The 144,179-nt window shown below is 41.6% G+C and overlaps 1 long non-coding RNA gene across 4 annotated transcripts; it reads left to right on the forward strand.

The window, feature by feature from the left end:
* The first annotated feature begins 32,708 nt into the window (after window positions 1-32,708).
* LOC147371882 (uncharacterized) lies at window positions 32,709-62,706 on the forward strand. Of its 4 annotated transcripts, none has more exons than XR_015163813.1 (3): window positions 32,709-37,479; window positions 38,656-38,844; window positions 62,030-62,706. It is a non-coding gene; the product is annotated as an uncharacterized LOC147371882 (long non-coding RNA). The 4 variants fall into 4 exon arrangements; XR_015163815.1 differs by having other exon boundaries at window positions 62,076-62,706; XR_015163816.1 differs by lacking the exon at window positions 32,709-37,479 and having other exon boundaries at window positions 37,963-38,844; window positions 60,506-62,706.
* The last annotated feature ends 81,473 nt before the right edge of the window (window positions 62,707-144,179 follow it).

Raw genomic sequence — 144,179 nt, forward strand, 5'->3', positions numbered from 1 at the left:
CCCTGGGATTCCTTTGGAAGGAATGATGCTAAAACTGAAACTCCAGTACTTTGGCCACCTTGTGCAAAGAGTTGACTCATTAGAAAAGACTCTGATGCTGGGAGGGATTAGGGGCAGGAGGAGAAGGGGACGACACAGGATGAGATGGCTGGATGGCATCACTGACTCAATGGACGTGAGTCTGAGTGAACTCCGGGAGTTGGTGATGGACAGGGAGGCCTGGCGTGCTGCGATTCATGGGGTCACAAAGAGTCAGACATGACTGAGCGACTGAACTGAACTGAACTGAAGAGGATAAATGGGAAATCCTTTTAAAAATTTGTAAAGCCTTCTGTGTTTCCAAGATTTCTAAGAACTTTACAAGTGTGCATGCAAACCAAGTATATTGATTTTAAAAACTAAGTGCCTACACATTTATTATATTGATTTAAAATATATCAATTTAAACAAATCAATCAACCAAAATATATGAGATAAAGCTCCTGGAATAATACTACATTTCAAAATACTCAAATTATAAAACCCATCAAGATTCTTTTTTTTTTTACTGTTTATTTTGTATCAGGGTATAGCCAATTAACAAACAATGTTGTGATAGTTTCAGGTGAACAACAAAGGGATTCAGTCATACATATACATGTATTCATTCTTCCCCCAGTTCCCCTCCAATCCAGGCTGCCACATAACATTGAGCAGAGATTCTTAAACAGTGGTGTCTCCCTGCAACCTCCAGCCACTTGATCAATCCTTCGGTGGCTATGGCAAAGTGAAAGTGTTAGTTGCTTAGTCGTGTCCGACTCTTTGCAACCCTATGGTCTATAGCCCGCCAAGACTCCTCTGTCCATGGGATTCTCCAGGCAAGAATACTGGAGTGGGCTGCCATTCCCTTCTCCCAGGGATCTTTCTGACCCACGGATCGAACTCCAGTCTCCTGCATTGCAGGCAAATTCTTTACTGTCTGAGCCACCAGGGAAGCTATGGCAGCTAAAAGAGAAAAAATATTTGCTTCTTATGGTATCAGTGTCATTCCAGAATGTAACCTCTTGCTTCTCTGCCAGAGGCTACAGGGTTATCCCCAGAGAGTCAAGAACTAACAATAAGGCTGTGTTTTCATTCCTTTCACTCACCCATCATCCCCAACGACAGTGACGTCCTAAACCTAGTGACTCTGAACCTTGTAAGCTACCTGTCATACATTTAAAACCTATTTTAGGATCCTATTGTTAGGATCATGACATTTGTTTATTGGACTTAGAGCTTATAATGAACCTAGGAATCTTTCAATATTATAATGACAGATGGCCATTCACTTCTACAGTGAAAATGTTAGAGAGGAAGTAGATTTTTAGAGCACGTGCTTTGGAGTCAGACTGCCCAAGTTCAAATCCTACAATACTTACAATCTCCCTCATAGGCTTGTTGTGAGGATTCAATGAGTTTAATATTTATAAAGCTTTCAGGATGGTGTCTGACACAGGGTCAGTGCTTCATGAGGGCTCATTTTGTAACTGGAAGTATCTCACCCATCCCTCGTAGGCTTGTTGTAAGGATTCAATGAGTTTAATATTTATAAAGCTTTCAGGATGGTGTTTGACACATGGTCAGTGCTTCATGAGGGCTCATTCCGAAACTGGAAGTATCTCACCCATGCTGGCTGTGTGCTTGATATTGTCGTAAGCACTGGGGATATGATGAAAAACAGGACAAGATCTATCCATGGGTGGTGGGGAGAAACAAACAAGGAAACAGATGAATGGGATAATTATAGAGTGTGTGAAGTATTAAACAAAGACATGTGACAGTGGCTAGGAGTGGTGGGAGTTGAGGAAAGGCCTCCTGGAGAAGGGAAAATTGGAACCAAGTTCTGAGCAACTAAAAAGGCCCCAGGCATGTGAGGAGCCAGAGTTAGAGGATTCCCAGCAGAGAAAACCACAAAAGCAAAGAAATACAGCCACGAAGACAAAACAGCCAACTCGATCTCAGAAAATAAACCATCTAATTTAATGTGGGGAAGGCGTGTGAGTCAGACATGTAGGGCCAAATTAAGCCACTCAGGAATCAGGCAGGGAACATATCCATAGGGGAATCCTTCACACCCATGGGCAAATGTCTCAGAATGTATCGATGAAGTATTAATCAAGCTTGATGCTGCAAGGGAAGGATACATTTGAGTTCTACTCTGATTGACCTGCAGATTTTTATTGCAGGTTTAGGAGTATCCTTCGTGGTAAAGAATCTGCCTGCAATGCAGGAGGCCCTGATTCAATTCTTGGGTCGGAAAGATCCATTGAAGAAGGGATAGGCTACCCACTCCAATATTCTTGGGCTTTCCTTGTGGATCAGTTGGTAAAGAATCTACCTGTAATGCAGGAGACCTGGGTTTGATCCCTGGGTTGGGAAGATCCCCTGGAGAAGGAAAAGGCTACCCACTCCAGTATTCTGGCCTGGAGAATTCCATGGACTGAATAGTCAGTCCATGGGGTTGTGAAGAGTCAGACACAACTGAGTGACTTTCACTTCTTCCTTCACTCACCCATGATCCTCTCATTAAAATATTAATATAATTCTTTTTTTTTTTAGCCCATGGTGGCTCTAGTGGTAACGAACCTGCTGGCCAATGCAGGAGACATAAGAGACACAGCTTCCATCCTTGGATTGGGAAGATCCCCTAGAGAAGGACATGACAACCTACTCCGGTATTCTTGCCTGGAAAATCTCATGGACAGAGGAGTCTGGCGGGCTACAGTCTACAGAGTCTCAAAGAATCAGACACAACAGAAGCAATTTGGCACTCATGATCATTTTTAAAAGTACTTCGAACCAAGGCAAAACAAGGGACCTAGGATCAAACAGCTAAGGAAGGCTTTCCGTCTTCTGCTTCCCCAGCCTGATGGATGAGCTTTTGCCTTTCTGCCATCCCTGGTCCTTTACTTTGTTTTGCTTTTGACAGCTATGGACCTCGGGAGAAGCCAAACAGGTTTAGAAACCAGTTTGGTCCCAGCAGACCTGCCCAGTGGGAACTCACCTGTATACACACAAATCTGGGGCAGTGCCTGCCTGGGCACTAGGAAGTCAGCCCAGGTTCCCAGGGAGCCCTGAGACATCCAGTCTAAACAGATACATCAATCTGCTCACTGAGAAGAGAAAGCTGGCTCTCCCAATATAATAACAGGCTGGCTGATTTATTATTCTGAACTTTGGTGCATGGCAGGGGTAGTGTTATTTGTGCCAGTTTATGGTTTGGGGCCAAAAGATGAAATACCAAGCTCGTCTGATTGGTTTCAAGAATCCATTTGCACCAACAGAGCTTCTGCATGTGCCAATGTGTGTTCGGGGATTATGACACGTGGCTTAGTCTCTTTGGCAAAGCCCTTCCGAGAAGGAAATTACAAGTCTTCATATATTCAGAACCATTTAATAGCTGGCAAGCTACTGCCAACCACCTATGCTATTGCCAAATTTCCTGAAATATCTTCAAGGGTTCATCCTTGTCAGGTTAGTTTTAGAGCTAAATAAACACACCACAGACAACACATGCTACATTCTCTCCAAAAGAAAAAATGATTATTTATCTCTAGCCTTGGTCCTTGGCAGTATAAACCCCAGATGGGAAAAGAACGCTCTATATAAAAAATTATGGACATCCATGTGTAATCATGGTCTGGGGAACAGTCCGTGAAATGACAGAGACCAAGGTTAGAACTATAGCTCCACCGTATGACAGCTTCATGTCCTTCAGAAAGTTTCATAACCCTGTCAAACCTCAATGACTTCATCTGTGGAATGGGAATTAAATGTTGTTAGAGTGAGTGGTTCTAGATAAGTCACCTCACACAAGTGAGGGAGGCACTCAGTAAACACCTACTTCTCAAAATGGCAGGGTCTGATGATGAGGCCTCTTGATGTAGAATTCGCTATGAAACATTTTTACATTTGTGTTTACCTTTCAATCATAACTTGAAACTAATATAGCCACGTTCTAGGTTAGCTGAAAGACCCATCTGGATTCGATTTTAGGCCTCAACTTGGAATCTGCATTTATAGATATCAATACATTGGCAACAAGTGGTATTACTTGAATTGCCATGAGCTAGGGAGGAGAGATGGAAATTAGGATCGATACAAGGAAACATCCATGCCAAATAAAGGCCCATGGTGCCTGTGGGTTGTGTGCATGAAGGTCCTGAGTTCAGAACAGAGGAAAGTGGAGGACAAACCGAGGAACCCCCAGCTCTAAGTCCTGTAGGTGCCAAGAGGGCATGGTGCTTGTATCCTAGCATTGAACAACAGTCAGGCTCACGCAACAATGTCTGTCATGTTTAATTAATATTTCTTTAATTTATTGGTTTTGTAGTTTTGCTTCTAAAATATAAAATTGCTTTGATTTCATGAGTATTGTGCAAGTAGTAAAGAAGTTTATCACCGGTTTTAGGCTTCATATATTTAAATAAGTAAAAATAAAAACAATTCTTAGCAACAGTAGATGTTCAGGCAAATTTTTGCTCCAGAGAATGATTGCACAGATTATTCAATTTCAGAAACCCAGTAATAACTGACCACTGTTAGTATAGTTATTATGAAGGAATTAAAGGGGTTGATTCAAAGAATAAACAGCCTTATGTTAAGTGAAAAAGCAGACTGTCATATTGCATAGACATAGTGATTAACATTGTGTTGAAAAAATTATGTCCAGGGAAAACAGCATAAAGGAATATTCTAAATAATAATTGTTACATCTAGGTGATAAAATTGTGAGTGATTTTTTTCTATTTTAAGACATTTTAATTTGTCCTTAAGGGACGTGAATTCCATCATTTTAAAATACATATTTCAAAGGAAAGCAACCCCTACAGGCACAAGAAGACATAACTTGCAATGAATTCAGGCTGACTCCAGACCAGTCACTGAAGGGCGGGGGACTCCCTCCCTTTCCAGCACTCACATCCCAAGCCCTCAGTCTCTGGTTTCAGTAGATTCCTGCAATTTGCACTTCAGATTTCTAAATATCCCCCTGGTAGCTCCACAGATGCAATTTACAGGGCAAGTCTCTCTCTTAAAACACCTTTCCGGGAACTAATTCTCCATCGTACTGGTGAGTTCCAGGAACCATCTGTGCTGCAGTGAAGGTGCCCAGCCCCTCCTCATTTTCTCCCTTGGCGCATCTCCAGGGCCCACCCCTGGCAAATGGGGATATAGGCCCCTGATGGCTTTCTTGTCTCCCTAGTACTCCTTTTGGCCACCTCTGCCTTCCTGCTGGCATTCTTCCTTGGCCTTAGTCATTGTGCCACACCTGTGCCAGGCCTTCGTTGGCTGGGCTTCCAGCACTGCCTGCCCATTCCTCCTTCATACTGACTTCAGATTACGGGGTGGGAATTCCTGTCTATGCCAGCTTCACTCTTTAGTGCCCAGGGCTAATCAGATTACAACACAGATGCACAAATACACACATACATATGTATGTTAAACACACTACACACACACACACACACACACACACACACATATGCCTGTGTGCTCCATCACTTCAGTCGTGTCCAACTGTTTGCAACCCCATGGACTGTAGCCCACCAGGCTCCCCTGTCCATGGGATTCTCCGGGCAAGAATACTGTAATGGGTTACCATGCCCTCCTCCAGGGGATCTTCCCAAGCTAGGGATCCAAACTGCATCTCCAGCATCTCCTTCATTGGCAGATGGGTTCTTTACCACTAGCACCACCTGGGAAGCCCCCTGACACACACACACACACACACACACACACACACACACACACACACACATATATATATATAAAACCCAGGCTATCCCAAAGCACATAAATTAGTATCTTTGGAGGTGGGTCCTGCCATTGGAAGTTCTAATATCCAGCTAAGTTTGAGAACTATCGGATCAACAGTCCAAAGCTGAGGCAATATCTCGAAGGTCTGGGAACACAGACTCTTAAACCAACTGCCTAAAACTGAATTGTGGCTCCATCACAAACCTGCTAGCTCTATAGCCTTAAACAATTTAATGTATCCCTGTCTCCCCTCATTTCCTTATTTGTAAAGTGGAGAGGACACTGTTAAAAGATTTCTGCCTCATAGAGTGGAGGCAAGGATTAAATCCCATAACACCTATGAAGCACTTACGGCAGTCTGGCATAGAAGGGCCTCACTCAGGCTGCTTCATATTGATAATTATCATTACTCACCCTTCCCTAGTCACCTGGCTCAGGGGTGTTCAGTGTGGCAGCTTCAGGAATAAAAGACCAGAAGCTTTTCTTCCTGGCAGAGTTGGATCTGCGCAGCAGGCTGGAGAGAGGGTTTGTGAATTCCTCCTTTACATCTGAAGGAGAGCTCCTTTCAGCTCATTTGCTGATCCCCAGTTCCCATCAGGTGCTGCAGCCAAGGATGCCAGTGGGTCATGTATATCAGTCACCTTTGTTTGGACCCCTCCCTTAGGCCCCACGAAGTTCTAAGAAGTGCCTGATGGGTGTTTTTCATATAATTAGGAAACTCAGATCTTTCTTCTTTTTTTTTTAATTGAAGTATAGTTGATTTACAATGACGTGTCAGTTTCTGATGCACAGCAGAGTGATTCAATTCTCTGTATAGACACATACTCTTTTTTACATTCTTTTCCATTATGGCTTATCACAGGATAGTGGATGTAGTCCCCTGTGCTCCAGAGTAGGACCATGTTGTTTATCCAATCCCAAACTCCTAATTTATCCCTCCCCTCGCCGCCAACTTTTCCCTTTGGTAACCATGTTTGTTTTCCAAGTCTATGAGTCTGTTTCTGTTTCGTAAGTTTATTTGTATCATATTTTAGATTCCACATACAAGGGACCTGATTTTCAAAGGGGCAACTGGAGTCCTCAGAAGCCGTCGGCAACCCTCCCAGCACCCCAGGCTTGGGAGATCCTTTGGGATGTTGCCCATGTCCATTTGCGGTCTATTCCCCACCTTCACCAAACCCAGCTCACCATCCTTGGTGTTAGAATAAACACCCTCCCGCCCTCCATGTGCTGCACACCTGTGAATGTTTGTTTTTAGCTGACTGTGTTGATTTAGCATTAGGCTCAGCAGGGGATGTGGTTACAGGGCTATGATAAGGCTCCGAGCCACTCTGCTCGCAGGAGGAAAATGCCAAGTTGGGTAATGAGCACTGAACCACTCCAGTGCTCTGGCTTAAAATATCTTTACCAAAATTATGAAAGCACCACAGAAACAAAACACAGCACCAACTGGCCTCTTTCTCAGGGTAATTTTCCCTCCCACCCTCTCTCCACCCCAGAAAGCAGCAAGGGTGTGGGAATTAGCACTTAACTCAGAAGGGAGTCCTGGGTTCTAATAATTCACTCCTCACCTGCCTCTGTGAGCGGATTGCACTTGTCTACGCCTCAGTCTCCCCGGCAGTGAAGAGGAGGGTTTGAGTGCTCTGATCTCTACCATCCTTTCCAGTGCTTTAGCTATCATGTTGGTGAATCCACACGGGTGAATGATGCATTAAATTACTGAGCACAAATATGCATCAGGCAGCGTGGGAAAGAGGAGAGGAGAGAGACCAGAGCACCCTGGGAGCAAATGTGTAAACAAATAGGCACGACCAGGGGATTTGTAAGCACATGCTTGTGATGACATATGTTCAGGGAAAAACTGATTTTTGCAAACCAGGATCAGAAAATGATTCATTTTTTTAATTTTATTTTTAAACTTTACAATATTGTATTAGTTTTGCCAAATATCAAAATGAATCCGCCACAGGTATACCTTTGTTCCCCATCCTGAACCCTCCTCCCTCCTCCCTCCCCATACTCTCCCTCTGGGTCGTCCCAGTGCACCAGCCCCAAGCATCCAGTATCGTGCATTGAACCTGGACTGGCGACTCATTTCATACATGATATTATACATGTTTCAATGCCATTCTCCCAAATCTCCCCACCCTCTCCCTCTCCCACAGAGTCCATAAGACTGTTCTATACATCAGTGTCTCTTTTGCTGTCTTGTACACAGGGTTATTGTTACCATCTTTCTAAATTCCATATATATGCATTAGTATACTGTATTGGTGTTTTTCTTTCTGGCTTACTTCACTCTGTATAATAGGTTCCAGTTTCATCCATCTCATTAGAACTGATTCAAATGTATTCTTTTTAATGGCTGAGTAATACTCCATTGTGTATATGTACCACAGCTTTCTTATCCATTCATCTGCTGATGGGCATCTAGGTTGCTTCCATGTCCTGGCTATTATAAACAGTGCTGCGATGAACATTGGGGTACACGTGTCTCTTTCCCTTCTGGTTTCCTCAGTGTGTATGCCCAGCAGTGGGATTGCTGGATCATAAGGCAGTTCTATTTCCAGTTTTTTAAGGAATCTCCACACTGTTCTCCATAGTGGCTGTACTAGTTTGCATTCCCACCAACAGTGTAAGAGAGTTTAAATTGAGGGCTGAGTGATGGTTAGTTGTTCGCCAGAGTGGGACGAGTTGGAAGGGCCCTGTCACAAGTAAGTCTTCAATCAAGGCTTAACTGCTACAAAGCCTGGTGTCCTGGGGAATTGTAAGCCTCTCCGAGAGTCAGAAACCTAGATTGTGAGAGGGTATATGTGTGTGTGTGTGTGGGGGGGGGTGTCTGTGTGTCTGTGTGTACGTGAGGGGGGATGAGATGGAGATATCAGCAGAGATGAATGCTGTTGGATATCAGAAGAGAGGAAAAGTGAGTAGGGGCCACATCAAAGATGTATGGTACAAAGTTTAGAGTTTAGCCTACAAACACAAAGGAACTGATCATAACCAGTGGTAAGCCAAACCCAGGTAAATTCAAGCCAATGAAAACTTCATGCAAAATAGTTATATATCCAAATGCTTAAGAGATTAGAATAGGTGCTTTGTTTCACTGGCCACATTTTTTTTTTACAGTTAGATAACAAATGTGCAAGCAGTGGTCTAATCCTGTTTCCTTGCATGCTTCTTAAATGACACGACTTGAGGCTTCAGGATGTAAGTTTCCAATGTGTCAGCTTTAACTTGCAGCCTTCTCTTAATGGCCCTTCCATTTACACAATGCAGATTGAGAAACTATCACTTCCTAAAAGCTTTTGAGAATAATTCCACCGGGCTCTTTCCACTCCCTGACTGCCCTTTCTTTATCATGCATTTTTCTTCTTTTTAGTGTGTACCTTGATTATCATCTGGGCAAAAGGAGATTATATCATGAACATTTTATAAGTGCATAGTGCCAGTGCAGAAGAGACTGTTAACAGCTGAATGACTTGAAAGAATATTCCCTTACGCCTAGCACATGCCTGGCACAGAGTGGGGGCCTAATTAGAAGAAAGCACACAGGCTATGGGCGTCAGAGAGAGCAGGTGTTGGCCTTGACTAGGTCACTTGATGATTAGTGGTCCTGAGCAACTCATTTCACTCTGAGGCCCAATTTCTTCATCTGTACAATGGAGTTCATTACATTGTTAAAGGATCTTTTAAAAAAAAATGAAATTATGACTCTCATACAGATATAAAAGGAACATGCTAAAGACTGTCTTTAACAGATAAATGTTAAATTATTTCAAAGGAGAAATAAAAGAAGCACGAATTTATATGATGTAAAAGAATGCTGAAATAGGTTTGCAAACAGAAACTGGCTGTTTCTAATGGGGGGAAAGATGAATAGGTGGAGAAGCCAATTTAATTATATTGAACCAGTATATATTTGTATCCTATAGACGAGAATCATTTGTATTGCTGTCTGTTATCGATAGGGCTTCCCTGGTGGCTCAGTGGTAAAGAATCTACCTGCCAATACAGGAGACGTGGGTTTGATCCCTGAGTTGGGAAGATCCCCTGGAGATGGAAATGACAACCCACACCAGTGTTCTTGCCTGGGAAATCCCATGGACAGAGGAGCCTGGCCGGCTACATTTCATGGGGTCACAAAGAGCCAGACACAACTTAGCAACTAAACAACAACTGTTTTCTATAACCTACGGAGTAGCAGAATGGCTGAAAGGCAATGAAAGCTCCCCTCTAAGAATCAGAATGGGATAACCTGGAAGAGTGTACACTAAACAGTGCACCGCTTTCCACCGAGGCAGCAAATTTTCTCTAGAACACCTAGCTGGCATCCTCTTGTTGCCAGGAGGATTCTGTTTCACGAATGTCGAGCACCTTGTATAGTTTTGAGAATATACCAGTTGCCCAGCAAGTGATCACTGGCTTCATTAGTATTAATGTAGGTTATAAAGAAAATTGCTTCTTGGGTAAGTTGTTGCTCATCCAACCAGAATCTATACTCTTCCATCTCCTTTATCTAATGGCATCCAGTGGAGTGCTGGGCACTGGCTGGGTGCTCAGTAAATTTTTTAATAAGAAATTTATATTAAGGATAACACTCTGATGAGCTGTGAAATAGATTTTTTAAACAATTGAAGATTAACCTTCTGAGTTAGAAGAGACGGCAAGGGAATCTAAATGACTGCTGGCATCATGCTCTCTTTCTGAAAGTCACTGGCCTTTGGTCCTTATTCATGTAAAATGATGGTGGTTGAACACTACTCTGCCCTGAACTCTTCCCACTGGAGACCAGTGTAAGTTGTGTTGAAAATGAGCTTTCTCCTGGTTCTAAGTCCTTGTCCAAACACAGCTCTCACTGTGCCGGCTCTGACATCCAGTTGTATTTTCTTCGGGGAAGCAAAACCAAATTATGACGGCACCATTGTCACTGGAAATTGAATTCTTGTGGGAAGCAGACAAGACAAACACACTCTGCTTCCTGAACTCACTCCCATTTTAAATGATATGGAAGCAAAGAGAGAAGGGGAGCTTGGTAAAAGAGCATATATGTGTGTGTGCACACATGTGTGTGATTAAATCGTAATAACTAAATCAGTCATCCCAAATGTGATATGTTGTTCTTGGCATAAAGCTGAAATAATTTTTTGGTGGTAAAGAGGGACGTAGGGTTGGGAGGGGGATAACAGTTGGGTGTGTCTTGGAACTGTCTCTGGTTTTTGTGGTTTGGACCCAAAAGTGGTTTCATTTGCCTGTTTCTTCTCCTTTTGAAGGTCTCTCATTTTAGAATGGTAACAAGGAACCATTCAGTTTGCACTTAGCAGTGAACTTGACTTTTCAAGAGCTAGAGATTAACAAAAAAGAATACCCTTGTTTTTCATAAGCTGGACAGAGTCTCTGGTTCCTCAGCCCAGCTTGCACCCCTTCAGGCATCCTGCTTGAAATGTGGAGGAATACTGGCCTAGAGACCAAACTTAACTTAATCCTCCTGTAGCTACGAATCACTCCTCCATGCATAGAAAGAGATCTTTTAACTAGACAAAAAACTCATGTGAGGAGAGGAATGGGCCAGGGTGGCGGGAAAGGAATGAAGCCTTTAACTGGAAAGCAAAACTCACTTTAGGAAAAGACAGGGCTAGTCTTTTTTTATCAATAATGTATAGTCTTTTTTATAGATTAGATAACTTTTTAATTTATTTTTCTTGCCACATCACATCACATGTGGGATTTTAGTTCCCCTATCAGGGAAGGAACCTGCACCCTCTGCACTGGAAGATCAGTCTTAAACACTGGACTGTAGAGGAAGTTCCAGGGGTAATCTTTTAATTGAGGGGCTAACTAAATTATTTCATGAGTTTCTAGTTAAAGGCCCATTCTGCCAAAAAAAAAAAATCATGCTTTGCAAGAGAATGTCAGAAAGTCCGCGATTTTGAGCTTCAGTTCTGTGACTCAAGCATTTGTTAAGTTGCAAAGATGGATGTATCCAATTCTCTCTTGAAATCTCAAGGAAAGACATGATCATCTAATTGAAAGATTTTTAACCTTATATGGATTATGGATGCTTTTGAGAACCTGAAGAATCCCACACCTTAGAAGGAGTCTCCCATGCACATTGTGAGTTGCACTTTTCGCCCGTTGCAAAGTACAGAAGCTGACTACTCTGGCTAATTTAAGCACCACAGGGATCTGGTGGAAGGAAATGGAGTGGGAGAGGAAATAGAGCTGTTTTGGGATCCAGGCAGCAGGAACTTCTAGTGGGCACAATTTCTTGTGTATTGCCAGTGGAATGAAGCAGATCAAGTCATTTCCCCCTTGCTGTAAGCACAGTTCCTGGAGAGGAATTCTGTTTGACCTAGATTAGACTCCGGATCCCTCCATGGCTAAAGGATGTAAAGCTTATTGACCAGCAGCACCATCAAGATTGAAATCTATTTGGAGTGAATAGAGAAATAAAGAAATAAAGAAATAAAGAAAAAATCAAGTTCCTGATGTTACCAAGAGAGAAGAATGGGCAAGCTAAAACCACAAATGTCTGCTAAACACATCTACTCAGAGCGGTCTGCATGTCATAGGAATAGGGGAGCTATGAACCTTTGTCATGGACCCCAGCTCTAAAACCTGGGATCTACAAATCCCTGTCTAGGCTACACCTACAACCTTTAGCTGCATGGTCAACACACTGTATTTCCTGAGTGCATGTGTATTGTTGGAGGCAAGAAAACTGAGGGGACCTGATAGAAATAACCAGAATGAATAACAAGAAACAAAAAGCTGAAAACAGTAAAACCAAGTTTTTCTCAGACCAGATCCTAGATTAAGTCATTTCCATGTAAAGATGTAGCTCTTATATCAGTCACAGGCTCTTAACCAGATATCTGGTGTACATGCACAGATCCCAGTGCCATCACAGCAACTAAAGTCCCAGGGACGATGACCAAGAGAGACCTTCTATGAAGAGTGATACCCTGGAGGGAGTGGTGCTACAGAATCAGGCCTTTGGGCTTGACTTCTGATTTCCACGGAGTGAGTACAGCACCAGAGAAAGTTTCTCCCCATCTTAGCAGGGGATGTGGCATGACCTGGATCTGAGGTGGCCTGGGACACAGACCTGAGGACCAGCGAACACACAGAGCATCTCTAACACAGCTTATACATGGCTCTGGACTATGAGGAGAAATGAGCTTCTCTTGGATGACTTCACTATTTAAGAGCTTCGTAACACAGTTCCTAAACAGCTGCGGCAGAAACGCTGTGAGGTCCACTGTGATTTTTGTCCCTTCCCACTTCTCTAGGTGCATCCCAAACTCCTCTCACCCTCATACACTAACCTTCTACATCCACAGGAGGTCACACTGGCCTCCTTTCCAACTCCTCATCCTCCCTAAGACCTCAAGGCTTCATCACATTGTACCCCTGCCAAATATGTTCTCCCACAGTTCTGGCTAACTCCAAATTATTCTTCAGCCTAAGCTTCAAGTTTATTCCTCACAGAAATCTTCACTGATGCAGATTAGATCAGGCCCCCACCCATCAACCTGTACATGGCACTTCACATACTGGTAATTTACTTTGTGCTATTCTGTTATATTCCTGTCTTCCTAACCTGGTAAACTCTGAAAGGACATGGGCCATAATTGCCTTATTCACTTTTATAACCCCAGTGCCAGGAACATGATAGGTGACCATTAATATATGTTGAGTAAACTGTGCAAAATTATACTGAAGAAGAGGATCTATCAAGGACAAATAGTAAAAGGAAATTAGCAAATTTAGAGAATGATATAATACCTGCTAATGAACGTAAAGGAGCAAGCAGATATAAAACATAAGACACAGACAGAACTGTAGCATATCTTCCATTATTTCAACCTCACAAAAGAAGGGAATCAAGGAAGCATATGGAATGTAGCCGAAGAGAGTTAAGGTTTTAGTTAAAGCTAAAAGCTCATGTATCCCATTTGGTTGCCCTGGCAACAGAACCACCGATACCATCTTATGATAATATTATAATATGAAAAAGCAAATACAAATAAATTAAGAACTTATCAGAAATGGAGCAACGGATGGTTCAGTTAGATTCACCTTTGGTGATGATCTAAGGTGAAATCTTGGAAAAGACTCTGTGTTGCAAAGGATGTCATCCTAGAACTTGAGTTATATGTTAAAGGGTTAAACCAGGTCACAGAATTTGATAAATCAGTTTTAAACTCTATATGGGGAAGCACATAAGGCTGTGATCAACTAAGATGGTTTTAAATAACAGACTTGATGCACATGTCAGTTATCTTTTAGCACAATTAAGGTGCAGAACCCACAATGACAAAACCTCAGTGGCAGAACACAATAAGCATTTATTTTGGCTTATAAATTTACAGGTTGGCTGTAGGGTTCTGGTGATTTAAGCCGTGTGTGGCTATTTTGGCTAAGCTCTTTTCTAAGGGCAGCCGGTTTGCTGGCTGGGCACTGGCTGGTCTAGGATGGTCTCCACTTGGGTTGACTTTATCCTGTATCGTGTGCTCTCTTATCTGTCAGCACACTATGTGAGTTTATTCTCACAGTGAGGGCAGAATTCCAAAAGAGGCAGTAGAAGCATACAGGGTCTCTTGAGGTCTAAGTTTAGAACTGGCATACTGTCGCTTACAACGCACTTGATTAGTCAAAGCAAGTAGTAAGACCAGTCCTGATTCAAAGGGTTGGGAACCAGGCTCAACTTCTTGATGCAATGAGCTGCAAAGTTAGATGCTAAGGGCATGGGTGTGCTGTGTGTGTCCTGTACTTAGTTGCTCTGCTGCTACTGCTGCTAAGTTGCTTCAGTCGTGTCTGACTCTGTGTGACCCCAGAGACGGCAACCCACCAGGCTCCCCTGTCCCTGGGATTCTCCAGGCAAGAACACTGGAGTGGGTTGCCATTTCCTTCTCCAATGCATGAAAGGGAAAAGTGAAAGTGAAGTTGCTCAGTTATGTCCAACTCTTCGAGACCCCATGGTCTGCAGCCTACCAGGCTCCTCCGTCCATGGGATTTCCCAGGCAAGAGTACTGGAGTGGGGTGCCATTGCCTTCTCCATTAGTCGCTCAGTCGTGTCCAACTCTTTGCAATCCCAGGAACTGCAATTCGCCAGCCTCCTCTGTCCATGGGGATTCTCCAGGTAAGAATACTGGTGTGGGTTACCATGCCCTCCTCCAGGGGATCTTCCCAACCCAGGGATCAAATCCATGTCTCCTGTATTGCAGGTGGATCTTTACCAACTGAGCCAACAGGGACAACCGCTCAATTCAATTAACCTACCATATCAGAAATCAACTTATTATGAAGCTGTAGTAACTAATTCAATATCATATTGGTATAGAAATAAACAGAATAATTATATGATATTATGATCCAAAATAGATGCCTATGCAAATAAAATATCATGAGAGGAAACACGGAAGATTCTCTATGAGGAAAATTATAGACAATTAAATAAAAGTGCTATGATAATAGATTACCCAATGGGGAGAAATGAATCCTTACTTCATATAAAACACAAAAATCAATTCCAAGTTTATTAAAGAGCTAAATGTAAAAAGTGAAACTTTAAAAATTTTAGAAGAAAATAAAGAGAATATATCTACTTCTTGAATTTTGGGAAAGATTTCTTAAACAAGACACAAAATGTACAAATAATAATGAATATGTAGATAAATTTAATTATTTTATAACTTATATCCAAAGAAAACCGCCAAATATTGAAAAGTCCCAAGTCTTCAGGAAAATATTTGTAAAGAAAAGATTACTACTGTGGCATGGAGAACTAATTAAAAATCTTTCCAAAATCAATGAGGGAAAAATGTCAATAGAAAAAAAATGAATGAAAACTAATATGCAAAGAAGAAGGCAATTCACAGAAGAAGAAACCTGAATGACCAATAAATATATAATGAAACTATTGATCTCCTTAGATTAGCAAATGGACAAATGCAAATAAATTAAAACCATAATGAAATATCATTTCATAACCATTAGCTTGATGAAGATGATGTAAGGTAACAATAAAAAGAGTTCATGAGGAGCCACTGGAACTCTCATACAAATTGAACTCAGAATAACTACATTGAAGAGTAATTTGGCAATAACTAGTAAAATTGGATGTGTACATACCCTATAACCCAACGATTACATATATATATATATATATATATATATATATATATCTCCTATGGGGTTTCCTGGAGAAGGCAATGGCACCCCACTCTGGTACTCTTGCCTGGAAAATCCCATGGACAGAGGAGCCTGGTAGGCTGTAGTCCATGGGGTCGCTAGGAGTCGGACACGACTGAGCGACTTCACTTTCACTTTTCACTTTCACACATTGGAGAAGGAAATGGCAACCCACTCCAGTGTTCTTGCCTGGAGAATCCCAGGGATGGGGGAGCCTGGTTGGCTGCTGTCTCTGGGGTCACACAGAGTCGGACATGACTGAAGTGACTTAGCAGCAGCATGGGCTTTCCCAGGTGGCTCAGTGGTAAAGAATCTGCCTAAGTGGAGGAGATGTGAGTTCAGTCCCTGGGTTGGGAAAATCCCGTGGAGAAGGAGATGGCCACCCACTCTAGCATTCTTGCCATGAAAATTCTATGGCAGAGGAGCCTGGCAGGCTACAGTCCATGGAGTCACAAATAGTCATACATGACTTAGTGACTAAATAACAACAATTTATATATATCCTAGAGAAAAGTTCTCTTATTTTCCTCAACTTATGAATGAGAATATTCATTGCAGGATGATTCATAACAGCAATGTCTAATCCTAAATGTCTATAAATGAAAGTATGCTTACCTACATATTGGTATATTTATACAATGGAATACTATACTACAGTAAAAATAAATGAACTAGAGGTAATATATCAACATGGAAAACTCTCACATAGATTATATTGAACAAAACAAGCAAGTTTCAGAAAAATGTATACACTAGAATAGCAGTTACATAAAGTTTGCTGTTGTTTAGTTGCTAAGAACTAGTAATTATATCTAGGGTGCAAGTGAGGTTATAAACAAGAGAGTATCTTTGGAAAAGAAACACAAGCTTCAACTAAACCCACAATGTTTTATTTCTAAAATTTGAGTGATGTCGCCATGAGTATCTTTTATGTTACTCTCCATATGCTCTTTGTATGTCTGACGTTTAATTGAAAAAGTGAACAGATGTATAAGAGTCTTTCTGTGAAAGAGAAAAAGAGGTGACAAACTAGAAAAAGAGCTTGACTAATGTTAGGACGTTACCGCCTAGGTATCTTCTTGAGAAACCTGTACGCAGGTCAGGAAGCAACAGCTAGAACTGGACGTGGAACAACAGACTGGTTCCAAATAGGAAAAGGAGTACGTCAAGGCTGTATACTGTCACCCTGCTTATTTAACTTCTATGCAGAGTACATCATGAGAAACGCTGGGCTGGAAGAAGCACAAGCTGGAATCAAGATTGCTGGGAGAAATATCAATAACCGCAGATATGCAGATGACACCACCCTTATGGCAGAAAGTGAAGAGGAACTCAAAAGCCTCTTGATGAAAGTGAAAGAGGAGAGTGAAAAAGTTGGCCAAAGCGCAACATTCAGAAAACGAAGATCATGGCATCCGGTCCCATCACTTCATGGGAAATAGATGGGGAAACAGTGGAAACAGTGTCAGACTTTGTTTTTTACGGGCTCCAAAATCACTGCAGATGGTGATTACAGCCATGAAATTAACAGATGCTTACTCCTTGGAAGGAAAGTTATGACCAACCTAGACAGTGTATTAAAAAAGCAGAGACATTACTTTGCCAACAAAGGTCCGTCTAGTCAAGGCTATGGTTTTTCCAGTGGTCATGTATGGATGTGAGAGTTGGACTGTGAAGAAAGCTGAGCACCAAAGAATTGAAGCTTTTGAACTGTGGTGTTGGAGAAGATTCTTGAGAGTCCCTTGGACTGCAAGGAGATCCAACCAGTCCATCCTAAAGGAGATCAGTCCTGGGTGTTCACTGGAAGGACTGATGCTGAAGCTGAAACTCCAGTACTTTGGCCACCTCTTGCAAAGAGTTGACTCACTGGAAAAGACCCTGATGCTGGGAGGGATTGGGGGCAGGAGGAGAAGAGGACGACAGAGGATGAGATGGCTGGATGGCATTACCAACTCGATGGACCTGAGTTTGAGTGAACTCCGGGAGTTGGTGATGGACAGGGAGGCCTGGCGTGCTGAGATTCATGGGGTCACAAAGAGTCGGACACGACTGAGCGACTGAACTGAACTGAACTGATCCTCATCCGTGGGTCTCCTTGCTCTAGTTTCTGTCTCTAGCCCAGAGCATTTGTCCTGCAACATTATAGATCAACAGTAGCAAAAAGATTCCATACTTGAGTAAGTTTGAAAAGTGCTGGGTTAAACAAAGTTCAATAGAGTTCTTTTCTGCAAAACTTGGAGTATTTGAACTGTTTATGGGTGCCTTGAATCTCTGAGCAGGAGATAGAGTAAGCAACCTTTCTCCCCCTTAAATACACTGGGACCATTTCTTCATATGGTGTTGACATGCCAAGAGTTTCCATGAAATGCATTTTGGGATATACACCCCCAAATTTGCATCGTCCTGTTGTTGCCTCTATCCCTAGGTCTCAGTATGCTCACAAATTCCACTTCTTTTTCAATGTCCATGTCTTTGTCATTTCATTTTCACTGCTCCACATAGCTCTCCATGCTTTTGTCCTCCTTTGGTGGAGGCAACATGGCATCATAAAAGGAATATTCAGTTTGAAATCCTGGTCCCAGTACTTTTTAATGGGGAACTCTGTCTGGTTTCTGTGCCTTGGGTTTTACCTCCAAAATGCAGAGGATATCAAATCCTTTACTTCACAGGAGAGTTGTGCGTATTCATACATATAAATGAATGAATTTACTAAATTCATTGAATTTAGTAAAATTCTCTTGAATTTACTGAACATTGACTATGATGTATATGAAGAAGGAAAATAATAGTTTATCTATCTTCAGAGACTAGTTTTGGAGACCATATTAGTTTGCTAGGGTTGCCATAACAGAGACTTAAGGGGCTGAAACAACAGAAACTTATTGTCTCAGTTCTGGAGGGAAGCAGTCGGAGATCAAACTGTCAGCGGGTTGGTTCTCTCTGAAGACTGTGAAGGAGAAATCTGTTCCAAGCCTCCCTCCAAGCCGCTGGTGGTCTGCTAGCAGTCTTTGGCACTCCTTGATTTCTGCAGCATCTCCCTGATCTCTTCTTTCACCTTCACCTGGCTTCTCCCTGTGCAAATGCCCCCAAATTTCTCCTTTTTATAAGGACAGCAGTCCTATTGGATTAGGGACCCACTCTTAATTCAGTATGACTTCATCTTAGTTAATTTTATCAGCAACGACCCTTTTCCCAAATGTGATCACATTCTGAAATATTGGGGGCTAGGAATTCAACATATGAATTTTCAGGAGACACAATTCAACTCCTAACAGAGACTGATAAACATAACACCCATGAAAGTGTTATCTTCTCATAAGGAGTTATAAAATTTAAGAGTCTCTGCTTGTCACAAGTTACCACATTTTAAAGCACCTAGTAACCTACTTCATTGCAGCACACAGCCAGAACTTGACTTGGCACAACCTGGATCCTTTGGGGAATGATGTTAACAGAGCTTGCTCAGGGACTCTTTAAAGTGAAGGTTCTGTTTGGTTCTAAATCCATCCCCAGCTAACAGAGAAAAATCCATTCTGTTAAGAGTTACTAGATACTTGGGGTTTGTGTATAAAAGGAGATCCAGCAGTATGCAGAGAGATTAAATAATTGCTTGGAGGCAGGGACTTGATGAAATTTGGCTAAATTAGTTGGGCTGTTCATGGTTAAACTGAATAGAAGATCCAGCCTTTCTTATGTGCCAGCTTGTGCTATGCTGGCTCACCCCAAAGACATGTGCTTTCCTAACAGACTACTTTTACAACATCATTTGCTCTAGAGACAGATTCAGAATGACATGAAGCCACCTTGAACCTAGCAAAGCTGTCATGCCAAAATGACCTTGCCATTAAGGGGAAGCAGCCTCACGTGGTGCTAAAAAAGCATGAATTCTGAAGCTCAACTGCCTGGGTTTATGTCCTGGGTCTAACTGTGAGATTTGGGGCAAGAAACTTCAGCGACTTTCACCAAATAACAATACTCACCCGAGAGGGTGGCTCTGAGGATTAAAAGCGCAAATCCATGACACAGGACAGTGTCTGGAACGTACGTAGACTGCGTTCAACAGATGTGTGTTGCTGTTACTCTCCGTGTAATGGAAGAGCCTCAAGAAATCACTTTGAGATCAGTTTTCCTTCTTAAATTGTTAAAAGGGAAAATAATAATGTCAACCAACAGGGCCACCTTCATTTTTTGTGTATTAACTTCTTGTTCCTAGGACACTTAGAATGTGAATATAATTTTGTATGGTGCTCTTTTTAATGTAAGCTGTGTCTGTGTTCCTACCCAGTTGTTCTAATTGGCTATATAAGATTCTGTTGAATGAATGCACCAAATTTTACCTAACAGTTCTCTTATGGTTAAATATCTGAAATTTGTGTTTTTGCTACATCAGGTAATGTATGTAACTAATACTACTTTGTACAAACCGGTGAATTTTTTCTCATTAGGGCAAATTAGCCAGGGCAATCTCCCTCCAACCTCTACCTCAGGCTCTTTGCTTCATTTGAACCCTCCTCCATATTGCTCTGAGCTAAATTACCTCCCTCATAATCTCCTCCACCCCCACCTCTCTGTTTCCCAAGCTCTAGTTACAAAAGCCAAATCTCCATCACTATTTCACTATTTCTTATTTTCGCTCTGCAGATCCCCACACTCCCCATTCTGTTCCTTGCTGGGTCATATCACCCTGGATCCACTCATCCCTCCCACCCCTCATCAATCTATTGAGCTCACAATCCTCTTCCAGGGACATTAAATAGGGGGACCCCAAGGTGAGGGCCATTTGTCATATCCTGCTTTTCCCTTCTTATACTGTGAGCATTCTCAGAGTCTAAAAGGGAAACAATATGATTTTTTCCTAAAGCATCCCTCCTCTTATTCTGTTCCTGTCAAACTTCTGTTTACCCTTCAAGGCTCAATTCAGTGCACTAATCCCCAGGCATAGCTCACTGATCCACCCTTACTGTTTCCAGGGCACTTGCTACATATCTCCATATTCTCAACAACCAACAGTGATTGCCTACGGTAGATAAATAAGCCAGTTAGTGGGCAGATCTGTGTACGAGAACTTAGAAACTGCTTAAGTTGCCTGTTTTGACGTGGCTGGATAGGAGTATGATAGTTAGCAGCAGGAACTTTAGAATCAGGTAGACTTCGATTTGAATATTAAGTTTACAACCTCTTTGTAAAATCACTCATCTCTTTACTGATCCCAGCTGCAAAATGAGACTGTTTCTGTCACCAGCTTTCCTGGATTAAATGAGTTAATGGCTGCAAAGCACATAACAGGCACATGGTTTAAATGGCAGCTGGTAAGACTACCCCCACCCCACTGGCCAAAAAGTCAAAATCAAACAGGCCCAAAGTACTGCCCCTCCCCCCACCACTGGATTTTGTCAATGGACCCCAGGCTCTCACCTCAAGTTATAAATGGGAGCAGTATCATTAGGTGGACTGAAGAACCCATGCTTTCAGTGAGTTTCCGGTAGTGATGTTGATGAGTATATTCTGCTCTGGTCTCTCCGTCTTTCTTGCTCACTCTTGTCAGGAATATTCATTTAACACTAAGGACTGCTAATGGCACACTGGACTCTATTCTGATCCAACTCTAGCCCATCTCCAGGTCTTTCCCACAACTGCTGTGTTGCTCGAGATCCATCTCATTTTTGTCTTTGAGTAGAGGGTTGTCTCTAGCCAGTCCCACCAGACACAAGAATTCAATATGTAATTTGGAAGGACTGAACACAGCTGCCAATGCAGGAGATCTAAGAGATTCAGGTTCGATCCCTGGGTTGGGAAAATCCCCTGGAGGAGGGCATGGCAACCCACTCAAGCATTCTTGCCTAGAGAATCCCATGGCCAGAGGAGCCTGGTAGGCTACAGTCCATAGGGTCACAAAGAGTCAAACACGACTGAAGCAACTTGGCACGTGTGCTCACACGATGTATCAAGTTATAAACAGCCATAACTCACTAGTTATGACCAATAACTATAACTAATATAAGACTGGGCTTCCCAGGTGGTGCTAGTGGTAAGGAACCAGCCTGCCAATGCAGGAGATGTAAGAGACACAGGTTCGATCCCTGGGTTGGGAAGATGCCCTGGAGGAGGGCATAGCAACCCACTCCAGTATTCCTGCCTGGAGAATCCCATGGACAGAGTCTGGTGGGCTCCATAGGGTTGCAAAGAGTCGGACATGACTGAAGCAACTTAGCACAGCACAGTACAAGATTATTGATTCCTAAGAAAGGATTGCCAGGTGGAATTTTTATGCACAGAGGAGACTGAAAAACATAGGAGAAAATGGAGACCTACTGATAGATGGCATTTCCAACACATGCCCCTGAGCAGCAAGAGGGAAGTAGACTGTGGGCGTCTCTTAGGAAAGGAAGGGAGTGTACAGAATGGGTGAAAGGCGCACCGAGCAGGACTGGTAGCCTACTTCAGGTTTCACCTCAGGTCAGCCTTTCTGTACCCAGTAATATTCAACATTCATTTGTGAAGTTGGCGAATGGGCTTCCCTTGAGGGAAGCTGGAGCCTCTGGGGTTGGATCAGCTTGCAGGCCTGAATAGTACTGTCAGTGCCTGCTAGTGCCAGGCGTACTTACCACAGGCTTCTAGGCCTTCCAGGAGCAAGTAAAGATGAGCTCCCTGGCCATAGGCAGGCTCCAAAAACTCAAAGTTTTGCATTTGATTAAGGTTCATAAGATACAAGATAGAGTATTAAAATGTAAAAGGCTGCTAAGAGATAAAACCAAAGCAATGCCAAAGAATTTAATCTAAATGCAGACACAAAATAAAATCCTTGCTCTGTTTACTTGGCCCAGATGCCTGAAGCATTTTGAAAGAAGGCACATTTCTGCACCTGAAAAATGTTAATCTTGGATTTAGAAAAAGAGTGAGTATAGAGAATTTGGAGATTGCTGAGAATCACTTCTGATTACAATTAGATAGTCTAGAAAACCAACCAAATATTTATGAGAAAATGGCAATGTAGAAAATAATGATGATAACCTTTATTATGGTACTTTACAGTTGACACAAAGCTTTTTACATAGTGGAGGATGCTCCTGGATTTCCAAATAGCATGCATGTGTGCAATGTGTTACGAGGTGTCATTTTCTCCCCTAAGGAGCTTACAATCCAATAACAAAAGAAAGACATGTACACAATGTAATATAATACAAAGTAGATGATGAGCCCTTTACAGGGCTCTATAAAGGTAATAAATTTTGATTATTAAGGAGTAGGCTACATAAAGGAAGCACAATTTTAAATGTACTTTGAACTTTTGATAGGTGGAGGTGTGAGACAGGCACTTTAGCAAAGAAAACATCACGTACTAGGGCAGGAAATGGAAAATTGCAGCATGTGTTCAGAAAATGATAGGAAATGCAGGAAGCTTAGACTGTAGTCGACATCTGTTACATTTGCCTATTCATTATCCATTCTCTATTCTCTTCATGGTGGTAACTCTATTTCCTTTGGGGAAACCTATTTATTTTCAGTATCTACCAAGAAAGTTGACCCTCCTCCTGGAGTCAGGGCAGTCAGGGCCTGTGATCATCATTCGACCAATCACTACCTCCCATCTCCCTGGATCGAGTTAATAAAGTTATCCAATGTCCCAAACTACATCCCAGGAATTTTATTCTCCTTCCATGAGGTCTGTAGCTGTAAGATTGATGAAACCCTGGCATTTAGAAGGGTCTCGCTGGACAGAGTGCCTACCATAGAGAAAGGCCAACACGTTTATGCACGTTGGAGCTTTTTGTGCCTAAAACAATCTGCCCTTCCCCTTTTCAGATACAGGAGACAACCCATTCCCCATTTGTTCAGCCAGTTTCTTTGCTTCCTATTGCTTGTATCCACAAGAATCATACTGCATGGCTGAGGACTGACTGTAGAGATCCATGCCATGTCATGGGACTTCATTCTCTAGCCAACAAAAGTCACCAGATGTTTTGGGAAAGAGATGGATTTTGCAATCCCATATCCAAACCAGTTTGAAGGTGATTTTATAGACAGGGAAACCAGGTAAGTGACTTTCACAAAGCCAAAGCCAGTTGGAAGCATCGCTAGCTGTATGTGAATTCCCCTTGTGAATTGCATGGAAGGCTCATTGTCATCACTTCTGAAGCTTAATGTGCACTAACACTTTTCTAACCACATGCACACACATTAACTCACTTGACACTCACATCAGCCCTATAAGAAATGCCACTTATTAACACTCATACCAATTTTATGAGGAGGGTCCAGCTATCATATGCCCCATTTTGCAGAATTGAGGCATATGGAAATTATGCCTCAATTTGCAAATTGAAAAAAGAGGAAATTAACAAATCCCCAATGTCCCACAACTAACCAAATGGTAAAACTAAGATCTGGATGTTGGGAGTCAGGTCCCAGAGACTGTCCTCAAAGAGGACAACTGTCTTATAAATATCAAATTCCCTTCCAGTGGCCCATCTTTTCCTCCCATTAGCCTGGATGTCTATATTTAGAATCACTTCTTCGACCTAGAAAAGGAAGTTGGAAGTGTTATTTATAGAATGCCCATTACATTGTTTCTCAAGTGGGAGATTAGGATGTTAGCCTTTTCCCATTAAAATGCTTACAGAGATTTAAAGGGGATAGGTAAGTTTCAAAGAGAAAAATGTGGAGAAATCAGGATGTCTTGGCACTACTCCAGGAAGTGGGAAGTTTCCCTGATATTGACAGAATGGCATCAAGTGTATGGGTAAGGAAAGAAGGGGCACAGAGAGAGACTTTGACTTCTGACAAAACTCCCATAAATCCTTGAAAATGCAGACTGCTGTCAAAATTCCCAAATGCACATTCTTGCAACAGTATGCTTACTTCCATAAATGGCCCTTGTCTGTGTTGCTTCAGTCAGTCCTTGGATACAGCGAGATGAAGTCTGGCCTTCCAAGTACTGCCACTGTCAAGTACCTTCTCTCTGCCAGACCTTCCCACAGCCCCAGATGGTCTAACTTCTCCTTCCTTGTCATTTCCTGAGCGGGTGGGAGAGAGGAAAGAGAAAAGAGACAAGCAGTATAGAATTTGTCAGTACCAGCCCAGATCACACAACCCACCCAGCAGGGCTGGTCCAAAGCAAACCATGCATGGACTGGTAAGTGGTTGCAGCTTGGCTCCATGCCCACACCTCCCTGCCTGCCCACCTGCCTCTGCAGGAAGTTCAACCCACTTCCTCCCCACCTCAGGCTGCCAGTTTCAATAGGGGTTCTTACTGCATCCTCATTGCATTGATATACATGATTAATTATACACTGAAGTAATGCCCTCCTGTGTCATGGGGATGATCATATTAATGGAAGCATTTTAGGGGAGAATTCAAAAGAAACAGCATCATGATTCTGGAGTCATTTATTTAACAAATATTTATTGAGAGCCTAGAATATCTCAGGGACTATTCTTGATACTGGAAATAGCTGATTCCCTTTGCTATACAGTAGAAACTAACATAACACAGTGAAGCAACTATACTCTTCCAATAAAAATCTATATTAAAAAAAAAGACATTCTAGATCATCAATAAAAGCAATCTAATGAATGTGTAGATAATTTTAGTCACAATAGAAGTCAACATTATAATGTACTTAGATATAAAAATAAAATAAAATAATTTATAAACAAAAAATATATAATATATATTTTGAACTTAACCATTTCTCTGCACCTTCAGCACCATCACTCTGGTGTTGGTTACCTTCATCTCTCACCTGGAACTCTATAAAACCTCCCACTTGGCCTTCCTGCTTCCATGCTTGTCTTCTTACATTTTGTATTTTTTCTTCAAGCACCCCTTACAGTATATCATATTACACTTCTGTCCAAATCCTCAAAGGCTTCCTATCACCCTAAAATATAATACAAAACTCTCATCCAGCTCACGGTTCCTTTTCCAGCTGCATTCCCAATGACTCTTCTGCTTAGTCGCTGTGCTCCTGCCACATGGGTTTCCGACCCTCAACAATGATTCTGCCTTCTCCTTTTTCTTCTGCCTAATATGCTCTTCAAGATATACTTTGAAATTAGAACCTTAATCTTATTGTTGCTGTGTAGTGGGAGGCTTGCCTGTGGCCCCCCTCTGATTTCAGCCACGGCTGTGACAGACAGTTCTCAGGAGCCCACCCTTGCCTTGTGCTGTGTCTCCAGCACCAGAGGAGCCCTGTTGGCCTGTGGGCAGGCACATGGGGAATATAGGCTGAGGGCATCATTATCCCTGGGTAATCCTCAACTAGCCATATAAACTAGCCATATAAATAATCCAGCCTCCTGTCTTTCAGGAGGAAAATTCTAGAAGACATTCCATATACTTCTCAGGGGTCCAGCCTACATCAGTAACCTTGAACATCACCCCCCCAATATGAATTTCTCCTCTTCCCATCAGCCTTGGCTCTCCTAATTCTGCCTCCTAGGATTACCTCCCAAATAAACTACCTTCACTCAGCCTCTCGTTTCAGTTTCTGCTTTGGAGGAATTCAAACTAAGATCGAAGAGTTACCCACTCTACCTATTCCTCACTTGCACCAAGCTCCACTCCTCAGCAGCCACAGAGAAAAAAAAAACCAAAAAACAAAAAACCCTCACCTCATTTGCTGGTTTCTAATTTTCTTCCAACGATCTATGATCTTTACAACCAGAAAAAGAGATTTTCCTCAACTCCTTCAAAACATCATCCATCCCCACTTCAAAGGTTAATATCTACGGCCTCACTTGAAGAATTCAACTGAAAACCATTGCAAAAATAATAACAACAATCAGGGACTGCTTCCAGTTAAGAGGGTAAGGGATACTATAAAGAAGACATAGTCTCAAAATACATAAATGACTTCGTAAAGGACTTGAATGAACAAAAGTACCAAGTTTATAAATGGTAAAAGGACAGGCATATAGTTGACTGATAATTCGGCCAAGACATAATATGCTTAAATGAGTCTTGGCAAGAATCACTTAAAGTGCTTTGGCTGGTAGGTACTGAGTGTTCTTTATTAGAAATGACTATAGATTAAAGAGATATGAGACAAGTGAGTAATACAAAGCAGAAGAAATCCTTAAATCAAAATTGACATTTTAATAACTATGCTTTAAGTAAATCTCCCCTCTGAAGTCTTCTAATGTTTAACAGCTGCAAGTAAATATGACACCAGGTGAAGCTAATCAAAAAGTTTAATAACGCAGGAAACAAAAGAGCAGAAAGGAAACTGAAACAACCCATTTTCAGTACCTCTAGGATTTCAACTTCTCTCCCTCTTCTGTCCTCTCACCCACCCAGCAGCCTCCTCGCCAAGAATTACTGAGCAAGCCAGAGTGCATTCAAACCTTAGCTCTGTCATATTGCATCTCTCTGTGCTTGGTGAGTAATTTAACCTTCTAAGCCTCAGTGTTCATGTCTGTAAAATGGGATTAAATCACCTGATAGGGTTGTTCCAAGAATTAATTGAGTAAATATATCTAAAGGCAGAGTAAACACTTAATAAAATTTCAGTTATTGCTATTATTACTATTTTGCTAAAGAAGAAGAAGAAACTAGAGGAAAGGCTATAGAGAAGAAAATGCAGGTGGACAGAGAAAAGAATAGAAAGGAAGGGTGCCTGGAGGCAACTCAATTTGCCATCCAAATAGGACCAATATTCAGGCAGTGTGCTCAGGCAGGTTGACTAACTGGCCTTGGGTTTAGATCAATCAGTACCAATGCCCCAACTAGTCTAAAAATTTTGAATACCATCCCTGCCTTGGCTTGTGCATTATTCAACCACAAAGAATCTTTAAAATGGCAAATCTTTAAAATTCTTTAAGAAATCAATACTGCAACACATATTATAGACTGGGAAATTGTTAATACTTTATCCCACTCCTGGGAATTTATTCAAATACAAAAGAATAAGCTCTAGACCCACTGATATTTATGGAGTTTTTATTAATGAAGACAAAACATCACAAGCAATGTCAAAATCCATCAATGAATAAATACATTGTCATTCTTTATTTCAATGGAAATTATGCACTATTAAAATTATAATTATGAATAACAGAAGCCCATAGAAATGTGAAGTGCTTATGGTATAAAATGCAGCCAAAAAAGGTAGCATAGAAAACTGTGAATACATTCTGATATAATCTGCAAATTATATAAGGATAGAAACAACAGAATATGCAAGGATAACTGTGGAATGACTAATTTTCTTTCTTTTTGCAAAAGTGTTTAGTACATTTGTTATAATATTTTAGCAATTAAAAGGAACTGGGGTGGAAAGAGAAGTGGTTTTCCCTTCCCCAAACCCTACATTCAGAGGTGAGGAATAACATATGTAATGTACAAGCTGGCATTCTCTTTCTCTCAGAAACACCATTAGCCCCTCTGAGGGCTTTTGGGCAGATTAGGGGAGCAGGGACTTCCCTGGTGGTCCAGTGGTTTAAATTACCTGCTGACAATGAAGGGGATGCAGGTTTGACTCCTGGTTGGGAAACTAAGATCCCAATGCCTTGCAGCAGAAAGATTAAAAAAAAAAAATTTTTTTTTTAATTAGGAAAAGCTGCCCCTGTGGAAGAATATCCTCCTTAGAGTGCAGACATTTCTTTTGTATCAAGCTCTGTTCAGAGCCTTACCATCCTCTAATGGAGGGTGGTGAAATGAGATTCTTCCAGAAATATGTTGGCTGGATTGCCAAAGGGGAAACTTCTGTAGACCCAAAGATTAATTCTTTTAGGAGGTATGCAGATGAGAATTAGAAAAACAGCAGCTGAATAAACAAATATGTGTGGTATAAAACCTGAATTATATGGTCTACTAAAAATGAGATCTCTTTCCCCTCTAAACCTCAGCAAGTGCTATACTATCTAAGCATTCACTGCTTCCTACTAAAGGTTATATTTAGACTGAACCAAGAAAGATATTGCACCCAAGATCCAAGAAAAAACCTTGAGATGTGAGTCCCAGATGTAGAAGAAAGTATATTTGCCAAACATGCTGTCTGCACCTTTTCCAGAGGCAGGACCGTTCCAGGCCTCAGATGACCAGGGAAGACAAGTTTCTATGGTGCTTGAGAGGCACCAGAATCCAAAACCCTGGGTCCATCACAGTTCAAGTTCTCATTAGCACCCTTCATTGCCCCTGGCATCAATGGGGCATAATATGGACCACGGGGCTCTTCACAAAATAGGTTGGGTCTTCCCAAGAATACTGCAAATGTATAAAAATGTTCAGGAGCACATAAAATGTTTTCTATTAAAGAGAGTTTTTGTATTCCACTCCCAGCGATCAATGACTGGGTTTTTGGAACTGTCCTCCAAAAATATTTGAACAGTATGACACTGCAGTGTACTGAAGAGAAACAAGCATGGGTTCTTGATCCTCTGGGCGAAGAATAAGTTGAGAAAGCTCTTCCTCCCTATGTTGGTTTCTATACACCTCAGCAGACTTCACTAGAGAGTTTGCCTTGACACGTGAGGGGAACCACTTTCACCAAAGGTTTGAATGAACTTGGTTTGGGGCTGAGGCAAAGAGCTATGTGATGTCCTGGGCTTAGCACAGGTGCCTGCATCTCAAATATTCTTTTTACAGCCTCCTGCTCAGGTGTACTGGAGAAGGCAATGGCACCCCACTGCAGTACTCTTGCCTGGAAAATCCCATGGACGGAGGAGCCTAGTAGGCTGCAGTCCATGGGGTCGCTAAGAGTCGGACATGACTGAGCAACTTCACTTTCATTTTCCACTTTCATGCATTGGATAAGGAAATGGCAACCCACACCAGTGTTCTTGCCTGGAGAATCCCAGGGACGGGGGAGCCTGGTGGGCTGCCGTCTATGCGGTCACACAGAGTCAGACATGACTGAAGTGACTTAGCAGAAGCAGCAGCTCAGGTGTACAAAGGCAATGACCTCTGCTGAAACTGAAGGTGTGATTTCTCTTAGGTGACTGGAGTTCAAGCCTGACAAAGCACCATGAGCCCCAGGGCAAGGTGGTACGGCCCTGGGGAGTGGCTGCCTTCACCACGGAGCAGGATACTGAAATTTAGCAATTCAAGATCCTGCGGACTTCCCTTTGTAGTTCCTGCTGGCGCTGAACTCACAAACAGAGAGAGCCTTCTTGCCTGGGCGGTCCAGCCAAACCTGCCCACTGCCCCAACCACTGGACAAAGGTGATGACGCCCCAGAACCAGATGATGGGCTGCTTTGCAGCAGCCATAGGATGCAACTCCCATTCCTGGTTAATTCTTTGTCCTTGGCACACAGATATTTTAAATTTCCTGGAATAATGCCACCTTCATGTTACGCTTTGGTAAACAGAAGGCAGTCGTCAGGAAGGCATTAATACAAATGTCACTGTGCACGTCACCCTCCCCCAAAGCAACAGCAACCTGTTCAACACCAAAGAATATGGAGAAACTGGTGAGGGGGCACTGGAGACAGAGGCCTAGCTTTTCAGTTTCCTGGTTTCCTGGTCGTGCTGCAGCTCTGATACGTTTTCTGAAAGCTCTAGGGACCTACACTCTGAGCTGTGCTGTCTTTCATTCAGAGCACGATCACACTCTGCTTTGAAGGAAACAGCCATTAAAAAAAAAGCCCTGCTGGGGAGTCCCAGGCAGACTTCAGCACAGTCACGGTCACGGCTCTTTCTTTGAAAGAGATGGGCTTGTGTCTGGCAGTTGAACTTTAAATCTGTCACAGCTGACTGCCCAAAGGTTTTACTCTCCACAACCTCAACTATGGTTGTTGTTCAGTTGCTCAGTCGTGTCCTACTCTTTGTGACAGTATAAACTGCAGCACGTCAGGCTTCCCTGTCCTTCACCATCTCCCAGAGTTTGTTCAAACTCATGTCCCTTGAGTTGATGATGCCATCCAACCATCTCATCCTCTGCCACCCCTGCTTCTCTTCCTGCCCTCAATCTTTCCCACCATCAGGGTCTTTTCCGATGAGTCAGCTCTACACATCAGGTGGCCAAAGTATTGGAGGTTCAGCGTCAGCATCAGTCCTTCCAATGAATATTCAGAGTTGATTTCCTTTGGAATGACTGGTTTGATCTCCTTGCAGTCCAAGGGACTCTCCAGAGTCTTCTCCAGCACCACAGTTCAAAAGCATCAATTCTTTGGCACTCAGCCTTGTTTATAGTCCAACTCTCACATCTATACATGACTATTGGAAAAACCATTGCTTTAACTATACGGACCTTTGTCAGCAAAGTGATATATCTGCTTTTTAATATGCTGCCTAGGTTTGTCATAGCTTTCCTTCCAAGGAGCAAGTGTCTTTTAATTTCATGGCTGCAGTCATCATCTGCAATGATTTTGGCGCCCAAGAAAATAAAATCTGTTATTGTTTCCATTTTTTCCCCATATTTGACATGAAGTGATGGGACTGGATTCCATGGTAGATCAGCCTAGAAAAGTCTGTTTCAAAATGGAAATGTCTCCCTGATCCGCTGATGGCCTCTGGGAGAAGGTGTATCAGCAATAATTATACACGCTGTATTGTTCTGTTCCTCTTGCATTCTAGTTCGTGTGACCTGGAGAACCTCCAGTCACCCTCACCACCAAGTCCAACTTTCCCTCCAAGATTCAGATTATATCCCTTCATTTGACAAATATGGCTTAAGCACCTACTTTATGCCATTATTAGATTATCAGTCTACTGGGGAAGATGACATTGAAAGAGTAATGTGGGCACAGCTGAGGAATGTATCTACTTTGAAAGTAACTTCATTTGGGTGGGGTTTGGGGTCATAGAAAGATATCGCCTCCTTTCCAAAGTCTTCTGGCTTTCCCCAAGCATTATTATCACTCCATCAGTGAATACCAGGCACCTCTTCCATCAGCTCACTGCCTGGTATTTCTACAGAATGCCTCCCCCACCCCTGCCATCCCTGCCATTTCATTAAGAATGTCTTCAAGGTCATTGGGCTGTCCTATTAATCAAGTACCTGGTAAATGTTCACGATTCGAATAAATAAATCTCTACGAAAGGAACTATTGTCTACCCAAGCCCAAGTGTGATCAATAAGCTTTTTAAAATCCAGGTTTGGTCAGTCTCCCAAGTGACAGCATATGTTACTATTTCAAACAGGAACGTGCAGATGAGTGTGACTGAGCAGGTGAGCAAGTGCTGAATCAGGTAGTTACTGCAGGGGTGAGGAAATGGAGGCAATGAAGTGAGTGAAAGAAGCCAGGGTGTGTTGGAAGCAGCTGCTGAATCAGAGAGTAAACCAGTTGTCAGCAAAGGTTAGGACAAAGGCCCATTTAAAGGCAAATTTCACTCCGGTGTTTCTGAATCATTGACATCAAAACTACTAAAAACATGTGGGAGTCACTTCAATGCTAGAAAAATATTTGAAATCTTATTAACCTTTTCGTACAGAATGCCAAATACTGCATCGTGATAGTAATTAGCTAGTCCAATGCAGTAATGAAATGATCGGTTGAGAATGTCCCAAAACAGTGCTTCTCAGACGTTAATATGTATACCAATTACCTGAGTATCTTGATAAAATTCAGTCTTGCAGTGGTGGGGTGAGGCAGAGATTCTGTATTTCAGGTAAGTTCCCAGGTTCTATCAGTTCACTTTGAGGAGCCAGTTCAAAAAGACCAGGGAGAAAAAGTTACGATTTTGACAAAACACACGTTTACTCTTTTTTAAATTTTTACGATTTATTGAAAACTTTCTAATACATGGTCACTATGATGAGTTTGGAAATTGTAAAATATACCAAAAAAGTGAAGTAGCCCTCAGTCTCATCATCCAGCGATAATCTATATGGATATTTTGATGTGTTTCCTCCTAATCTTTTGTTTGTTGTTACATAATACTCTCTATAAATTTTTTCTTATTTTTTAAAAATTGTTTCTCACATGCTGTTATATTTGAATTGATCAACAAACATTTAAAAGAGCGCCATGAACTCTTCCACTAGTACAGCAGTTAAGAGTCTTTGTCTCTGCTTTTTGGTGAGGAAAAACAATCTGATATACAATCTGATAATAAATAAGATTGAACAGATAAAATCCTCATTTTAACTAATGGCGTTATATTCCATTTTATAGCTAGTCATAATATAGTTAACCAGTATAGTTAACCAATCATAATATAGTTAACCAGTATTCAGGTAATCTCCTTTTATTTGCTTATCTATCTATCTATAATATATACATATATAAATATATATGTAAATATGTATTATATGTATGTATGTAAAATATATATATGTAAAATATGTACGCTATGTGGAAAATTTTTGCAGATCAATTTTTGCATGTATTCCTAATTTCCTTCAGATAAATTTCTTTAGCAGAATTTCTGGGTCATTGAGTGTGCACAGTTTTTGAGTTTTTGATACATATTGCCAAATAGAACTCAAGCAGTGTTGTATCATACATACTTCTACTTGTACTAGTACAATGTGATAAGGGCATCCAAAAAGCCTTTATCACATTTTTTCCAGCATTAATTGTTATTTAATTTTATACTTATCCAGATATTTTAAATTCCCTTTATATTTAGGGGGTTATGCATTTTCACAGGTGTATGAGCCATTGGTTATCTTCTCTTGCAAAGTGTCTATTTCTTTGCCCATTTTGGGTTTGGAGGTTTTCTTTTTTCCCTTGTTAATTTGTAACTGCTTTTTATATATTAAATATATTAACCCTTTGCTATAGATTTTGTAAATGTTTTTCTAGTTTATTTTTTGTCTTTTAATTGTGTTTCTGCTTTTTAATCCATGTGTTATTTAGAAGTAAGATGTTTAATCTTCAAATATTTTTGGAATTTTTCAGTTGTCTGTCTGTTATGTATTTCAAGTTTAATTCTACTGTCATCTGAGAGCAGGCATTGCATGATTTATATTCTTTTAAATTTGTTAAGATGTGTTTTATGGCCCAGAATGTCATCTCTCTTGGTGAATGTTGAGAAGAATGCTTAGCGTGCTGTTCTTGGATGACGTAGTCTATAGATGTCCATTGTATCCAGATGATTGATGGTACTGTTGAGCTCCACTATGTCCTTACTGATTTTCTTTCTGCTGGGTCTGTCCATTTATGATAGAGGGGTGCTGAAGTCTTCAACTATGATAGCAGATTCCTCTCTCTCTCCTCGAAGGTCTATCAGGTTTTGCCTCATGTAGTTTGACACCCTTTTGTTAAGCACTTACATATTAAGGACTATTGTCTTCTTGGAGAACTGACCCCTTTATCATTAGGTAGTGCTCTTCTTTATCCCTGATAACTTTCCTGCTTTGATATCTGCTCTCTGAAATTAATATAACTACTCTTGCTTTCTTTTGATTAGTGTTAGCATAGTATATTTTTCTCCATCCAGGTACTTCTAATATACATGTTTTTATGTTTAAAGTGGGTTTCTTTTAGAAACATACAGTTGACCTATTTTTTGATCCACTCTGACAATTTCTGTCTTTGAATTGGTATGTTTAGACCATTGATATTTAAAGTGATTAATGATATAGCTTGATTAATATCTACCACATTTGTTACTATTTTCTACTTGTTCCCTTATTTCTTTATTATTTCTATCTTCCACTTTTTTTTGCAGTTTTAATGAAGCATTTTATATTGTTCTGTTTTTTCCCTTTGTTAGGATATCAGTTATGTTTTTTTTTCCTTTTTTTTAGTGATTGCCTTAGAGTTTGCAATATACACTTACAATTAATCCAAGTCCACTCTCAAATAACACTATAGCACTTTACAAGTAGTATGAGTACTTATAATAACAAAAAATGCTGATTCCTCCCTCTGTTGCTTGCATTTTTGCTATCTTTCATTTCTCTTGTACATAAGTGTGCATGAATATATATCATACTTATAAGCATGCTTTTATATATATATATATATATATATATACACATACATAATTAAATACACTTTTGCTATTATTATTTTGAACAAGCTTTTATATGTTAGATTAATTAATAAGAAAAACAAATATTTTATATTTTGCCTTCACTTATTCCTCCTTTGATGTTCTTTATGTAGATTTGACCTGTGTTATTTTCCTTCTCTCGAAGAAACTTCTTTTAACATTTATTGCTAAGCAGGGGTACTGGTAACAAATTCTCTCAAACTTGTTTATCTAAGAAAGTCATTATTTCCCCTTCACTTTTGAAGAGTAATTTCATAGGGTATGAATTTCTAGGTTAGTAGTTTTTTTCTCTAAATATTTCATTCCACTCTCCTCTGGCTTGCATGGCTTCTGAGGAGAAACTCTATGTAACTCTTGTCTTTGTTCCCTTCTATATGTTCTATGTGTTTTCCTCTGGCTTTTTAAAGACTATCTTTGATGTTTCTTGCAGTTTGAAAATGATACACCTAGGTATGGGGGATTTGGGGTTTTGTTTTTTGGCATTTATATTGGTTTAGTATTCTCTGAACTTCTTGATTCTGTCGTTTGGTGACTTAGATTAATTTGGAGGAAATTCTCAGTCATCGTTTCATATATTTCTCCTGTTCCTTTCTCTCTTTCTTCTCCTTCTGGTGTTCCCATTATGCGTACATTAAACCTTTCATAGTTGCTTCACAGTCCTAGAATATTCTGTTCTGGATTTTTTTTCAGTCTTTGTTCCATCTGCTTTTTAGTTTTGCAGGTTTCTACTGATATGTCCTCAGGTTCAGAGATTCGTTTCTCAGCTGTGTCCAGTCTACTAATAAACCTATCAAAGGTATTCTTCATTTATGTGACAATATTTTTGATCTCTAGCATTTCTATCTGGTTCTTTCTTAAGACTTTCATCTTTCTGCTTCCACTACCTGTGCATTCTTGGGTGCTCTCTATCCATTAGAGCCTTTAACATAATTAACCATAGCTGTTTTAAATTTCTTGTTTGATAATTCCAACATCCGTGCCACATCTTGTTCTGATGCTTTCCTTGTCTCTTCAAATTGTGTTGATTGTCTTTTGGTATGTTTTTTCTTTTTCTTTTTGATAACTGCATATGATGGATCAGGTGAATTGAAGTGCTATGAATAAGTCTTTAGTAATGTGACTGAGAAGCTGCGGGTTGCAGGGGGGAAGCATTCTATAGTAAAGCATTCTATAGTAAAGTAGAACAATGTGCTGGAGAAGGGAATGGCACCCTACTCCAGTACTCCTGCCTGGGAAATCCCATGGACGGAGGAGCCTGGAAGGCTGCAGTCCACGGGGTCGCTGAGGGTCGGACACGACTGAGCGACTTCACTTTCACTTTTCACTTTCATGAATTGGAGAAGGAAATGGCAACCCACTCCAGTGTTCTTGCCTGTAGAGTCCCAGGGATGGGGGAGCCTGGTGGGCTGCCGTCTATGGGGTCGCACAGAGTCAGACACGACTGAAGCGACATAGCAGCAGCAACAGCAGCAGCCTCACAGTGAGTTTGGGAACACTGACTTACATTTCAGTAAGCCTATGATTAAGTCTCCGGAGAAGGCAATGGCACCCCACTCCAGTACTCTTGCCTGGAAACTCCCATGGACGGCGGAGCCTGGTAGGCTGCAGTCCATGGGGTTGCACAGAGTCGGACACGACTGAGCGACTTCACTTTCACTTTTCACTTTCATGCATTGGAGAAGGAAATGGCAACCCACTCCAGTGTTCTTGCCTGGAGAATCCCAGGGAAGGGGGAGCCTGGTGGGCTGCCGTCTATGGGGTCGCACAGAGTCGGACACGACTGAAGTGACTTAGCAGCAGCAGCAGCAGCAGCAGAGCAATGTGCTGGGCGCCATTACCGCCCAACCCATTACCAGGCAATGGTCCCCAGGTAACCACTAACGCCTGACAAGGTTAGAGGTACTGCTCAGCCATTGGTCAGCACTGCAGCAGGCCCCACCCCCAAGCAACCAACAGTCAAGGAGCGACTATTAGCGCTCCTGCTCAGCCATTGGTTGGAGCCAGGCCCCGCCCCCAAGCAACCAGCTGTGAGCAAGGGTTAGTGAGGCAGCTCAATCAACAGTCAGGGAGTGGTGGTTGTCAGCCAGAGAGTGAGGTAACAAGTGGATCCTAGCCTTCTCCCCAGGGCCCTACAGCTCACCTGGCCTCACGTTAGTAGGTGAAGGCTGCAGTGAACCTCTCCCGTATCCCCGCCTCTGTGATCTAATGGCAGCAGCGGTCTGCATAGGATGCAGTCAGCGGGACGTTGTCCCTGCCATATGGGAGACCTGAGGACCAGTTAGTTGGGTTGGGCACCAAGCTCCCTTAGCGATGATGGCTGGGCAGGGTCTAAAGACCTGGCCATGAGGGAACTGCTAGCTGAGATCTCCCTCCTCTTAGCCAGGACCTGGACCTCGGAGGGGGAAAGCTGTGCCTGGGGACCTTGCGCTTTCCTGTCAGAACAGAGAGTAATTCAGGTTTGGTGGAGATTCACAGGAACATTGTTTACATGACCATGACGTGACTCCAGAATAAAGGATCTGACACCAAGAAGTTTGCAACAATTAACCACACCCCTCCCTTACCTTTCCTAGAAAAGGGCTTTGCTGAAGGCTTTGGGAGAGTTTGGGGTTTTTTAAGGTATGAGCCACTCATCTCTTCACATGGCCCTACAACAAACCTTTTTCTGTTCCAAACTCTGACGTTTTGATATTGTTTAGCCTCACTCCAATACTCTTGCCTGGAAAATTTCATGGACAGAGGAGCCTGGTAGGCTGCAGTCCACGGGGTCGCAAAGACTCCAACACGACTGAGCGACTTCACTTTCACTTTTCACTTTCATGCATTGGAGAAGGAAATGGCAACCCACTCCAGTGTTCTTGCCTGAGAATCCCAGGGACGGGGGAGCCTGGTGGGCTGCCGTCTATGGGGTGGCACAGAGTCAGACACAACTGAAGCTACATAGCAGCAGCAACAGCAGCAGCCTCACAGTGAGTTTGGGAGCACTGACTTACATTTCATTAAGCCTATGATTAAGTCTCCGGAGAAGGCAATGGCACCCCACTCCAGTACTCTTGCCTGGAAACTCCCATGGATGGCAGAGCCTGGTAGGCTGCAGTCCATGGGGTTGCACAGAGTCGGACACGACTGAGCGACTTCACTTTCACTTTTCACTTTCATGCATTGGAGAAGGAAATGGCAACCCACTCCAGTATTCTTGCCTGGAGAATCCCAGGGAAGGGGGAGCCTGGTGGGCTGCTGTCTATGGGGTCGCACAGAGTCGGACACGACTGAAGCAACTTAGCAACAGCAGCAGCATGATTAAGTCTCAGCTTTTTCGTGAGCCTGGGCCTCTAAACTGTGAACCTCACATGTGTTTCTCAGTTTTTTCTCCCCTCAGGTGGGACAGGATGGATAGATTGGGCTGAAGTTGGATATTTCCCTTCTCCCTGTGGAAGGCTAGAGCCATCAGGAGATGGATAGCCTTCAGGACAGTTAGGCTCTGATAAGAATACCCCAGCAGGTTAGGCTCTGGTTAGCTGCTGCTACTGCTAAGTCACTTCAGTCGTGTCCGACTCTGTGCGACCCCATAGACAGCAGCCCACAAGGCTCCTCCATCCCTGGGATTCTCCAGGCAAGAACACTCGAGTGGGTTGCCATGTCCTTCTCCAATGCATGAAAGTGAAGAGTGAAAATGAAGTTGCTCAGTCATGTCTGACTCTTAGCGACTCCGTGGACTAGCTAGTTTCCTCTTATTAAGAAGCACTGAGTGCTCTGGTGTATTTCAAAACAGCTACTTTTCTCCTCACCTTGCAGGAAGCATCTACTCTGAGAACCTGGTCAAACTCCACAAAAGCGGGAACCACTTCTATACCTGGGTTCTCCTGGAGTTTTAATTGTCAGTCTTGTCCACACTGAGTCTCCAGTAATTTGTCAATTACAGTTTAGGTGTTCCCGGCACAGCACTGGTTTCCACGGCGTTTTCGCTCCTGGGCCTCTGTTCAGGTAAGCCACAGCTCTGTATTATCAGCCCATCTGTTTCTCCAGTTTTGTGGGTACCGGTTTGCCCCGTGTCCTCCCCTGTGTTATGGATCCAAAAAGAGTGGTTTGTTTTTCAGTTTGTTCAGGTTTTTACTTGTTTGGACAGAGTGGTCAACGACCAAGCTCTTTACATGTAGGATCAGAAACTGGAAGTCTGTTTTTTTAAAAACCTCTATGTTTTGAATTTTTAAGTAAGTCATAGCTATTAATCTTGTCACTGTAAATTTGGTCTTTGTTTTTATGTTTAGGATAGGCTTGTCCTTAATATGAGAAAAAATTGGATCCATGTTTCTTTCTAGTTTTGTAAAAGCATCTTACATTATGTGTGTACAGAAATGCTAGAAAGCACTGTTGCAAGGATAGTCCATTTTCCTACGGTACAGTTTTGCTAAAACTAGGGTGTACAACAGTCTTCTCAAGAGATCCAGGAATGGGGGAACACTGAGGGATGACATCTTTGGGGATTGTAATATAAGTTACGAAGCCAGCTTTTATTGTTCCATTAGCAGGCATGCTTCTTTACAGGAAGGATTTGATGGTATCTTTCACCTATTGTTGGTATGTATGGTATACAGGATAATACTCTCCCCTAAAATATTCACATTCTAATCCTTGAAATTTGTGGGTTCATTACCTTCCATGGCAAAAGAAACTTTGTAGTTGTGATTAATTTAAAGATCTTGAGATGGGGGAGATTATCCCAGTGGGCTCAAAGCAACTGAAAAGGTCCTTATTAAGAGGGAAGCAGGAAGGTCAGAAACAAGAAAGGAGGCAATTGACAATGTAAACAGAGGTCAGAGAGAAATTTGAAAATACTATGCTGCCAACTTTCAAGATGAAGGAAAGGGACATCAACCAAGGAAAGCAGGAGGCCTCTAGGAGACGAAAAGCCAAGGAAATAGGCTCTCCCCTGCAGTTTTCAAAAGCTAACACCCTAATTTAGGACTCCTGAGCTCCATAACAGTAAGGTAATAAACCTGTGTTGGTTAAGCCACTGTGTTAGTGGTAATGTGTTACAGTAGCCATAGGAAACTAATAAGGGATTGTCAGAGTACAAGGCAGATCCCTGCACTGGTTCCCAAATGCTGCTCCTTCCAAGCTACATCCAGTGCGCTTGGCTACCAAGAGTGTTGTCATGTCTGACTCTTGCAACCCCATGGACCATAACCCTCCAGGCTCACGTCTGTGGGATTCCCCGGCAACAATAGTGGAGTGGGTTCCCATTTTCTTCTTCAGGGGATCTTCCCAACCCAGGGATTGAACCCACATTGCAGGCAGATTCTTTACCACTGAGTCACCTGGGAAGCACTGCCAAGATAGTAGGGTTGACTTCACCATCAGTGGATGGTCTCAGAGCACTGATAGCTTACCTAGAAAAAGCCAGCTGAGTTACTTGCCTAAAAGAAAAAGGGCAGGAACTTGAGGCGTTTTGATCTTCTCCCTTAATTAACCCAGAATATTCAATGAGCCCTCAGAGAATTTCATTCTGATTAGTTTCTAATAGGGACAAAAATCACCCTATCTTTTAGGGTAATTGTGAGGATTAAATGACTTAATACATACACATGTAGTCCTTAAAACATTGTCTGGTACATAGAGAGCCTTCATTAGGTGTTAGCTGTTGTTATTTGTTTTAGCTAAAGTTCTCCAGAGAAACAGACCAATAGGATGTGTGTGTGAGGGTATTATATAGAGAGAGTTACTTTAAGGAGGTGGCTGATACAGTTGTGGGGTCTGGCAAATCTGAAATCCACATGGCAGACCAATAGGCCAGAGACCCAGGAAAGATCTGATGTAGTCTTGAGTTCAGAAGTAGTCTGGAGATTGCAGAATTCCCTTTCCCTTGAGGACTTCTGACTTGTTCTTTTAGCTTTCCACTGATTGGATGGGGCCCATCCACATTATGAGGGTAATCTGCTTGACTCAAAGTTTACTGCTTTGAATGTTAACTGTTATCTAAAAAATATCTTCACAACTACATCTAAACTGGTGTTTGACCAAACATCTCAGCACCACAGGCAAGCTAAGTGGACATGAAACTAATTGTCACACTGGTATTTGTTTCCTATCTTATTTCAGTGGCTAAAACCCCCAGGAAAATATAAAATAGTAAAAATATGGAATATCTTTATCCTGTTTCCAGTTTTAATGGAAATACTCTGCTGTGTCTTCATCTCTATTAAGTACTACTAAGGAACTATTCTCTATTCCCAATTTAGTATATTTTTAATCATAAATGGGTACCATCTGCTAAGATGATTATGTAGTTTTTCTCTTTTGATTTATTGCAATGATATATTTTATTTATAGACTTCCTATTAATAAACAACTTCTTGCATTCCTATGGTAAAACTTACTTGGTCAGACTGTAAGCTTCCTTTCAGATGCTGCTGGATTTAATTTCTTAATATTTCAGTTCATTTTTTATAGTTTATTTTTGAAGCATTCAGTTCCAACTCCCCATGTTTAACATAAAGTATATAATAAACAGATGTGCTTTTTAATTAAAGTATAGTTAATTTATAATATTGTGTTAGTTTCTGGTGTACAGCAAAGTGATTCAGTTATTTATATATATATACATATATACATACATATATATATATATATATGTATGTATGTATGTATCCTTTGTCAGATTTTTTCCATGATAATTTATGGGATATTGAATATACTTCCCCATGTTATACAGTAGGACCTTGTTATTTATTTGTATCTGCTAATCCCAAACTCCTAATTTATCCCTCCCCCCACCCCCTTACCCCTTAGGTAGCAATAAGTTGGTTTTCTATATCTGTTAATCTATTTCTATGTTGTAAATAAGTTCATTTGTATAATTTTTTAGATTTTTTAGATTCCACATACAAATTCCACATACAAATGACATAATTTGATATTTGTCTTCCTCTGTTTGACTTACTTTACTTAGTATGATAATCTCTAGGGTCATCATCCATGTTGCTGCAGATGGCATTATTACATTCTTTTTATGGGTGAATCAGTTCAGTTCAGTAACTCAGTCATGTCCAACTCTTTGCGACCCCATGAATCACAGCACACCAGGCCTCCCTGTCCATCACCAACTCCCAGAGTCCACTCAAATCCACGTCCATCGAGTCGGTGATGCCATCCAACCATCTCATCCTCTGTCGTCCCCTTCTCCTCCTGTCCTCAATCTTTCCCAGCATCAGGGTCTTTTCAAATGAGTCTGCGCTTCATATCAGATGGCCAAAGTATTGGAGTTTCAGCTTCAGTATCAGTCCTTCCAATGAACACCCAGGACTGATCTCCTTTAGGATGGACTGGTTGGATCTCCTTGCAGTCCAAGGGACTCTCAAGAGTCTTCTCCAACACTACAGTTCAAAAGCATCAATTCTTCGGCGCTCAGCTTTCTTTATAGTCCAACTCTATTCATTATATATACCACCTCTTTATCCATTCATCTGTCAATAAGCATTTAGATTGCTTTCATGTTTTGGCTATTGTAAATAGTGCATGAGGCTAAACATGTTTTTAGTGGCAAGATGTTCAGACTATCTCATCACTAAAGTCATTTGGTGTCTTCTTCCCTTGCAAATTCCCTTCCATTGACTCAATATTAACATTATATCAGTTTAATATTCTAAACATCCTTAATCATGTTAAAAATATCTGTATTCCCCTTACAAAACATGACATTACTTTTTCACTCTTTCAAATCTACTACCTACTATATGTAACTCTGTAAACTTTCCTTTAAAATTAACAGTCAGCTGTTGTTCAAGAGGGTTGGCCATCCAAACTCAAGTCTCTTTGAGCCATTCTGATTTAGGAATCCATCCTATATTCTTTGAGTTGTTAACTTTGCTTTTCAAAAGCATCACTGTGTGTAGCTTTTCCTACACTGAGACCAGCATAGACCAACTTGTCTTATGCTTCATGCAGTTTCCTACAAAACAAACTCAAACCAACAAAAGCATAAAGTATGTGGCCACTCTAATTGGAAAAAAAGATTTAGCCTGAGAACAGTGAGGAGCTCAGGGCTCTTTTTTAGGACACTGAGCTGCCACTTAGAGTTCTGAGTGCCTTCTGTTTAAAAGTAAGGCTGGCAGTTGGAACAGTAAATTTGAGTCAAACTTTAAAAGAATGCCCTACCACACCACATGCTGCCCCTTCACAGCAGATGGCCTGGACAACATTCTCTACTCCTGGACTCCAGAGAGGCCAAGAACCAACTGCTCCATCAGTCCAATATTCACTGAGGCCAGGTTTAACACTTAAGCTTCTTTATATCTAACTCCCATTTTGCTTTCTGGTAATATATTTTTAACTAGTCACATAACTGAAAATTATTTTCATAAACCAACAAGGTCCAAACAGTGTTCTGGGGAACACTAGTTGTCAGTAAGTGTTCCAAAAGAAGGGGAAAAAAGATTCTTCAAATTTGGAACAAGCTGGGTTAAACAAAACTGATTTCTTTACTGCAGAACCACACAGAGCCTTTAGTATATTGATGTTCTTTGGGAGCTCTGAAACTTTTTTTTCACAGTACACCTTTTAACATTTCCAAGTATTAATATATTATTGTTGGGTATACTTTAGGGAAACAGCATATTAAGCAATTATTATTATCAACACCTACACTTAATGCTTACTAGGACTTGAGTATTACATTACATATCCCCAACTATATATGGGATATTATTAAACTACATCTCACTTGAGCCTTGCAACATCTCTAAGAGTGGGAGTTATTATCTTCCTTGCATAGCAGTATAGAGAAGTCAAGTAATTAGCCCACAATGACAGCATTAGTGAATCACAAACCCTAATCTGCATCCAGACCTGATTTCAAAATCTATGTGCTTAACCAGTTAAGCTACATTTGCAATAGCCCTACTACACTTTGCAACGGTTGCTTCATAGAATAATACTTTATATTATATTGTAAAAACCAACTCTACCCATGCTCTGAGAACCAGCATATCCTCTCCTGCCCTGCGAGCCTGCCCAACAGCTCCTTTTGTCAGTGAGCACCTTCACACCATCCTGCAGCCACTCTCGACCAATGAGAGCTGAATCAAGTGTAATGCATGCTGTTTTCTTCCTTGGGGCTTTTCTGTCTGACATCTATGTATGTCAAGAGATGTCTAAGTGATAACCAGACTTTCTGCAAAGAAACAAAAAAGGACACCGAGCTGGGTGTTCAAATGCAAGTTTGACAACATCAAGGACCCAGTGGAGGAAACAGAGGGTAAAGATTAGTGGGCAATTAGGCGTCCGTGGGAATTCCTTGGCAAATGAAGGATACCACTGAGGCCTAGGAGGAGTGACCAGCCATTGTGTGAAATTCTGGAGGTTTGCCATGACCTCAGAAGATTTGTAAAGAAGGAAATAACTAATTCCAAAGAACTTGCTGGAAACTCATCTACTCAGCTGCACCATTCCTTGCACTACTGTGATCACCTGCATTTAAGGATCCCATCTTCTGTGCTAACCTGACTTGTGCTGCCACTTTGATTAGCATCCACATTTCTCAGTCCAGTAGCCAGCCTTCTTCCAGCAGTGTTCTACACAGCCTTTCATACAAAGAGATGGAAAGTTTACAATTATATGATTTTGCATATCAAAGGATGATCTATTAGCAGAACTAACCTAGAGTGGCCATCTTATTCAGCAAGGGCCATCAAAGCATGTTTTACAGAAAGAATGTCCAATTTAGAAATTTCTTATCTCAATAAATCTAGGAATTTAAATTGCCAGACTCAGGCGGTATAGCTTTGGGGAACCCTTGCTGCTGCTGCTGCTGCTAAGTTGCTTCAGTTGTGTCTGACTCTGAGACCCTATAGATGGCAGCCCACCAGGCTCCCCCGTCCCTGGGATTCTCCAGGCAAGAACACTGGAGTGGGTTGCCATTTCCTTCTCCAATGCATGAAAGTGAAAAGTGAAAGTGAAGTCATTCAGTCGTATCCGACCCTCAGCAACCCCATGGACTGCAGGCTTCCAGGCTCCTCCATCCATGGGATATTCCAGGCAAGAGTACTGGAGTGGGTTGCCATTGCCCTCGCCTTGGGGAACCCTTATTCCTCCTCTTTTAAGATGTCTCCTCATCCTCCGCATTCAAAAGGGTTAGGACTTTTCCACATGTATAAGTTACCTATTATATAATGAACCAACCCTAATACCAGTGATTTAACGTATTTAACATTTGTTAGTAATTACAAGTCTACAAATTGGCTGAGCACTCCTGCTGATTTGGGCTTGACTTAACAGGTTTAAATGGGTGTGTTCATGCATGCTTGGTTACCTGGCCAGTCATCAGGAGGCTGGCTGGTCAAGGGTGGCTTGAGCTGGTATGACTCACCTCCATTCCACATGATCCCTCATCCTCTGTGTTCATTCTCATGGCAACTGCAGGGGTTGAAGGGAAGAAAAAAAACTCCAGTGTACAAGAACATTTGAAGACTCTGGTTGTGGTGAATTTCCTAATATTTCACTGCCCAAAGCAAGTCTCATAGTGAATTTGAATTCAGAATAGGAGGGAATGAGAAATGTACAGGGGAAAAGCCATGGTTAGTACTCTCATGAGTTACAAATATCTCTTGGCTTCAATTTGAATCATGGTGAATAGAATTATAAAAGCGGCTAGGTTAGAGCTAAGAAGAACCACTTATCTAGGCTCTTTGATGACTCATAATTCCAGAATTAGCCTAAGACTCAATTCAGAATATTGGAAGCCCCTTCTACATTCGATTCAACTGAAAGAATGTATTACTGAAAGATATCAGGATATGCCACCCCAAAATTTGCCACTTCAGCATAAGAATTATTTTAAGATGAAGATATCTGAAACTCAACAGATGCAGAAAGAAGGCTTCCTGGAGCTTCCCTTATCTGAATAAAAGCAGAAATTTCTAGGAAATCAGGTTACCACAAATCCCCACTTCAAGATAAGTCTGTTCCCAGGAAAAAGACCAAGAATAAACCCACCATAATCCCCTCTCCCAGGGAGTTTATGACAGAAAGATCACCAATACTGACATAGGCAAATATTGCAAATTTTTAAAACTCTCATTTCTCTCATTTGTCTTTCCTAAAAAGAAAAAACAAAAACAAAACAAACAAAAAAAAAGCTTATTTGTCCTTCCCATAGAAGCCCTTTCTCCCCTCTCTCTTTCCTCTGCTAAGTATATAGGTCACATCATTTTAAGTTACTAATGATTGAGTATTCCTGCATGTACCTGCATTGCATGTGTAAATTTCTTCTCCTCTTAATCTGTCTTTTGTCAATTTAATTTACAAGACTTGGTCAACCAGCATATAAGTTTAGAGGAAGTTTTTCCTCTCATACAATACCATCTTTCTGAACTACCCAGGTCAGAAAGCACCCTAAGAATGTCCTGTTTAAGCTGTTAGAGTTGGAGTCATCTGTTGCTTATAGCCAATAGCATCCTACCTAATTGAGTATTAGGTTTGAGTTGCCTATTAAACAACTAAAGAGAGAGATCAAGGAAACAAATGCACATGAGTCTACATGTGTGGGAAGAAGTCAGGGCAGAAGATAGAGATTTGAAGTCCTAGGCACATAGATTCTATTTAAAGCCACATGACTGGATAACATCACGCTGGAAGGCATGTGAAAAGAACAGAGATGTGGGTCCAGGACTGAATCTTAGGGAATGCTAATAGTTGTAGTTGGACAGGGGAAAAGGACATACCAAAAAAGACTCAGAATGATGATGAAAGTAGGAGGAAAACCAAGAGAACGTGATGTTATGGAAGGCCAAAGGGGAAGAAGGAATTTTAGAAGGGAAGAGGAGCTGTATTATGTTGAATACTTGGAGAACTCATTGGATTTTGGATTTAAGAGCTTCCTCTGTTTTAGAACCAGCACCCTTGTCCTCTAGGCTCTAAGTTACTGAACTTTATTTTCCTCTTTCACATCTCCAGACCATGCTGTCCTTGCCTCCAAGGCTTCACTTGAATTGCAGCCTCCACTGAAAACATGCCTCCTTCTATCTGCCCTCTCTAACTCCTGCTGTTCCAGCAGGCCTCAGCCTAGACTCTTGCTTCACCAGAACTGGCTGAGGGGCCCCTTCCATATGCCTCCAAAGAACACTGAACTTCCCCTGTCCTAGTCACCTTGGGCTGCCGTAACAGATACTCCAGACTGGGGTGGCTTAAACAACAAAAGTTTCTTTTCTCACAGTTTTGGAGGCTGTAAGTCTAACATCAAGGTGCCGTCACCATTGGTTTCTGATGAGGCCTCTCTCCTTGGCTTACAGACAGCTGCCTTCTTGCTGTCCTCACATGGCCCACACACAGACAGAATGCTCTTGTGTTTCTTCTTCTTATAAAAACCACAGTCCTAGTGGGTCAGGGCCTAACCTTATCATCTCTTTTAACTTTAATTACCTCCCTAAAGGCCTTATCTCAAGTACAGTCACATTGAGGGTAGGCCTTCAACATACAAAATTTGCTGGAAACACAGTTCAGTCTGGAATGCCCATCAAAGAACTTATTGAGTGATAATTTCTTTATTCCCTATTTGACTGAAATTCTGTGAGGCCAAGTCCGGCAATGCATGTATTTTATTTCCTATTATCTTCAGCATGTAACATAGTGCTTAGAGGTGCTAAAAAATTTTATGGACTAAATGAATGTGAGCATGATCGCAGCATTGGCCCCTGCTCTGCCATCTGGCTAACCCACATAGTTAGCCAAGACTGCACTCTAATTGGGAATTCGCCTCCCAGGAGTGTCCCATTTTCAACGGTCAGTAAAATCTAGCCCAGTTGAAATAAATGGAAGGAAGCCCAGTGTGAATCGGTGAGAAAGTATAGAATTTTAAAAGTTTTGGTACTTTCACAGAAGTCCTAAAAAATAATCTGTCATGTCTGTTGCAATCATCCTGAAAATGAGTTTATACTCTCTCTCCCTATGTTAGCAAATTCTCCTTGCTACATACAGACAGGGCAAAGGTAAGCTTTAATCCAGCTTCCGGAGGGGGGGGGCGGGGTGGAAATGTTGGATTGTGTAAGTCTTTGTTCAGGGTTCCAAAGGTGCCCACGCTTTAGAAAAGATGAAAATGGATGAGAAGAGGGGGCCACAGAGGAGCTCGGAATTATATCATTTCAAAACTCTGTCTTTTGTTGCATAATAATAGCAAAGTAGTGAGTTTGATTTACAGATGTTAGAATATCATCTTTAGAAATAGGAAGTCAGCAATGGCATATATATTCTCCTTCCTTCCCTGAAGATTACCCACACAGCTTTTTAAGGATATGAAAATGATTTAGAAATATGGAGAGAAACTGGCTTTTTTTAGGAATTGCATTTCTAGGTTTTCCTAAACTCTCAAGAGTGTTAAGGGAAAAAAATCTTTTAACAAGTTTCCAAATGTTCACTGCTGTTGTTAACCCTTCAAGTATGCCTTTCTTCTTCTTTTGTAAAATCGAGTGTATTAGGTAAAGGCCGACTTGGGGTGTAAATGCCTAGTTCCAGTTAGAGCAACATGAGAAAGTAGAGGCATGCAGCTCCCTGAAGGTTCCAGCTTCCTCTGTGTCGCTGGATGAGGGCTATTATCCCAGCGGTGGCCCCATGAGGCTCAGTGACATGTGACCAACATGCTGACTTGCAGCCTGTGCTGACACAGACTGTACTAACAATAACACGCAGACACACCCCAGCCCGTTCCTCCTTCTAACCCCAGGTGCTGTCAAGTGGAAAACTGAGGCGGCACAGACAATGCCTCTGGCTCTCAGAATCCTTGCAAGGAGCCGATTTCTTAACTAAATAGTGTAACAGGGAAGGGACAGATACTGGGAAAGAAATACTAAACTTACATAATTACCTCATTTTAGCACAGCTCCAAAGCAGTGTTACTTTTGTCCCATTTTGGTACTTGACATACACGCAGATTTGTGGAAGTTTTCTATTATGTCAGTGAATTTTTAATTGGAATATAATTGCTTTACAATGTGGTGTTAGTTTCTGTCATACAATGAAGTGAATCAGCCATATGTGTACATATATCCCCTCCCTCTGGGAACTTCCTCCCACCCGCTCCATCCTACCCTTCTAGATCATCACGGAGCACCGAGCTGAGCTCCCTGTGTTATATAGCAGCTTCCCACTAGCTATCTACTTTACACACAGTAGTGTATATATCCTAATCTCCCAATTTGTCCCATCCTCCCCTTCTCCCGCTGTGTCCACATGTTCATTCTCTACGTCAGCATCTCTATTCCTGCCTTGGAAAGAAGTGAGTTATTGTGATACTATGGAGAGAAACAAACACAGCCCAGAGATTTGAAAGGATTGCCTAGAATCAGCAGTTCCCAAAAGGAAAGGGTCCAGTGGTCCCTGTGGCCTCTTCTTTCAATTTATTGATAATGGTCCTCAAGGGGAACCTCACTGGCAAAGCCACTTTATAACAAATATTTCTTGCTTTGGCCACAAATATTTCTTGCTTTAGACAGTTCTCCAAAGTATCTGTAGCCTGCAGGTCCTGAAATGGGGCTTCAATTTTAATGCAATGCAGAGTTTGCTGGTTGGCACAGCACCATGTTTGAATGGAACAAGTGTAAAGGCTTTGGGGGATATGAGTGGAAGGGTTCAGTAGGTAATGTGTGTTAGTTAGTAAGGGCTGTATCTTAAATGCCTAGCAGTTCTTGGCAAAGTCCAAGCTGGCCCTGTAAAAGAATTTGGGGCCTTTCTCCAGCACAGAGTCAGAGACAGCAAGATGCACTCTCTGATCCTGGCTATAACCCATGGGTAGAATTGCCTTTCCTGCCCTAATGGGATAAGGGAGACCTCAGCCCTCCTCAGGCACCCATGGGCTGCCTGGATAACCTCTACACATGTGTACACACACACACACACACACATTTTGGTAAATACAATAATTCTGGCTTGCCTCTGGCCTTAGACCCTCTCCTTCCTTCTCACTGGTCGAAGGAAGGGCCCACAGGTTGAAAGGATTATGAAGCTTAATTTTATTTTGTGCATACCTGATAAGTAAGAATTCTCTGGAAAGAAGCCTGCTCAGTTAGCTGTCCCTTCTGAAAAATAGAAAATTGATCTTTAGCTAGATTGCATTTGCAGTGTCCCTGGGATTACCTTGTTTTCATATTTTCACTCATTTGGGCCTCAGTTTCTTCATCATGGATTGGGACTACAGTGACCGACTCACGGGCTTGTTGAGAAGTGATTATGTGATAGTGCTTTGTATACTGGAAGAAAAGTAAACATTAATCAGATTCATAGATAAACACTTAAATTTGCATGAATATAAAAAAGGGATTCTGGGAACATTCTTCTTAGCCATTTGCTAGCTGTCTGAACTTTAGCAAGTTAATGAACTTCTCAGAGTCTTAATTTTTGCACCTATAAAATTGGGGAAACAATATCTATTCTTAGGAAGCTGTTACAAGAATTAAAAACACACCCTCCTTTCACTGAGTGTCATGTCTGACACAGAGTGGATGCTTTTTAAATGGTAGTTAACCCAGAAGACATCTGTATAGACGGAATAGCCCTCCCTTGTCTAACTTGCTGAAGAACTCTTTCTTGCTCAGGAATTGAATCCCTACCTCAATTACTGTCTTGAGTGTGAAGGGATATGGCTAATGAGAATGAAGTCTGGGGCATGAAAATAAATAATTCATGGACTGCACTTTGAACACTTGCTTGAATTTCTGTGAGAGTTAGTATTTCAATTTCCTAGACTGAAAAGGTGAAGGCACTAAGAAACTGAAAACAAAACAAACCAAATCAACTAATCAGCCTTCCTAGTACACAGTTTGGAAAATTTTCTATCAAGTTAGCCAGAGGTTGTGGTCTTTATTGACTCATAGGAGAAGGGGGAAATGCATATATATTAAGGCCTACTAAATAATAAGCCATGACTTTCAAACTTTTAAATTTAATAAAGAAAAAAATACCCTAAAGCCTTCCAAGAAATAAGATAGCTTTCAGAGCCATATTGAGGTCTGTTAAGAGAAAAAAGAGAGAGAAACATCAAAGCAAACTGGGCAAGAAAGAGGTGAAGAATCTTCCATTAGGTTAAAAAAAATCCCATTTTAAGACCTTGTAGAATACAGCCATTGGTGCACATTTGCAAACACAAGCTTCTGTGAGTGTATCTGCTCTTGTCACTCTTGTCACTGCAATAACTTGAGACAGAAGTTTCCCCGGCTCCCCAAATTCTTAGATGCAAGGACTCATGCACACATCTACTATCACTGAGGATCCAGATGAAGCTCATGGGTCCTGGAACCAGAGTCAGCCATGGCTGGGCTGGCACTGGATTCAATTCTATCCTCCAAAGCAAAGAGGAGCCAGTTTTAAGGAGAAATGGTATAAACCAAAGAGAGTAGGAATTAGGGTTGCAATGAACTGGAAAAAAATCTCTCTATCTCCTACAGTCAGAGTTGCACTCTCATACACACACACACACACACACACACACACACACACACATACTACAAGGTGATGTCTACTCACTCTTGCCAGGGTAGTCTCTATCTAGCTACCATTTTTGTAATCCTGGGTAACATGGCTGCAGGAACCGAATTTTCATTGGTTAATTGGTTATCAGCTATAACTTTATCTAGTGGTGGGGTGCTGCCAAACTTTGTCCAGGAACCGAGTGACCTGACACACAATTCAGGAGTTTCTATTTTGACAACCCTGAACAGAGCTTTCTTATTTGTCACTCTGCAAACAATACATTGAGACCAAAAACACTGCAGAGACTGCAAAGGGATCCCCCCCTCCCACACCACCCTGACCACTCTGAATCCTGTGGGGAGAATGGCTCTGAAACCATTCCCTGCTTGGAAGTAACGCTGCTCTCCAAGGGCTGCTCACAGAGGGCTCTGAAACAGGAAGAAGTGAGACAATATATTTGGCACAGTTGTAAAAGACAAAACAATCACACGTGTAGAACACTGGAGTTACTGTCACCTAAGGACTGACACCACCTGCAGCATGGTTGGTCTTTTGGTTTCAGCTGCTCCTTGGGACACACACACCCACCCTGCCCCCAGAAAAATAGTGCCGATTGGATTTTCTCACGTTAACCCTGCATTACTTTGAGTAATTTGAGTCTTTCCTGGTTTGGGCACTACTGGTGTTGCTGCTGTAATTTCCTGTCTCTCAGTTTTTGTACTTGCATAATCCTTACTGAATTATATGGCTAGGGTGGAGAAATATCTCTGGTTAGTTAGGAAAATCAATAACTTTCTTTGTTCTAATTTTATATATTTGGGGCTTGGTATCTTTCATTTAGATTCACTTGGCTCAATTTATCCTGTGCAGACCTAACCCAATAAGGGGCTATATCCCTAAGTGTGCTCATCTGTGTTCCTCACTGTGATCCTCTTTGTAGCCACTTCTCAAGGTAGCAATTTTCTTTGGCATCTGCCCCGTAAGGTCTTCTGGTCCTAGTAAGATCTCGAACTCGCCTCAACAACTGCCAAGTAGATGCCCTCAGTGATTATGAAGCCTCGACCCCAGGCTCCAACCGCCACAACAGCCGTGTTGATCATCAGTATCTCTCTGTGTCCCATTGTTCCATTTCTACTTCCCAGGAGGAACTACCGCAGGATGTGGGGCAGGAAACACTAGTTTCTAGGCAAACTGCCAAGAGAAGTCCTTAAGGAACTGACCCGTTTCAAAAACTTCCTTCTTTCTAATTACTGCTACCTCTGCAGAAAAATTCCCTTTGAGCCTTCAGGTCCTTTTTGTGGCTCTTGCCTCCCTTTGGGCAGATAACAGATAGCAGCTTCGGTCTCATTTAGGGCACCCACAAGTGCAAAGAGACAGAGAGGAGACAGAAGAGGGATGTGACAGGCGATGAAAACACCTCCCTTTCTGCCAACACGGGGCTTTCTTTCCACTGTGTCTCTGTTCGGTCTCAGGTGCCAACCCCACATGGCCCCTGTACACGGCAGGCCCAGAGGGGCCAGAACCCTTCCAAACAGCAGGAATAAAGCAGACAGAGCTTGTTACTTTGAGGAGCAAAAAGTGAAAATGAAAGTTTTGTGGCATTTACCTGTCCCTCTGCAGAGGTCTGGCTAATTGTATACATACTCTCCTGCAGACTCTTGCTGGATGTCCCATTATAAAAAATGGCAGCAACTATCAGATGGTCCCATTACTGTCACCAGGAAAATAAAACCATGGAGATTCATGGACACAAAATTGATTATCAAGTAAAAATCAAGAGTACAACTAATATTCTTCTAGTCACTTAGCAGATATCAGAGAGAGTATCTCTTGGGCTCTCGCCTGAAATTTAGATTAATAAACCTAACTGTCAAGAAAGAAGAGATGGATGGGTGACTAACTTGATTCAGGGGAAAAAGAAGGTATGTTTCTTACATTAAATAGATTTACCTTCCAGTCTTCCATGTGGGAAGAATAATATTTGCTTTTCTTTCATTTTTCAGTCACTTGTGACAAGTACACAGTCTCAAATTCCCATGATTGGATTAAATCACTATAAATAGACCTTGGAAAATTCACTCTGACTTTTAGACCCTGGCACTTGGAGGCAAGAATTTCCCCTCTCCATCCTGATATTTTTTTTAAAAAACCCTTGCTATGCTTTTTTGTTCTGTAGTTAGTTTCTTTTTTACATGGTTTCCATACCAAGTGATAAAAAGTCTGCAGGAGAAGGAAGATTGCAGAATTGTGTACGATTTGTCAAGGTGAACAGAAGCCCTGGGATGAATGCTTATGTGTGATCCTCAGACCTAAGCAGCAACTCCAGACACCCAGTGAGCAGCAAACATAAATTTGATCTGAGAAAATCCTATTCTAACAATTGGTCTATTTAAATTCATGTCCAGTGTGCTTAGTTGTGCTTAAATCATATACCTTATTCAAGTCATAAATAAATAAATACGTAATGCTCAGCAGATAAGCCAAGACTTTGGCTTCTATAGCCCTTCCCCTCTCAAAGACGATTGCTGTGGGCTTGTTGGAAGGATGACTTGCCTTCAGTTATCCAGATTGTTACTTGGATGCATGGTTCCTATGTGAAAGAATAAAATAAAAGTACCAGTTCATTGTCACCTAGTTTTAATGAGCCTCAATCTAAATTTAAGGGAAGAATGGGATTCACAAGAGACACAATTATTAGTCCAGAATCCATATGCTGAAACTTGAATTTTAATTAAAGAAGACTATGCCATTTCACTAAATTGGTAATAAGTTTTTTTTTTTTTTAGAGAACTAAATGTTCACTGCTTCCATTTAGTAATCTTAGTTTAGGAAACTCTACAGTTGATATTCATCTACATGGACCATGTGTAGAGACAGAGTTCCATTCCGTTCTTCCCCAAGGCCTCAGTGTGAGCGTTTATTCTTTCTTATTGTTTGGAATTAAGTTCTCAGTAGTTCTATGCTGGATTATGAACTCCCTGTGAGCAAAATACAATCCACATTATATAATCTAGAGGTGTCTGTTGTTTATGAAGATGATTGGAATGTCTTCAGTATCCTACCAGTTATGAAGAGCTCTACAAGACCTGCCATGATATGGTGTTAAATTTCTAGAAGACTTTCTTTTAATTTCAGCAAATATTAATAGAACAGTCATCAAAGCCATGGAGTGGGACAAACCTTGGATTCAGCAATAAAAATAGGAAAGTATTTCATGGGGATGATAGGAAGTGAGTCCTACAGGCTGTTTAGAGCACAAGGCCAAAGGCTAGTTCCAAGAAAATGTGAGTGGAATTTCACAATGAAACTAACTTACAAGGTAAACTCCAGGGTGGAATATATAAATTATTTTTTTGTGTCTGAAATGAAGGTGAGCAGAAGGTGAGAGTGGACATCAGTTACTATTCTTCTGTAGGGAAGCCTGGGATGAGGAAAGAAGTGTTTATATGCAGACAAAGATGGAAGAAAACCCACTGCAGACTCTCTGGCACCCAAAAGCCTCAGAGATGGTAATTGGAACAATTGGGCCACTTCAACACCACCAGACCTATGAGCAGAGATGTCTGCCTCCAGGGTCCACTGATGTTACAGCTTGCAATGCCTGTGACTCTAAATACAGACTGCCATCTGACTGATACGTTCAGATAGGGCCCACCCAAGACTCACCAGTGTGCAGCAGATGGAGGGGCCAATAAACTCCATGAACTGAATTCTCTAATCTGTTCTTTGACTCCGAGTGACTGGAAGAAATTGGGCAGTAGATTCTCTTGGTAATTTGGCTGAAAAAGAACAAGCTAAACAAAATAATGACCTCCCTTTCGGAAACTTTTAAAGTATTCACTTCAAAGACACCAAAGTATCCGTTCCCCACTCCCTCTCATTCCTACTCCAACCACAGGGATTGCCTGTCTTCAGAAATAACCCTGAAGGAGTGGCTGGGAAGTGAACAGGAGGCTGCCATTGCAGGGCAGGGCTCTCGTACTCCCCAGGGTTTGGAAAGTCTTAGTTACTCAAAGGTTTTCATAAATCTTGCATGTCTTATTCCTGCCCCAGTGTTCCCTCTCGAAGCCTCTTAGTGTCCCTAAGTAATGAAGAGTCTTTATCCCACATTCACACCTGTCATTCTTACTAGGTTCCAACATTCAAGTCTCACTTAGTATTTCATCCCAATGATAGCTTCTTAGGAATTGAACTTTCTCAAATTTACTTGTATAGAAATATCAACATTGCCAGACATTTAAAAAGATGTTCAAATAGGTCTAACCTTTAACAAAATACACTCACCTTTACCTGGAAAACAAGAAATAAATACTTTTAGCTGAAACTTTGTCAGCTGGAGCTTCTTAAATTTTTTAATGGAAACATTTTATCTGTAAACCCAATATAAGGGTTTTAAACTAATTTTGAATATTTCTTTTTTAAATTTTATTATTGGAGCATTATTGCTTTACAATATTGGAGTATAATTGCTTTACAATAGTGTATTAGTTTCTTCTGTACAGCAAAGTGAATTAGCTATATGAATACATATATCTCCTCCCTTTTGAGCCTCTCTCCCACCCACATCCCACCCCTCTAGGTCATCACAGAGTACAGACCTGAGCTATCTATTTTACACATGGTAGTGTGTATATTTCTAAAAAGAATTAGTGTTAATGTTAGAATAGGTATTAAAAAATTAAATAATTCTGTCATTTCTTAGGTGAGTAAACTGAGGCATAAAGAGGTTAAGGGAACTGCTTAGAGAAATTATGTTCCCAAATTCCTTTTGTAGTAATATTATTTAATAAAAATAGAAATAATATTATTTAATAAAAATAGAAAACCCCAATCCCTACATATACTCTATCAATAAGCCTGTGACTCTTGTGTGAGTCTCGTCACAGTGTGAAAACCACACCATAAGCAGGGATCTTTTTCACTGAAGAGGCTTATTCCTCTCCCTAATTTAGATCTGACAGTTGGTGGAGTGGGCAGAGGCTGCCCACAAATGGTCACCAGGTGGGATTTCCTGCTGCATAAAGAGAACTTGTTGACCTAAGAGAAGTATTCATATTAGATCAAACCTTCCTGGAAAATTCCACGTTAGTATATGACTCAGAGAGAGAAACTAGGGGCAGGCCCATCTTTAAGTTGAGCAGGTCTTAACCATGGCTCAGTGTGCTCACTCTGCTTCTAGAAGGAGATGACTGTGGAGTTATCTAACAACTTGTTCTTTCTTACAACAGCTCCTGTCTCAGCCATTGGGATTTTCTAATTCTTCCAGAATTGACGTTGGAGGGGTGGAGGGGCGGGACAGGCTTCAGGGAGGAGACAGGAGGTAAAAGTGTTGAGCATGAAATTTTTCTGGGAACACTGAACGCATGGGGAAAGCAAGGGTGCTCTAGTGGCCACCCCTCCCCAACTGCCCCAACTGTCAGTGCCTGGCAGGAACTCTGGGCTTCCTAAGTTAATACCCTCCATCCAGAGAAATTCCCTGGGAGGCACCCCACCCCCAATTACCTCCATTTTCCTTTCATTTCCAACAATTCCACAACAGTTAAGAGACGGCTTTCATTGCGAAGGTGGAAGATAAGATCTTGAAATATGAATCATTGTGTTTTTCTTTCTGTTCAGCCTTTCCTGACCCTTCCTCTAGTAGGCAGAAGCATCTACTTTGCCTGCAGAAGAATTAAGAGTTGTTATGACTGGAAATCTGAGAGTCAGGAAAGGTTATTTTTCAGAATGTTTCTTTCCACTCAAGGCATATCAGAGAGTTAATGCTAAAATGAAGACGCGCAGCACCAGGAGGCCTGGGGGCCTGACCAGCTCCTGTCAACAGCACTCATCCCTGCTCCTCCGCAGCTGGGCAGGAGCCTCCCATGTCATGTGCCCCTACATCACCCCAGATGACCCTCTGGTGACCTAAGAAATTGCCGAGCCCATTGACCTGCCCTTTGTCAATGGTCCAACACTAAGAAAAATGGAGACCTTGACGCTTGAGCGATAGTGAGGGGAAAGACTCAGCAGTAGTCTGTGGGTGGGGCTGGGGCTGGGGGAAGAGGAATTTACCAGTAACACAGTAAACAGTGGTGTTTCTGGAAGGACAGTGTGTTTTTTTAATTGAAGTGTAGTTGATTTATAATAGTGTATCAGTTTCAGGAGTACAGTTTAGGGATTCAGTATTTTTACAGATTATATTCCATTAAAAGTTATTACGAAGTAATGGCAATAATTCCCTGCACTGTACAATATATCCGTGTTGCTTCTCCGTTTCATACACAGTAGTTTGTAGCGCTTAATCCTGTATCCCTAACCTGCCCCTCCCCACCCCTCCCCGCTTCGGTAACCACTAGTTTGTTTTCTGTATCTGTCAGTCTGTTTCTGCTTTGCATATACACTCATTACTATTATTTTTTAGACTCTGTATTTAAGTGATATCATACAGTATCTGTCTTTGACTTATTTCACTATTTGTTGCTGCAAGTAGCAGAATTTCATTTTTTTTGGAGGAGTAACATTTCACTACATATATGTACCATATCTTCTTTATCCATTCACCTGTTGATGAACACTGAAGTTGTTTCCATATCTTGGCTATTGTAAATACTGCTCTTATGAACGCTGGGCTGTATGTATACTTTTTGGTGTTTTTGCTTTTTTGGGGACATATACCCAGGAGTGGAAATGCTGGGTCATAGGGTAGTTCTACTTTCAGTTTTTTGAGGAATCTCCAGTGTTTTCCACAGTGGCTGCACCAGTTTACATTTCCACCAACAGAGTGAAAGCATTTTTTGAAGCGATTTTTTAAATTTCTGATGCCAGCCTTTCTAAATACCTGAGGATCCTGTGGGATGCTTGCTTAGTGGACTGTGACCCAGGGGTGCTGGTGGTATTTATGGCTGGTTTCTTTTAATTAGTCTGTGCCCGGCCAGTGCTGCATACTTTCGAAACATTATTTTGTTCCATCTTTACAACAAGCCAATAGAGAAGGTGTTATATTATGAATGAAGAAACAGACTTTAGTGCTTCTGACCTTAAAACACTGGACCACACCACCTTTAATAGGAAATTAGAGATGATAGACAGTAAGGATAATACACTTCCTCAAATCTTCTATTTCCTAAAATATATCTAGCTTTTATGATAGATTCTATTTTAGATAAACCTAGGAAACAATACTTTTAATTGGAACTTGAAAGTTTTCCTGCTAAGCAAAATAAAATTTGACTTACCTGGATATATTAAGACCCAGGTCCTAAGTTGCTATTATTATAACTTATCTAAATTTGTACAAGGAAGGGTCTCCCTTGGTCACTCAAATGAAAGAATAAGAATCAAAAATGATTTTAAAGGAACCAGTCAAAGACCTTAGGTCTTAGGCTCCCTTTTGGGCCATAGAGGTCCAGTGACCTCTCCCCAGGCACCCCATTCAGGAACCCCAAAGGGCAGTAAGCTTTTGGAGAGCTTTGTCAATGGGAAGAGAGTAGCAAAAGAGACAGTTCCTTTATTAATATTCAAGTCCTATCCTTTCTAGGAGAATTTGCTGGAGAATCCCCTTTACAGATCAGAAATAAAAAGGGCCATTCTCCTTGCGACCCCTCCACATCTCCACAGTTTAGTGCCACAGAAGGAAAGGTAAATAAACTGGCTGGGTCTCAAAGCTAATTTTAGGAGGATTAGAGTATTTGCAAATTAGGTCCCTCAATCCATTTTTTCCCTGTATATGTAAAGCAACATATTTCTGCACTATTCAAGAGAAAAGAAAATTAGTGCGAGCTGCCAACAGCTGTCTGACAACCTTGAGCACTGGGTATGTTGGCATTGGTCCAGATTTCACATACGGAGTTCATTTTGGGTTAGTCAGAAAAGGGAATGAGTTGGCCCAGATCCTGTCCCACAAATTCAAGAACAAGGAGCTGAGATTCCCTTCAGAAATTGCTGGAGGGTGGCTCTGCTGGCCCATTTGCCAAGCCTATTTGACATCCACTTGCTTCTCTACCTGATACAAGAACAACTGTTAGCTGTCTGGGTTCTCTTCTGACAAGCCAGTGATTCAGTGTAGCAATTAAACCAAATGAAGATTAATTTTCTTTTCTCTATATCCCTTTTATAAAGATGTATTATTTCCACAGGCTTCAGATTTTTTAAGCTCCTTTTTCTTCTTCTTCATGAATTCTCCTCACCCTCACTTTGACTTTAGCTTATTAGACTGAGGCTGAATTCACTAGCATAATAAAGAACTTAATATTTGTTGAAGAATGAAATCCTCTTGTTTTTCTAATCTGTGACTCACTATTTCAGGGTAATAAACATTTAATGTTTCAAAATGGTAATAGTCATTTTTATGTTCAAAGTAACAAGCAATCAATGTAAGAAAAAAATTAGACAATGCAGAAAGGGATTAAAGAAAAGAAAGTTAAAAAAAAAAAAATCAGTCTCACCACTAGAGAAAACTAACCTCCATTAAAACTGTGAAATCTATGACTTTAGTCTTTTTTATTTTCTTTTTTTTTTTATAAACAGTATATGATTTCTTTTCTTCATTTATTATGGACATTGTTATTTGGGAATAACAGAGATCAATGTCACTGTTTTTAAGAGGTGCATAGTACTACAATGTATAAATGTGCTTTAACATATATTAATAGACATTTTTGCCAATATAAAAAGTGTTGCAATGAACTCCCTGTACATATGTCCTTTCCCACTTGTCTACTTATTTCTTTATGATAAATTCCTATATACATTTTTTCAATGCCTTTGATACATATTGTCAAATTCCCCCTTCCCCCAGAAAACTTGTACTAATTTACTATCTCAGTAAGGTCATAAGAGTGCATTTTTTTCCTCATGCTCTCACAAACACTTTTTAAAAATTTTGCCCATTTGAGAGACAAAAATCTGTGCCTTTATATTGTTTCATTTTCCTCTGACTATTAACCAGGCTGAATATGTTCTCATATGCCAATAATTACATATTTTTAATTATTCTCTTGTGCCCATTCTCCTATTGGGATATTTATATTTTCCTTCCAGTCTTGTAGAAACTCATTACATACAAAGATAACATTTTCTAGACTGTATTTCAGAGAATTTTATTGCCCTTTGAGATATTAATAGGTGTACTGATGGGAGGAAAAAGACTTCCCATGGTCAGATTTAACACATCATTTCTTAAACTTAATTGACCATCAAAAATTTTTTTTTACAGAACCCCCATTAGCATCGTTCAGGACACTGGTGATCTGGGCAAGAACATTTGAGAAATTGCTCTGCAAAGGATAGTAAAGCTTTATCTGTTACATATGTAGTATGGTTTTCCCCATTGTCTTTTCTCCTTTGTCTTTTACGCTGTGATTGTTTTCTACACCACTTTTAAATCATGTGTTCAGTTCTCTCAGTATTTTCCTCTAAATTTAGTAATTTAGAAGCAGTGACCCTGAAATCATACTTATTTGGTTTGAATTCTGGCACCATCATTTGTTTGACCTTGGGAAAACTACTTAAACCTGTCTGCATCTCAATTTTATCATCTAGAAAATGGTAAGAATAAATGGTAAAAAAAAATATAGTTGTTATGAGGATTCAATTACTTAACATAGATAAAGTACTAGAATTGTGTTTGTCACAGAGTCTCAGATGATGATAATAATGATGATGATAATGGGTTCCTTTTCGCATGATAAAGTCTTTCTTCATATCTAGTTGTAAAAAAAAAAGTTACTCATATTTCCTTCTGTGTTTTATGGAGATTAATTTTGGTATTATCTATAAAGCAGAGTCTTCTTCTCCCCTATGGTTAGCTAGGCTTTTTCAACACCATTTATTGATTGATGCTCCCTCTATCATATACTATTACTTTTTTTTCTGGACTTTTCTGCTCAGTCTATTCTAACACCAATGCTTCTTTCCTATTGTTTTCCAGAAAAGTCACAGCTCTGTTTGCCTGAATAAAAAGCACATGTTGGATTCCCTCTTAAAGGGGCCCCAGGAGACGCTTGGTTGAGATGAGGGACTTTGAAAGTGGGATCTGGTTAGCTATGATGCAGACAGGAAATATAGATATCACAGACTTTCCATTTTAACCGTTATTGTGCCTGTTGGTTCCCACACCCCGCTGAGGGCCAGCTGTGGCTATAGCCTGCAGAGTTCCTCAGGAATATTTGTTCACTCTATCTCAGAAAAATTAATATCCCCAAACTCCATCTGGTTGCTATCTTTTCTGATGCATCCACCAAACAACTTCTATAGGAAGCTGTGAGGAGGAGGGATACTAACTTGGCCCATTCCAGACTGTGGGAGGAGAGACAGGCGGTTGGAGCTCAGAGGATGTGGCACTGAGAGGCTTCATAGAGGTGGGACCAGAGCAGCTGTGAGGACATTTCATTCAGAGCTGAGGGAAGCTGGAGCGCCCACAACCCTCTCCTCTCTGCACCCCATTACCTCCTGTTCCCAACAGCCTCTTTGCTGTTCCTCAAACATGGCTCCCCCATGGGCCATTTGTACATGCTGATCCTCTGGATTGTTCTTCCCCCAGCGCCCACATGGCTTGTTCCCAGGTCAGTTTAAGGCCTTGGCTCAAATGTCAACTTGTTGGTGAGACCATCCCTGACTGTTCTACTTGAGGTTGTGCTAGCCCTCCCTACCCCATCTCTGCTTTATTCTTCTGCATAGCACCAACTGTTGTCTGACAAGCTGTTCTACTTTTTATTTATTGTCTGTCTCCCCGCCTTAGACAGTGAATTTCCTAAGAGTCTCTATTGTTTGGTCCCAACACCTAGAACACTGCCCAGTATGTACCTAAGGACTCTGCAGTTGTCTGCAAATGAAGGAACAAGTGAGTGGCCCAGCCAGACAGCATCACTTGCCTGAGACTTTGGGATGTGTCTAGACCTGTTAACAACAGCAGATTCCTCACAAAGCAATTGCCTGAGGGACTCTGGATTTTCAAACTCGTCTCTGCAAACAAGTCATTTCTAAAGTGAGGAGAAAAGGCTGCATCTCTTGAAAGAGCCAGTGAGATTTTGTCTGCAGTGATTTCTTTCATTCAATGCCCTGACTTCATGCATGAGGCTGCCACAGAACCAGGCAGAAGGAAATGCAGGTTAAAAGCACAGGGAGACGCCAGCACACATCCAGCAGGATGGTTAAAATGGAAATACAGAACACGCTGAGTGGAGCCGGGATGGGGAGGAAGAAACTCTCATATACTTTGAAAAACTATTGGGCAGCTCGTAGCAAATGCAGACCATGTGATTCAGCATTTCCACACCTATGTAGACCCAACAGAAATGACTATACGTGGCCAACAAAAATCAGGTAACACAACAACAACAGCAGTGCTTTTGGGCCAAACCCTGGAACAAAAAAAAATGAAGCAAAATAGTAAAGTGGAGTTTTAAAAATATGGTATATTTATGGCTGAGTCCCTTTAATGTTCACCTGAAACTATTACCACATTGTTAATCAGTTATACTCCAATATAAAGCAAAAAGTTTAAAAAAAAAAAAGGAAAAATGGTATTTTCACGTGGTGGGATATTACACAGCACAGGAAATGCAAAATCTCCAAGCCTGTACAATGATAGGGATGAATTACACAAACATAATGCTGAGCTAAATTCAGGTACAAAGGAGTACTGTGTGTCTGCTTTCATCTGTATGAGATTATAAACAGGTAAAGCTAATCCATGCTGCTGGAAGTCCACCATGATTAGAAAGGAACGTAAGCTATGCTTTGGGCTTCTGATAATATCTTTTTCATCTGGGTGCTGGTTACATAGGAATAGTCATCAAACTATAGCTATACATGTATACATTGACTTTTCTGGATGTAATATTTGTTGAAAACTAGGTTCATACATTAGAACCACCAACTGGAGAAGCAGGCTGTTCATTTGCTAAAGCTATTTGTAACTGCAAGCTGAAACTATTCCAGGAAGCAACCACTGGGGCAGGAGATGGAGGCCTGGGAAAGAGGGGAGGGCTTGATCAGGGCTGGAATATACCTCTGAGATACTGCAAAAAGGGAAAAAGCCAGAGGCCAGATATGGAGAGGAGAAGCTGGTAGAAAGCCTCCAGCACCTGGTATTTGAGGTTACTGAGGGCCTGTTGGGGCAGAATGGTGAAGACTCTGCAGCCTGTCTTGGGGAGCACCAGTGGCCACAAGACTGTGCAGGTCAAACTTCTAACCAGATACGGAGGGAAGGGGCTCTCTTGCTTATAAACGGAAACTGGGAACTTTTTTTTTTTTTAATCTGATAACTTGTGTTATAGAAAGCAATAGAAAAAAAGGTAACAGAGAGAGAGAAAAAAATGTATATATATATATATATTTATATAGAAAGAGGCCCTTAATTTCTAAGGAATCAGCCATGGCAGGAGCTCTGCCTGACATGCCTGAGACAGCCTCCTTATTTCTTTCAATTCGTGTAACCAAACATGAAAAGGAGGATGAGAGCGTACGGGAACTACAAGGCCCCACTAGGGTGTGACGCCAGGTAGAAGAGGATTCACCCCACACCTGACCTATATGCTTTGGAGCACACAGTGCTGATGGCACCGGCAAAGGGTTGAGAAACTCACTGCTAACACTGGGGTGGTGGTGTTTAGCCACTAAGTTGTACCTCCTTTGTGACCCCATGGACTATAGCCCACCAGGCTTCTGTCTCTACGGGATTCCCCAGGCAAGAATACTGGAGTGGGTTACCATTTCCTTCTTCAGGGCATTTTCCCAACCCAGGGATTGAACCTGCATCTCCTGCATTGCAGGGAGATTCTTTACCACTGAGCCACCAGGAAAGCCCCAGTGTTGGGGTGTATAAAGAAAGAAAAAGAAGACCACCCCATTATGTCCTATTGCTATGGAGACAAAGGGAACACCCACTCTTCAGTACTGCAGGAGTAGAGGCCACTTAGAAAAAGTTGGGAAGCAATGAATTAGTAAAGGATTTTCATGGTTTCCAGCCTTTCAGGAGCAGGCTCTTGCCAGAGCAAACTTCTAGCCCTCATCCCTAGGATCTGGAAAGATCCAGCTGGAGAAGCTGCCAGGAGAGAAGAAACTTGGAGCCTGGTGATGCTAGTCAGGGAGTCTTTAATGCCACTTGAGAACCAGCATCTGTGCCATCATCCTGGTTTTGGATTCCACAGCTCCAGTGGAGTCTCCAAGGCATTCCCACATGTAAGAGTCAGGGAAGGAGCTGGAGTGGGCAGGGGAGTTGGAGAACAGATGGTTGCATAGGGCCAGCTCTGGCACGCCTACCCTACATGTCCAGATGTGCAGGCAGCATATTTGTGCAGTTCGTATGGCTATTGTTCTCATGCATACACTACGTGCAGAAAGCTACACAGAGAGAAAGAGAAAATATTCAAGCACTGGCTCATCCCATTTCTTCTCTTCAGAGTATCTCAAACAGGCCTCTCAGAGGATGGAAAGTTTCAGTTTTATATCTTAGGAGATACAGGTGAGTCTAAGAAGGACATTAGTAGCTAGAAGCCTAGTGTGTGCCCTTCATGAGCATAATGTCCATTGTTTATGGGCCCAGAGCCATCTTGAATAGAGAAACAAAACCCCCGACCACATAGGGAAAGTCTACATGTATCACACTTTCTAAGAATAACAATTTAAGAGACGGTAGTGACTATCTCTGAGGCTCATAGCAAGTGCATTGTGAAGCATAAACATCCAGATAAAAATTTAAATTTGGATGGGCTATTGCTTTCTAAATAAACACCAAAGGAAACCTGAACCCAAAACTCAGGTTCAGAATGTCTAACACTGCTGACTAGAGACGGTAGTTTTCAGGGCTGATTTTCAGGAGCCAATGGTATCAGATGCAAAGACAAGGAGAAGATAATTTCACTGTGGTTTTGATAGTGTTCACAAGGGATCTTGGAGGCTCCTAACACTACCTGGTAGTTCATGGGAAAGACGGTGGCTGATATGAAATATCTGGAGGTACTAATTGCTTTTGATAATAAAATTGTACTTTATAAGACCTCAGAGGCACATGAATTCTGATCCTCAAAGTTCAAAGCTGCCTGGGAGAATCAGGATTGACCTTGTTCATTTTCAAATACAGATTCCACTCAATGTTTAGCATTGTAACAAGGTATGGACAGATCCTGAATAGATCTTTCCTGGCATTTGTTGGCCATTTCCCACAAATCTTAGAGAATCCGTCTCTAAGTATCCATGTGTTAGTGGCTCAGTCGTATCTGACTCTTTGCAACCCCGTGGACTGTAGCACACCAGGCTACTCCTTCCTTGGGATTTTTCAGACAAGAATACTGGACTGGGTTGCCATTTCCTTCTCCAGAGGATCTTCCTGACCCGAGGATTGAAGCCAGGTCTCCTGCATTGCAGGCAAACTCTTTACCTTCTGAGCTACCAGGGAAGCCTGTATCCTTAGTGGATAATTATAGGTGATTTCAGGATAACCATGGCATTAAGGCCAATCCCTTCTCTAACCAGACCCAGGGATATCAGGCCAGAACTAAAAAGAAGAGAAGCCAAAAGAAGCATTCCCTGTACAAAAGCATCCAGGGCTCTCCCTTTGAAAACTGGTAAGGGAAGACCTGAAGCAGATGGTCAAGGCCTTAGTCACCTGTTTCAGCCAGGTTCTTGTGCTGGCATCAGCTGATTTCATCTGGTTTAAATCCTTTAGTGTAAACACATTTCTAAACGGAGGGCCTCAGAGCTGTGCGACATCAGGAAAGTGCCACGTACATAGTTAAATTCTGCAGGCAGAAGTTCAAACTCATGAGATCCAACATCTTGTGTGCAAGTCAGAACTTTTGGCTCTAAGTTAGTCAGTGAGATACAAGTTCTAGGAGGTGCAGCCATGAGTTTCAGGGGTGAATGGAAAAAATCTCTCATGTCTGAGCCCACTAATGCCAAGCAAGATATGACAGCAGTGGCAGGTGGTCAATTTGGCTGACTCTATTTTCAGGACAGATGTCCCCTCTTGCAGCTTCACCGATAGGAGCCACTTCTCTTGAAGGAGTCAGAGTCATATGAAACTCCCAGGGTCCGGAGAGATACAATATCCATCATGCCAGACAGCTTGGGACTTTCCAAGATGGCACCACTGGTGGTTCTCACCTCTGAAGCATCTGGTAGATGTTACTGCTCCAGGCAGAGAAAATGAAGAGAAGCTCAAAATAGGTGACAGCAAGGAAAGAAACCCAGGACCTCCTATTGGACTAGACAAGAAGTTTCTCTAGGTGATTTTGAATCTGGCACTGAGGTTGGCACAAATTTTAATAATACACCATGACTACTTGATGGTGTATTATTATTGAGTTGGCCAAAAAGTTCATCCAGGTTTTTTGTGACATCTTGTGAAAAAACTCAAACTTTTTGACCAACCCTAGGCTGGATGGCATCACTGACTCGATGGACGTGAGTCTCAGTGAACTCCGAGAGTTGGTGATGGACAGGGAGGCCTGGCGTGCTGGGATTCATGGGGTCGCAAAGAGTCAGACACGACTGAGCGACTGATCTGATCTGATCTGATAAAACAGGTACTGGAATGTTCTCTACAAAGACGCTTTTCCTTGGGAGTATTTTCATCCAGTTCTGAGAGCCTTATAAAGCTTTGAATGGAATATATGAATAGTGGAAAGCTTTACACCTTCTGGAAATCTGTCCCCAGAGGGCAGAACTTTGGTGGAGTGTTCTACTTACGAGTCTCATGTAAAAAGTTTGGGTGATACTTAAAATAATATATTTTAAAGTTACGTTCAGTTCTCTGAACCAAAATCTTAAAATTTATGTTAACATCTCTACCTATGAGCATTATATCCAGAACTCTTGTTTTCTCCTGAGAGTCACTGAGAGGTCTCTGTGTTTTTTTCAAATAAATGTTACAGTCATTTATTCTTTAATATATAGCTGTACTCCCTACTCCCCGCCACTGCAATACTTATCTCCCATATCCATCGAATTTCACTTTATAGGTCCCTTCATCTGATCAGTGGGTTTCTCATTGTCTAACGAAGAGATATGGAAATCACTCAGGTGGGGCAGTCCTGAGGCCACTGTTGACCTGCCTCTCCAAATGTGATCACCTGCAAACTGTCTTGGGCCCCTCTTCCTGATCGACTGAATCAAAACTCAGGAGGTGGAGTCAGCAATCTGGGACCTGTTAGGTCCTCTGGTCAGAGCTCTACACTGAATCACACCGAGCAATTCCCAGCCTTCTTCTCCACAACTCGCCTGCTCTTCTCAAGCAACTACTGAGAGTAACAGGAAACACCAATATGGCATGACACCAACCAAAGTGAAGTAAAATACTATTTTATTATGTAATGGCAATACCACGTAGGGGGACGTTTCTCCCTAAAATCACAGAGATGGATGGTTTCGTGAAGATCAGTGTGGCATGGACTAGACTGGCCAGAATCATTTCAGCACCATCATATAAGGAATCAGAGAGGAAAACATCATCCTTGTCTCCACTCTGCTCTCTACTACTTGAGGGCGGGTGATGGAGGGGGAATCGGATCAGCTTGGCTGTTCATAAAAGAAGCAGGAGGCCCAGAGTTATTTCAGTGCGTGGGAATGGACATGGGATAAACTGAAACAATAAACAACTTGAAAGCTTAAGAAAATAAAGGCAAGGGAGAGAGAGAGCACCATCCGAGCTTGAGTTCTGCAGCCCTGTTGTAGTTCTAAACAAATTCAAGCAGATTGCTTGCTTGCTGGAGTTCTAGTAAAATGGATCTTGCCACTGGCAGCCAGTTCAGAGCGCCTGGCTGCATTTTTGTTTTTTTCTTGTTTTTTGGCTTATCGCCATGTGTCATTAGTGACCTATTTTCACTGCAGTGAGATCAGCCATGTCTGCAGGCCCCTGAATCAGCAGTTTCTCCTCTGTTCACTAACTCCAGGCTGGCAAAGCTGATACCAGTGTAACAGAAAGTGCCACTCCTGCACTCTGCTGAGAGTTGGGGAGGGCACCATTTTGTTACAATGTCGGCTTTGACCCGAGGATGCCCTGAGAGCCCAGCTGTCATGTCTCCTCAACATAAGCAGCTGAACTTGGAATTATCTTGGCCTAGTCATTAATCAGGACTGAAAATAGCCCCAATAGGTCTGGGCTTTGCTTAATTCCTACCCAGGTGGGAAAGGTAGCTTTTAAAAAATAATCTAATTGCAAGATCATATTTTTTTTAAGGCTTTGCACCAAAATAAAAAAATAATTAACCAACACCCCAGTTTGGGAGACAATTCACGGTTAATCTGGCTCTCTAAACAAAACAAAACAAAACAGTGTAGTCTTTTGAACTGCACATTGATTTGAAATGATCCATTTTTGGTGGCTATTAAAAGGAGCCAGAAATTGTGCTCAGAATCTTCCAAAAATACCCTCCAACACAAATTAACTGAAAGAAAATAGCCATTGGTTTAAAGCTCTGCAAGAGAGCCTGTTGCCAGGCAGATTAGACACTGAGCGGTCTTCAAGTCCTTCAAGTCCTTCAAGCCAAGGGCTCTGCGTTTCTCAGCCCCTAGGCTGCTGTTGGCTTTGCCCTCGAAAAGCGTGCTCCTCCTAAGAGCAAACGTTCAGTGCCCTAAAGAATGCTGCTTCTGTGATCACTTTCTGCCTGAGATCATCAGGCAAATCTCTCTGCGATATCAGAGAAGCAATTTCAAATGAAGGGAAGTCAAGCAAAACATTCAAAATAAAAGGAAAAATATAAATACATCTAGATTGATTTCTCTCCATAGTGATCTCTGTGTGCTCATTTTCTTGATCCTCTAATGATAAGAATATGATAGGGTGAAATTAAAGTAAGTACACTTATCACAGTGATCCATGGCTGGCCCAGAGTCAGAAACAGCTGTGGCTCCAATCCAACAGGAACAATTGCAGGACCAGGTGTACTTTAGGAGACACTTCACTATCATTTCTCTCCTCCTGCTGCCTAAAACTTCACCTCACACCCAAACAGCCCCACGAGGCTATTTCTTCCTGCTCTGGACCCCTTGGCCTCCATTCATATCTCCTTTCCCCCAGTTCAAAACTTACCTTACCTCCTCAGAGACCTTCAGGAAGGACTAGCTGGTGAACCAAAGATTCACTCTATCTAGACACAAGTGAAGAATCAGAGCAAGAGAGGTGGAGCTGATGCAAGAATGGCTTGGATTCAGCAAAAAAACACTGAACAGACGACTGGGCCTTGAGGGAAAAAACCTCTACCCCTCACCCCTTTACACCAGCACCACCACCCCACCCTGCCCACACACCTGTTTGAATTCAGAGACCAAGACTCCACTAGGTACCAGCAGCATAAATCAGAGTCACTTATCACCTCTGAGCTCAGCCATAGCATCTGAAAAAATAAATAATAAAAATATCAGTTCTATTCCATAAGTTATTCTGGGGTTAAAGTAAAATAATGTATGTGAAACACTTTGTGGGTTATAAGAAACTATATACACATCATGACTACACATCTCCAGAGCTGTTCAATCATTAACAGATTGATGGGCATAGAAAAGAGAAGGAAAACTGAATTAGGTTTTATTATTATTACAGCAAACAGAGGATGACTAAGTTTCCTCTTGAAGAGAATCTATGATTCTATGAATCTGTCTCTAGTCATCGATTAGCCAAAGTTATAAGCTGAATGTATCCCCCCCCCAAATTCATATGGTGAAACTCTACCCTGCAATATGATATTAGGAGGTGGAGCCTTGGGGAAATAATGAGGATTAGATGAGGTCATGAGAGCAGAGCACTCATGAATGGGATTAGTGTTCTTGTAAGAGTCTCAAGAGAGCTTACCGCCCTCTCTTCTCTGTCATGTGAGAATACAAGAAGTTGGCATTCTGCAACCTGGAAATGGGCCTGCACAAGAACCACCATGCTGCCACCCTGATCTGGGCTTTCTGGCCTCTGGAACTGTGAGAAATACATTTCTGTTGTTTACAAGCCACCAAGACTGTAATGCTTGTTACAGCAGCCCAAATGGACTAAGACATCCAAGGTGGCCCGGACCCAGAGGGATGTTTCAAAAGATAAACACCTAGATAAACACAGATAAATCTCTGTGCAAAGATTTCACTTGAGAAATGTTTATGAAAGACTTGGAAAAAAATTAGAAACTCTAAATATCCCACATAGAGAGGTTTAATTGAACCTCTCTATATAAATTCTCTATATAATGAATTACTATGCATCCATTACAATGACATAGAAGAACATGTAAAATAAAAAAGAGTCTATAATAAGGAATTAGCAGAAAAAAATTACTTATTATACAACACGTGTTACAGACTGACATTAAAAAATGTCCACACACAGGGAACTACATTCAGTATCCTGTGATAAACCATCATGGAAAAAAATATGAAAAATAACGTATTATATGTCTATGCATATGCATATTATATGTATATATATAACTGAATCACTATGCTGTACAGCAGAAATTAACACAACATTGTAAATCAACTATAATAAAATAAATTTTTTAAAAAACACCAGAAAAAAGTGTGCACATACGTACATGCTCTCACGTACAGTGCATGTGGCATGCATGCTGAAGAGGCCAGAAGAATACATATCAACAGGAATGTTTACAGTCAAAGGTTAGAATTATGGGTTACTTGAATTTTACATTTTGGCTTTTATTTATTTTCTACTGTTCTACAAGGAATGTATATTATTTGAATAACACACACAAAAGCAGTAATAGTTATATATATATATATATATATATATATATATATATGTATATAAGATTCTGAGCTCTACCAGTGGGAGAACTTTGAGGCCAGGGACCTTTCAGGACACCCTCAGCACTGCTCTAGAAGAGGCACCTGGCCCCAGAACTCTGCCCTGCCAGGGCCCTTATCTAAGATCACTCCGGCCCTTGTCTGCAATTTCTGCTCAGGCAGCTCTATTGTGCCTGCTTATCAGATGAGGCCTGAATCAGAGATGGAGAGAGAGTTGGCCTCTGGAGTCTGTGTGGAGAAAAAAATCACATGAAAACCTAATACATTTTCAGTCTCATGCCAATGGGTGACTTAGCAACACAATGATTCTGTGAAAGGAAAAGGGTCCCCAGAAAACAAGAAGTGTGTGACCTCTTGTTTCATTGCCTTTAACCCAGGCTGGGTAAGAATTGCTAAGAATAAGAGAGCTATGGAAGTTGTCAGAGAAATCTATGATATTCTTCTGGAAAAATCTTACCCTTCCATGAAATATCTAATAGATTTTATTAATGCCTTTTTCCTACTCAGTGTAGTCAGTCAATGTGTGATAACAGTGTGGATGGTCACAGCTTATATTATTAAAGTTCTAGCTAGTTCACCAGTCCTGGGCTTGGAAATACATGCAAATCTCCTCATTTGAATAGTTGATTTCACATTGTCAGTTATATCCTGTGTCATCAGGGACGATCCCAGGCCTAATGAAGTCTCAGGAGCGTTTTAATCCCATACAGGCTGGTTAGCTTCAGAGAGAGAATTTTCCCCACAAAACTCTTCACCTCAGCTCTTAACCTGGATATCTCACAATTTCCTGGAAAACAACCCTAAATCCTCATCCTCCTGAGACAGTAGCCCTCTGTTCCTAGAAACAGGAAACCATTAGCCATTTATTGTGAGTGTGGCCAGAGTGGGCTGGGAGTTAAGCTTGAGTCGGCCAAAATGATGCAGTGGGGGACTTGTCAGACAGGAAAAACGACAGAATGATGTTCTAACTGGCGATGTGACCAAGGGTCCACCAGATGGGTAGTGATAACCGGTGAGCTATGGCTCTCCAGAGGCAGGAAAAAGATGAAAAGGCACCCCATCTGCTTTATCCATTGCTCTGTTGATGGACATTTAGGTTGCTTCCATGTTCTGCTATTGGAAAGGGGTTGGGGGGTGTGATGAATGGAGAGACTGCAATTGACATACATACACTACTGGTACTATGTATAAAATAGATAACTAATGAGAACCTACTGTATAGCTCAGAGAAACCTACTCAGTGCTCAGTGGTGACCTAAATGGAAAGGAAATCCAAAAAACTGGGGATATATGTGTATGTATAGCTGATTCACTTCATTGTACAGTAGAAACTAACACAACATTGAAAAACAACTATACTCCAAAAAAAAAAAAAAAAAACAGACAAAAAGGCAATCAGATCAGATCAGATCAGTTGCTCAGTCGTGTCCGACTCTTTGCGACCCCATGAATAGCAGCACTCCAGGCCTCCCTGTCCATCACCAACTCCCGGAGTTCACTCAGACTCACATCCATCGAGTCAGTGATGCCATCCAGCCATCTCATCCTCTGTCGTCCCCTTCTCCTCCTGCCCCCAATCCCTCCCACCATCAGGGTCTTTTCCAATGAATCAACTCTTCGCATGAGGTGGCCAAAGTACTGGAGTTTCAGCTTTAGCATCATTCCTTCCAAAGAAATCCCAGGGCTGATCTCCTTCAGAATGGACTGGTAGAAGCACCTAAAAGATGAGACCAACAGAAGCAGATAAATTTTTCTGTCCTTCTTCAAAATAGCAGCATTCCTCTTGTCTTTCTGTTTCTACTTTTCAGTGAGACCAGTGAGCCTCTGGAGTTGAGTCAGCCTAGAAATCTAGTGTATTTGTAGCACCCATTTTGTTTGCTATGAATTGCAGTTTCTTATACCCTTTAATTTTGTGGGGAAAGTGATTGTCATATACTTCAAATACTCCCAGGGCTAAATGGGTGTGTAAACAGGAAAAGGATGGAGAGGGGCTGAATGGTCAGGACACCAAAGATGGCTATTTTTTGCTCTCTGTTCCTCCTCTGCTCAGTCAGCCACCTTACATTCTATCAGGTGTAAGGTGCTTCACTTAAACCTACTCACATCAGTGTGCTTGCCCCCTGCCCTGACTAGTGATTGTTCTAATCCCTAGGCTTGAATGGTTCCACCTGCTTGTTTAATAAAGGGAAACATCTGCCCTAGCGATGGTCATTAACCTGTGAGGCTGTGCATTGCTGGTTTCTCTGGTAACTGATGAGCCATCCAGACATCAATTCCCCCTCTAAATGGTAGCATCCCTCTCCCCAGAGTGCCCAAGATGACTGCCTTTTCCTGCTTGTCCTACCTGGCAGGGTGTCATTCGAGGGCCCTTTTGCTTCAGATGCATAAGATACCCCCGTCCAATGACCCACTGGTGTCTCAGTCGCTGTCTCCAAGTCTGTCTTTGGTCTGGCAACTGCAAGTCTTTCAGGCCCGTGGGGTGCAGCCCAACAGGAACCATGACACCAGAAATTTCCTTTAGGAGGAGCTCTTCTAAAAGTGCACTGATGAGGTGTGACATTGAGTGTGACACCTCTTAACATCTGGTAGATAATTTTTCTATCTGAAATCTGCTTCTCTCTCTCCTGATTATTGATTTGTAAAGGGAGTTTTCCCATTCCATGTTCTTCTTGATTAACACCATCAGTCCAAACCAGGAACCTGCTCTATTCATAAATTCACAGCTGTCCTTTCCTTCATTCTTTCTTTCCCCTTTTTGAAATTGAAGCAAAGTTGATTTACAATGTTGTGTTAATTTGGGGTGTATGGAAAAATGATTCATGTATATACACACACACATATATATTCTTTCAGATTCTCTTCCATTATGGGAAATATAAAATATTGAATATAGTTCCCTGTGCTATACAGTAGATCCTTGTTGTTTATCTATTTTATATATAGTAAGTGTATATCTATTAATCCCAAGCTCCTAATTTATCCCTCCCCGCTTCTGCTTTGGTAGCCGTAAGTTTATTTTCTATGTCTGTGAGCCTATTTCTGTTTTGTAAATAGCTTCATTTGTATCATTTTTAAAATTCCACATGTAAGTGATATCACATGGTATTTGTCTCTCTCTGACTTCATTTAGTATGATAATCTCTAGATTCACCCTTATTGCTGCAAATGGCATTATTTTATTCCTTTCTAAGGTTGAGTAATATTACACTGTATATATGTACCACATCTTCTTTACCCATTCCTCTATAAATGGATATTTAGGTTGCTTCCATGTCTTGGCTATTGAAAAGAGTGCTTCTATGAACTTTGGGGTGCATGCATCTTTTTGAATTGTGGTTTTCTCTGGATATATGCCCAGGAGTGGGATTGGGGGATCATATGGCAACTCTATTTTTAGCTTTTTAAGGAAACTCCATACTGTTTTCTCTAGTGACTGTACCAATTTATATTCCCACCAACAGTGTAGGAGGGTTCCCTTTTCTCCACATCTTCTCCAGTATTTATTATTTGTAGAATTTTTTATGATATGGCCATTTTGACCAGTGTGAGGTGGTACTTCATTGTAGTTTTTATTTGCATTTCTCTGGTTAATGATGTTTACCATCTTTTCATGTGCCTATTGACCATCTGTATGTCTCTTTTGGAGAAATGTCTATTTAGATCTTCTGCCCATTTTTCATTGTGCTGCTTGTTTGTTTGTTTGTTTTTTAATTGAACTATTTGTATACGTTGGAAATTAAGCCAGTTATTGAAGAGACTGTCTTTTCTCCAATGTGTATTCCAAACTCCTTTGTTGTAGATTAATCAACCATAACTGCATGTGTTTATTTCTGTGCTTCCTGTCCTGGTCCATTGGTCTATGTGTCCGTTTTTGTGACAGTACTATGCTGTTTTTATGACTGTAGCTTTGTAGCATAGTCTGAAGCCAGAGAGCATGATTCCTCCAGCTCTGTTCTTCTTTCTCCAGATTGTTTTGGCTACTTGAGGTCTTCTGTGCATCCATACAAATTTTAAATGTTTTGTCCTAGTTCTGTGAAAAATGCCTTTGGTAATCTGATAGAGATTGCATTGGATCTGTAGGTTGCCTTGGGTAGTATGGTCATTTTAACAATATTGATTCTTCCAATCCAAAACACAGGTTTCCATTCTTAAATGCTTATTACATCAGTCCTATTATAAATTCCCAGAGTGAGGTCTGTGTCTGACAATTAAAGGTCACAATGTCTATTATTAGTAATTAACAGGGATGATTGTGTCCTAATTTTGGCTTCAGTAAACATTGCAGATCCAGATCACAACACAGGTTTTAGAGGCTTAGCTTAAAACAGGGGTGACTGAGGAAAGGCAGTGACTTGAAACCAGCTACACAGTCTGTGTTATTCTCTTTGCCGGAGAAAGCCCTACAAAGTGAGGGAATCAGCAGAGAAAAAAATAGCCCACATTCTTATACCTGTGAGCACCCACTAGTAACATGGTTTAGAGAACAGAAAACTGGCCTGGGAATCTGGACACCCAGCTGCTCTCAATAACAGCCAAGCAAACATGGGCTTCTCAGCAAGTGAGATGGGCCTTGATGTTCCCTTAATATTGGAACACTCTGTGCAAGATCCACCCACAGCAGATCCTCATTCTCGGGTCTCAGCTCAAACACCCTTCCTCAGAGAGGCTTCCCCAGATACACCCTCTCCCTTTTTGTTTTCTATCAGTCTTTCTATTTCATTCACCATCTGAAGCTCTCTTGTCTTTTCTTATTGACTATGTCCTCTCACTCTATATATAAGTTCCACAAAGACAGGGACCCCCACGTCTTTTGCTCACTGCTTTACTATAAGCACTTAGAACAGTGCCTGTCACATAGTAGGCCTTCAATCACTATGTGATGAATTTATGCATGAATGAATGAGTATGAGGTTCCAGAAGGCAGTGAGAAAAGTTCTTCCTGTTACTAATAGGGCCAGTCGCTTCTTTTGAAGAGGAACTGTACATTTTCTAAAGGTAAGGAAGCAGGGAACAAAGTGGATATTTATATCAGAGGAAAAGCCCTTTATTCCCACACTGAAGTGCTAACATTTCCTCCCCACTCTGCATGTCTGCTTGTGGGTGGACACAGCAGAAGACAGCTGGGAAGCTGAAGAGAGAAGGGGGTTGGGTAGGCAGTAAGAATTAATAAACGAACCAAGTTATCACTGTGATTTAAGGCAGAATATTTACATACCACTCCCAGAGCAGAGGATGGCTTTGTCTTACCATTTGGATGCAGTGAGAAGATTTAATTAAACTAACTGAAAATTTCTAAGAACTTGTTTGAGTCTTTTGAACAACTGCTGTCCATGAGAAGGTGCTAAGGAAGGGGACAGTGGCAACCTCAGATAGCTAGTATTTGGTTGTTTTCTGTGTATCTGTGCAGATCAGGATACCAAACAAAAATGACTGGCCCTTCCATGTGGTGGCCCTCCACTTATAGTGCACACCCTTCACACCTGTTCTACCTGTGACTGTGGTCACCAGCCTCTGTCTCCAAGCATCCAGGCCTGGTGCTGTCTAAGCACCTGTCTGGTGGAAAGATTGAGGGTGTCTACCATATTGGGGCTTCCCAGGTGGCTCAGTGGTAAAGAATTCACCTGCCAATGCAGGAGACACAGAAGATGTGGGTTCAATCCCTGGGTCAGGAAGATCTCCTGGAGGAGGAAATGGTAACCCACTCCAGTATTCCTGCCTGGGAAATCCCATGGACAGAGGAGCCTTGTTGGCTACAGTCCATAGTGTTGCAAAGAGTCGGACATGATTAAACAACTGAACAAACACACCATGCTGTTGAGCAGTAGGAAGCCGGTGCCTTATCTGTATAATCACTTTGATTTATATAGTATGCCATGCTCTTATGGGAAGGGTTGGGGGAGGCTAGCTAAGAACAATAACCCTCCCATACATTTGTTTAGTACTTTACACTACTGACAAAGCTCTTTCACCTAGAACATCTTGTTTTAGTTTTAATCCTCATCACTGCACTTCCTATTTACAAAAAAGAGCAGGTATTTTTTCCATCATCATAAAATAAAACAGATTATAAGGTCAAAACAAGTGAATAATTCACCTCATGTTACAAAACTAGAAGGACCTATGTCTTCACATCTCCAAATATTTCTTTAATGAAAAATATTATGAAAATATATAGATTTGTAGGTCAATTTATACTTTACAAATCCATATGTTTGTCACATTTATTTTTTAAAAACTTCCAGTTATCTATATGACTAAATGATATTTAAAATGAAACTTCAAATTTTCTTGGTAGCTTTGTCTAGTTTTATCTGTTGGAAGATGTCAGTCATTCATGATAAGATTTTCATAAAATAGTTGCTAATTGTATACATATTACTATGGTGTCTGTGCACACCATTTTTTCTAAATATTCACTATTTGGTTGATATTTTTTAAAACTTTTTTAAAAGGCAGCATTAAAAGACAAGTTTCTAGCAAGAGAACCAAGGTTGACACTTTCTTACATCACAACCCAATTGTCTCTCTGTAAAGATTTTTGCACATACAGGAAGAATCTATTTGATAATTTCATTGTATCTGATCAGGATCAAAAGTTGGCAGGGTTTGCATGGTGCCTGGCACATGAGGCAATTATTTTGAATGGTGGGAAGAAAGAGAGAAAGAAGGATAAAAGAAAGAAAGTTCTTCTCTTTGAGGAGATGAGGTAGGCTGCAGTTCAGTTCAGTTGCTCAGTCATGTCCAACTCTTTGCGACCCCATTGACTGCAGCACACCAGACTTCCGTGCATTTCACCATCTCCCGGAGCTTGTTCAAACTCATGTCCATCGAGTCGGTGATGCCACCCAATCATCTCATCCTCTGTTGTCCCCTTCTCCTCCTGTTCTTTCCGAGCATCAGGGTATTTTCCAATGAGTCAGCTCTTTGCATCAGGTGGCCAAAGTACTGGAGCTTCAGCTTCAGCATCAGTCCTTCCAATGAATATTAGGATTGATTTCCTTTAGGATTGACTCCTTTGATCTCCTTGAAGTCCAAGTCTCCAAGGGACCCTTAGAGTCTTCTTTAACACCAGACTTTGAAAGCATCAAATCTTTGGCACTCAGCCTTCCTTATGGTCCAACTCTCACATCCATACATGACTGTTGGAAAAACCATAGCTTTGAATAGACAGACCTTTGTCAGCAAAGTAATGTCCCTGCTTTTTTTTTTTTTGCAAAGCAAGATTTTATTTTATTTTTTTAATTTTATTTTATTTTTAAACTTTACAATATTGTATTGGTTTTGCCAAATATTGAAATGAATCTGCCACAGGTATACATGTGTTCCCCATCCTGAACCCTCCTCCCTCCCCATACCATCCCTCTGGGTCGTCCCAGTGCACCAGCCCCAAGCATCCAGTATCGTGCATCGAACCTGGACTGGCGACTCGTTTCATACATGATATTATACATGTTTCAATGTCCTTCTCCCAGATCTTCCCACCCTCTCCCTCTCCCACAGAGTCCAAAAGACTGTTCTATACATCAGTGTCTCTTTTGCTGTCTCGTATACAGGGTTATTGTTACCATCTTTCTAAATTCCATATGTATGCGTTAGTATACTGTATTGGTGTTTTTCTTTCTGGCTTACTTCACTCTGTATAATAGGCTCCAGTTTCATCCACCTCATTAGAACTGATTTAAATGTATTCTTTTTTAATGGCTGAGTAATACTCCATTGTGTATATGTACCACAGCTTTCTTATCCATTCATCTGTTGATGGACATCTAGGTTGCTTCCATGTCCTGGCTATTATAAACAGTGCTGCGATGAACATTGGGGTACATGTGTCTCTTTCCCTTCTGGCTTCCTCAGTGTGTATGCCCAGCAGTGGGATTGCTGGATCATAAGGCAGTTCTATTTCCAGTTTTTTAAGGAATCTCCACACTGTTCTCCATAGTGGCTGTACTAGTTTGCATTCCCACCAACAGTGTAAGAGGGTTCCCTTTTCTCCACACCCTCTCCAGCATTTATTGCTTGTAGACTTTTGGATCACAGCCATTCTGACTGGTGTGAAATGGTACCTCATAGTGGTTTTGATTTGCATTTCTCTGATAATGAGTGATGTTGAGCATCTTTTCATGTGTTTGTTAGCCATCTGTATGTCTTCTTTGGAGAAATGTCTATTTAGTTCTTTGGCCCATTTTTTGATTAGGTCATTTATTTTTCTGGAGTTGAGCTGTAGGAGTTGCTTGTATATTTTTGAGATTAGTTGTTTGTCAGTTGCTTCATTTGCTATTATTTTCTCCCATTCTGAAGGCTGCCTTTTCACCTTGCTAATAGTTTCCTTTGATGTGCGGAAGCTTTTAAGTTTAATTAGGTCCCATTTGTTTATTTTTGCTTTTATTTCCAATATTCTGGGAGGTGGGTCATAGAGGATCCTGCTGTGATGTATGTCGGAGAGTGTTTTGCCTATGTTCTCCTCTAGGAGTTTTATAGTTTCTGGTCTTACATTGAGATCTTTAATCCATTTTGAGTTTATTTTTGTGTATGGTGTTAGAAAGTGTTCTAGTTTCATTCTTTTACAAGTGGTTGACCAGATTTCCCAGCACCACTTGTTAAAGAGATTGTCTTTAATCCATTGTATATTCTTGCCTCCTTTGTCAAAGATAAAGTGTCCATATGTGCGTGGGTTTATCTCTGGGCTTTCTATTTTGTTCCATTGATCTATATTTCTGTCTTTGTGCCAGTACCATACTGTCTTGATGACTGTGGCTTTGTAGTAGAGCCTGAAGTCAGGCAGGTTGATTCCTCCAGTTCCATTCTTCTTTCTCAAGATCGCTTTGGCTATTCGAGGTTTTTTGTATTTCCATACAAATTGTGAAATTATTTGTTCTAGCTCTGTGAAGAATACCGTTGGTAGCTTGATAGGGATTGCATTGAATCTATAAATTGCTTTGGGTAGTATACTCATTTTCACTATATTGATTCTTCCAATCCATGAACATGGTATATTTCTCCATCTATTAGTGTCCTCTTTGATTTCTTTCACCAGTGTTTTATAGTTTTATAGTTACTAAAGACCTATGTATAGGTCTTTAGTTTCTCTAGGTAGATATATTCCTAAGTATTTTATTCTTTCCATTGCAGTGGTGAATGGAATTGTTTCCTTAATTTCTCTTTCTGTTTTCTCATTATTAGTGTATAGGAATGCAAGGGATTTCTGTGTGTTGATTTTATATCCTGCAACTTTACTATAATCATTGATTATTTCTAGTAATTTTCTGGTGGAGTCTTTAGGGTTTTCTATGTAGAGGATCATATCATCTGCAAATAGTGAGAGTTTTACTTCTTTTCCAATTTGGATTCCTTTTATTTATTTTTCTGCTCTGATTGCTGTGGCCAAAACTTCAATACTATGTTGAATAATAATGGTGAAAGTGGGCACCCTTGTCTTGTTCCTGACTTTAGAGGGAATGCTTTCAATTTTTCACCATTGAGGATAATGTTTGCTGTGGGTTTGTCATATATAGCTTTTATTATGTTGAGGTATATTCCTTCTATTCCTGCTTTCTGGAGAGTTTATCATAAATGGATGTTGAATTTTGTCAAAGGCTTTCTCTGCATCTATTGAGATAATCATATGGTTTTTATTTTCCAGTTTGTTAATGTGGTGTATTACATTGATTGATTTGCAGATACTGAAGAATCCTTGCATCCCTGGGATAAAGCCCACTTGGTCATGGTGTATGATCATTTTAATGTGTTGTTGGATTCTGATTGCTAGAACTTTGTTAAGGATTTTTGTATCTATGTTCATCAGTGATATTGGCCTGTAGTTTTCTTTTTTTGTGGGATCTTTGTCAGGTTTTGGTATTAGGGTGATGGTGGCCTCATAGAATGAGTTTGGAAGTTTACCTTCCTCTGCAATTTTCTGGAAGAGTTTGAGTAGGATAGGTGTTAGTTCTTCTCTAAATTTTTGGTAGAATTCAGCTGTGAAGCCATCTGGACCTGGGCTTTTGTTTGCTGGAAGATTTTTGATTGCAGTTTCAATTTCCATGCTTGTGATGGGTCTGTTAAGATTTTCTATTTCTTCTTGGTCCAGTTTTGGAAAGTTGTACTTTTCTAAGAATTTGTCCATTTCTTCCACGTTGTCCATTTTATTGGCATATGATTGTTGATAGTAGGCTTTTATGATCCTTTGTATTTCTGTGTTGTCTGTTGTGATCTCTCCATTTTCATTTCTAATTTTATTGATTTGATTTTTCTCCCTTTGTTTCTTGATGAGTCTGGCTAATTTGTCAATTTTATTTATCCTTTCAAAGAACCAGCCTTTGGCTTTGTTGATTTTTGCTATGGTCTCTTTTGTTTCTTTTGCATTTATTTCTGCCCTAATTTTTAAGATTTCTTTCCTTCTACTAACCCTGGGGTTCTTCATTTCTTCCTTTTCTCGTTGCTTTAGGTGTAGAGTTAGGTTATTTATTTGACTTTTTTCTTGTTTCTTGAGGTATGCCTGTATTGCTATGAACTTTCCCCTTAGGACTGCTTTTACAGTGTCCCACAGGTTTTGGGTTGTTGTGTTTTCATTTTCATTCATTTCTATACAAATTTTGATTTCTTTTTTGATTTCTTCTGTGATTTGTTGGTTATTCAGCAGCATGTTGTTCAGGCTCCATATGTTGGAATTTTTAATAGTTTTTCTCTTGTTATTGAGATCTAATCTTACTGCATTGTAGTCAGAAAAGATGCTTGGAATGATTTCAATTTTTTTGAATTTACCACGGCTAGATTTATGGCCCAGGATGTGATCTATCCTGGAGAAGGTTCCATGTGCGCTTGAGAAAAAGGTGAAATTCATTGTTTTGGGATGAAATGTCCTATAGATAGCAATTAGGTCTAACTGGTCTATTGTATTGTTTAAAGTTTGTGTTTCCTTGTTAGTTTTCTGTTTAGTTGATCTATCCATAGGTGTGAGTGGGGTATTAAAGTCTCCCACTATTATTGTGTTATTGTTAATTTCTCCTTTCATACTTGTTAGCATTTGTCTAACATATTGCGGTGCTCCCATGTTGGGTACATATATATTTATAATTGTTATATCTTCTTCTTGGATTGATCCTTTGATCATTATGTAGTGACCATCTCTGTCTCTTTTCACAGCCTTTGTTTTAAAGTCTATTTTATCTGATATGAATATTGCTACTCCTGCTTTCTTTTGGTCCCTATTTGCATGGAAAATCTTTTTCCAGCCTTTCACTTTCAGTCTGTATGTGTCCCCTGTTTTGAGGTGGGTCTCTTGTAGACAGCATATGTAGGGGTCTTGTTTTTGTATCCATTCAGCCAGTCTTTGTCTTTTGGTTGGGGCATTCAACCCATTTACGTTTAAGGTAATTACTGATAAGTATGATCCCGTTGCCATTTACTTTATTGTTTGGGGTTCGAATTTATACACCGTTTCTGTGTTTCCTGTCTAGAGACTATCCTTTAGTATTTGTTGGAGAGCTGGTTTGGTGGTGCTGAATTCTCTCAGCTTTTGCTTGTCTGAGAAGCTTTTGATTTCTCCTTCATATTTGAATGAGATCCTTGCTGGGTACAATAATCTGGGCTGTAGGTTATTTTCTTTCATCACTTTAAGTATGTCTTGCCATTCCCTCCTGGCTTGAAGAGTTTCTATTGAAAGATCAGCTGTTATCCTTATGGGAATTCCCTTGTGTGTTGTTTGTTGTTTTTCCCTTGCTGCTTTTAATATTTGTTCTTTGTGTTTGATCTTTGTTAATTTGATTAATATGTGTCTTGGGGTCTTTCGCCTTGGGTTTATCCTGTTTGGAACTCTCTGGGTTTCTTGGACTTGGGTGATTATTTCCTTCCCCATTTTAGGGAAGTTTTCAACTATTATCTCCTCAAGTATTTTCTCATGGTATTTCTTTTTGTCTTCTTCTTCTGGGACCCCTATGATTCGAATGTTGTAGCGTTTAATATTGTCCTGGAGGTCTCTGAGATTGTCCTCATTTCTTTTAATTCGTTTTTCTTTTATCCTCTCTGATTCATTTATTTCTACCATTCTATCTTCTAATTCACTAATCCTATCTTCTGCCTCTGTTATTCTACTATTTGTTGCCTCCAGAGTGTTTTTGATTTCATTTATTGCATTATTCATTATATATTGACTCTTTTGTATTTCTTCTAGGTCCTTGTTAAACCTTTCTTGCATCTTCTCAATCCTTGTCTCCAGGCTATTTATCTGTGATTCCATTTTGATTTCAAGATTTTGGATCAATTTCACTATGATTATTTGGAATTCTTTATCAGGTAGATTCCCTATCTCTTCTTCTTTTGTTTGGTTTGGTGGGCATTTATCCTGTTCCTTTATCTGCTGGGTATTCCTCTGTCTCTTCATCTTGTTTAAATTGCTGAGTTTGAGGTGTCCTTTCTGTATTCTGGCAGTTTGTGGAGTTCTCTTTATTGTGGAGTTTCCTCACTGTGTGTGGGTTTGTACAGGTGGCTTGTCAAGGTTTCTTGGTTAGGGAAGCTTGTGTCGGTGTTCTGGTGAGTGGAGCTGTATTTTCTCTAGAGTGCAGTGAAGTGTCCAGTAATGAGTTATGAGATATCTATGGTTTGGGGGTGACTTTGGGTAGCCTGTATCTTGGAGCTCAGGGCTGTGTTCCTGTGTTGCTGGAGAATTTGCTTGGTATGTCTTGCCCTGGAACTTGTTGGCCCTTGTGTGGTGCTTGGTTTCAGTGTAGGTATGGAGGTGTTTGATGAGCTCCTGTCAATTAATGTTCCTTGGAGTCAGGAGTTCCCTGGAGTCAGGGTTTGGACTTAAGCCTCCTGCTTCCAGTTATCGGTCTTATTTTTACAGTAGTTTCGAAACTTCTCCTTCTATACAGCACCATTGTTAAAACATCTACATTAAAGATGAAAAGTTTCTCTACCGTGAGGGTCACCCAGAGAGGTTCACAGCGTTACATGAAGAAGGGAAGAGGGAGGAGGGAGTTAGAGGCGACCTGAATGAGATGAGGTAGAATCAATAGAGGAGAGAGTGGGCTAGCCAGTAATCACTTCCTTATGTGCACTCCACAACTGGCCGCTCAGAGATGTTCATGGAGTTATACAGAGAAGAGAAGGAGGAGGAAGGAGACAGAGGTGGCCAGGAGGATAAAAGGGGGAAATGAAAAGGAAGGAGACAGATCCAGCAAGTAATCAGTTCCCTAAGTGTTCTCTACAGTCTGGAACACACAGAAATTCACAGAGTTGGGTAGAGTAGAGAGGGGTTAGGGAGGAGACACAGGCGACCTGGTGGAGAAAAAGGAGAGTTCAAAGGGAGAGAGAGCAGTCAAGCCAGTAATCTCGCTCCCTAGTGAAAAATGGGTCCTGAAGATTGGGTTCTTAAAGGTACAAAATTGGTAACAAATACATAAAAGCAAAAATTAAAAATCTAGAGTAGAGTTTGGAATTTCAAAAATAAGATGTTAAAGAAAAGAAGAAGTGAAAGAAAGAGAGAAAAAAAACGAACGAACAAAAACAAAGTTGCGAAAGTTATAAAGAAAATATACGTACAAAATTGATAACTAATACCAAAAAGCAAAAGTTAAAAATCTAGAGTAGAGTTTGGAATTTCAAAAATACAATGTTAAAAAAAAGAAGAAAAAGAAAGAGAGGAAAAAAAAAAAAAAACCAAAGTCGCAAAAATTATAAAGAAAATACAGGTACAAAATTGATAACAAATACCAAAAAGCATAAATTAAAAATCTAGAGTAGAGTTTGGAATTTCAGATATGCAATGTTATATAAAAGAAGAAGAGAAAGAAACAGAGAGAAAAAAAAGTCACAGAAATATAAAAAAAATATAGGTACAAAATTGATAACAAATACCAAAAAGCTAAAATTAAAAATCTAGAGTAGAGTTTGGAATTTCAAAAATACAATGTTACAGAAAAGAAGAAAAAAAAAAAAAAAAACAAGGTCAAAAAAAAGTATAAAAAATATATATATGAAGTTTGCTTTTTTAGAAAATGGTCTTTTTTTTTTTTGCAAAGTAATAGGTTATGAAAGTCAAAATTAAAGGAATAATAGAGGACTTAAATTTTTTTTAAAAAATTTAAAAAAAAAAGAAAGAAAGAATGATTGTAAAAATAGTAAAAATGTATCTAGGACTTTCTCTGGTTTTGTTGTGAGTATCGTGGGGTCGGTTCATTTTCGGCTAGTTCCTCGGTCTGACTTAATTTCTCGAGATCTATAGGCCCCTTCCTATGTAGTTGGTACTAACCACAGGGTTTTAATCTATTGCCTGTAGCTTCCAAGGCGGTTCCCTCTGTTATAGCTTCTTCTGTTTGCTGGTCTCTTCAGTGTCTGGTTTCCACCCTAACACAAAGGGGACGGTGGAGGACACTTTTTTTTTTTTTTTTTTCAGGCTCACTTGTTCAGTCACGCTGTGGGGAGGGAGGGAGGGATGCTGCAAACAAATAATACTGGCGTGTGCTCGCAGTGCCTCAGCCACACTGGGTCTGCCCCCGCTCAAGGCGCATGTAGCCTCCCTGCCCACACTGCTCAGGTTCTAGGTTGCTCTGCCGGGAACCATCCGTGGCCAGCCCTGGGCTGCCTGCACCTCCCAGGTCCAAGCCGCTCAGGTTCAGGCACTTGGGTAGTCCTCAGAGGCCCAGACTCGGTTGGGCCTGCGTTTTGTGCCCTTCCCAGGTCCGAGCAGCTCAGGTGATGAGGTGTTTGGCGAGCGCGATTGCTGAGACTTATCGCCTCCCCGTCGATCGGTTATCTAGGTGTACAACTGGCACACCTTCTCAGGCAGATGTTGACCGTCCAGACCCCCAAAAAGTTTTAGTTAGCAAAGAAGCCTGCTTGCAGTTTTAGATAATGTCTCTCTGGGGCTGCGATTGCCCCCTTCCGGCTCTGGCTGCCTGTCACCGGAGGGGGATGGTCTGCAGCCGGCTATCTCTGTTCAGTCCTTTGTTCCGCGAGCGGGCCTGGCGGTGTCTTAGGTTAGGGCTGGCTTTTGGCGTGGTAGATATCCCACAGTCTGGTTTGCTAGCCCAAATTATTTCGCTCAGATAGCACTCAGGGTATTCAGGCCAGATCTTTACTCTAAGCGATGCAGCCTGCGCCGCGCCTCCCTGCCCAACCCCTGCTTGCTAGTGGCCTGTGCAGGCCTCTGCGCTGCTTCTCCACTGGGGGAGTTACTGTAGGGCTCACAATCTGCGGGGTTTAATTGTTTGTTTATTTTTCCTCCCTGTTATGTTGCCCTCTGCGCTTCCAAGGCTCGGCACAGATTCGGCAGTGAGAAGGTTTCCTGGTGTTTGGAAATGTCTCTCTTTTTAAGACTCCCTTCCCAGGATGGAATTCCGTCCCTCCCTCTTTTGTCTCTTTTTTTGTCTTTTATATTTTTTCCTACCTCCTTTCGAAGACTTGGGTTGCTTTTCTGGGTGCCTGATGTCCTCTGCCGGCATTCAGAAGTTGTTTTGTGGAATTTACTCGGCGTTTAAATGTTCTTTTGATGAATTTGTGGGGGAGAAAGTGTTCTCCCCGTCCTACTTCTCCACCATCTTAGCTCCTCCCCTCTGTCTCTGCTTTTTAATATGCTGTCTAGGTTGTCATAGCTTTTCTTCCAAGTAGCAAGTGTCTCTTAATTTCATGGCTGCAGTCACCATTTACAGTGATTTTGGAGTCCAAGAAATTAAAGTCTCTCACTGTTTCCATTGTTTCCCCATCTATTTGCTATGAAGTGATGGGACCAAATGCCATGACCTTAGTTTTTAGAATGTTGACTTTTAAGCCCGCTTTTTCACTCTCCTTTTTCACTTTCATCAAGAAGCTCTTCAGTTCCTCTTCACTTTCTGCCATAAGGGTACTGTCATCTCCTTATGTGAGGTTATTGATATTTCTCCCAGCAATCTTGATTCCAACTTTTGCTTCATCCAGCCCAACATTTCACATGATGTACTCTGCATATAAGTTAAATAAGCAGGATGACAATATACAGCCTTGACGAACTCCTTTCCCAGTTTGGAACTAGTCCGTTCCATGTTCAATTCTGTTGCTTCTTGACCTGCATACAGATTTCTCAGAAGGCAGGTAACATGGTTTGGTATTTCCATTTCTTCAAGAATTTCCCACAGTTTTGTAATCCACAGAGTCAAAGGATTTAGTGTAGTCAATGAAGCAGAAGTAAATATTTTTCTGGAATTCTCTCGCTTTTTCTATGATCCAACTGATGTTGGAAATTTGATCTCTGGTTCTTCTGCCTTTTCTAAATCCAGCTTGAACATCTGGAAGTTCCCGGTTCACGTACTGTTGAAGCCTGACTTGGAGAATTTTGAGCATTACTTTGCTAGCATGTGAGATGAGTGCCATTGTGCAGTAGTTTGAACATTCTTTGGCATTGCCCTTCTTGGGGTTGAAGTGAAAACTGACTTTCTCCAGTCCTGTGGCCACTGCTGAGTTTTCCAAATTTGCTGATATATTGAGTGCGGCATTATCTTTTAGGATTTGAAGTATTTCAGCTGGAATTCCATAACTTCCACTATCTCTGTTCAGAGTGGTGCTCCCACTTGACTTCGAACTCCAGGATGTCTGGCTCTAGGTGAGTGATCACACCATCATGGTTATCCAGGTCATATACCCAAATCCTCCTTATGAGATTGATGTGTCCACAAAACCCATTAGAGTTGATTGCCACTCAAAATAAGATTTTGGAACTGATAGGAGCTCATCATCTACTGTCCAGCTCTGTTGGCTGGTTACTATGCCCCAGTGCAGCTGCAGGCATGTTCGGGTGTCTAGCCTGATCATCAGCTGACCTGAATTCACATTCCCATACATAAACACTAAAAGCAAATGCTTTCTGGACTAAAAATAAAGTAGACATAAAAGTCTGTTTAAAGGAATCATCCCTTTTTTAGGAGCTAAGAAAAGGTGGGAGGGGAGCAGCTGACATACTGTGAGACAAGGAGCAAAGCAGACGTCTCTCTTTGATCCTCTGGGAATTTCCAAGTTGAAAACACTGTGGGGAGATGACTCCTTCCCTCAGGATACAGGCTGCATCTGACCTTCCCCTATGGGTGTAAGTTTTGAACCTTTTCTTCCTCTGTAAATGACTTAGTCATTCAACACATAAAATAAAAGTGTGGCTGAACCAATAGGAGAGATAGCATGGTGTCCCAGCCTGAAGTCAAGCAAGGAATGTTACTATTTAAAGTAATGTTAGGAGTTGGCCACTAGGTCTGTGCCTCTATCACATGTTCATTGCTTCCTTCCTTCACTCACAGTCAGACATGTAGGTACAAATAGGAATAAGAAATTGTTCCTACTGTCAGGGAGCTCTAGTCAAGTGAGGAGAAGGCATGTGGGGAGATGCAGGAAGGAGGCTGGAAGGGGACAGAGACAAGACTCATACAGCCCTAAGGAGTTTGCACTTGACCCCACAGGTCAGTGTTTTTGAACTTAGGTATGTAAAACTGTATGGACCGACATTAAAGGAAAGAATGATTAAATATTATTAGTATTGCCAACTCATTTTTTTATATTTATTTATTTGATTATGTCAGACCTTAGTTGCATGCAAGTTCTTAGTTGCAACGCATGGGATCCAGTTCCCCAACCAGAGATCATGACCCCCACACAGGGAGCACGGAATCCTAGCCACTGGACCATCAGGAAAGTCCTGACAACTTATTTTAATTACAACATTATTTAAATCTATAAATCTATAGATTTATCTTTAACTCTATAAACTAGCTATAACTTCTCAGTGTCTATAACCTTTATGCAATAATAAAACAAAAACAAATTTACAAAGGGAAAGCCAATACAAGGCCTATTAACAAAATATGTTACTAATCTTCCCAGTCATGTCCCTTAAAGCGCAATTAAGTATTTTTCCTTCTGGTGGCACTATTAACCAAATGACCCAAGGTCACATTGTCAATATTGGGATAAAACCATTTTAAGAATTTTCATCACAAGGAGAATTCTTTGTTTTTTTAAATAAAGGATTATTTTTAAACGTCCGAGAAACCCCATTAGCTCCAAGAGTGCATTACTGAAGAACGTAGTCTGAAGTTTGAGGAAACACTACGTAAGTGTTTGGGGCCCATCGCTGACAGATTTTGAGCAGGAAGTGACATGATCAGTTTCCATGTGAGAGCAATTACTCCGGGAAGCAGTAACGGATGACTGTTGAAGAGAGACACCAGGAGTGAGGGGGAAACTCACTCCTATGATCATTTAGGAGAGGATGATGAACAAAGACAGGACGAGTGAGGAGGTATAAGAGAATAGACCAGAAATGTCTGTAAAAGGCAGGGTCTGTGGAACGCAGGGGCTGATTAAATGTAGGAGGTGAATGAGAAAGGGCATTCCCATTTAGGTGATGCTGTTAAACCCATTGGAAAATAAAAAAGGGGAGTTTAGTTTCAGTCATAGCCACTTTGGGGAGGCTGTGCACTGTTGGGGTGCAGATAGTCAAATACAGTGGGTTAGAACTGAAGAGAAAAAGCTTCTGAATGAGGCCAGCATGCTAGGATGGCCAAATGGTCACCAGCCTACAAACTGTAACTTTGACATCCAGGAAAGTCTCAGCGCCCACTTTCCCCACTCCCAGATAAAATGTTTCTCCTGTCTCCTTTTTACCTATTGTCTCAACTACAAGGATAGCTACAATAATCTATCTTAATATTCTGATACTATTTAAAGCACAAAATCTGCAGAGCCTGACACTCCATGATTGAGGACATGAATTCAGGAATGCTATGGTAGATAGTCGAAGAAGGCAGTGGCACCCCACTCAGACCATGGCTCCACATTCTTCTCCACCACTTACTAGTTACAAAATCTCAGCAATTCCTCTTTCATTTTTCTGTTTGTAAAACAGAGTTATAAAACCATATATCAAAACTATGTAGGAGCATTAAATGAAGTAATGCACGTCCCCATCAGTGAATTGTTATTGTTCTCCTAATGAATTGCCTGAGCCCATGGACAAAGTCAGACCTCCTGGGTTCAAATATCTCTACCAAGTTCTAACACTATGACCTTGGGTCAGTAAACTAACTGCTCTGTGACTGAGAGAGCTAATGACTTTCTCTAGTGCACAGAATTATTTTGAGCCAATGTACAAAATTATTGGGATAACTCATTGAGTCAATGTACACAAAACGTTGAGAACAAGCTGTTTGCAGAGTGTGCCCCACCTATGTGTAAGCTGTTATCATTGAAGTTAGTCTCTTCCAACAATTACATTTGAGATGACTTTCTTGGTCATCATCCTGATGGAAGAGGAGAGATAAATGATGTAATACTGGGCACCTGAACCACTGAGCATGAATCCCATAGGAAGAAAAAGAAAAAGAAGGTTCAGAGCCCAAAAGGCATTCTTTGCCTATTTCTCAACTTTGTCCAAGACAAGCCAGGATCAGCAGAGTCCTGGGGAGGAAGACATAAAAGGGACTGAAGCCGAAAGCCATGAAACAACATGGAAAGACTGTCATCAGACGTTTGGCCAAGGAGGCAGCCACCCAGGTGAAGTACTATGAGTTCTCAGGAGTTAGGCCAACACTCACTGTTTGCAATGATGTTGATTTTTCACTTATCAGTGGGTAAATACCACAATTATGCTGGATTTCCCCCAAACTGGAAAGGGAAAGAGAAAAAAACAAACAAAAAAACCCTCAGACCAACTTGCATTTCCTGAGGGCTACGCAGGAAGTTAGAGCTAGAAGTTAGAAGCCTGTTCGGAGCAGGGGCAGTGAGCAAACACAGATTTTTCTGATACATTCAGCATTAGGATGTCAAGTTCCTGACCCTAATCAACCAAGGTCATGAACAAACTAGTCCTTTAAACATTTTATGAAAGAAACTGCTGTGCATTTTCCTCCCTGGACTCTCTCCCTTGGAATACAAATGAAGCCTGGCCCTCCCAAGCTAATGCTCCAGGCCAGTTTACACAGAGCTGACTTCTTGGTGATCTGCTGCCTCCATCAGGATCAGGGTAGAATCTGTTTTAATACAGTTTGTTCAGTCCTGAGAGGATGCAATGACTTCCGGGCTAACGTCGAGCAGAGCGGTCTATTGGAGATAAGCGTGTTATTTGGGTACAAATTTTAATAACTTAAACTTTTATCAAAATAAAGATGCAAAGGAAAAATAGGAAAAGAGCTCCCCATTTGGGGTGAGGTAGCTATTAGATCCACTACCAGGTCTGCCACATTCTCTGTGTGATCTGGGGAAAGTCTCTGAAACCCTGAGCTCACTGGTCTCCTCTGTAAAGTGCTGACAGCACCATCTACCCCATAGGCTGCTTATAACCCCATCATGATCTGTTCCCGACTCCTGCGTCAGTTCTAGCCACTTCCTGCTGCCACAGTCCTCTCTAGTCATACCGGTCTCCTTAGGGCTCCTCCTTCCTCTGGCTCTTACTCAAATTGAGTAAGAACCTAAAACAATCTGCCTTTAAAAATCCCCCATCCCCTCCCCGTTTTCCAGGCTGACAGCAATTCATCCCATACATACGTGCTGAATGCTTCCCTATCAATAGGGCATCCCCATCAATGTCATTCCTCCAGGAAGTCTTCTTTGTCACCATCTCCCCCAGTTAACGTCTAGATTCTCTGTCCTCCTGTGAGCCCAAAGGGCTTGTGCGTATCCCATCAGAGAACTTACAACAAGCCATCATATTGATTTGCCAGATTATCCCCCTGGACTGTGAGCTCTTTGTAAGCAGAGATCATGTCTTTCTAAAGTCTTGGCATCTCCAGGGCTTAGTGCAAGGCCAGACACATGAGGTATCCAGTGTCTGTTTGCAAAGTGAACCCTAACCCTAACTGGTAAATGTTGTTCTTTTGCCATTTTTCTCGTCCTCCAATGACACTTACTGCAGAAGAAGTCGGCAGTATTGGTACCTGCTCCAGAATATTTCTCTAAGTTGCTGTGCCTAACACATGCTCTTATCTTCGTGGCCAGATCACCCCACTTTAGCCTAGACTCCACCTTTCCCTTGAGGTGGATACTGCTGACTTTCATGTTAAACACCATCTGCTCCACACCTAGACACTTCAGCCAGGATCCCAAACAGGCTGTTGTCTGGCTTCCTCCTGCACTGGTCATCCAGCAGCCTCTCAGTCCTCTTTCTGCCGAATCCCATTTGATGGGCTACACAAGATTCACTCTGACTTGCTATCTTTTTGAAATCATGCAACCAAGCCACAATCTTCTTGATCTTTAGTAAAGAAAGATCTAACCCAAGCATCCTCCTTCCTTCCCTTCCCTCTCACACAGGTCAGATTCCCTAAGAAAATATTAGAATGAGAGATTGATTTTACATCCTTTCTTCTCCTAGAACTTGCTGAGCATCATGTTTTCCTTCCTACTCTGCCATTGCCCTGACCCCTCCCCTACTGATCACCATCAGGAACTCCTAGGCAAGCCCTTCAGTGGGTACCTCTCCCTTCTGGTGAGCTCAGAAAAGAGGTTGATGGGCTGAGCACACTTTAATCAAGTGCCTGAAACATTCATTGTGTCACCACAGAGGAGTAGAGGGGTATTGGTATTATTTGAACAACTGGAGTAATTTAAGAAACCAACAACACATTCTGCTTTACAAAACATAAATCCTTATACTGTTTATGAGTTTTCCCGTGGCATAAGAGAGAAATATCCAAAATGACAGACTCTTCTCATGGGGTTTCCATCATGGACACAAGCCTATTCCCAAAGAAACTGTCATGTCTCCAAATGCCTTATTCTCCCTACGCCACACAGCAGTGACATCTAGCTTTAAATCTAGTTTATTATGCAAAAGATCTGGTCTTGACCCAGAAGTCATCACCTTTTCCATGGTTCCTTTCCCTAAGTCTGAGTCATTCCACCTAAGGAAACTCAGTGGAGCTTTATCTAGAAACTAGCAACAGGGAACCCCTGATTCCTCAGGGAACTCTGGCCCTGGAATAGAAGAGTGATTACAAGCTCTGGAGCCGGGTGACTCGAGCTTGCACATGGCTCCAGTTTTCTCACTTATGTGATCCTCATTACATATCTTACACTATCTGGACCTCAGACCTCCTTATCTGTGTTATGGTGATAATAATAATGAGCCTTTCCAGGGATTTTGAAGAATTAAACACACACAGAAAAAGCTTAGCAAAGAAGAAGTGCTCAGTAAATTTTAGTTATAGCTCTATATGGTTTCCCACCAGACTCGACAAGTCTGTTACTTTTTCTGTTTATCTAGCAAGTAATTCAGAGAAGGCAATGGCACCCCACTCCAGTACTCTTGCCTGGAAAATCCCATGGACGGAGGAGCCTGGTAGGTTGCAGTCCATGAGGTTGCTAGGAGTCGGACACGACTGAGTGACTTCACTTTCACTTTTCACTTTCATGCATTGGAGAAGGCAATGGCAACCCACTCCAGTGTTCTTGCCTGGAGAATCCCAGGGCTGGGGGATCCTGGTGGGCTGCCGTCTCTGGGGTCGCACAGAGTCGACACAACTGAAGCGACTTAGCAGCAGTAGCAGCAGCAGCAAGTAATTGTTTATGAAGACATGTACACGTTTGCAGACAGTTTCTGAGAGCAAAGACAAATTTCCAGAGGTCATACAATCTGGGAATATTTCTGAATGACTCATGAGGAAGTGGAGCCTGCACAGAAAGCTAACTCCTTATGAACTTCCAATTTACAGATGTCCATTAGTTACAAATGGAACTTTTCCTACTGTCTGCATTTTGGCTGAAGCCCCTAAGGTGAAAACAATAAGTAATAAGCATTGCCCTCCTCAATCCTCCAGAGACCTACTTGATAACAAAACTCACTACAAGGTAGCCAAACCTATCTTTTACCTCCAGACTATGGAAAAATAGACTAATCCATGCTGCTAGAAGTCTAGGGTGACTAGAAAGGAAGATGAGGTGTGCTTTGGGGTTCTGATAACAGCCTACTTCTTGATCTGGGACTTGAGATTTGAATTCCCTAATAGAGTTTGTGCAAGGGAATTCCTAAGAATAGAGGTCACTTGGCTCTTCTCCTTTCACTTTGGGAGAGCCTTACATGGGTCCATGAAGGCTTGAGGACATAGCTAACAGAGACCACAGCCTGCCACATGCACAGATCATTTCTGAAGGCAGGAGCCTGCCAGAAGCTGCCCCAGAAGGCAGGCAAAGACAGAGGTAGCAGAGGGGGCGACCTGCCTGTTCTCAGGATGGTGAACCATGAATGGATGAGTCCTCATGGGTCTAGTGGACACTATGGAATGTATACTAAAATATCTTAAAAGGCTCCACTCCATCTCTAGAGTGGCCTGCCAGAGCAAGAGGACTCTAGCAGTACCAGGCTGGAGATGCAACCGCTGTGACAGGATTTGGGGTGGAAAGAGGAAAGTGCGTCACAAGAGATCAGTTGGAGAATGTATATCACCCATACGGGAACCAGTCCAGCACAAAAGTCCCAGAGTGGATGACCCACAAGTGCCCCTGATAAAACAAAGTAATGAAGTGCCCAACACCTTGGCAATGCCAGGCAAGGGAGAATCACAGAGGTCAAAGTACATGAGAAGACTCTTTGCCCTCTTGCTCCTTTACTCCTACTCCCCAGCCCTGGAGAAACCAAGAGTAGTAATGCAAATTGAGAAGGGGGAGTGAGTCAGAAGGAATAATGAGCAAACAGACCCTAAGATCAGACTCTCCTTCCCCAACTTTGGGACCCCTGGCCAAGGGTCAGGCTTAGGCTTTGAGAAACAGGAGAAATTTCGAATTGGATCTGAGATCAAAATTTTGAGTTAGAGTCTATTGGGTCTTTTAACACTTGAAGTAATACTTGTCAAAAGAAGACTTATTTTGTCTTCTTGACTAAACTACAGAAGGGGACAGGGAAAGGAGATTGAGCAGTGTATGTTTTCAAGGTGGTCACAGTGGGGAAAGTTCAGCAGTTTCCTGCGTATAACTATTGAGTTCAATATAACCCCAACACATGGAATAAAAAAAAAATACATACGCCAAAGCAAAATCTCATCAGCCTTGCCCTCTACCAACAGAAGGTTCTGAGCTGTTGCTTGTGTGAAAGTCCCTCATCGTGTCCAACTCTTTGCAATCCCATAGACTATACAGCTGGAATACAGAAGTGGGTATCCTTTCCCTTCTCCAGGGGATCTTCCCAACCCAGGGATCAAACCCAGGCCTCCCACATCGCAGGTGGATTCTTTACCAGCTGAGCCACTAGGGAAGCCCGTTGCTTGTGTGGGCTTGACATAAACTGGTCCTCAGCAAAGATAATCATAAGGGACACTGCCCATTCTTTTCTCTTACTCCTTTTGCCCCCAGCCTGCTGGGCAGAGGAGAGCATACCCATCAATCACCCCTTGGGTCCACAAAGACCTATCCTAAGGATGGAGGTCACTGCTTTTGATGACGTTTCTCTCAATTTCTCTCCAGGGAGAAACAAGGGGCATTTTTACTCTTCTAGTCATAGAGACAGTGAATATTTCATATTGGTGGAGAAGGAAACATATGATTTGTTCTGGAAGTAAAGGAATTTAAGGACTTTTCCCAAGAAATAAAAAATTTTCTCTGAAAGAAGCAAATTTAGAGATTCGGATGACTCCAAAGGGGTCTCAATAATGGACTGGAATGATCCTACCTTTCTCAAAATGATACAAATGAAACAAAACAAATAACAACAACAAAAAAAACCATACCATGCCAGTAATTTCAAGAAGTCTTTAATGGTAGTTAGACAACTCCTTCTTCCCTCTTTCCTCTTTTTTTCCTCTCTCCTCTCTTGATTCCAGGACAAACACAAGTCTTTCTTAATCATTGCTTCCACCTTGTTACTCAGTACACTATTCTCTCTCTATTTTCAAATATTTATTGACTTATTTATTTATTTGACTAAGCCAGGTCTTAGCTATAGCATGTGGAATCTTCAGTCTTCACTGTGGCATGCCAGATCTTTAGCTGTGGCACGTGAGCTCCACAATTGAGATTTAGTTCCCTGACCAGGAATCAAACCTAGACTCCCTGCATTGGGAATGTGGAGTCTTAACCACTGGACCACCAGGGTACTTCCTCCACCATTCTCTGAAAGCAAGCCCCTGGGCCAGCCTCTCCTTTCCCAAAGATTCAGGGAAGCACATGTAACTTCCACGTGGAAACCAGAAGAGTCAAGGGGAAAGTGCTGGTTGTTTTCTTTCCATTTTCCACTCTCCTGAAGGCTTACATTCGGTAGACATTCTGATTTTCTTGAAGTAGTAAGAGGAAGCCCACCTGGAATAGCAATATCTAAATAAAAATGCTACTGATCTGCTAATATTAACTAGTCTAAAAATACCATGGAGCATGTGGTTTTCATTACAGCGACAAAGCAACTATAGTATGACAAGCAGCCTGCCTTCCAAGACTACCCTCATTTACATGATCTTATGTTACTCGTGGAGCTGGACTCTTGGGCTTAAAGAAAAACAAGAGTTCCACAGTAAAAGGTGAAATTTAGGCACTCAGCCAAAAAGTTCAAGTCACCCATAAATGATTAGAGTTTATGGTCACGTGGCCATTCTCTGGTCAGCACTCTCATCACACGTCATTTATTCCATTCATTGGAACTTCTCACATGTGGCTCTTATCACAAGTAATCGTGTACAAGATCAGGGCAGAGCCTGTTTGTTGAGCAAAACCACATCCCACACAGCCTCTGTCAGGTGGTCTTCAGCATGGATAGAGCTCATGAAAGTATTACTAGGTAGGTATGCTTGGAAGAACAGAGACTCTGGAGTCCCAGAGCTGAGTTTCAAGCCTAGACAGCCACTTTCAAGCTGTTTACCCTAGGGAAAGTCTTTCACTTCTCCAAGTCTCAGTTTGCTAATCTATAGAAAGGGTATTCAGTTCAATTCAGTTCAGTCACTCAGTTGTGTCCAACTCTTTGCAACCCCATGCAGCACACCAGGCCTCCCTGTCCATCACCAACTCCCACAGTTTACTCATACTCATGTAAATTGAATCGGTGATGCCATCCAACTATCTCATCCTCTATCGTCCCCTTCTCCTCCCGCCTTCAATCTTTCCCAGCATCAGGGTCTTTTCAAATGAGTCAGTTTTTCCCATCAGGTGGCCAAAGTATTGGAGTTTCAGCTTCAGCATCACTCCTTCCAATGAATATTCAGGACTGATTTCCTTTAGGATGGACTGGTATGATCTCCTTGCAGTCCAAGGGACTCTCAAGGGTCTTCTCCAACACCACAGTTCAAAAGCATCGATTCTTCAGTGCTCAGCTTTCTTTATGGTCCAACTCTCACATCCATACATGACTATTGAAAAACCATAGCCTTGACTAGACGGACCTTTATTGGCAAAGTCATGTTTCTGTTTTTTAATAAGCTGTCTAGGTTGGTCATAACTTTTCTTCCAAGGAGTAAGCGTCTTTTAAGTTCATGACTGCAATCACCATCTGCAGTGATTTTGGAGCCCCCAAAAATAAAGTCTGACACTTTTTCCACTGTTTCCCCATCTATTTGCCATGAAGTGATGGGACCAGATGCCATGATCTTCGTTTTCTGAATGTTGAGTTTTAAGCCAACTTTTCCACTCTCCTCTTTCACTTTCATCAAGAGGCTGTTTAGCTCTTCTTCGCTTTCTGCCATAAGGGTGGTGTCATCTGCATATCTGAGGTTATTGATATTTCTCCCGGAAATCTTGATTCAAACTTGTGCTTCATCTAGCCCAGGGTTTCTCATGATGTACTCTGCATATAAGTTAAATAAGCACGGTGACAATATACAGCCTTGACGTACTCCTTTCCCAATTTGGAACCAGTTTGTCGTTCCATACCAGTTCTAATTGTCACTTCTTGACCTGTGTACAGATTTCTCAGGAGGCAGGTAAGGTGGTCTGGTATTTCCATCTCTGTCAGAATTTTCCACGGTTTGTGGTGATCCACACAGTCAAAGGCTTTGGCATAGTCAACAAAGCAGAAATAGATGTTTTCCTGCAACTCTCTTGCTTTGTTGATGATCCAACAGATGTTGGAAATTTGATCTCTGGTTCCTCTGCCTTTTCTAAAACCAGCTTGAACATCTGGAAGTTCACAGTTCACATATTGCTGAAGCCTGACTTGGAGAATTTTGAGCATTACTTTACTAGTGTGTGAGATGAGTACAATTGTGTGGTAGTTTGAGCATTCTTTGGCATTTCCTTTCTTTGGAATTGGAATGAAAACTGACCTTTTCCAGTCCTGTGGCCACTGCTGAGTTTTCCAAATTTGCTGGCATATTGAGTGCAGCACTTTCACAGCATCATCTTTCAGGATTTGAAATAGCTCAACTGGAATTCCATCACCTCCACTAGCTTTGTTTGTAGTGATACTTCCTAAGGCCCACTTGACTTCACATTCCAGGATGTCTGGCTCTAGGTGAGTGATCACACCATCGTGATTATCTGGGTCGTAAAGATCTTTTTTGTACAGTTCTTTTGTGTATTCTTGGAACCTCTTCTTAATATCTTCTGCTTCTGTTAGGTCCCTACCATTTCTGTCCTTTATCAAGCCTATCATTGCATGAAATGTTCCCTTAGTATCTTTAATTTTCTTGAAGAGATCTCTAGTCTTCTACATTCTACTGTTTTCCTCTATTTCTTTGCACTGATCACTGAGGAAAGCTTTCTTATCTCTCCTTGCTATTCTTTGGAATTCTGCATTCAGATGGGTATATCTTTTCTTTTCTCCTTTGCTTTTCACTTCTCTTCTTTTCACAGCTATTTGTAAGGCCTCCTCAGACAGCAATTTTGCTTTTTTGCATTTCTTTTTCTTAGGGATGGTCTTGCTCCCTGTCTCCTGTACAATGTTATGAACCTCCATCCATTGTTCATCAGGCACTCTGTCTATCAGATCTAGTTCCTTAAATCTATTTCTCACTTCCACTGTATAATTGTAAGAGATTTGATTTAGATCATACCTGAATGGTCTAGTGGTTTTCCCTACTTTCTTCAATGTAAGTCTGAATTTGGCAATAAGGAGTTCATGATCTGAGTTCATGATCAAAGATGACTGCTATAATATTCAGCACTAACATTCACTGTATGCCTTTAACATGCTGGAGACTCCACTTAATGTTGTTACAGGCAGTATAGTCTCAAGAATCTGATGAGGAAAATTCTCATATCATCCCCATTTACAGATGAGGATACTGAGAGCCAAAGAAGTGAAGTAACTTGTTATATGATAAGTGGCTGAGCTGGAATTCAAATGCATATCAAGACCTGTGTCTGGGGCTTCCCTGGTAGTCCAGTGGTTAAGAACCCACCTGCCAATGCAAGAAACACAGGTTCAATCCCTGGTTCAGGAATATCCCACATGCCACAGCGCAGCTAAGCTCGTGCACCACAACTACAGAGCCCATGCTCTAGAGCCCCTGAGCTGCATCTACTGAGCCAATGTGCCTAGAGTCCATGCTCTGCAACAAGAGAGAAGCCACCAAAATGAGAAGTTTGTGCACTGCAACAAAGAGAAATCCCTGCTCACCACAACTAGAGAAAGCCCACACGCAGAAATGAAGACCCAGTGAAGCCAAAAATAAATAAATAAGACCTGTGTCCTCATTTCGGAGAAGGCAATGGCACCCCACTCCAGTACTCTTGCCTGGAAAATCCCATGGACGGAGGACCCATGGGGTCGCTGAGAGTCGGGCATGACAGAGAGACTTCACTTTAACTTTTTACTTTCATGCATTGGAGAAAGAAATGGCAACCCACTCCAGTGTTCTTGCCTGGAGAATCCCAGGGACGGGGGAGCCTGGTGGGCTGCCATTTATGGGGTCGCACAGAGTCAGACACGACTGAAGCGACTTAGCAGCAGCAGCAGCAGCAGTGTCCTCATTTACAGAGTTTAAAGTCAACACCTACCTTGGCTCAACATGCAAACAGCAAAGTGGTAAAGGCAAGGACTCTGGGTTCTACCACTGTCTTGCTGGCACTTCTCTGGACTTCAGTTTTCTCATCTAGAAAATGGGGATAATAGGACCTACCTCATTGTGTATGGCTATGAGGGTAACATAACTAAAACGTACATGGCTATGGAATAATCTCCACCAGTATTGCCTCTGCTATGTTTACTATTTTTATTACAATGAAACAACTGACATAAAGATGAGGAGGAGGGCTGGAATGAGAAGAAGAAAGAGCACAGGAAGCCACCAAATGATTGCTCTGTGGCACTTATAAAACCCTCAAGGGAAATTTGCAGAGATGACCAGGAATAGGTTCCATGAATATTTCACTGAATGTTCTTGGGAATTTTCAATGAAGTAAAGCCTATAACAATGTTAAATGGAATCAGATGTATAGCTTAGGTATGGCTGGTGGTTGAGGGTTGGAGAGTCAGACTAGAGCAGTCCACTGATGCCTGTGTACCCTTGGAGGGTCCTGATGATGTCACTGTGTGAAGTTCCATGGTGATTCTGAGGCTGACATGCCGGTGGGTGCATAGCGATGGAGTTGGTATGCCTTGTTCATCATCACCATAAAGTCATTTATAGAACATGCCCATCTTGAAAGGATGGAAGTATACCTGATGGTAAGCCTCCATGATGGTGGACCTTTGTGCCAAAACTGACCTGAGAATTTCTTAGCAAACTTTGCAGATGAGGGGAAAAAAAATCTCTCTGAGATGTGATGTGAAGCAAGATTAAATGATCAGGTAGAAAATGTAAGCCACTTTCAAATAATTTATGGAGTTGCTGTCAACATTAAAGCCATGGAGACTGACCCTCATTTCCTGAGTTAAGATCCAAAGGAAGAGATTTTCAGTCTCAAGATGTAACAGGGAGACAAGGATAAATCTTTATGATGCAAAGCCAGAAACAACTTCGTCTTGGACTGTGTTGCTGAGTTTTGTTTCCAGGTGTGAATTTCTGGCTGTAACAAAGATGATAAGTAAGAAAGCAAGCATTCCACCTCTTTCAAACTCCTTACTTTATAGCATATATCAGATATGCAAGAAAGCCCCAGTTTTCTTATTTTAATACCCATCACCAGCTAATTCACAGTGTCCCGGATATATAAGCTTATCTCACAAAAAATAAAAATCTAAAGAAGAGGATGATGAGACTGCCTATGGGAAAAGATTTCCTCCTCAGGAAACAATTTGCAGAAATAACCAGAAAAGATAGGGAAAAAAAACATGAATTTTAAATCTGGCCATAAATGAGTCTTATCTCTCTTTACTCAGTGGTTTTTAAAATATAGCCTTTATTCTGCCAATAATGGGTCTTCCCTAGTAGCTCAGTTCGGAGAAGGCAATGGCATCCACTCCAGTACTCCTGCCTGGAAAATCCCATGGATGGAGGAGCCTGGTAGGCTGCAATCCATGGGGTAGCTGAGGGTCGGACACGACTGAGAGACTTCACTTTCACTTTTCACTTTCTTGCATTGGAGAAGGAAATGGCAACCCACTCAAGTGTTCTTACCTGGAGAATCCCAGGGATGGGGGAGCCTGGTGGGCTGCCGTCTATGGGATCACACAGAGTTGGACACGACTGAAGTGACTTAGCAGTAGCAGTAGCAGTAGCAGTAGTAGCTCAGTTGCTAAAGAATTGGTAAATTGCAGGAGACCCCGGTTTGATTCCTGGGTTGGGAAGATCCACTGGAGAAGGGATAGGCTACCCATTCCAATATTCTTGGGCTTTCCTGGTGGCTCAGTTGGTAAAGAATCCACCTGCAATGCAGGAGACCTGGGTTCAATCCCTGGGTTGGGAAGATCCCCTGGAAAAGGGAAAGGCCACCTGCTCCAGTATTTTGGCCTAGAGAATTCCATGGACTGTATAGTCCATGGGGTCACAAAGAATCAGACACAACTGAGTGACTTTCACTTTCTGGCAATACTACAAAAGTAATATTGATATACCAGTTACTAGAATCTGGATATGACATAGACTTTAATATAGTGGAGAAATAGCAATTTATTTCAAAATTTGTTGATGAAATTTCTCTTAAGGAAGTGTCTTTTGCTTAGCAAAAGTACCCTGAAGAGCCATTTGACTATGAAAATGTAGGCTCTGAGATACTGTTGAGAAAGACCAATAAGTCAGTCAAAGGAGAGTATATTTCTCTCTATAATAATACAAGAAAAAAAACTTTTCACAAACAGGCTAAGGTGATGAGGACATTTCTTCTATGTTGGTAGAAGAAATTGATGGGTAAAGAGAGAAGGCGGGAGAGACAGGGTCAGGAAAATGAAGTCTTCAAGAAAATGAAGGCCAGGAGAAGATATCTCCAGCCAAATCAGGAAGCAATTTGCAAAAATAACAAAAAAAGATGGGGGGTGGGGGGGAAACATGAATTGAGAGCTGAGGAGATCTCAATTTCTAACTCAACGAGACAGCCCATAATTAGTATTAAAGAATCTGCTCTGTGGCAATTCAGACCCTCTCTTTTCTCACACCCTTTGTTACAAAGGGCTACACACAAGTGTTTTCTGTAAGTGGCATTGAAAGAAAAAACAACTGGGTTCAATTTGAGAAAAGAAAAACCACATGAGTCTAGATAGATGTGAGACTGAGAATTTAGTAGAAGCAGAAAACCGAGAAGGGTTAGCCAAGCCCACCCCATCCCTGCCCCTGCGAAATTCCACAGAGTGGGTAGAAGGTATGCTGTGTTTCCCTTTGTGTGTGTGTGATGTGATCTCAAGCCATTTTTATTTTATTACTAATGGTTGAGGTGACTCATAAGGCTGGCAGAATTGTGGAACACCCAGAGAGAGACATCTGCATTCCATTAAATGTGTCATCTCTCCTGATACAAAATGCTTCCTTATTAAAGAAAGATTAGGTGGCATCACTACCTTTTATGCAGCCAGTGCCATGCTCAAAATATTTTAATAATCATTAGAAAAGTAGCCGATGAAATTGAAATATTCTAGACTTTACAGCTAGAAAGTAGGTCTGTCTCAAAGTGATTACTCAAGACACAGCTGCCAGAGTGTGACTTCTTTCTTAATGTTCAGAGAAAAATTTTGCCGTGAGCTTTTGGGGTGTTGATGGTAAGAAGGATGAAACTACAGGTGTGGAAGTCCGCATGATTTTGACAAAGACATGATTTTAAGACGGGCACCCAGTTCACCCTCACATCCACATTTCTAGTCTGCAAGTGATGCCCTTTGAAGTCAGTGGGTTTTAAAGATTTGAGAAGCCCCATTTGTGGGACCTGGCTGCCGATCTTAGACTGCTAAGAGGGTATACATTCTCTTAGGATTTCTATACGTGTAATGGCAGAATTATTACAGAAAGTTCTGGTAGGCACTGTGTGTGTCAAACTGTTGTTTCTTGCAGACAACTGTAAAGAGTTGCCTCTCAATGTGCATTTTGCCCTTGCCTCCTCAAATTCTTCCAGGAGTCTTTATCCTTATAATCTGCTTTTACTTCTTAGTTTCTTCTGAACTGCCCTTTCAAAGGCCAGTGGTGATCCACTAAGAGAACTGAATGGCATCTCTTCCTGCCCAGTCCTCCCTGGCCTCCTGGCATCACCTCTGTGAGTTCACAGGTGAGCAGGTGAGGTGGCAGGTGAGCAGGGGCAGTAAGACTTCAACACTGGTCTAAACTGAGCAGCAGGGGAGGTTTGTACTGGAGTCCTGGGAATGGTGAGGACCTCTTAAGATCTCTAATATTCATTTTTCTTTATAACCATTGACCAGGGCTCTCTCCCTTAACCAAACTTAAGTCAGGCTCCTCTCCGATTTGGCCCTGACCTTAGACTCTGCCCTTAGCCCACTTTTCTCCAGTCTTATTAAGAATCCTGCTGCATCAGTATAGCAAATGTCTCCCACCTTTGATATTTGATTGTCCTTAATCAAATTCCTCATCCCTCACCCTCAATGTCTAAACACCCTGGTTCACTTTTGAGAAGAATCCTGTCACTTCAGTTGAGTCAGATTCCACCTGGCCTTTATGGATCCTCTTAGTAATTTTCCATCCATGGACCCCCACCCTGCTCCTGGGCTATCAGTTCAGTTCAGTCGCTCAGTCGTGTCCGACTCTTTGCGACCCCATGAATTGCAGCACGCCAGGCCTCCCTGTCCATCAGCAATTCCTGAAGTTCACCCAAACCCACATCCATTGAGTCAGTGATGCCATCCAGCCATCTCATCCTCTGTCGTCCCCTTCTCCTCTTGCCCCCAATCCCTCCCAGCATCAGAGTCTTTTCCAATGAGCCAACTCTTTGCATGAGGTGGCCAAAGTACTGGAGTTTCAGCTTTAGCATTATTCCTTCCAAAGAAATCCCAGGGCTGATCTCCTTCAGAATAGACTGGTTGGATCTCCTTGCAGTCCATGGGATAGATTCCTACTTTTCCTTGTGGTGTTTGGAAGTGAGCTCTCTCTATCTCTCCCCTACCATGAAACCCTACTGCTGTAATTTCTCTTGAATAAAGTCTTCCTTTCAGTCTTTAACTAGTGTCTGAACACTTTTGCTTTGGCATCATCCAGAGCATCTGATGCTGCATCATATTTCTGCCTTCACTCTCCTTCTCAGGCCTCTCAGGACTCAGAACTCGAGACCCACATGCTCTGACTTCTCCATCTCAACCTCTTCTTCAGCTTCATCACCAGCCTTTCAATGAGGCCTTGCCTCTCATCTGACCATTATCTCTGAGCTTCTAGTCATTTCACTGCTTGTTCCCAGCCCACTCCCAACACACACACACACACACACACACACACACACTATCCTTCTCCATACACAGTAAACCCTCTAAAGGCAGGTCTGACCTTATTCCCTTGATGTAAATCCTTCAGCATACATGATGTAAATCCTCCAAGATACAACCTTGTGTCTCATTCTCCAAACATTTTTTGCTCTCCCCCTTGTTTAAAAAGCCCAATGCTGATTCACATTCCTGGGCCTGATGCTTCCGTTGCCAGAATTATTCATTCTTCTCCCTCTGCCTTTCTGAGTCAATGTAACCATCATTTCTTCTGGGAAGGCTTCCCCAGCCCTCCCCAGTGTGAAGTGGGGGTCCCTCCTTGTGTTTGAAGTAATCCTGCAGATGACTGGATAATGGTGGTGGTGGTTTAGTCGCTAAGTCATGTCCAACTCTTGTGACCCCATGGACTGTAGCCTGCCAGGCTCCTCTGTCCGTGGGATTCTCCAGGCAACAATACTGGAGTGGCTACCATTTTCTTCTCCAGGGGATCTTCCTGTCCCAGGTATTGAACCCAGGTCTCCTGCATTGCAGGCAGATTCTTCACCGACTAGGAAAGATAGGTTGAGTGTAAAGAGTCTCTCAGAAACACAATGTCTCACACATACATCTTGGAGAAATTAGACTCGAATGTGATCACCACAAGGGATACATTTTCAGTGGGGCCAAGGAAATATCATAACAGAGAGGGATTGGCATATTATTTCACTTCATGTTTATCTGACCAGAAATTTCTGCATATGTTGTTGAATTGGGGCATTTTCAGTTTTAAGTGACAAATATCCAATTCAAATTAGTTTGAACCAAACAGGAATGTATAGGTTTTCATAACTGAAACAGAGAGAAGGAATATGTCACATTCAGGCACGGCTGGATCCAACACATCAGATTTGTCATTAAGATGCAATTGTCCATCACCTTCAGACTCTGCTTTCCTCCTTAAGCAAGTTCTCTCCACTTGGCAACATAGATTATCTCCGCAGCTTCAGATTTCAATGGCTGTTTGCTCTTGCAATCTTCAGAGTAAGGGACCCTCTCTCTACCAGCCCCACAACAATGCCTCTAAGATGAGTCAGAAGTTCGGCTTGAGTTAGATGCCCACCACAGGACACATAATTATACTGAGGAAAATGGGGTAGGATGGTCCATTCTGGCTCAAATTCCCAAGCCTCGGGGATAATCACCATTTCGGTGACAGACCACAAGACTTGGGAGGCAAAGTTTCCAAGAAAAAATACTGACCAAAGAATTGCTTACTTTTTTTTTCAGATAAGTCTTTTATTCCCATCCTCTGTTGTGACATTTGCAGCACACATATTCAAATTTCTTGGGGGTGTGAAATCCTTCAGAGGGTATTCAGTGCACTTAGAGATGTGGGAACAGGCATTCGTGGGCCGAGCCCAGGAGTCCCCACGGGGGACCCCCTCATCCATGTCACCTGCCAGGGTGAATGTGCATCCTGAGTGACCCTGACCCCAACTAGGTCTAAGAGCAAGACCCATACGGAGTATCTCTTCAACCACCTGGTCTACAACCTCGCCACATAGGACTGAATCAGAATTTTTTTTCCTGAAAGTCTTGAAAATTTTCCTCCTAGGTCTAATTCAAAAACAAAACAAAATTGAAAAACCCCAAAGTATTGGTTGTTGGAGAAAGCCATGAGGTTCCAGGCACTGTAGTGAGATAAAAGGATTTGCATGCTCAACTCCCAACAAATGATACCCTCAATCGTGATGGGTCAGTTTCAGCAAAGAGTACGTTCTTTATTTATTTTTTTTTTATTTTTAAACTTTACATAATTGTATTAGTTTTGCCAAATATCAAAATGAATCCATCACAGGTATACATGTGCTCCCCATCCTGAACCCTCCTCCCTCCTCCCTCCCCATAGCATCCCTCTGGGTCGTCCCAGTGCACTAGCCCCAAGCATCCAGTATCACGCATTGAATCTGGACTGGCATCTCGTTTCATACATGATATTTTACATGTTTCAATGCCATTCTCCCAAATCTTCCCACCCTCTCCCTCTCCCACAGAGTCCATAAGACTGTTTAAAATAGATTTACCTCTTCAGCTGAGGTGGAGATTCTAAGACAGGATAATTGAAGAGCTGGAAAAAGTCAAATATCAGTTTTCATCCGGAGAATAAAATAACATCATTTCGCTGGATTGGACACTGTCCAAGAAAAGCCATTACCCAGCCATGAAACATGAAAGGTCTGCTTTGATTTCACATGGGAGAGTGTTTAGCAGTGTTAAGACAAAACATGTCAATTCCCATGGGTTATTCCAAAATGCCATTATAAGCACAACCCTGATAAAAGCAAATCTATTCCCATTGCAAATGTCACCAAGCTTCTGATGGAAAATGGATACACTTATCAACTTAGAAAAGTCAAGAAGGGGCTAAAAGGAAGGAAAGACAGAGACTGGGGAAGAAGGACAGAGAAGCAGGAGGGAGGAAGAATGAAGGAAGGAAGGAAAAAAGAAAGCGAGAGAAAGATGACATTTTAACCCCGCTTCAGGTTCATGCTGAGAAGTGTAATGGTTAAGAAGGCAGGCTTTGATTAGACACAGAAAGACAAATTCTGTTATGATCTGTCTCATAGGTGGAATACATAATAAAATAGTCAAACTCATAGAAGGAGGAGCACAGTAGTGGCTGCCAAAGACTGCAGGTAGAGGGGAATGGGGAGGTGCTGGTCAAAGGATACAAAGCTTTAGTTTTGTGCAGTGAATAAATTCTGGAGATCTGCTATACAGCATAGTGCCAACAGCTAACACACTGGGTTGTATACTTAAAATCTTCTGAGAGCATAAATCTTATGTTAAGTGTTCTTATCACAAGAATCACGAGAATAATAATAATAAAGGGGGCAGGAGAAAAATTTCATAGGTAATGGAATTACTTTCAGCTGCACAATTACGGGAAATTAGTTCCCCAACAAGGGATCAAACCCGCACCCCTACATTGGAAGCCCAGAGTCTTAACCACTGGACCACCAGGGAAGTCCTGAGGTGATGGATATGTTTATGGCCTTGACGGTGGTAACAGTTTCACATATGTATGTGAATGCTCAGTTGCTCAGTCCTGTCCGACTTGCTGCGACCTCATGGACTATAGCCACCAGCCTCCTCTGTCCATGGAATTTTCCAGGCAAGAATAATGGAGTGGGTTGCCATTTTCTTCTCCATCACATATGTCTGTGCTGTGCTGTGCTTAGTCGCTCAGTCGTGTCTGACTCTTTGCAGCCTGCCAGACTCCTTTGCCCATGCAATTCTCCAGGAAATAATACTGGAGTGGTTGCCATGCCCTCCTCCAGGGGATCTTCCCAACCCAGGGAACAAACCCAGGTCTCTTGCATTGCAGGTGGATTCTGAGCCATCTGAGCCACTAAGGAAGCCTATCCCATATGTATGCTGCTAAGTCATTTTAGTCGTGTCTGACTCTGTGTGACCCCATAGATGGTACCCCACCAGGCTCCCCCATCCCCGGGATTCTCCAGGCAAGAACACTGAAGTGGGTTGCCATTTCCCTCTCCAATGCATGAAAGTGAAAAGTCAAAGTGAAGTCACTCAGCTGTGTCTGACTCCTCACGACCCCATGGACTGCAGCCAACCAGGCTCCTCCATCCATGGGATTTTCCAGGCAAGAGTACTGGAGTGGGGTGCCATTGCCTTCTCTGTTCCATATGTATACTTATCCTCAAACTCATCAAGTTGTACACATTAAATATGTACAGGTTTTATTTTAACATCACACCTCAATAAAATGTTTTTTTTAATTTATTTTTAACTGAAGGATAATTGCTTTACAATATTATGTTGGTATCTGCCATACATCAACAAGAATCAGCCATAGGTATAAGTATGTCCCCTCCATCTTGAAACTCTCTCTCCACCTCCCACCCCATCCCAGACCTCTAGGTGGTCACAGAGCCCCAGCTTGAGTTCCCTGAGTCATACAGCAAATTCCCACTGGCTCTGTTTTACATATGGTGGTGTATATGTTTCTATGCTACCCTCTCCATTCGTCCACCCTCTCCTTCCCGCCTACCACCACTGTGTCCACAGTCTGTTCTCTCTGCCTGTGTCTCCACTGCTGCCCTGCAAATAGGCTCATCAGTACCATCTTTCTACATTCCATATATATATATGGAATGTATATGTGTCAATATGGAATATATATGTGTTAATATACGATATTTGTTTTTCTCTTTCTGACCTACTTCATCCTGTATAATAGGCTCTAGGTTCATCTACCTTATTAGCACTGGCTCATATGCATTCCTTTTTATGACTGAGTAATATTCCATTGTATATATGTACCACAGCTTCTTGTCTATTCATCTGTTGATGGACATCTAGGTTGCTTCTGTGCTCTATCTATTTTATTTATTTATTTTTTTTACAGAATTTATGCTCAAACTATAAGCACATTGAACTTTAAATACATGAGCTTTTCAATTGCTGATTTAAAAAGAAATTAGAAAGGCAATTCTCAGACTTTCTGTATTTTTAATAAACTTGTCAAAAATCTGCTTTAGGGGACAGACTGCTATCTATTTTAAATAGTGCTGCAATGAACATTGGGGTACATGTGTCTTTTTCAATTATGGTTTTATCAGGGTATATGCCTGCCCAGTAGTGGGATTGTTGGGTTGTATGGTAGTTTTATTCCTAGTTTTTTAAGGAATTGCCATCATCAAAAAATCTACACACAATAAATGCTGGAGAGGATGTGGAGAAAAGGGAACCCTCTTGCACTGATGGTGGGAAAGTAAATTGATATAGCCACTATGGAAGACAGTATGGAGATTCCTTAAAATGGATTTTAAAAACTGATTGCCTTGACATGATAGCTAAGAGGCACAGGGTTTCTTCAGGGGGTGATGAAAGTGTTCTCAAAGTGATTATACTGATGGCTGCAAAACTAATAAAAGCCATTGAATTGTACACTTGTTAAAAAATTATTTTATTCAAGTATAGTTGATTTACAATGTTGTTTTAATTTCTGCTGTACAGCAAAGTGACTCAGTTATACATATATCTACATTCCTTTTCATATTATTTTCCATTATGGTTTATCACAGGATATTGAATATAATTTCCTGTGCTATACAGTAGCATTTCATGGTTTATCCACCCTGTATATAAAATTGTACACTTTAAACGGTGACTTATATGGTATGTGGATTACGTGTGAGGAGTAAGTTCTCAGGGCTTCCCGGATGGCTCAGTGGTAAAGAATCTGCCTGCCAATGCAGGAGACACCAGAGATACGGGTTTGATCCCTGGAGGAGGGCATGGCAACCCATTCCAGTATTCTTGCCTGGGAAATCCCATAGACAGAGGAGCATGGTGGGCTACAGTCCATGGGGTCGCAAAGAGCTGGACACGACTGAGTGAGCATCACAGTAAGTGCTCAGTAAATGAGACACAGTGCCATTATAGGCTGATGGAAACCGTGTATCCTGGCTCCCCATAGCATGCTCCACAAAAATCACTTCCTGCACAGAAAGGTTAGTTAAATTCACCAACTTACAAATACCTAGTCAGAAATCCTGAATAGGCTATGTATGCCTCTTTATTTCACAAAGAACAGCAAACTAAGAATAAAAAGTACACTCTTGTTTGACACATTGAAAACAGAAAACAGCATTTAAAGAATCTCCAGCATCATCGAGCTTCGATTTCTGTAGGACACTAGGGGTCCCTGTCGGCACTGAATTTCCAGCCCTTACAATGCAGAATTCAGAGTGACAGTTTTCTGCTTCAGCCCCACTAGGTGTCTCTTCAATAAACTTCAATGACAGACAGTGTCCAGACATCAATCTGGTGTTCAGGAATCATTACACAAAAAGGACACTGTTTTAAAATAACCCAACAATTTGCCTGAGTATGCATATATCTATAAGCCTTCTTTTGCTGTCACTCACACAATCAGGATGGAAGAAGTCTTTGTTTTCCAGAACCACTGTCTGCTATTAAGAAGATATGGGGGGAGGCAAAGGCAACAATGATGCTATTCTAATTCATTAGGAAGAAGAGAGGATATTTGGAAGACAGAGGATGTTCCAAGACATTAAATATCAGGTTGTTCCATCAGAATTAAATGACCAAATCAATCGAGACAATGAAGAAATGTAGTTACCTTAACAAGATAAAGCAGCTCACAGAACAGAGCAAGGTTTGGCTCTGTGTTGTTGGGAGGAATTGCTGCATCAAAAGAAAAGCGATGTTTCTTCTAGCAGCTGAAGAGAGGGAGAGAGGCATGCAGAGAAAGATGTCCTGGCCCTGGTTCAGTGGCAGATAAATCCCAATAGGTGGACTGGACTATCTCACTGAGGAAACCTAAGTGTGAGTATCCGAAGATCCCATTCTCCCCAGCAAGGCTTGTGAATGTCATTGGTGTTTCCATGTCCTTCTGCCAACAGGGAGAGAGGACGCTGCTCAAGCCACACCAGAGAAAGTTCTAGTCCCTGTAACAGGTCCATTTCTCATTCTGAATTTTACAGCTCACATCCTGGCATGTTCTTCAATTTCTTCTGGATTTAGTACTGTGGGTTAACCTCCCCCAACTCATGACTTTGACAAGACTGAGGTTCTCACCCTCACAATCTATCTGTAAGACTTTTCCATAGGTTGTCAATTAGGTCCTGGAAACACCTCCTGGAAATGCATGGCTTCCATACATTGGTTTCCAATTTACACAGTCCTGAATCTTATTTGCCTGTCAAAGTTCAGTGTTTTTCAGTGTAAATAAACCTCATGCATTATTGAGAGTGGGACAGTGTTGACTGAGGAGCTTTCCCAGGGAAGAATGCTGAAGGATTATGTAATTTTGCATTCTATGGGACTTTTTGCTTATTAACAGAAGATAATAACTAATAACTCTTGGCTAACACCAGTAGTTGAATAGCAACAGTCCACCTGACCGTAGTAATTGCTTAGCAAATATTGTGTGAGCCAGATGCTGTTGCAAACCAAGGACGCAGCAGGGAATTGGAACAAAATCCCTGGCCTCAGGGAGCTATTTGCTATGGTGACATACATATAACTATTAATAAGCACACAACCAAAGTGCAGAATGTGTCCCACAATGATGAGTATAGTGGGGAAAACAATGCAAGGAAGGAGCCTGGGACTCAGAGGGGATGGGAGTGGCCAGGGCAAGTTGCACTAAGGTGACAATTGGGTTAGAACTTCAAGGAGGCAAGGGAACCAGCCACATGGTTACCTGGGAGATGACTATTCCAGTAAAGGGAACAGCAAGTACTAAAGCCCCGGTATGAACATGTATCTGGAGAGTTCTGTGTGGCCAGGGTGGAATGCTTGAGAGGGGGAAGAGAGGGTGGTGTCACTGATGTGAGGGACTGGAAATTTGATCAATTTTACATTTAGGAAATGTAAACAACCCTAAATTAGGGATATGCAAGTGAACAGGGAACTCTGCTCAATGTTATGTGGCAGCCTAGATGGGAGGGGAGTTTGGGGGAGAATGGATACATGTGTGTGTATGGCTGAGACCCTTTGCTGTCCAGCTGAAACTATCACAACATTGTTAACCAGCTATACGCCAATACAAAATAAAAAGTTTTTAAAAATAAAATTAAAAAAAAGAATATGCTAATGATTTCCCTTACTTCACAAGCACCCACCTCACTCCCAGCACATGTTAAGAAACTGTGTTGTTCCTACGTGTTAGTGGAACACTTAAGACTATGACCAGCTCACTGAGGGAATGGCTGTGCGCAGGTGTGAGTCATGCCTCTGAGGTGACAGTCTTTCATCTGGTTACTCCCCTCTCAGCTCCTTGTTTCTTATCCCTCGTGTGGCTCTTTCCACATTGTCATATAATACTTCTCTACTTGTCTGTTTTCCTCCCAATTATGAATGACTTTAGGGCAAAAAATTCACTCATTTTTTCCAGCCCAAGATAAGCATAAAGCATCAAATAGGAACTCAATAATTGCTTTCTCACTGCAATTGAATTCAGTGGTTATTTTATATTTGTGTAATAGCCACTCACTTCTTCAGGAGCCCTCAATGTATCAAAAAATGTTTTAAATATTTTTTTAATCCATAACTACTCTTAGGAGTAAAAGTATAAATAGCACAATAAATCACTTCCACTAGTTCAATACACATGATTTTAAAGTGTTAATAATATTTAATGAGGATAGCAGACTTTGGATCAATGAATTGACTGAAATGTTGAATATTGAAATAGAAACACAAAAGCTAATCTGATTATATTCTAGAATAGCTGATTACATTCCCAGACACTAGCTGATTCCTTAGATTACCTCCACACACCAGCACAATCAACAAAAATCATTGCCTGCCAACTTGGCGGGATCAAAAAGACTAAGGACCTAAGACTCACTGGAGTCAGATACCTGGTTCCACTCTCAGGTCTCAGCGAGGTAAGCTTGGGCAATGTACTTAATCTCTCTGGTCCTCAGGTTCCTCATCTATTAAAAAGGAGTCACGATAGTATCATCCTCATAGGGTTCTTAAGTATAATAAATGATATAATTACTGGAAAGCATCTAACATGATTCCTAACAAAACATTGCACTTGATGTTTTTTATTATAATGGACAGAATAAGCCAGCATTTACATATTTTATCATAATCTCCAACTTTCATTTGGATTTCTTAATTTTCACCATTGCAACTCTTTTTAAAAGCTCTGGATTATGAAGCGTTGCAGGCTAAAATCTACAGTAACAGATACTTGAGCATGTCTGTAATGCTTTATCTGCAATTCCAAACTATGGAAAGTCTTTAAAAACTTGACAGTTTTTGGACGACTTCTTTGGATGTCAAACTTAAGCTGTGTTAGGCCAGGCAGAAACCTCATTGATACTAACTATAGCTTTGATAGCCCAGATTCCCATTTAGCAGAAAAGTTCAGAGTCTGGTTTTCTTCCTCAAAACACAAGAGGAAAGAATGCCTCTCTGAGGGGAGGCAGTTTCTTTTAGTCAAAATATAGAGGGTTGACACTGGCTGTCATTTTCCTAGGGAACCTGGAATATTAGTTGGCTCTCACCAGTTGACTTCCCTGGTGGCTCAGATGGTAAAGTGTCTGCCTACAATGCAGGAGACCCGGGTTCAATCCCTGGGTTGGGAAGATCTCCTGGAGAAGGAAATGGCAACCTACTCCAGTATTCTTGCCTGGGAAATCCCATGGACAGAGGATCCTGGTAGACTACCATCCATGGGGTTGCAAAGAGTCGGACACGACTGAGCGACTTCACCTTCCACCTTCCTCACCAGCTACAAAATCACCCTTAGTTTTCTGGGCATGAACCTTGACACAAACCAACATCACACCAGATCATTAAAAATGCAATAGTTTGTCTTATGTTTATGTTTCCAATTCGCCAGGTCACCTGGCATTTATAACCAGCATTTATCCATTTGTCTGAATGGATGATGGATTACCTCAGGCACATGATAATTAAGTGGTTATGTTTCATGGCAAGTGGAGTTGTTCTGCAAGGGTAACTAGGGAAACAAGAGGAGCTAGGGAGCTATGACTGGGGAAGTAGCACTGTAGGAGGCCTAAAATTTCAGGGACGTGGTAATTGGTATAGATGAGGTAAGGAGATGTAAGGGTGTGGGTGACAGAGTGTGTGAGTGACCACAACCTAAGCTGGCACTGCGCTTGTTAGATACTTTACTGAAAATGCCTTGAAGAATGGCACTCACCCAGGCAGCCACAATCCTTCACCTCCTCATAGCCTATCATTTCCTATTGTCTTAGGCCTGAGCTACTTTGATTATGTTAAACACCTGGTCCATTGGATCTGGCCAGAACTTTGGTAGGGGGTAAGGAGTATAATTTGCCTTGATTCGTGGACATGACATTCCAGGTTCCTATGCAATATTGCTCTTTACAGCATCGGACCTTGCTTCTATCACCAGTCACATCCACAACTGGGTACTGCTTTTGCTTTGGCTCCATCCCTTCATTCTTTCTGGAGTTATTTCTCCACTGATCTCCAGTAGCATATTGGGCACCTACTGACCTGGGGAGTTCCTCTTTCAGTATCCTATCATTTTGCCTTTTCATACTGTTCATGGGGTTCTCAAGGCAAGAATACTGAAGTGGTTTGCCATTCCCTTCTCCAGTGGACGACATTCTGTCAGACCTCTCCACCATGACCAGCATGTTTTGGGTGGCCCCACGGGCATGGCTTAGTTTCATTGAGTTAGACAAGGCTGTGGTCCTAGTGTGATTAGATTGACTAGTTTTCTGTGATTATGGTTTCAGTGTGTCTGCCCTCTGATACCCTCTTGCAACACCTACCATCTTACTAGGGTTTCTCTTACCTTGGACGTGGGATATCTCTTCATGACTGCTCCAGCAAAGCACAGCCACTGTTCCTTACCTTGGACAAGGGGTATCTCCTCACCGCTGCCCCTCCTGACCTTGACATGGAAAAGCTCCTCTAGGCCCGCCTGCGCCCGCACAACCACTGCTCCTTCAGTTCATTCAGTTCAGTTCAGTCCCTCAGTCGTGTCCGACTCTTTGTGAACCCATGAATCACAGAACGCCAGGCCTCCCTGTCCATCACCAACTCCTGGAGTTCACTCAGACTCACGTCCATCGAGTCAGTGATGCCATCCAGCCATCTCATCCTCTGTCGTCCCCTTCTCCTCCTGCCCCCAATTCCTCCCAGCATCAGAGTCTTTTCCAGTGAGTCAACTCTTCACATGAGGTGGCCAAAGTACTGGAGTTACAGCTGTAGCATCATTCCCTCCAAAGAAATCCCAGGGCTGATCTCCTTCAGAATGGACTGGTTGGATCTCCTTGCACTCCAAGGGACTCTCAAGAGTCTTCTCCAACACCACAGTTCAAAAGCATCAATTCTTTGGCGCTCAGCTTTCTTCACAGTCCAACTCTCACATCCATACATGACCACTGAAAAAATCATAGCCTTGACTAGACAGACCTTTGTTGGCAAAGTAATGTCTCTGCTTTTCAATATGCTATCTAGGTTGGTTATAACTTTTCTTCCAAGGAGTAAGCGTCTTTTAATTTCATGGCTGCGGTCACCACCTGCAGTGATTTTGGAGCCCCAAAAAATAAAGTCTGACACTGTTTCCCCATCTATTTCCCATGAAGTGATGCAACCAGATGCCATGATCTTCGTTTTCTGAATGTTGAGTTTTAAGCCAACTTTTTCACTCTCCACTTTCACTTTCATCAAGAGGCTTTTTAGTTCCTCTTCACTTTCTGCCATAAGGGCGGTGTCATCTGCATATCTGAGGTTGTTGATATTTCTCCCAGCAATCTTGATTCCAGCTTGTGCTTCTTCCAGCCCAGCGTTTCTCATGATGTACTCTGCATATAAGTTAAATAAGCAGGGTGACAATATATAGCCTTGACGTACTCCTTTTCCTATTTGGAACCAGTCTGTTGTTCCATGTCCAGTTCTAGCTGTTGCTTCCTGACCTGCATACAAATTTCTCAAGAGGCAGATCAGGTGGTCTGGTATTCCTATCTCTTTCAGGATTTTCCACAGTTTATTGTGATCTACACAGTCAAAGGCTTTGGCGTAGTCAATAAAGCAGAAATAGATGTTTTTCTGGAACTCTCTTGCTTTTTCGATGAACCAGCAGATGTTGGCAATTTGGTCTCTGGTTCCTCTGCCTTTTCTAAAACCAGCTTGAACGTCTGGAAGTTCACAGTTCATGTATTGCTGAAGCCTGGCTTGGAGAATTTTGAGCATTACTTTACTAGAGTGTGAGATGAGTGCAATTGTGCGGTAGTTTGAGCATTCTTTGGCATTTCCTTTCTTTGGGATTGGAATGAAAACTGACCTTTTCCAGTCCTGTGGCCACTGCTGAGCTTTCCAAATTTGCTGGCATACTGAGTGCAGCACTCTCACAGAATCATCTTTCAGGATTTGGAATAGCTCAACTGGAATTCCGTCACCTCCACTAGCTTTGTTCGTAGTGATGCTTTCTAAGGCCCACTTGACTTCACATTCCAGGATGTCTGGCTCTAGGTCAGTGATCACACCATCATGATTATCTGTAAAAGAAATGCAAAAAAGTAAAATGGCTGTCTGGGGAGGCCTTACAGCCTCTGGGGAGGCTGCGAAAAGAAAAGAAGCGAAAAGCAAAGGAGAAGAGGAAAGATATAAGCATCTGAATGCAGAGTTCCAAAGAATAGCAAGAAGAGATAAGAAAGCCTTCCCCAGCAATCAATGCAAAGAAATAGAGGAAAACAACAGAATGGGAAAGACTAGAGATCTCTTCAAGAAAACTAGAGATACCAAGGGAACATTTCATGCAAAGATGGGCTCGATAAAGGACAGAAATGGTATGGACCTAACAGAAGCAGAAGATATTAAGAAGAGGTGGCAAGAATACACAGAAGAACTGTACAAAAAAGATCTTCATGACCCAGATAATCACGATGGTGTGATCACTCACTGCTCCTTGGACATGGGGTTGCTCCACAGGCCACCGCCCCTGACCTCGGACTGGTGTAGCTCCTCTCGGCCGTTCCTGCGCCATCGCAGCCTGGCACTCTTGGCCACTACCCCTGATCCTGGACGTGGGGTAACTCCTCTTGGCCGCCGCCCCTCGGGCACGGGGTCCTCCCGGCTTCTGCCCCTAACCTCGGACGTGGGGTAGCTCCTCTCGCCAGTGCTCTGTGTGCCCTCGCAGCTGCCCACGCTCTGTGCTCATTGCAGCCGCCCACGCTATGGAATGTCAGGTCCATGAATCAAGGCAAATTGGAAGTGGTCAAACAGGAGATGGCAAGAGTGAGCATCGACTTTCTAGGAATCAGCGAACTAAAGTGGACTGGAATGGGTGAATTTAACTCAGATGACCATTGTATCTACTACTGTGGGCAGGAATCCCTTAGAAGAAATGGAGTAGCCATCATGGTCAACAAGAGTCCAAAATGCAGTACTTGGATGAAATCTCAAAACGACAGAATGATCTGTTCGTTTCCAAGGCAAACCATTCAATATCACAGTAATCCAAGTCTATGCCCCAACCAGTAACGCTGAAGAAGCTGAAGTTGAACGGTTCTATGAAGACCTACAAGACCTTTTAGAACTAACACCCAAAAAAGATGTCCTTTTCATTATAGGGGACTGGAATGCAAAAGTAGGAAGTCAAGAAACACCTGGACTAACAGGCAAATTTGGCCTTGGAATACAGAATGAAGCAGGGCAAAGACTAATAGAGTTTTGCCAAGAAAATGCACTGGTCATAGCAAACACCCTCTTCCAACAACACAACAGAAGACTCTACACATGGACATCACCATATGGTCAACACCGAAATCAGATTGATTATATTCTTTGCAGCCAAAGACGGAGAAGCTCTATACAGTCAACAAAAACAAGACCAGGAGCTGACTGTGGCTCAGATCATGAACTCCTTATTACCAAATTCAGACTTAAATTGAAGAAAGTAGCGAAAACCACTAGACCATTCAGGTATGACCTAAATCAAATCCCTTATGATTATACAGTGGAAGTGAGAAATAGATTTAAGGGCCTAGATCTGATAGAGTGCCTGATGAACTATGGACTGAGGTTCGTGACATTGTACAGGAGACAGGGATCAAGACCATCAACAAGAAAAAGAAATGCAAAAAAGCAAAATGGCTGTCTGGGGAGGCCTTACAAATAGCTGTGAAAAGAAGAGAAGCAAAAAGCAAAGGAGAAAAGGAAAGATACAAGCATCTGAATGCAGAGTTCCAAAGAATAGCAAGAAGAGATAAGTAAGCCTTCCTCAGCAATCAATGCAAAGAAATGGAGGAAAACAACAGAATGGGAAAGACTAGAGATCTCTTCAAGAAAATTAGAGATACTAAGGGAACATCTCATGCAAAGATGGGCTCGATAAAGGACAGAAATGGTATGGACCTAACAGAAGCAGAAGATATTAAGAAGGGGTGGCAAGAATACACAGAAGAACTGTACAAAAAAGATCTTCACGACCCAGATAATCACGATGGTGTGATCACTGACCTAGAGCCAGACATCCTGGAATGTGAAGTCAAGTGGGCCTTAGAAAGCATCACTACGAACAAAGCTAGTGGAGGTGATGGAATTCCAGTTAAGCTATTCCAAATCCTGAAAGATGATTCTGTGAGAGTGCTGCACTCAGTATGCCAGCAAATTTGGAAAGCTCAGCAGTGGCCACAGGACTGGAAAAGGTCAGTTTTCATTCCAATCCCAAAGAAAGGCAATGCCAAAGAATGCTCAAACTACCGCACAATTGCACTCATCTCACACTCTAGTAAAGTAATGCTCAAAATTCTCCAAGCCAGGCTTCAGCAATACGTGAACTGTGAACTTCCAGACGTTCAAGCTGGTTTTAGAAAAGGCAGAGGAACCAGAAACCAAATTGCCAACATCTGCTGGTTCACTGAAAAAGCAAGAGAGAAGATGGCGGAGGAGTAGGTCGGGGAGAACCCTTTCTCCCCCACAAATTCATCAAAAGAACATTTAAACACTGAGTAAATTCCACAAAACAACTTCTGAATGCCGGCAGAGGACATCAGGCACCCAGAAAAGCAACCCAAGTCTTCAAAAGGAGGTAGGAAAAAATATAAAAGACAAAAAAAAGACAAAAGAGGGAGGGACAGAGTTCCATCCTGGGAAGGGAGTCTTAAAAAGAGAGAAGTTTCCAAACACCAGGAAACCTTCTCACTGCCGAATCTGTGCCGAGCCTTGGAAGCACAGAGGGCAACATAACAGGGAGGAAAAATAAATAATTAAAACCCACAGATTGCAAGCCCTACGGTAACTCCCCCAGTGGAGAAGCAGCGCAGAGGCCTGCACACACCACTAGCAAGCGGGGGCTGGGCAGGGAGGTGCTGCGCGGGCTGCATCGCTTAGAGTAAGGATCTGGCCTGAATACCCTGAGCACTATCTGAGTGAAATAATTTGGGCTAGCAAACCAGACTGTGGGATATCTACCACGCGAAAAGCCAGCCCTAACCTAAGACACTGCCAGGCCCACTCACGGAACAAAGGACTGAACAGAGATAGCTGGCTGCAGACCATCCCCCTCCGGTGACATGCAGCCAGAGCTGGAAGTGGGCAATCACAGCCCCAGAGAGACATTATCTATAAAACTGTAAGCAGGCTTTTTTGCTAACTAAAACTTCTTGGGGGTTTGGATGGTCAACATCCACCTGAGAAGGTGCGCTGGTTGTACACCTAGATAACTGAGCTGCGGTGAGGCGATAAGTTGCAGCAATCGCGCTGGCCAAACACCTCATCACCTGAGCTGCTTGGACCTGGGAAGGGCACAAAACAAGGGCCCAAATGAGTCTGGGCCTCTGAGGACTACCCGAGTGCCTGAACCTGAGCGGTTTGGACCTGGGAGGTGCAAGCAGCCCAGGGCCGGCCACAGATGGTTCCCGGCAGAGCAACCTAGAGCCGGAGCAGTGTGGGCAGGGAGGCTACACGCACCGTGAGCAGGGGCAGACCCAGTGTGGTTGAGGCACTGCGAGCACACACCAGTGTTATTTGTTTGCAGCGTCCCTCCCTCCCCACAGCGTGACTGAACAAGTGAGCCTTAAAAAAAAAAAAGTGTCCACCACCGTCCCCTTTGTGTCCAGGTGGAAACCAGACACGGAAGAGACCAGCAAACAGAAGAAGCTATAACAGAGGGAACCGCCTTGGAAGCTACAGGCAATAAATTAAACCCTGTGGTTAGTACCGACTACATAGGAAAGGGCCTATAGATCTGGAGAAATATAAGTCGGACCAAGGAACTAGCTGAAAATGAACTGACCCCACAATACTCACAACAAAACCAGAGAAAATCCTAGATATATTTTTACTATTTTTATGATCACTCTTTCTTTCTTTTTTTTTAATTTTTAAAAAATCTTAAGTCCTCTATTATTCCTTTAATTTTCACTTTTATAACCTACTATTACTTTGCAAAAAAAAAAAAAAAAAGGGACCCTATATTTTTTTAAAGCAAACATCATATATATATTTTTTATAATTTTTGTGACCTTGTTTTTTTTTGTTTCTTTACTTTAACATTGTATTTTTGAAATTCCAATCTCTACTCTAGATTTTTAATTTTAGCTTTTTGGTATTTGTTATCTATTTTGTACCTATATTTATTTTTATAATTTTTGTGACTTTTTTTTCTCTCTCTCTCTTTCTTTCTCTTCTTTTTTTATATAACACTGTATATCTGAAATTCCAAACTCTACTCTAGATTTTTAATTTATGCTTTTTGGTATTTGTTATCAATTTTGTACCTGTATTTTCTTTATAATTTTTGCGATTTTGTTTGTTTTTGTTTGTTTTTTTCCTCTCTTTCTTTTCCTTCTTCTTTTCTTTAACATTGTATTTTTGAAATTCCAAACTCTACTCTAGATGTTTAACTTTTGCTTTTTGGTATTCGTTATCAATTTTGAACCTATATTTTCTTTATAATTTTTGCAACTTTGTTTGTTTTTGTTTGGTTTTTTTTTCTCTCTTTCTTTTCCTTCTTCTTTTCTTTAACATTGTATTTTTGAAATTCCAAACTCTACTCTAGATTTTTAATTTTTGCTTTTATGTATTTGTTACCAATTTTGTACCTTTAAGAACCCAATCTTCAGGACCCATTTTTCACTAGGGAGCGAGATTACTGGCTTGACTGCTCTCTCTCCCTTTGAACTCTCCTTTTTCTCCACCAGGTCGCCTGTGTCTCCTCCCTAACCCCTCTCTACTCTACCCAACTCTGTGAATTTCTGTGTGTTCCAGATGGTGGAGAACACTTAGGGAACTGATTACTGGCTGGATCTGTCTCCCTCCTTTTCATTTCCCCCTTTTATCCTCCTGGCCACCTCTGTCTCCTTCCTCATCCTTCTCTTCTCTGTATAACTCCATGAACATCTCTGAGCGGCCAGTTGTGGGGTGCACATAAGGAAGTGATTACTGGCTAGCCCACTCTCTCCTCTATTGATTCCACCTCATCTCATTCAGGTCACCTCTAACTCCCTCCTCCCTCCTCTCTTCTCCATGTAACGCTGTGAACCTCTCTGGGTGACCCTCACGGTGGAAAAACTTTTCATCTTTAATGTAGATGTTTTATCAATGGTGCTGTATAGAAGGAGAAGTTTTGAAACTACTGTAAAAATAAGACCGATAACTGGAAGCAGGAGGCTTAAGTCCAAACCCTGACTCCAGGGAACTCCTGACTCCAGGGATCATTAATTGACAGGAGCTCATCAAACACCTCCATACGTACACTGAAACCAAGCACCACACAAGAGCCAACAAGTTCCAGGGCAAGACATACCAAGCAAATTCTCTAGCAACAAAGGAACACAGCCCTGAGCTCCAAGACACAGGCTGCCCAAAGTCACCCCAAAACCATAGACATCTCATAACTCACTACTGGACACTTCATTGCACTCCAGAGAGAAGAAATACAGCTCCACCCACTAGAACACTGACACAAGCTTCCCTAACCAAGAAACCTTGACAAGCCACCTGTACAAACCCACACACAGTAAGGAAACGCCACAATAAAGAGAACCACACAAACTGCCAGAATACAGAAAGGACACCCAAAACTCAGCAATTTAAACAAGATGAAGAGACAGAGGAATACCCAGCAGATAAAGGAACAGGATAAATGCCCACCAAACCAAACAAAAGAGGAAGAGATAGGGAATCTACCTGATAAAGAATTCCGAATAATCATAGTGAAATTGATCCAAAATCTTGAAATCAAAATGGAATCACAGATAAATAGCCTGGAGACAAGGATTGAGAAGATGCAAGAAAGGTTTAACAAGGACCTAGAAGAAATACAAAAGAGTCAATATATAATGAATAATGCAATAAATGAAATCAAAAACACTCTGGAGGCAACAAATAGTAGAATAACAGAGGCAGAAGATAGGATTAGTGAATTAGAAGATAGAATGGTAGAAATAAATGAATCAGAGAGGATAAAAGAAAAACGAATTAAAAGAAATGAGGACAATCTCAGAGACCTCCAGGACAATATTAAACGCTACAACATTCGAATCATAGGGGTCCCAGAAGAAGAAGACAAAAAGAAAGACCATGAGAAAATACTTGAGGAGATAATAGCTGAAAACTTCCCTAAAATGGGGAAGGAAATAATCACCCAAATCCAAGAAACCCAGAGAGTCCCAAACAGGATAAACCCAAGGCGAAACACCCCAAGACACATATTAATCAAATTAACAAAGATCAAACACAAAGAACAAATATTAAAAGCAGCAAGGGAAAAACAACAAACAACACACAAGGGAATTCCCATAAGGATAACAGCTGATCTTTCAATAGAAACTCTTCAAGCCAGGAGGGAATGACAAGACATACTTGAAGTGATGAAAGAAAATAACCTACAGCCCAGATTATTGTACCCAGCAAGGATCTCATTCAAATATGAAGGAGAAATCAAAAGCTTTACAGAAAAACAAAAGCTGAGAGAATTCAGCACCACCAAACCAGCTCTCCAACAAATACTAAAGGATATTCTCTAGACAGGAAACACAAAAACGGTGTATAAATTTGAACCCAAAACAATAAAGTAAATGGCAACGGGATCATACTTATCAATAATTACCTTAAACGTAAATGGGTTGAATGCCCCAACCAAACGACAAAGACTGGCTGAGTGGATACAAAAACAAGACCCCTACATATGCTGTCTACAAGAGACCCACCTCAAAACAGGGGACACATACAGACTGAAAGTGAAGGGCTGGAAAAAGATTTTCCATGCAAATAGGGACCAAAAGAAGGCAGGAGTAGCAATACTCATATCGGATAAAATAGACTTCAAAACACAGGCTGTGAAAAGAGACAAAGACGGTCACTACATAATGATCAAAGGATCAATCCAAGAGGAAGATATAACAATTATAAATATATATGCACCCAACATGGGAGTACCGCAATATGTAAGATAAATGCTAACAAGTATGAAAGGAGAAATTAACAATAACACAATAATAGTGGGAGACTTTAATACCCCACTCACACCTATGGATAGATCAACTAAACAGAATATTAACAAGGAAACATAAACTTTAAACAATACAATAGACCAGTTAGACCTAATTGCTATCTATAGGACATTTCATCCCAAAACAATGAATTTCACCTTTTTCTCAAGCGCACATGGAACCTTCTCCAGGATAGATCACATCCTGGGCCATAAATCTAGCCGTGGTAAATTCAAAAAAATTGAAATCATTCCAAGCATCTTTTTTGACCACAATGCAGTAAGATTAGATCTCAATAACAGGAGAAAAACTATTAAAAATTCCAACATGTGGAGGCTGAACAACATGCTGCTGAATAACCAACAAATCACAGAAGAAATCAAAAAAGAAATCAAAATTTGCATAGAAATGAATGAAAATGAAAACACAACAACCCAAAACCTATGGGACACTGTAAAAGCAGTCCTAAGGGGAAAGTTCATAGCAATACAGGCATACCTCAAGAAACAAGAAAAAAGTCAAATAAATAACCTAACTCTATACCTAAAGCAACAAGAAAAGGAAGAAATGAAGAACCCCAGGGTTAGTAGAAGGAAAGAAATCTTAAAAATTAGGGCAGAAATAAATGCAAAAGAAACAAAAGAGACCATAGCAAAAATCAACAAAGCCAAAGGCTGGTTCTTTGAAAGGATAAATAAAATTGACAAATTAGCCAGACTCATCAAGAAACAAAGGGAGAAAAATCAAATCAATAAAATTAGAAATGAAAATGGAGAGATCACAACAGACAACACAAATACAAAGGATCATAAGAGACTACTATCAACAATTATATGCCAATAAAATGGACAACGTGGAAGAAATGGACAAATTCTTAGAAAAGTACAACTTTCCAAAACTGCACCAGGAAGAAATAGAAAATCTTAACAGAACCATCACAAGCACAGAAATTGAAACTGCAATCAAAAATCTTCCAGCAAACAAAAGCCCAGGTCCAGATGGCTTCACAGCTGAATTCTACCAAAAATTTAGAGAAGAACTAACACCTATCCTACTCAAACTCTTCCAGAAAATTGCAGAGGAAGGTAAACTTCCAAACTCATTCTATGAAGCCACCATCACCCTAGTACCAAAACCGGACAAAGATCCCACAAAAAAAGAAAACTACAGGCCAATATCACTGATGAACATAGATGCAAAAATCCTTAACAAAATTCTAGCAATCAGAATCCAACAACACATTAAAATGATCATACACCATGACCAGGGATTTATCCCAGGGATGCAAGGATTCTTCAGTATCTGCAAATCAATCAATGTAATACACCACATTAACAAATTGAAAAATAAAAACCATATGATTATCTCAATAGATGCAGAGAAAGCCTTTGACAAAATTCAACATCCATTTATGATAAAAACTCTCCAGAAAGCAGGAATAGAAGGAACATACCTCAACATAATAAAAGCTATATATGACAAACCCACAGCAAACATTATCCTCAATGGTGAAAAATTGAAAGCATTCCCTCTAAAGTCAGGAACAAGACACGGGTGCCCACTTTCACCATTACTATTCAACATAGTTTTGGAAGTTCTGGCCACAGCAATTGGAGCAGAAAAATAAATAAAAGGAATCCAAATTGGAAAAGAAGAAGTAAAACTCTCACTGTTTGCAGATGACATGATCCTCTACATAGAAAACCCTAAAGACTCCACCAGAAAATTACTATAGCTAATCAATGATTATAGTAAAGTTGCAGGATATAAAATCAACACACAGAAATCCCTTGCATTCCTATACACTAATAATGAGAAAACAGAAAGAGAAATTAAGGAAACAATTCCATTCACCATTGCAACAGAAAGAATAAAATACTTAGGAATATATCTACCTAAAGAAACTAAAGACCTATATATAGAAAACTATAAAAAACTGGTGAAAGAAATCAAAGAGGACACTAATAGATGGAGAAATATACCATGTTCATGGATTGGAAGAATCAATATAGTGAAAATGAGTATACTACCCAACACAATTTATAGATTCAATGCAATCCCTATCAAGCTACCAACGGTATTCTTCACAGAGCTAGAACAAATAATTTCACAATTTGTATGGAAATACAAAAAACCTCGAATAGCCAAAGCTATCTTGAGAAAGAAGAATGGAACTGGAGGAATCAACCTACCTGACTTCAGGCTCTACTACAAAGCCACAGTCATCAAGACAGTATGGTACTGGCACAAAGACAGAAATATAGATCAATGGAACAAAATAGAAAGCCCAGAGATAAATCCATGCACATATGGACACCTTATCTTTGACAAAGGAGGCAAGAATATACAATGGATTAAAGACAATCTGTTTAACAAGTGGTGCTGGGAAAACTGGTCAACCACTTGTGAAAGAATGAAACTAGAGCACTTTCTAACACCATACACAATAATAAACTCAAAATGGATTAAAGATCTAAATGTAAGACCAGAAACTATAAACTCCTAGAGGAGAACATAGGCAAAACACTCTCCGACATACATCACAGCAGGATCCTCTATGACCCACCTCCCAGAATATTGGAAATAAAAGCAAAAATAAACAAATGGGACCTAATTAAACTTAAAAGCTTCTGCACAACAAAGGAAACTATTAGCAAGGTGAAAAGGCAGCCTTCAGAATGGGAGAAAATAACAGCAAATGAAGCAACTGACAAACAACTAATCTCAAAAATATACAAGAAACTCCTACAGCTCAACTCCAGAAAATAAATGACCCAATCAAAAAATGGGCCAAAGAACTAAATAAACATTTCTCCAAAGAAGACATACAGAGGGCTAACAAACACATGAAAAGATGCTCAACATCACTCATTATCAGAGAAATGCAAATCAAAACCACTATGAGGTACCATTTCACACCAGTCAGAATGGCTGCGATCCAAAAGTCTACAAGCAATAAATGCTGGAGAGGGTATGGAGAAAAGGGAACTCTCTTACACTGTTGGTGGGAATGCAAACTAGTACAGCCACTATGGAGAACAGTGTGGAGATTCCTTAAAAAACTGGAAATAGAACTGCCTTATGATCCAGCAATCCCACTGCTGGGCATACACACTGAGGAAACCAGAAGGGAAAGAGACACGTGTACCCCAATGTTCATCGCAGCACTGTTTATAATAGCCAGGACATGGAAGCAACGTAGATGTCCATCGGCAGATGAATGGATAAGAAAGCTGTGGTACATATACACAATGGAGTATTACTCAGCCATTAAAAAGAATACATTTGAATCAGTTCTAATGAGGTGGATGAAACTGGAGCCTATTATACAGAGTGAAGTAAGCCAGAAAGAAAAACACCAATACAGTATACTAACACATATATATATGGAATTTAGAAAAATGGTAACAATAACCCTGTATACGAGACAGCCAAAGAGACACTGATGTATAGAACAGTCTTTTGGACTCTGTCGGAGAGGGAGAGGGTGGGATGATTTGGGAGAATGGCATTGAAATACGTATAATATCATATATGGAACGAGTCTCCAGTCCAGGTTCAATGCACAATACTGGATGCTTGGGGCTGGTGCACTGGGACGACCCAGAGGGAGGGTATGGGGAGGGAGGAGGGAGGAGGGTTTAGGATGGGGAACACATGTATACCTGTGGCGGATTCATTCAATATTTGGCAAAACCAATACAATATTGTAAAGTTTAAAAATAAAATAAAATTAAAAAAAAAAAGATATTACTATTCAACTTAAAAAAAGAAAAAGCAAGAGAGTTCCAGAAAAACATCTATTTCTGCTTCATTGACTACGCCAAAGCCTTTGACTGTGTGGATCACAATAAACTGTGGAAAATCCTGAAAGAGATGGGAACACCAGACCACCTGATCTGCCTCTTGAGAAATTTGTATGCAGGTCAGGAAGCAACAGTTAGAACTGGAAATGGAACAACAGACTGGTTCCAAATAGGAAAAGGAGTACGTCAAGGCTGTATATTGTCACCCTGCTTGTTTAACTTAGATGCAGAGTACATCATGAGAAACGCTGGGCTGGAAGAAGCACAAGCTGGAATCAAGATTGCTGGGAGAAATATCAACAACCTCAGATATGCAGATGACACCACCCTTATGGCAGAAAGTGAAGAGGAACTAAAAAGCCTCTTGATGCAAGTGAAAGTGGAGAGTGAAAAAGTTGGCTTAAAACTCAACATTCAGAAAACGAAGATCATGGCATCTGGTTGCATCACTTCATGGGAAATAGATGGGGAAACAGTGGAAACAGTGGCAGACTTTATTTTTGGGGGCTCCAAAATCACTGCAGATGGTGACTGCAGCCATGAAATTAAAAGACGCTTACTCCTTGGAAGAAAAGTCATGACCAACCTAGATAGCATATTGAAAAGCAGAGACATTACTTTGCCAACAAAGGTCCATCTAGTCAAGGCTATGATTTTTCCAGTGGTCATGTATGGATGTGAGAGTTGGACTGTGAAGAAAGCTGAGTGCCAAAGAATTGATGCTTTTGAACTGTGGTGTTGGAGAAGACTCTTGAGAGTCCCTTGGAGTGCAAGGAGATCCAACCAGTCCATTCTGAAGGAGATCAGCCCTGGGATTTCTTTGGAGGGAATGATGCTACAGCTGTAACTCCAGTACTTTGGCCACCTCATGTGAAGAGTTGACTCACTGGAAAAGACTCTGATGCTGGGAGGAATTGGGGGCAGGAGGAGAAGGGGACGACAGAGGATGAGATGGCTGGATGGCATCAATGACTCGATGGACGTGAGTCTGAGTGAACTCCAGGAGTTGGTGATGGACAGGGAGGCCTGGTGTGCTGTGATTCATGGGGTTGCAAAGAGTCGGACACGATTGAGTACTGAACTGAACTGAACTGAACTGATTATAATATTTGATAATACTATTGTAAGGATTTTATTTAATAGTATGCTTTTTCACAAATCATATCAGGGGTGATTAAAAATTATAGCATTTTGTTTCTCAACTATTGGAAATAGCTTAATTTAACTTAATTTTAGTTTTCTAATGATGTTATTATATTAAAAATGACAGGAAACTATAAAACTGAATAAAGGTAAGTGAATTACTACTAACCAATCAAAAAAAAATCATGCATCCTGTTCACTGCGGCTCTGGCCCCCTGGAAGCCTGTTGGAAATGCAGACTCTCTGGCCCCAATAGACTGACTGCTTTCAGAGCTGATCGTGTTTACAGCACTCTCCAGGTGATTCCTCTGCACCTTCAGGACTGAGAGGCCCTGATCTCGCTTACATGCTTATAGATGTCGGTGTTACAGTTGCATGAAACTTGCTTACTGAATAAAGAAAAATCTTTTCTTTTCTGTTGTTATCAGTGGCCTTCAAAGGCCAGGAAGGAGGGAGGAAGGGGAGCGAGAAGGGCAGCCTCCACTGACATAGCTATCATTTATAACTACTGCTGTGCTGTACTCAGCTCACATAGAAAATTTACTGCTATTACACAAGTGTCACTTAATTCCATCAGGGTGGCTCTTGATGTTCTCCCAGCCAGACTTATTGCCTGGGTGGGACACATGGCCCCAGACAGACACGCTGGATGGTACACCCAGATTGATACTTAGAGTTGCCTTAGCAGTTTTCACCACAGAGCTGGAAATGCAAGTTAATCAGGTACAGGGGGAACTGTTCTGATTCCCAAGACTCACTTAGCACTTAGGTGAAAGCACCTTATGAAACAGAACTAGGTTGTTCTGTGGTAGGAAGAAAAAAAATAAAAAACCTCTTCTTGCCTCAAAATATGTGAAGCAAAACTGAATTCAGGTGCTGAGGATAGAGTTCCTCTGGTCACCACGAAGCATCCTTTTCCAAAATACATTCCAAAAAACACCAGCCTAGTAGCTGCTCCTGGCAAAAAGGACCCCATAACTAAACAAGTGGTGGAAACCCTGTATGTTTCACTTCCTCTCTTGGAAGCTGAAGGTGTGCATTAACATAGTAAATGCTCCAAGAAGTCCTGCATTGTAGGAAAAGTTTCTGTCTAGCAGGATTTTCCCATATAGATTCTTTTACAGGGTGTCTTTTTCATCCAGCTCATGTCAATACTTTCTAGAATTAATGTTTTAAGAAAAAAAACTGGAGAAACACTGTAATGGATATTTTATACACAAAGGAAGATCTCAATTAGTTCCATAAATAGAACGTTTAAAGGAGAAAGAATGGTAGTTGTGAAGCACATCAAAAATATTGATGTGGCCTCCAAAGGACTTGGAAAATCGACCTCCATTCCCTGCCAGGACACTGCCATAAAGATAAAGAGAGTCCTTGGGTCCTAAGCATAAAAGAAGTAATATTCTTTGTCTGCAGTAGAGTTGAAGATGAGAATAACTAATAACTGATCTTTCCCATTCCTTCAACCCCATATCCACTCCACCACCAAATCCTGCTATTCTTTCTCAATATTCCACCTCTTAGATGTCCACTGCCCCACCCTAGCCAAGTTACCTGAATTATTCCAATAATCTATTAATGGGTCTTCTGACTTCCACCTAACATACTGACCACACTGCAATGCACTGTTGAGAACCTTCTGAGAGCTGCCACAGGTGAGAACCTTCTGAGAGCTGCCACAGGAAGACAATGGGAAGCTGACATAGGTGTGGCCTGGCATTTCCCAGCTAACTCACCCTGATGGGTCTCCCACTCACTCTCACACTCAAGATCCTGGTGTCATCCATGTTCCCTCAACCTGGAATTCTGCTGCCCATCTCAGTTTTGCCTATTCATCCTTCAGATCACTTTGCAAAATATTATTTCCTCCAGGAAAACTTGCTTGATTTGACAGTCTAGGTCAGGGCTACTCAAAGGGCAGTCCACAGTCTAATGCCAGCCCACAAGTTGTACACAAAGAGATATGTGCAGAAATGGAGAAATCAGAATTCAAAACCTTTGGTATTTTGATATTACTATGGCATCTAAGCACATGATGATTAAATTAATCTTTTTGAACCTGGTTAGTCACACACAGGAACCAAAGCTATGCCAGCATCAGTTCATGACAGATTAGAGGGGAAAAACGGTGATTCATCACACTGAATTCTAGAAACACTGCTCTAGGTCACATGCCATGTTACATACTCTTGCAGGCCCAGGCACCTTCCTTTCAAGCATTTATCACAACTGGTCATTTTACATACATGTTTGTGATTTTCTTTTTCTCCCACAGACTTCTAGATTCATGAGTGCAGGCACAGGCTTGCTGCTTGAGATTGCATCCTCTGAGCCTAGCACACTATCTGACATACAACTGGTACTCAGGAAATGTGCCTAATTAGTTAGGGGAAAGAGTGAGCCTTGTTGATTTTAACTGTGTCCCCTCAACACCACTCTTGGTACTTACCGAGTCACCTATGGTTTATACATGAGCATGGGAGAATGGCCAGGGAAGGTCCTGAGAGGGGGATAAGAGACTAATTATTCTATTCCATGAACTCAACCAAACCCCCTCAGATTGTGTTTCAGTGGCATAATACATGTCAAATAAAAAGTGGACAGAGTCATTTTAAAGAGTACAAAGGAATGCTTTGTCTTTGGTAACTTTTCTCCAAACATTCTGCTGTCACACATAGACGGTGTTCTGTTTGATATTTATATTTGACTCTCATTAATTAACATTAGAAAATATTACTGCCCTCCCAGCACCAGAGCTGGGTACATGCCAGCTTTCTGCAGGATCATATTTCCTCACACAGCCCTCCCTCCATACCCTTGTTCCCAGCTGTTCTGATAAAAGGAGAGAAAGAGAGCTTGTGTGCTGGTGGAACTCTGGCAGCTTGACTTCCAGCAGCCTCTGGGCCTCAGAGAATAATTTCCTCCCTGGTGGGTTATCAGAATCAAACACCTCTGATGAATCAGAATTTCAAAGGATGCAGATATCCAGTTTAATTTAAGAGGATTATTCTAAAACTGCTCGGAGGAGGACATTTGGACTTTTGGCCTCCTGATTCAAACAGGCATCAGAGGCAGCTGGGATCTTGAACTTTTCCCAGGAAAGAAAGAAATTTTAGTACAGTGAAAAGAGCACTGGATGGCATCAGTCTTAGCCCCAGCACTGGGAAAGGTACCTCATCTCCCTGGATGTTTACCCTCCTCATATGTTAAAAAAGAAGGTTTGATCCAATGACCTCTTCCACCTCTTCTAGCTCTGAAATTCTCCGACTCCAACCTCTAAGTCCTCTTCTAGCTTTAAAATTGGTGGATGGAATGATTCAAATTCCTCTAGGCTACAAGCTTCAAGCATGTTAAGGAGCTCTCTATCTGTTCGCTAGCCTCGATTTCACACTGAATGAGGTGGTACTGAAAAGTTATATTTAGATAAAGAACTTGCCGTGTGCTACTCATTGTTTAAAATTTCCTCTGAAAAGCCTACAAGACAGCTTCATGCCCTGTATTGTGAAAACAAATTTGGTTACAAAATCCTGGGGCTCAGAGTCTAACTCTAGTTCTACAAAGGGAAAGTGTATATACTAAGATTCTTCCCCAAAACAGCATGCCTGGAAAAAAAGCCCTAGGACCAAATAATTTCTGAAGTAAACTACATTGGATACCCTCTTCCTGATGTATCACTCTGCAGAAGTGTACATGCTAGAACTTGGCAAATCCTGCACTAAAGAAAACCTACTGAACTTCACCGTCCTGGCCTTTTTCAACATTTAACCACTTGAAGTCTTCTATTTTTCCTCTGAAATATTTGTTCACATTTAGTAAACTTAGGCTCCACCGGACATATTTGGAAAATGCTGCTCTAAGCATCCCAGGCTTGTTAGATGCAGGAAGTTCCTGAAAAAGGCAAATTCTCCAGTCCTACCCCAGACATACTGAGTCAGTATCTCTGGAGGTAGAATGCAGAAATATTAGTTTTCACAGGCCCTCAAGGCAGTGGTGTACTGGAGCTGGTGAGTACCAACTTCCAAGAACAGAATGTTAAAATTTCAGGAATCTGAGAAATTTCTGAGCCAATGAACTTCACATAAGTAGACTGAAATTTGCCTTGGTGGAAGTATTTACACCATGAAAATCAGCAGATGCAACAATTCAGGAGTTTTTGTTTTCCCCACATTGCTGGTTATTAAAATTTATCTACAAATCATGGCCTCCAGGTGATCCTTATATACAGTACAGTTTGAGACCCACTGATAAAGCAAGGAATTATATTATGTGTCAAAACTATGCCAAAATTCCAATCATTTGTTTTTAACCATGGTTTTAGATATTCTAAGAAAATAGCATGCAGGAGAAAGTCTTGCATTTTCTTAAAATAAGAAAAAATTATCAAGGAATAAAAATAATCAGGTAAGCAGAATCTCATTAGGAAGAGGAAATTTTTGCTTTTATAGACTTCGTGTATGCAGACGTGTGAAGGCCTTGCTGACAGATACAGCTTTTGATGGGTATTCTTTAGTAATCTGAAAAAAAAATCTAGAGATATAAAAATATTCTCAGACTATATTGACTGTCATTTTTTCTTCTTAATTTTCTAAACTCCTCTTCACCACTACATTTCAGACTGAAAAGAAGCACATCTCATATGTGCTGAGATTCTCCTTGGACTCTTATGTCTCTGGGGTGTCTTTAGAAGGGGTGATATGGTACATTATTTCTTTCTTAAAGGGACTTCTCTGACAGATCCAGTTACAGTTCTGATTTCATGTCTGATAGCAAACACAGAGTCCAGGGTGATCTATTCTTTATTTCTCTGGTTCAAGCAAAGTGCAAAATCCGATGACTGAACAGAAAGAAGACTGTGAGACCTAAAAGTGTCTACTTAACATCTGCCTTATTATCCCCTCTAAGGGTAGACAACCTCAAGGTGCCTGCTGGATTAAACAGGGTTTTGCCTGAATGGCTTATCTGGCATAAGTACACTGCACTGGGTGTCATATCCCAGGTCGCTACAACCTGACTCACAACCAAGAAGGATTTAATTGTTACAATTCCTGCAGTTCATTCTGACAGCCAAACAGGATGACACTGCCTGTCTCTCCTGTAAAATACCAAGTGGTATATGCTTAAAGACAGAAGACTCTCTTCTCTCTCATCAAGTCTAAGACTTCCTGACAGCCTTGAAATATACCTGGGGCAAAACAATGATGAGGAAGTAGAGATGAGGAGATGTTATGTTTACTGAACATTTAACACTTGCCATGCTCAGTCCAGGCATTGTGTGCATTATCTAAAGCAACCTTTACAGCAAACCAAACAGCTTTCGCTGTCCAAAACCCTTTTAAACTAAGGGTCAAAAATCCAATGCCTTTGGAGTCAGACAGATAAGCTAAATAATTGAAGTGAGCAAGGCGAAACAGTAGAAACACAACGAAAACTGGGAACTCCTCAGTGGTGGGGAGACAGAAGGGAGTGGCGGAGATCTTGACAAAATATCTGCTTTTTGTGGCTAATAACTTTAAATCTTTCGGTACTAGCCAAGTTTTTCAGGTTAAAAAAATACAAAATAAAAATTCTGTGGTCCAAACAATACACATATATGGGTCAGATCTGGCCACGGGCCACCATCTGCCTCAGACACAGTCTTCCCAATTACCTACTGCTTCCCAGACGTCTAGCACAACAGCTGCAGGATGGGCTGGTTCTAGGCGTGCTGCCCAGTCCCACGGATTATAGTCCATGCTGTAGCCTTGCATTTTTATGTATTTCTGGTTTGAAGCAGTGCTTGAGCCACTGGACCCTTCCATTTAGGGGTCTCTCTTCCTTCCCCTCTTCCCTTTACCCTCTCAAACAATGTTTTCTCACTCAGTTCCCACCTCAGCTCACTCTCTGGACTATTATCATCCTGTGGTCAAGTGGAAAGCTCTGAACCACACCCCTGGGGGCATGTGCATTCCTGCATTCCTCTCCAGCAGACCTGGCCATACACATTGGTGACACCAGTAATCACATCCCCTCCCCCTACCCAGACTGCTGACCATCACACCCCCTCTAAACTATACTATACTATAGATAGAGGCTGTTGACACACTGTAAGTGTACAGAATTTATAAAGGAAATACTTAAAACCAGTTTGTGACACTTGGATGTTCAGCCAGATTAAAGATATGCAAAGGTGAAGGATTTAGGAAGAGATTTTCCTGTAGAGAGTTATTGCCACACCATGAGTCCCTACCCTCTCCACTACCCTTAAGGCTCCACTCTGAGCCTAAGAGAAGTCTGAACAGGTCACTGGTTCTTCTATCGTGCAAGGCAAGGGGTGTGCAAAGTTTCCCTTAGTCAGATGTGAACCACAGGAGAAAGCCAGCATGGGGTCAAACAAAGGACATCCCAGAAGGCTGGAAGGAACCTAGCAACAAGAAACTGAAGGGAAAAGTTGTGTGCTTACTGGTTCCAGAAGGAGTTGAAAATGACCACCCAAACTCTAGACAAGGCAGCCAGCAAACTTTTCCTGGAGAAAGCCAGACAGTAAATCTTTTAGCCTTTGAGGGCTGTATGGTCTGCGTGGCAACTACTCAACTCTTTGTGTCATGGAAGTAGCCATAAACAAGCTGAGTATGACTGTGTTTCATCAAAACTTTATTAACAAAAACAGATAGCATGCTAGACATAGCCACACAAGCCCAACTTTAATAGCAGTACCCTAGACACATCAGCCTCCAGCCTGGGACAAAGGAGGAATGCAGAGCAGAGCTCAGTTACAGAAAAGCTCATGAAGAGGCCTTCCCTGGTGGTCCAGTGGGATCCCACATACCTTGAGGCCAGAAAACTAAGACATAAAACAAACAGTACTGTAACAAATTCAATAAAGACTTTAAAAATGGTCCACATCAACCAGCATAACATTGTAAAGCAATTATCCTCCAACTAAAAGTTAAAATTTTTTTTAAAAAATCAACTAAGAACCTGAAGGCACCACAATGGACACCCTTCTTAATGGCACTTTCCTTCAAGGGAATTACAAACTTTAAGTTACCCTGGAGGGAATTGGATCCTTACAAGCAAGAAAGCAAAATAAAGCTCCTCAACCCTTAAAAAAAAAAAAATCAAAAAAAGAAATCCTAAAAAAAAAAGCTCATGAAGATCGAGTCAACGTTAACATCCTGCCAAGCCTGCTACATGACCACCAATTCACTTGAGAACCTTTCTCACCACCCGCCCCTCTTCGCTGTACTCCTAATCCTGGAGAAGTTAGAAACTAGCCAGCTGTAACCAAGCAGAGCAGTATGGCACTGTCTCAGGACAGATTCCTCCCCCGTATCCTCTGCTTTAGCTTCTCGCTGAAGTACCTAGATAATAATATCTGAAGGACATTTTCTGAGTTGTTTTATAGAAGCTAAAACCCCCACCAAATTGAATAAATTAACTGCTTGATGATAAAGAGCGCATAACACCGCCCTGTTACCTTGCCATCAACCAATCAGAATTGTGCACCAGGTGACCAGGTACCCTGGGACCCTCCCTCACCTGGCCTTTAAAAATGATTTGCTGAATCCCATCAGGGAGTTTGGGCTTTTTGAGCACTGTTTCAGACTCCTTGTATAGCACCTTAACAATAAATGTTCAACAAGAAATACTTCACCACAACCCACTATCAGTAGATTGGCTTTACTGCCCTCAGGCCAGCAGACCCAAGTTTGGTTCAGTAACACAGCCAGCTGGGAAGGGAGAGAAGGAAAGCCAAAGGAAGAAAAATAGAGAAGCAGCAGCAACCAGCTTTCCTCCCAGCCAGCTTCCAGCCTGAGGAAGACAGAGCTGAGAGAGGACAAGGTATTTGACACTAAATCCAATTTGGGTTGAACACACTTAATTTTTGAACTGAGACTGTGTTTCCAACTTAAAATGACCATAGATTGACATGTTTATTACTTAAGAGTCAATAGAAACATCGTGGTGGGGCGGGGGAGGGAAAAATGAGATTGATTAAATCACTCTTTCAAAATACTGCTGCTGCTGCTGTTGCTAAGTCACTTCAGTCATGTCAGACTCTGTGTGACCCCATAGATGGCAGCCCACCAGGCTCCTCTGTCCGTGGGATTCTCCAGGCAAGAACACTGGAGTGGATTGCCATTTCCTTCTCCAATGCATGAAAGTGAAAAGTGAAAGTGAAGTCGCTCAGTCGTGCCCCATTCTTAGCGACTGCAGCCTACCAGGCTCCTCCGTCCGTGGGATTTTCAAGGCAAGAGTACTGGAGTGGGTTGCCATTGGTGACCTACAAAATCAGAGTCCAGCATTTTCTTTTCTCTGCTAAGCCCCCAGCTCTAATGGAAAAACAAATGGTGAAGTCATCCATCTCAATCCGTGCACAACTTGTGACAGAAGCAGCTCATCAGGAAGGCAGCTCGATAGTGGTAATGTTTTTGACTCCTTGTCACATCCAGTTTCTTCAACTGTCCATAATAGAGAGTTGATTATGGAAGATAATTGGGGATTCTTTTGTCCTTTGATAAATATTATGACAATATCTGTCTTTCTTCAGGTAAGGTGCATACGTCCACTCAGATGCATTTAATTCTCCAACAGGGGCATGATTCTCAGGGTTCTGCCTTTCTAAGTATTGGGAAGAAATGGGAACATATGGGAAGAAATGATGGGTGAGGGCTGGCACCCACGGAAAGCCTGTCACTTGCAGAGCAAATGCCTAATTATAGAAGGTGCTGATCAGTTCATTACTGGCTCTTGAACCACCCCCTAAGGGTAGTGCTTTAGTCTCTAAGTCGTGTCCGACTCTTGCAACCCCGTGGACTATAGCCCACAAGGCTCCTCTGTCCATGGGATTCTCCAGGCAAGAATACTGGAATGGGCTGCCATTTCCTTCTCCAGGGGATCTTCACCACCCAGGATCGAAGCTGGGTCTCCTGCACTGCAGGTAGATTCTTTACTGACTGAGCTACCAGGGAAGCCCAATGAATACTGCCCCCCTTATGAATGCTGATTAAATCAGCAATTTCACCATGCTGACTAAATCAGCAATTTCACCATGCTGAATGGGGCCCGTGGGGCATTTGCAGGAATCAGCTGGGAGCACTTCAATTGAAAGCTTTATTTGTTCTAAGACTAGCACAGCCAGCAGTAGGAGACTCTATCTGGCTTTTCTTAAAAATGTAACGGAGAAGGCAATGGCACCCCACTGCGGTACTCTTGCCTGGAAAATCCCATGGATGGAGGAGCCTGGTAGGCTGCAGTCCATGGGGTCACGAAGAGTCGGACACAACTGAGAGACTTCATTTTGACTTTTCACTTTCATGCATTGGAGAAGGAAATGGCAACCCACTCCAGTGTTCTTGCCTGGAGAATCCCAGGGAAGGGGGAGCCTGGTGGGCTGCCGTCTATGGGGTCGCACAGAGTCGGACACGACTGAAGTGACTTAGCAGCAGCAGCAGCAAAGATGTAAAGTATTACTTGTTTTATTTTTCATTTTCTAAGCTAAAAATGTTTTTAAAAGAAACAGCATCATCTTCTAATGATCTTAGTCACCCTGTGCTGTAAATGTCATAGAATAAAGATTATCTAACTCACACTTCAGGCTTCCCTGATAGCTCAGTTGGTAAAGAATCCTCCTGCGATGCAGGAGACCCCGATTCAATTCCTGGGTGGGTAAGATCCGCTGGAGAAGGGATAGGCTACCCTCTCCAGTATTCTTGGGCTTCCCTTGTGGCTCAATTGTTAAGAATCTGCCTGCAATGCAAGAGACCCTGGTTTAATTCCTGGGTTGGGAAGATCCTCTGGAGAAACGAAAGGCTACCCACTTCAGTATTCTGGCCTAGAGAATTTCATGGGCTGTATAGTCCATGGGGTCACAAAGAGATGGACATGACTGGGTGACTTTCACTTTCAACTCACTTCATCTACACTTTCCAAAATGTGTAACTTCCCTGATTTCATTGTCTTTCACAACTGTCACACAGACATGCTATTGCTTGATAATGATGTTCAGTTCAGTTCAGTTCAGTTGCTCAGTCATGTCCGACTCTTTGCAACCTCATGAATCGCAGCATGCCAGGCCTCCCTGTCCATCACCAACTCCCAGAGTTCACTCAGACTCACGTCCATTGAGTCGGTGATGCCATCCAGCCATCTCATCCTCTGTCGTCCCCTTCTCCTCTTGCCCCCAATCCCTCCCAGCATCAGAGTCTTTTCCAATGAATCAGCTCTTCACATCAGGTGGCCAAAGTATTGGAGTTTCAACTTCAACATCAGTCCTTCCAGTGAACACCCAGGACTGATCTCCTTCAGAATGGACTGGTTGGATCTCCTTGCAGTCCAAGGGACCCTCAAGACTCTTCTCCAACACCACAATTCAAAAGCACCAATTCTTCAGAGCTCAGCTTTCTTTATAGTCCAACTCTCACATCCATACATGACTACTGTAAAGTAGTATGCTTGGTTACAATGGAGTTTTCCTTCTTATCCTATCCGCCGCTACCAGGAAGAATGGATATGTGTCTGTCATCTAATTCATACAGTTCTTAATGTAGTGTAATACATATCATATTTACTTAGATAATTTTTTTTTCTTTTAAAATTCCGCTACATCCACTCTAAAATGGTGACCAGAAGAAAAAGAGAGGAGATTGATGATTATGCGAGTCTTGGTTGACTGCCAGCTCCAGTAATCATTTCATATTTGAGAATTTTTTGCAATTCCAATTTTTCATCTCAAGTAAGTAGTGAAATTAATTAAGATCTACACCTCCTCTTTTTTTCTTTTTTCAGAAACTCATTGTCATTAAGAATAAAAAACTCTCCTAATCAAGGTTGGATTTTGTCTTCAAAAGGGTAGATTATGTAGAAGATTGTCAGAGTACAATTTTCAAATTTAGGCTGTAAATACCATTTTTAATGAAAGAAAAATTAGGTACATATTCAGCCTCTCTCATTATTCATTCAACATTTCTTTTCTCATTTTCATTCATGAAACACTCATGTAGAGCCCATCATGTCTGAGAAAGTGTCCTAGGCACAAGGATATAGCAGTGGAAGTGACAAGGCTGAAACTATTATCAAAGCAGATGAAAGTTATGCAGAGATGTAAAGTAGGATGATATAAGGAAATGACTCAATAATAAATTTAGGTTGAGTGGTCCAGGAAAGGCCTCTCTGAGAAGGTGAATTACAGTTGATCTGGATGATGAGAAACAACCATACAAAGATCAAGTAAGAACCAAAACACTCTGGATGGAGACAAGTATAAATGTAAAGGACCTAGAGTAGGAATAAGTTTTAGGGAGCAGAAAGAAGCTCAGTGTGGCTGAAACTTTGTGGCTGGTGTGAGATGCTAAAAGATGAGCTCAGAGGAGGAAGCAAGGGTCATAGGATGAGGGTTTCTCAAGAAGGGATAAGAACTTTGGATCTTATTCTGTTTTATAGGAAATCAAACAAAAGGGGGATATTTAAGTCACAAGAATAATGTAATCATAATCTGATCTGTATTTTTAATATTATATTCTGGCTGCTATAGGAAGAGTGGATTGTAAGAAGACAAGAATAGAAAATAAATACAGCAACTGTGATGCTCCTCCAGGCAAGGGATGTTGGTGTCTTGGAGTCGGATGGTAGAGAAGATGGAAAAAAGTAGAATAATTCCAGATAGACTTTGAGGTTGAGTTGGTAGGCCTTTGCTGAAGGGCTGATGTAGGAGTAAGGGAATGGAAGGAATAAGAATAATGCTTAGATTTTTGTCTTGAGCAACCAGTTGGTGCCACTTATGAACTGGATCTGCAGGAGAGGACCAGAGTGGGCAGGTCAGCAAAAAAATGAAAGTTATTTTAGACTTGTTAGGCTTGAGATATCATTTGGCAACCCAGACAGAGACCAGATAGGCAGACAGAGTTAGAGAAGTTCAGGATGGTTATAAATATTTGAGAATTATCCATAAAAATGGTGCTTGGAGCCATGGGATAGATGAAGCCACCAAGGGAGAGAAGGACAGAAGAAGAGTGAAGAAAATATCCAAGGTGAAAGGCCCTGGCACAGTCCACTATTGAGAATAACAGGAAGAAAGAAGATTCATTTTAGAAGCCTGCAAAGAAGCAGCTGGCAACGTAGGAGAAAAACCAAGCAAGTGTAGTGCCGCCAAAGTCACAAGAAAGTGTTCTAGGAAGAAAAAAATACCCAACTGTACCTAATGGTCAGGAGATGCCAAAGAAAGTAAGGGAAGAGGTGCATCCCTTACAATCTGCAGCACAGACACCACTGGTGAGCAATTCAAGAACAGTCTCAAGGATTTATGTGGTGGTCATTGGCTAAGATTTCTCAGTCCTAATACAGGGACATGGGTTTGATCCCTGGTCGGGGAACTAAGATCCCACATGCTGCAGGGCAAATAAGCCCGTGTGCTCTAGAGCTGGTGCGCCACAGTGAAGATGAATCCTAAATAAATTAATATATTTTAATTGTTAAAAAAATTAAAAAGAACAGTTTCAAAGGAGAGGTGCTGTCAGAAGCTCAATCAAAAGAAGTCCATAACTATAGGACAGTCACTTAGGACATCTCACTGAGACAAGTTGAAAAGTAATAGGGAAGTCTCTAGAGGGCCATTCCCCCCCGCACCCCCCCCCCGCACCAATAAATATTTATTGGCCAAGTGCTAAGTGCAAAGCACTGTGCTAAGTATTTTTGAGGCATAAAAAAAAATATTGTATAATACATGCTTTAAAAATCTCATAATATGTGGTAGAACACCAGGAGAGTTATAATAGTCATCTGTATCTGTTATTATTGCCATAATAATGCTGCATAGCAAACTGCCCCCAAACTCAAACACAATAAGCTTTGAGTATTGTTCATCAACCAGCTGGGAGGTTCTTCTGATCTGGGTCAGGCTCAGCTAAGCTGGGCTGAGCTTTCTCACATGTCCAAGTTTAAGGCTGTTCTAACGCTGGGACCTTTGTGAGCATAGGAGCTGTATATCCATGAGGCCAGCCCTGCCCTCAGTTTGGAAAAATATCATCTGCCAAAGAGGAGGACGCCAACATATAAAGAGGAACAGAGATATTTATTAAAGAGACTGGAGGCTCAGATGGTAAAGAATCTGCCTGCAATGAAGGAGACCTGGGTTTTATCTCTGGGTTAGGAAGATCTCCTGGAGAAGGGAATGGTTACCCACTCCAGTATTCTGGCCTGGAGAATGCCATGGACAGAGGAGCCTGGTGGGTTACAGTCCATGGGGTTGCAAAGAGTCAGACACGACTGAGTGACTAACACACAACAATCCCATTGAGCCTGAATCCAAGACTATTTGAGGTCTTCCATCCTAGATTTCCTTTAAAAACCCCAAACTCCCCTCTGTATTGAATTTAGTCTGAATTGAACTCTGTCACCTGCAACCCAAAGAGTTTTGACTAGTACATCCAAGTTGGAATTTGGATGCCTAAAAAAAAAATCCACTGATGATTATTTAATCAAAGAGATATGTTTAAAGGCAGATTTTAGGAAGATTGATTCTCACAGGCTGGTTGGAAGAGATAAGAGCCTGCTGAAAGAAAGTGTAGCTTTCAAAAATTTCAGAATTTAGTTTCTGGGGATAAAAAGGAGAATCCCATTTCCTGTTGCCCAGCTGGTATTTGGTTGGTGCCCAGAGGTACAGCCCTGCTGGTTATTAAATGCCAGCATCCATTCTGATAAGTGACAGGCACATTTTCTGACTGTTAAGCACCTTGATGATCACCCCTTACCACACTTAGGCTTCAGTATATCTTCAATTAAGTGAAATTGCTTGGAAATATTTTAGAATTTGGGGTTTCCCAGGTGGTACAGTGGTAAAGAATTCACCTGCCAATACAGGAGACACAGGTATGATCCCTGGGTCAGAAAGATCCCCTGGAGAAGTGAATGGCAGCCTGTTCCATTATTCCTGTTCCAAGTATTCTTGCCTGGAAAATTCCATGGACAGAGGAGCCTTGTGGATTTCAGTCCACAGGGTTGCAAGGAGTCGGACACATCTGAGCAGAGCACACACGCATTTTAGAATACTGCTTTCTCTCTGCCTGTGACACATGACCTCAATTATTTCTACTTTGGATATCAAGATGCACAGAAATAAATTTGCCTGAGGCCTGGATGAACTGGCTCCCCATGAGAGGGACTGACTTCACTCCTTCTCTGACCTAGTCATGCTGAAATAATCAGAGCAGAGCCCGGCAGAATGCAAATAGCAATAACATCCAGACTATCAAAGACACCGACAGGAAGCTGACATCTGGCCACGAGACAGCAGAAGCCGACAGGCAAGGAGAGAGTCAGGGTGATGCCATAGAGAAAATGAAGATATGATAAACTGTAAGAATCGTGTTGGCAATGCACAGAGTGTTGCTGAGTTGACTTGTATTACCAACAAAATCCAGGAGGTCAGGGCCTGTGGAATATCCAGGCCAGAAAGATGATGTGTCTCCCTTGCTCCTGCCTCTAACACCTCCCCTACCCACTGGCTGCTGCTCACAACTCCACCATGCAAACACTTTCAGGGAGAATGGATACATGTATATGTACGGCTCAGCACCTTCGCTGTTCACCTGAAACTATCACAATGTTAATTGTGACTAGCCAATGTTAATTGGCTATACCTCAATACAAAATAAAAAGTTAAAAAAAATAATAATTCTACCATCCAAATGCTATTCTTTTGTCTAAGGAAATAATTAAGCAATGGACAGTGATTGAAGCTTTGTTCATAATAGCAATAATTTGAAAACAACCTCCATGTCCAAACTTAGCTGGCTTCCTGTGACTGGCTGGATAAATTATGATGTGATCATACAGTGAGATACTCTAATTCCATTTAGCCAAAGCTGTGTCACATGTTACCCCTACCTACAAGGGAATCCTAGCAGTTTCAGTTTTAGTTGCGGATATTGTCATCTTGAACAAAATCAGAATTCTGTTTTATCAAAAAGAAGTGAGAATAGATGTTCCTAAGCAGCTTGTAGCATCTACCATGAAACTTATATATCCTGTAATATGTGATTGTTTAAGTAATGAATTGTACAGTCACAGGATGGAATACTCTCTGCAGTGGTCTGTAGTGATGAGGAAGAATAAAGTAGGAAGTTTTATGGTAAATGTCCTAGACATTCTTTTAACTGCATTCTGTTTTTTAAAAATATTTATTCATTTATTTATCTGGCTGTCTCAGGTCTTAGTTAGGTTAGACTTAGCTAGCATACAGGACCTGTGCTGTGGGGCATGCAGGATCTTGGGCAGCTCACAGGCTCTAGAGTTCATGAGCTCAGCAGTTGCGGCCTGTGGGCTTAGCTAGTCCACAGCATGTGGGATCTTAGTTCCCTCACCAGGGTTTGAACCCATGTCCCCTGCATTGGAAGGCAGATTCTTATGCACTGGACCACCAGGAAAGTCCCTGTCCTAGACATTTTAAATGAAAAAAGCAAGCTTAAGAAATGTAAATGTGTTGCCAAATATCAAAATGAATCCACCACAGGTATACATGTGTGTACATGTGTATACCTGTGGTGGATTCATTTTGATATTTGGCAAAACTAATACAAT

This window comes from Bos grunniens, chromosome 5 (assembly GCF_055505025.1).
Source record: "Bos grunniens cultivar Pamir isolate PY7600 chromosome 5, Bosgru_T2T1.0, whole genome shotgun sequence".
NCBI lineage: Eukaryota > Metazoa > Chordata > Mammalia > Artiodactyla > Bovidae > Bos > Bos grunniens.